We start from the raw sequence: 120015 nt of genomic DNA on the forward strand, positions 1-120015 counted from the left end.
TCTATTGTATTTTTAGTCGAAGGGGGTGTTGGGGTGTTTAGAAGAAAATACAATATAGATGGGTCTATTTAGATATTTAAATTCAGGCTGGTTGCCAAGAGTTTTAAGCAGAAAAAGGGAATATACTATTTCGATACATATGCAACAGTAGCTAGGCTTACATCAATTAGAATATTGTTTGTATTGTCATCTTTATATAATTTGCATGTGCATCAAATGGATGTGAAAACGGTTTTTTTAAATGGTGATTTAGATGAAGAAGTCTATATGGAACAACCAGAAGGGTTTGTTCTCTTTGGGAATGAAAAAAAAAGTTTGTAAATTAGTCAAGTCATTATATGGATTGAAGCAAACACCAAAACAATGACATTAAAAGTTTGATATTGTCATTTTTATCATATGGATTTAGACATAACAGTGCTGATAAATGCATATACTCTAAATTCACAACTGATTATGATGTTGTTATATGTTTATATCTCAATAACTTGCTAATTTTTGGTGCGAACATGAAAGGTGTATATGAAACTAAAGAATATCTAAATTCAAAATTCAAAATGAAGAACTTGAATGAAGTAGATACTATCTTGGAAATTAAAGTAAAGAAGGATAATAGGGGTTACACTTTGTGTCAGGCACATTATATAGAAAAATTGCTTGTTAAGTTTAAGCATCTATAAATAAAAGAAGCAAATACAACTTATGACCCTAGTGAGACTTTACTTAATAATTCTGGTAGGTCCGTAGGACAACTTGAGTATGCTAGTGCAATCGAAAGTTTAATGTATGCCATGCATTGTACTAGGCCAGATATCGCATTTGTAGTAAGCAAACTTTCTAGATACACTAGTTATCCAGGTACTGCCCATTGGAAAGCAATAAATAAAATTTTTGGTTATCTTATTAACCTGAGTTTTACTTACTATGAGTTTCCAGTAGTACTTGGAAGATATTCAAATGCAAGTTGGATAACAAGTGCTAATGATAATAAGTCTACATCAGGGTGGATTTTTACAATTGTCGGAGGAGCAATTTCTTGGGTTTCGAAGAAGCAAACATGTATAGCACATTCAACTATGGAATCTGAATTTATATCATTAGCGACACTAGGTAAAGAAGCGTAATGGATTAGAAATTTATCATTGGAAAAGAGTTGTGGCCACAATCAATGCCATCAATTTCTTTATACTGTGATAGTGAGGCTACTTTGTCTAGAGCATACAATAAGGTATACAATGGAAAATCTAGACACATTAGCTTGAGACATGAATATGTCAAGCAATTAATAACTGATGGAGTTATTAATATTATTTATGTTAAATCAAGTAATAACTTGGCGGATCCATTAACGAAAGCACTTTCAAGAGCTTTGGTAGTTAGTACATCTAGTGGGATGGGGCTAAAACCCGTTACTGAAAATTAGCAACCAATAATGGTAACCCGACTTTGTCTAGAACATCACTAGTTTAAAAGTTTAATGGGTAATAATAAGTTACTGATAAGTGGTTGTGAAAGCACTGAAAATTAATATATAACTCATTCTAGGATGATCAGTGCAAGACTGCTACATTTAGGAGGATGAGTTTTATCTCTTAATGAGGTTATTTGTAGTTACGTCTATAGTAGTAGGGACATGGGAATGAGTCTCACTTATATGAACATAAGAAGTGGTGCCGCTTCTACCAAGAGTTGAGTTTTCTCTTGTAAATGTTCATGAAACCAGGGTGAAGCACAATGCCATAATAATGCTTAATTGGTTTAAAAATTTCTTTAAGAATAAAAGACATGGTCATGTGTGTAGTGATTCTAGTTTTAACATAAGAATAGTTGGTTTAAACTTAGGTCACCATCGCATTCGTTATAACTTTGAATTACTTACACTAATGAAAGGTTTAATTCAAAAGACACCTTTATTGTATGCATGATTATATCAGTATGTTTGTGGTTAATAATAAAGAGAAAATTGTTATTATATTATTTATCATATTATTAAAATTGAGAAGGATTGTTAGAGATTTCAATAATATATATATATATATATATATATATATATATATATATGCATGACTTGGTGCTGCATTGTGCAGCATATGTGCGTACAGACGACAACCTTTAGTCAAGCGTTGGGTTTCATTCAACTTTTTACTGTTGTATATTTTATTGAATGGTTGCAACTTTTGGTTAAAAGATATGATGTTTACTTAAATTATATAAGTAGAATTAAAAGATGTAATTAGTCAATATTTATTTTCTGAAAATTCTAAATAGAAGACATGTCTTTTGGGTCAACATTAATTTATCCTAGCTGTCATTGCACATGCATCTTCATTTAAATCATTCACATACACAACCTGCCATCATTCCTACCCATGCCGTGCACTCCCACTTCATCATCCCATCAGATTTCCACCATAATTCCATGCATTCCATCCTTTAAAACATTGCACATGCACTCCCTTTAATTAATTAACCCACATGCACTCCCATCCATTTCATCATTACAGCCACATATAGCTTTAATTCACATGCAAACACAATCATTCCAGCCATGCCTTGCATTTGCAGAAAATCCACTTCCTTGCACATGCATCCTTTAATTCATTTTCAGCACAATTCCTCTTCAATGCCGTGCACATTCTCCTTTCAATTCAGCCAAAGCACATGCATTCCCTTCAACAACAAGCCCATGCCGTGAGTTCCCTACCTTTCCAGCATTCAACACATGCATCTTGGCAGATTTCACATGCACACACATGCAATTCCAGCTTTCACATGCTTTCCTAGCTGTTTTTCATCATTAATCATCCACATGCATGCTTAAACAAACAGCCATATACACCTCCATTCCTCCTATAAAAACCCTTGCATTCTCATTCATAAGAACTCACTCACTCATCCATTCACTCCTCCATTTCAGAAATTCATCCATTGTACATACCACAACACAAACCCTTCCATTTTCAGAATGTAGACCATCACAAACTACCCTTGGTGCCGTGGCCTTGAGGCACCATTCCCTACTAATCCAAACACCATCCTTCCATTTTCACCACTACCCAAACCATTCACACCATCAAACTATCCTTAGACCTTGTGTTACAACGAAGAGGAAGAGAAGAGTGTCTAAACGTTCATACAATTCAAGTTTGAGTTGTTGGAATGTTTAGGTGTTTCTTTGATTTCAATGTTTAATTTCAATACTCTTTGTTTTGTACGAATGAGGAATGGAAGAGAAGAGGGCCTAAACGTTCATACAATTCAAGTTTGAGTTGTTGGAATGTTTAGGTGTTTCTTTGATTCTCTTTGTTTTGTACCATGAGGAACTAAACCCCCTTCAGCTAGGGGTGATTCGAAATATATGTTTATGCTTGCATTTTAATTTGAAAAAAAAAAAAAAAAATCGATGAACCAGTGCTTTAATGCCTGTATTTATAAATACCTATTGTGGCATAATGTTTCACACACAATTTCAAAAATTTGTTTCTACATTCTTTGTTTTCTTCTCTCTCCATCACATTCATACAATTTCTTTCTAGTTATTTCTAAGGGAATATAATTCGGTTGTGCTAATTGAACATTCCATACTTTGTTGTATCCTGGAAGTAATTTGCCAATAACCCTTTAGCAAACTCATTCAAATGGGGACAAACAATACTTTAAGGAAATGATTCAAATCGTACCTCAAAATCATCATTCGGATTATTCTCTATATTTCTACATTAACTCTAACATTTAGTAGGGTTAATCTGAAGATAAGGATGAAAGACAACTTGCAGACGCAGAAAGAACATTGATGTGGGTTTGAAAGTAATTCCATAGACCAGGAAGAAAGTGCCAGAACATTTCAAAAAGAATGGAGTTTGAGAATGTGCAGGCATGAAGAGGGATATAATCTCCTAGATAGAGTCAAAATTGACCTAATAACTAAAAACTATTAATTTACGAATAGCCCTAGTTCATCAAGGGGAAGAGATAATGCCCAAAACGGTGTCAGTTTGATTGTATTCATAAAATAAGTGAAGAATATAAAAAACAGGATTAAGTACCTAAATCCTCCAACATTTTAATGTCATTCTAAATTGGTCTCCAACTTTTTAAACATTCTAAACAAGTACCTAACCAATTAAAAATGTCACATCCGTTAAGGCCTAGATAGTTTTTCAAACATAGATTATGTTCAAAATCCATTGATTGGGTGTATCATGTTCAACATTAATATGAGTTGTATGAGTTGCTTCAAAATTCGAATTTCAAATATAGATTATGCAATATGGCACCCAATGAACAAATGAGTGTCAGCAATTGGATCTTAACGAGAGTGTTGCCGGAGGACGTTGAAGAACGACGGTTAGCCTAAATCCATTTAGAAATCCAAATGCTCATCATTATGCAAGATGTTATGAAGAACACAATACGGAATGCCATCTCAGAAGCAACACTGGCCAATCACACAGCCAGGCCCAGGACACTCTACAAATGAACCACCCAGGGACTACAAAATCACTAAACAAATGGCTTAGAAGAAGCAATTGTGACCGAGCGAGAGACAGAAAAACGGCAGTTTAATAAAAGCACAAGTGCTTCAGCAGAAGCAGTCAAACACTCTCTCTGTGTTTAAAGTAACCTAAAATAAATCATTATTAAGTTGTACGTCTTATAGTAATCAAACATAATGAATTTCCAAGCAACAATCAGAAAAGAACGCACTGCAAACATAATGAATTCCATCCGGGAATTGTCTCAGCAGAAAATCACAACAATCCGAGTTCATGCATCCATTCAATAAACTAAGGCACAGAAAATGGGAGGACAATTAATATAACAAAATTATGAGAGCTAACCATTTAACTCCAAAAATTTGAAATTAAAATTCTAAATACCATATCAAAATACATAAAACGTAATCCACAACAAAAACCACGGTTCCAAGTCTAAATCAAAATTATTTCAACTTAACCTACCATATCGATACTCCCAACAACCATATAAAACGGTGCGTTTGACTCAGTCGCCGCCAGCCTTCTGGTACACATAGGTGAGACCACACTTACCACAGTAGTGCCTGTCGAAATGGTTTGCCATGAAAGTCCCGGCGCCGCACTCGGCGTTGGGGCACTCCTTTCTCAGCCTCTGGACCTTTCCAGAATCGTCGACCTTGTAGAACTGGAGGACAGCGAGCTTTACCTTCTTGTGCTTGTGCTTGATCTTCTTGGGCTTGGTGTACGTCTTCTTCTTACGCTTCTTGGCGCCACCGCGCAGGCGGAGCACCAGGTGCAGAGTCGACTCCTTCTGGATGTTGTAGTCGGCAAGGGTCCGGCCGTCCTCCAGCTGCTTGCCGGCGAAGATGAGTCGCTGCTGGTCCGGCGGGATGCCCTCCTTGTCCTGGATCTTGGCCTTCACATTGTCGATGGTGTCGGAAGACTCAACCTCTAGGGTTATCGTCTTCCCCGTTAGGGTTTTCACGAAGATCTGCATCTTTGCTGTCCGCAGAAGACACAGAGGTAGATTCGGCTAGGGTTTCAACTTTCGGCTCTCTCTCAAATATGCCCTTAGTAGAAGGGAGAGGGGATTAGGGTTTTTGAGGACAAGGGGACTTTTTGTCCCTGGGCTTCAGCAAATGGGCTCTGGCCCAGCAGTAACCTAATAATACGACGCGGCGTTTATTTTATACGAAAAGGCGTTCCCGCACCGTCTCCAGATGGAAGAAGCATTTTCAACTTCGCTGGGCTGGAGGCGGTGAGGAGTGAAAAAACGGAGCAAAAAATGGAGACTCGATGCAAATTTTGGCTTCCGAAAAAGAAGAGATTTTGTGCCAATGTCCCCCTCAACGACTCTCCGTAAGCTCTCTCTCTCTCTCTCTCACACTCTCTCTCTAGAGTTGGTTTGTGATTGTTCATATCATGGTAGGTTTTGTGGGAACCACACAGCGAGGTTGGATGGCGAGTGGGTTCCATGCCCAATTGACCCTTCTCAGTAAGTTCCTTCGTTCTCTTATTAGTCTATGAAATGTGAAGTTTGAATATTTCTTGCATTTAGCAAACATGGTCTCTCTGTGTGTGCGCAAGTGAGTTATTGAAACTGTTTATTTGTTGTGTTGGTTTTATGTGATTGAATAGCTCTGTACTTAGCGAAAATCTCGAAGGACATGTGAGGAGGTGCCCTTTACTCAAACAAGTGGAGTCTTTGACCAACCAACCCTTTTACCAAAAGGGTATCAATGCTGGCAAAGAAGACGACCACGATGAAATAGAATCGTTGGGAGTCGACGGGCCCGGAGATTTGGCATCGTCTAATAAGCCCTTGTTGGGGGCTTTGGACATTGTTTCGGAGATGAAGAGGAATGCTGTTTATAGTATGACTGTGCCTGATTTTTACAAATTAGTTGAAAAAATTGAGTCTGTTCATGAATCCTTGTGTAAGGATATTCGGGACTCGTATAAGGTGACAGAAGCTTGTGGGATGTGGATTAAACGAGAGGTAGACAGGTATGTAGAAGCTGGAATGTTTGGTTTGTTCTCATCGTAGGGGTTGTTTGATTGTGTAAGATTAAGTTGTTGTTTGCAGAAAAATTCCGTTTCAAGAGAAACATGTTATGCAGCAGGTGTCAATTCTTGGGAACTTGGAAGATTTTGGGGTATTGAAGAATTCGGAAGGAGGAGAGAGGGCTGACTCTGGTGATGGCAATGGTGTTCCTGCGGTGGTTGAGTTTGGGGCGGGGAGAGGATACTTGACACAAATGCTGGCAGATTGTTATGGGGTCAAAAGGGTTTTTCTGGTTGAGAGGAAATCGTACAAGTTAAAGGTTAGTTTGGTTGAATGCATCCTTTTCCTAAGGTTAGATTGATTGCTTGTATTTCATATAGGGAAATTTGAATATGCTCGTCACCTTCGCAGACCTTGATTGTCTAATAACTTATTTATTCTCTATGTCATGAAAATGCTAATTCTAGGCTGATCGATCCCTGCGTCAGAAGGAGAGATTGATTTTGCAGCGTTTGAGAATTGACAGTAAGGTTTCTTGAAATTTTGTTTACTAGAAACTATAAAATTTTCTTGTAGTTTTAGTATCTCAATCAGAATATGATAATTTAAGTGCGATGGGATTTTTGAGGGAAAAAAATAAATGCAGTGCTATTTTTTCCTTGACGGTTAAGTTTTTACAACTCTCATTTAGGTATAGGCAGATGTTGGTTATAAACATGCAGATACTTGTATGCAGTTTCACAAAATTTCAAGCCCACATGGTTCGCCCCTGTGCATGTGGCTAGTTATCTGGGACTTGGATGTACAACACCATTTGTCTGTCCCAGACACTACTTTGTTTCCATGGGCAGAAATCATAGCATGTGATTTTTTCTGTCATATATAAGATGGCGGATACTTTGTTATGGTTCAAATTTTAACTTTTGCAGTTGAGGATTTAAACTTGAATGCTGTTGAGTCATTGCGGGGAGGTCAGTACCTGGCTATTGGGAAACATCTTTGTGGGCCTGCAACAGGTAGTCAACGATAAACTCACCTTAAAGCCACAGAAGTCATCACATATAGATAAGAAGTTAGAGTCTCATAGCAATCATTGTATTTAATATTGTTTGTATGTTGCTTGTGCAGATTTAACTCTGAGATGTTGCCTTGGGGAACACTTGCAAAGCAATATTGAACGGCGCAGTGTTAACCCAAACCTGAGATGTTTGGCTATAGCAACATGTTGTCATCATCTTTGCCAGTGGAAGCACTACATAAGTAATCACTAATCAATTTTTGTCGCCATAAAATTCATAAATTAGTTGTTGAAGTAATATGTCATTTAAACTACATGCATATATCTTTCCATCGTTAAATGGGCTGTATAAATTGGCTTCCCTACAGATAAAAAATATTTATTAGAGTTGGGTATCACCAAAGAGGTATTCCATGCAATTACATGGTTTACTAGTTGGGCAGTAGATGCTGATCACGGTGCTAATCTTCGCGATGTTACTGATTGCAGACCGCATTTAGAATCCATGTAATCATCTTGAACTTGTGTTTATTTGAATAGCCTGAACTATGGTTACGCTTTCCACGAGATAGCTTTCCCTTTTTCTGTCCTCTTTTGTAACGGTTGCTTATCAGTGGAAAAACTTTGTTGTGACAGTGAAAGGAAGCAATGTGGCATAGACGATGGAGTTGAAGACTGTGTGCGAAGTATGAAGGCAGTTGAAAGGGCTGTGTTAGGTTTTATGTGCAAGCAGATTATAGACATGGGTAGGTTAATGTGGATGAAGGAACGAGGATTAGAAGCAGAGTTTGTCAAATACGTTCCGTCTAGCGTTTCTCCTGAAAACCATCTATTGATTGGTAGATGCACCAACCATTCTTGAGATCTAATTTTCTTCTTGTATTGAACCCGCATTCATAGTTGTTTTTTCAGTTTGGAAATTCTTGCTGGCTCGGCTGTCAAATGCAAGAGCGGACTTTTCATTCATATTGATTGGTGGCAGCAATATGCTCCTTGAATAATTACAATCTGAACCAATTCCATTAAAATTAAAGGAAGCCTAAATTGGTACTAAGGGTGTTTTTTCCGAAGGATAGGATCTGAAACAACGTTTCTAATTTTCATTTCAAACTATCCTTCCGAAATAATGTTTCTAATTTTCATTTCGAAATTTCAGAATCAAATCGGATACAGTTACAATTTTCAAATTCGAAAATTTCTACATATTCGGAGATTTGGAATCAGGATAATTGTGGAAGGAGAACAGAATTCGAAAACAGTAAGTTTGAACACAAAGCATTTGATACTAGGGGTGGGTTTTGTTTCATTTGGTTCAAAATTTCGAAATTACCATTCAATCCTATTTTTGCAATTTGTAAAGGAGAAACCGAAATATTATGGTTAGATCTCTTTTGGTTCGGTCCTTTTTCGGTCTTTAGTTTTATTATTTTTTTTTTTCCGTAGAAATAGAAGAGAAAATGAAAAAAAAATATATATATATATAGTGAATAAGGTTCAAAATATTTGAGCCTTAAATTGGGTTTGCCTACCCTTAGATTGAAATTTGGCTAAAGATTGACTCGGAATTAGCTTTTAAAGATGAATACAAAACATAAATAAATAAAAATATTAATCTATATCTCATTCAATTTGGTTCACGCCAGTTTATTTTCCGAACCATCATAACCAAAACTGAACTAATAATTTTCGGTTTGATTTTTTTGCAGTTTCAATTCGATATTCGGTCTGGTTTTCAATTAGTTCATTTTCCCCCTTTTTTGTTGGGTTTTCGATATATTTGTACTTAGAAAAAAAGAGGGGTTCATTACCACTTTCTTGCTTCAATCTAGAGTGTTAATTTGAATCAATAAAGTGGCGACAAAATTTTAAAAATACACTGAGAGTCACTGGTGCGTTTGGACGCGGAACTTTGTAACAAGATTGCTACAAAATGTAGCATCAGCTGAATTTATGAATGCGAAAAGTTATTGCGTGGATAAGAATCAGATACACCACTCCGACATTGGCAATGTCAATCGCGGATCACATTCGCCCAATTATAAGTTAAACAATGTCTATGTCTGTAAAGAGCAAGGTTTGAAATGAAGTTTGAACAACTAAAATTTGAAGCCTTCCATTTTTTTTGGGAAATTGAAGAATAATTTGGGAAATTGAAGAATAAAGTTTGCATATGATTCATAGAGATACCGAGACAGAGAAGTATGAAAGTAGAGGAAATCATTGTTCAAGATCTTGTGTGAAGATTGGCATCATCATTTCATTGATGATGAAAGCCAAAGGTTTTCTCAGTACTATAACACAGGTACAGAAATCCATCCTCGTCCTTGAACGATTCATATACAGAATCCATCAAACTAGCTGCAAATCACATTCCCAACAACGAAGAGCGCTGCTGCTATATTAGCATTATATATACATGACAAAAATACGAAAACAAGAAATGCTAATGCCGATTATACACGGAAGTAACTTGACTTGAATATACCTGTTTGAGGCAAAGTATCCTTCACAAAAACGAAGAGAGCTGTTCCGGGGGCCAGGTGAAGTCTGCTGCTCAAAACGTAAATGAATTGGCCGACAGACATGTCTCGAGGGACAAGGTATCTGTCATCCAAGAGATAATCGATCAGAGATGTATGTTAATTATAATAGGGGTGCTAACAATCAAGTTCATTTGTATGTATCATGCATGTATATCCTATTGGGTCCTTGGCAGTTGGCATCAAGGAAACTAATATAAATATTTGAATGCTAGTGACCAATACAACCTTTAACCTAAATGAAAAACATAACCCTAGTCTCCTTACTATTTCGGTTTGGTGTATCTGGTGAGTTACTTTTGCATATGCCACAAACTGTGATTTGCATACAAAAGAGTTCTATAAACTTACTTTTTCTTTTCCATCTGAGGAAGATTGCTCCTCGCATACTTTTCCACAATGACCTACAGTAAATATGAATATCAAAGATTTAAACTCTTTCACTTCAAATTACCAAAAAAAAACAAAGATTAAGACTAATAATACAGAAGATTAACAGAGTTGGGGCCCAAAATTCAGAAGAACAACTTACGGGGACTCGATCAGGGTATTTGGCCACCATGTCCCGTGACTCTTCAATCCTTTGATCTGAAGAAAACAATTTCAAAAGATTTACATATCAGCCTCAGCCCGATTCCAAAAACAATAACAAACAAAAGGAGCAAAGATTTTGTTTGTAGAATCCCAACACACCAAATGTAAACTCGTCCTTGAATGTTGTTGTTCGACCCATCGCTTTCTGTCGCTCTGTCTCTCCGACTCTGACTCTCTGATGAGATAGGAGGAAGGAAGAAGAAGAAGAAGAAGAAGAAGAAGAAGAAGAAGAAGAAAAGAGTGCCGCAAACGCGATGCAACCGCAGACGAGATGACTCTACTTCTTGGGTTTATCTTTTCTTTTGCATTTTAACGAATTTTTTTTGGGCCGAATATTTGGGTCCAACCCGGCGAGGCCCATCAAAACGCTTAAACCCTTCACGTTTCAAACGGTTGAGTCGGAAACTCGGACAATAAACGAAGCAAAGGAGTTTGAGCACGAAGCAAAGGCAAAAGCATGGCTATGGCAGTGGAGAAGAAGAGCGGTTCATGGCGTCTGCAGAGCGGCCAATACCTCGGAGAAATCTCAGCCCTTTGCTTCCTCCACCTTCCTTCTCCCCTCTCTGCTCTCCCTTACCTACTCGCAGGTACGCTTCTCTCTCTCTCTCTCTCTCTCTAAACCCTTTCAGCTTCAAATTCATTGTAATGTTGATTTGAATGCACAAAATAGGGTCGGGTTCGCAAATCATGGTGTATGATTTGGAAATGGGAACAATGGTGAGATCGTTCGATGTGTTCCAAGGGATTCGAGTGCACGGGATAATCTGTTGTAGCTCTAGTTCTAGTACTGAACGCGCAGAGGGAACACTGGCGTCTTCTGTTGCTTTCAAAATTTCCGTGTTCGGCGAAAGGAGAGTGAAGATGTTTAGTTTGCAGATTGAAACGGTGCAGCAAGTCAATGTCAGTTTGACTCTATTGCAATCCTTGCCAAAGTTCTCAAACTGGGTCTTGGATGTTTCCTTCGTTAAGGTAAACCTTCAAATTCTAATGCTTTTTCTCATTAACTAATGGGTTTCCAGCTAGCTTACTCGGGTTGTGGAGTTGAGAATTTAGTTTTTGTTGTTTGATTGGTGGATTGGTAGCAGGGCTCTGTGAGTGGCTCAAATGGGGAAGGTGATTGTCTTGCTATAGGGTGTAGTGACAACTCTGTCCATCTATGGGATCTCTTAGCTTCTGCTGTGGTTCTTGAAGTTCAACATCCTGGTTAGTTAGTTCTAACTGAATTAACTAATTTGTTTTGAGCTTTCTTTTTAGATTTCCAATTTTTATTTGAAGTTCAAGTACTCAAATTTTAATTTGAACTGTAGAGAGGACCCTTCTTTATTCAATGCGGTTATGGGGAGACACTCTTCAAGCTCTCCGTGTTGCATCTGGTACTATCTATAATGAGGTGCCTAGTCTTTTCTTTCCATGATTCTCCCCACCCACCCAAATGATTACTATATGCACCCAAAGCTTGTTTAAATTGTTCTATTTTTCTAAGTTTCACCGAGGTTTTGAAATGAAAAAAAGAAAAGAAAACTATCATAGATTCATAATTACAAAAATCTTTCAAAGGGATCTGATTCATTACGTATTCTATGAATCACTGCCTTCCCCCTATGCCCCTATTAATAGTCTTAATGTACTAATTTTTCTGTTTTTCTTAAGTTCTTAACTTTTAAAGAATTGGGTTTCCGCAGATCATTGTATGGAAAGTGGTGTCTCGGTATAATGCTGCATCTTTAACAAATCAAGTAGAAGACGGCATTGATCAGATAAATTCATTCTCAGACTCTGTTCAGCCTCATGCTTGCCAGTATGAAGCTGTTCATGTAAGCAAACTTGTTGGACACGAAGGTTCCATCTTTCGGATAGCCTGGTCCTTTAATGGAACCAAATTGGTTTCTGTCTCTGACGATCGTAGGTGAATTTGTTGATTCTATGATCCTAAAACTACTATCATGTGTTTTCCTCTTGAGAGTGTTTCCATTCAATAACTTTGTCTCTTCTTTGGTACAGTGCTCGTGTCTGGGCAGTTTGTGCAGAAACAAAGCATTCTGAGAATCCAGGAGAGTCCATTGGCCTTGTGCTGTTTGGTCACAATGCCCGAGTTTGGGACTGCTGTATTCTTGGTTCAGTAAGCTTTACAAAAGCTTTTGAGCAGTCATTGTCTTCTTCTTCTCCTTTCTTTTTTGTTTCTCTACTGTCCAAACAAAATAACATCATTGGAAAATCAACTCACCATGTCAAAGCAATATAGATAAGAACAGATTATTAGCTTCAGTTAAATCCTGGGGAAAGTTTTTCATTTGATTGTGTTTTCAATCCTATCTATCTCTAAGCATGCCATTTAATCACTGTGTCAATATGTATGGTGAGAAGAATAAACTTTCCAAAATCAATTATCCAAGTCAACTTGAACTTTCTACGTAATCACACTGGGTTTGTCTCGCGTGTGATTAACTCATGATGGAAATGGTCCTGGTGATTTAGACTAGATTGTAAAATTCCTAATATATGGATTGCTGATTCCAAAACCATTTATTTGTTTTAGTTGATTGTCACTGCTGGTGAGGATTGCACATGTCGTGTGTGGGGACTGGATGGTAAACACCTTCAGATGATCAAGGAGCACACGTAAGTGCCTTGTGGTTCTTTTTCTGTCAATGATTTGAATTCATTTTTATTTAACCTGAATCTGTAAATGAAATGGTTGTAGAAATAGCAAGAATAAATTTTACAGAAAAAAAATTGTTGGTAGTGATTCCAGAAACATTGCCGTTCTGGTAACAGCCTTGATCATTCCCTTTTTGTGGTCCTGTTATGTGCAGAGGAAGGGGCATATGGCGTTGTTTGTATGATCCAAACTCTTCACTTCTCATTACTGCTGGTTTTGATTCTGCAATTAAAGTGCATCAGCTGCACACTTCCTCTGGGAGCCTGGAGGGACATGCAGATACAAAAGAATTTAATAGAACGATTACATACACAGTTCATATCCCTACTTTTTCAGAGAATATTGGACCTATGGACAGGTAATGCTTTGATTATTGAAGAAGGTTTTGGGGTCCTTCCCAAATTCTTAACTCCAAGAAAATAAAAACTTAAGTTTGTAGTCTTGGTAAAAATATTGTTTTGTATTAGAAAATGCTATATAACAATTTGGTCCTCCACCTGCTCAGCTAGGGTTTTGATTCATTGGCATCACAGCCAAGAAGTATTGTGGCTGTAAGAGTCCAACCTCTTAAATCTTGTTTCTATTGAGGATGTTTTATAGAATTTTTAATGTGTTGCGAACGATCAGTGGAAGGGTAGTTAAGGCCTAAAAATTGATTCTTCAATATTCAGAATCCAAGCAAAACCTTATAATCACTTATATATGCACACACATTTTCCTTATTTTGGTTTATGTTTCTTAGATGTTGTCTTCCTGAAATCTAGTGAATATAGTAATGTTATCTTACTTTACATTGGTATTAAGAAATACTGTTTCCTTTTTCTGATTTGGTCCAGCAAAAGTGAATACGTCCGTTGCTTGAGCTTTGCATGTGAGGATACCCTTTATGTTTCAACAAACCACGGCTATCTGTACCATGCTAGATTATTGGACACTGGAGAAGTTGAATGGACTGAACTCGTCCGCCTCAGTCAGGAGGTCCAGATTGTTTGTATGGATTTGTTGTCAGAACCACTTGAACTTTGCTCCAGCATTGAGGACTGGGTTTCTGTTGGAGACGGAAAAGGAAACGTAACAATAGTTGGCGTTATACGTGATGCTTGTACTCCTAAAGTGGGTTTCTCCCTTACTTGGTCAGCTGGGATAGAGAGGCAGCTCCTAGGAACACATTGGTCCAAGTCACTAGGTTCTGGGTAATGATCAGTCTTTGCTCTATTAAAAAATAATTATCAATTTTCTCTTCAATACCTGATTTCTTCATTGCAACTATGTTATCAAGGTCTTCATTCTAGATATATGTTGTCCATAATTGGCAAGGGTGGTCCATATCATACAATGACTACACATACCAGTGTTCCACTTTCTAGAATGGTATACCCGTGCCACTTAAATTTCCAATGATAGACATCATCCAAGCCTTGCTTTAAATTTTAGATGCAGAAGTTTAAAATATTTAAATCACCAATTCTGCTGTTCATACCATGTAGGTATATCTTCACCACTGATCCCAGAGGAACATTAAAGCTCTGGAGGTTGTCTGACCATTCTGCAAGGAGCTGCAATGTCTCTCTTATGGCAGAGTTCAAATCAATTTTCGGAACTCGAATAATGTGTTTGGATGCATTGTTGGAGGAAGAGGTAACTGTTTTCCATTGTCTTCTTTTTCCTCTTAATTTGCACGTGGTCCTGTGATTGGCATGAAGTGTCCAGAATCACTACGATGGAATATTTAAATACCAGGGAAACCCCGTGGAGTGTGGGTTGACACTGGCCAGCTTAAATTAAGACAAAATATAACACATGGTGGTCACTGTTGTGTTAAGCGACATATCATATATCCTATCCTTCCCAACGTTAGTGTTTGTTCATCTCTCTCTCTCTCTCTCTCTCTCACACACACACACACACACAATGAAATCATGTTATTGAATATTCTTGTATATTAGATAAGGGGAGACTATGACTACTGCTCAGGTACAGAGAGATATGAAGACTTTAAGGACAAGTCTAAGGAAATATTTAACTGTTTGCCTAAATTTATAAAAGATTATACATGAATTGTTGATCATGTGAAAAGAAGATGTGGCTTCGTTAACTTTTCAGTTCTTGAATTAAATCTAGAGAAAACTGATATTAGTTTAATTTCTTTAGAAACTATTTGGTATGGTCCAGATAAACTTAATTGTTTTTATATTCTTCTGGTCGATTTTTGTAGGTATTGGTATGTGGAGATATACGTGGGAATCTTGTTTTGTTCCCCCTGTTGAAGAGTGTCTTGCATGGAACGGTAGAACCTAACATGAAAATATCTCCGTCCAATTACTTCAAAGGAGCTCATGGAATATCAAGTGTTTCAAGTCTGGCTGTTGCTAGACTAAGCTCCGAAAAGATTGAAATACGCTCGGTATGGTCACAATTGACTTTTAATCTGCAAGAGTGATGACTGATTATAACACTTACTTTCCATTATTTCCAAAGTTATTTGTGTGTCTTTGTGTATAGTGAGTAGTGAGAAATTGTAATGCCTTTTAAACTTTACCTTTTCCCTTTTCTTTATTAGAAACACTTTATAGCAGTTACCAGAGAAAATACGACTGCTTTCTTAATTTCCCAGTTTCTCAGACAGGAGCAGATGGGTGTATATGCTATCTGGAGTATGAAAGAGATATGAAGAGTTTGCAATTTATAGGGATGAAACAAGTGAAAGAGTTGAGTCTTATTGAATCCGTTTCTGATAATAGCTCTGTTAATGAGTTGTCAACCTGTCATTGTGCTGCTGGTTTTGCATCAGTGGATTTTATAATTTGGAATTTAATAACTGAAACCAAGGTATTGTCCCTTCCTGTATGGCTGTACCTATAACTTCTTCCCCTGAAACGATTGTAAGTTTTTTGTGTTATTATTTTGGTGCCTGAGGATCCGTATATGTTCCAGGTTGTCCAAATTCCATGTGGTGGATGGAGGCGGCCACATTCCTATTATCTTGGTGATATACCAGAAATAAAGAACTGTTTTGCATATGTTAAGGTTTGTAATTGACCAAAAAGTAGACATCCATAGCAGGCTACGATATGAGTTGTTTTAGTTTTATTTATGCCATTAAATGTTCTTTTTCTGCTAGGCACATTACGCTATCTTTTCATTTGATCATTCCGTATACATTTCATTTGCTTACTTTGAAATAGAAAAGAGTAAGTTTTCATCAAGTTTATAGAAATGTTGTATTTATCTTAAATTCTGCACTAAAAGTCTGCACAATATTTATTTGAATTTCAGGATGAGATCATTTATATCCATAGGCGATGGGTTCTTGATGGTGAAAGGAAGATGCTCTCCAGGAATTTGCATATGCAATTTCATGGGAGAGAGATGCACTCCGTATGCTTTGTCTCTGAAGATTTGCAACCTGGAGTAGATGAGAAGTACAGCCTATTCACTGGATCTAGTTGGATGGCTAGTGGGTGTGAAGATGGAACTGTGAGGTTGACTAGGTATGGTTACAATTATTAGCAATTTACTTTCTAAAATTGAAAAAAGAGAGAAAGTAGTTGAGCACCTCCGCTATGAAACTGGGGTTTTTCAGAGGGTTATGCAAAACCAGCTAAATGTATAATGATTTACTTAGGTATACGCCAGGTATTGAAAATTGGTCTGCATCAAAATTGCTTGGGGAGCATGTTGGTGGATCAGCTGTGAGATCAATATGCTGTGTGTCAAAGTTATACATTGTTCCATCAGATGCGGCCAGCATAAATGAAAAAAATGCAGCAGCGGAGAACAGAGAAACTCCAGTTTTATTGATTTCAGTTGGTGCAAAGCGGGTCTTAACTTCTTGGCTACTAAGAAGTAATAAGGTGAACAAAAAGGATGAAATACTATCTGATCAGCAGCATAACATCACTGGAAATGGAAATAAAGTTTTGTTGCAAGAGTCATCTTCAATGTCATTCCAGTGGCTTTCAACAGATATGCCAGTCAAGTATTCTAGTAATCCAAAATTTCCAGACAATATAGGGAAAAAAATTGGTCTAGCTGGGAATGTTTCTACTGAAGAAGCTGATGCAGGATCTAGATTAGTGTCTTCAAAAAAGGGAAATATGGAGTTCAAATCTTCAGTTAAGGATAAATATGAAGATGACTGGAGATACCTAGCTGTCACTGCGTTTTTGGTCAAATGTGCTGGTTCCAGGTAATAGGAAATGACTAATTGTTTGCTATTCTTATCTAATTTCTCTTTTTGATCTAATTCTAAGTTCTCGATTTCTTTCAGGATTACCGTTTGTTTTATTGTTGTTGCTTGTTCAGATGCCACCCTTGCATTGCGGGCTCTAGTTTTGCCCTATAGGCTATGGTATTAATGAGGGAGCCCTATCTTCTATTTTTAATGATTTTCGCATCACGTCATAGTTCATATATGACATTCCTCTATGATACTGTAGGTTTGATGTTTCTGTGTTGGTTCCGCTATCATCACCAGTTTTGGCATTGCAGCATGTCATCCTTCCCACATGCGTCCCTTCTGAAGGTCAGTCATTGAATGGATCATATATGGGCTTGAGAAATGGGTGTATGGGTTTTAGAAATTTCACCATTTTAAATTTCTGAATCCCTCTTCTGAATTTGGGATGAACCTTGTACTGATTAAAGTCTGTACACATAGCCTTCTCTGATCTGATGTTTTTCCCCTTTTTTTTCCTTGGATTACTGGTACTGTCACAACTGATGCATCTAAAGTCCTTTAGTTGAACATAAGAGATGGGTTTTCATATTTTAAATTAAACTCGACACCCCTATTAATTTATAATGCATAAAATACCTTTCTCTGAGCTCCAGGTTGATATTTTTGAGATAGTTGTGAGCCTCATATCTTGAAAATCTAGACGGTCACTTTTCTCTTTGTAACCTGAGCTTTGTCCCTTGTCATGATTTTTATACTGCCTAAGCACGTTCTTGCTGGGTTGTGAATATTATTTGTATTTCACTTTTGTCCTAATTTAATGTTTTGATGTTTTGAATTTATATTTTCAAAGTATTGTCTCTAATATAACTTGATTTGCAGATAATGTTCAGAGGGGGAGTTTGTATATTCTCATTAGTGGGGCTACCGACGGAAGTATTGCCTTTTGGGACCTCACCAAAAGCATTCAAGCTTTCATGCAACTTGTATCAGTACTTGATGTTGGAAAGTTAATTGATTGTCAGAAAAGGCCACGGACAGGGAGGGGAAGTCAGGGTGGACGACAGTGGAGATCTTTAGGCAGTAGCATGTCAAAGAATAGACTAGGCACTGGTTCCACCACTGTAAAAGCTGGAGAGGAAACTAAACGCAATTTTCCTAATCACATTATGGATGGAATGACATCGATGCAAAATGATCACGAGAGCAGAACAGTTTCTTCCCAAGCTGATGATACTGCTTCCGAAGTGAATGCTTCTGATTCCTCATCTGATATATGTGAAATATCTCCTTTAGTTGTTTTCAAGACCATTCATCAATCGGGTGTCAATTCTCTCCATGTTTCAGATGTAGAGGGTTGTCGAAGTCCTGAAATTGGGTTTCTGTACAATTTAATTAGTGGGGGTGATGATCAAGCGCTTAGTTGTCTTACGTTTGAATTGTCAGTTTCAGCATCAAACACTGGATCTGAGAATATGGCACTGGAAATTACAAATTCAGTCACTGAACTTGGAAGTAAAAGAAAAATTATTCACTCTAGTCAAGACAAGAACTATTGGATCAGATTCCTAAATCATGATAAAGTCCCTTCAGCTCACAGCTCTGCTGTAAAGGGTAAAGGAAATTCTTTGAAACCTGATTACTATCCCATTGTAGAGTAATTCCCAATGTTGAGAATAAAGACTCTGTCTTTAAACTCTTTTTTTGTTTTTTTTTGTCTCCTTTCCTAGAACCTTTGAAGGACTAGTGTTAGTAATTTTTCTTGCTGAAATTCACTGTATTTACTGTGTAATCAATTTGTGTTTTATTTATGAAGGTGTTTGGACAGATGGATCTTGGGTTTTTTCCACTGGTCTTGATCAACGTGTCAGGTGCTGGCGTCTAGAGGATGAAGGTAAACTAATTGAGGGTTCTTATTTCATCATAAGTGTGCCAGAGCCAGAAGCGCTGGATGCTAAAGTGTGTGGCCGGTGAGTAAAGTGCCTTGTACTAACATAGATTCACAACTACCTTCATAGCAGAATGATTTAGTATATCAGCATGATATGAACTGATACCATACTTCTTTGACATTTTACCAAATATTCTTTGTGTTTCATTTAGGAACCATTATCAGATTGCAGTAGCTGGGAGAGGAATGCAAATGCTTGAGTTCTCTGAATCTTTTGATGTCAGTTGATGAACGCAGAAGAGTCAAGTTGGTATTTTGGTGATTTAATGTTTCACATGGCGAGGCGTTTTCTTTCCAGCAATCATGTTTTTAACGGCTGTTTTAGTAACAGCGGTCCTGCTATCATGAGTAAGAGTCTCACAGTTTTCACTCTGGTCTGCCATCTGCAAATTCTTGTTCTCTGAATTGCATAGCATGTGTAGAAGACCAGCTAGGTTGCGACAAGAATTGTAAACTCTTAGAGGACTATGATATGGTGATAGGTATCCTTTATATTTAGCGTTCATTTTTCTTTTGGGTCCTTGATGCAAAACACAAAGTATGTTTAGCTCTGAGTTATCCAGTTTTGCGGTTCGCATGAAAAATCTGGAGTTGTGAACTGTAATAAGAAAATAATAGATATGACGGTAAATTGTATAATCTAGCTTCAATGGATGTACAAGTTTTCAAGATCAAGTTAAAATTCCCCATTGATGCATTTTTTGAAGCTTAATTTTACATACAAGTAGGTAGCTTAAAAATCATCTATTGTGCACACTGATTAGGTGTCCTCACTTCCCGGGCACGAAGTTGGTGGCATAAGCCCAAGCGTTGTTGGTAACAGGATCAGCCAGATGATCAGCAAGGTTCTCAATGGGGCCCTTTCCAGTGACAATGGCCTGCACAAAGAAGCCGAACATTGAGAACATGGCAAGCCTTCCATTCTTGAGTTCTTTGACCTTAAGCTCTGCAAATGCCTCTGGGTCATCTGCAAGTCCCAAAGGATCAAAGCTGCCTCCTGGGTACAGTGGGTCGGTGATCTCACCAAGGGGTCCTCCGGCAATGCGGTAACCCTCAACAGCACCCATGAGAACCACCTGGGTTGCCCAGATTGCTAGAATGCTCTGTGCATGAACTAGGCTTGGGTTTCCAAGGTAATCAAGGCCACCTTCGCTGAAGATTTGAGCTCCTGCCTTAAACCACACTGCTTCTCCAAACTTGACTCCGTTCCTGGAGAGGAGCTCCGGGAAAACACAGCCCAAAGCACCAAGCATTGCCCATCTTGAGTGAATGACTTCAAGTTCACGGTTCTTGGCAAAGGTTTCGGGGTCTGCTGATAGCCCAGCAGTGTCCCATCCGTAGTCACCAGGGAACTCTCCGGTTAGGTAAGATGGAGCCTCACCGGAAAATGGGCCAAGGTACTTGACACGATCAGGGCCGTACCAGGGGCTCCCTGATGAGACAGCAGGCTTTTTCCCCGTCTTCCTCATAGAAACCCTACCATTTCCTTGGACAGCTGAGAACTCTGTCTGTGTGTTCAGAGGAATGGCCTTCCCAGTGAATGGGGATGAGAGAGCCATAGTTGCCATTGGGGATGAGAGAGAGAGAAGATGCTGATGAAATTGTTAGATGGTTTGAGTGTGCAGAATATGATGGTTCTGTTTTTATAGGGTGGTCCTGTGAGATCCAGAATCCTATCCAGAATCGATGTGTATCTTGATCCTTTTCCTGATTGGTTCAAAGGGGTGATGTAGTGATTTAAGCATCCAGCTCACCTTCCCATCCAATCAATCAAGGATACCATTGCAAATTGCAATCGGATTGTGTTCAAATTATTTTGGACTGTTTCCCCAGAACAGATATTGAGTCACTCTCTAGTCCTCGTAGCCCCAAGTGTAGGACATCCCTTGTTACGAAAATTCTCGAGTATGCCAATATATTGTATACATTGTTATATTTAACGACTGGTAGTGCGATCATGAATTTAACAAGTGGTGGTGATCCACGTAAAAGCGGATGTTACATTGTCGTATATAAATTACCATGTACTCTCCTTTGTTTTGGCAGTGCTTCGAAATTTCCTGGCTATTATATTAAAATAAAACTAATATAGTCTGGGATTTGATTTGGCTAACTTATTTAACTATTAATGTTTGACAAATTGTATTTGCTTGCAAAAGTCATGCATGAAAAAAAATTCTCAGTTTCATCCAACCTCGTCAAGACCTAGAGATTATTGAAAGCAATTCTTAGTTTCAACTATATATGCTAGTGGATTTGGAGAAGACTAGTAACTCAGAAATTAAGTTTTGCACCACACTACAAGTGTACAGCGATTATAAGAAACAAATTATAACATCCACCAAATTGGACCCCAAAATTCTTCTCTTGCTCGATTATGTTGTTCTAATGAGATAGGAAGTTCGAATAATCCCAAGTATACGCAATTGGCTTGTAGCTCGTTTGGGTAAGAGCAGATGCTCTTGCATATGAAGTCTCGTGTTCGAATTTCCACCTCCGTGGTTTAAGTGAGTTTAGTATTATCTTATCATTTGTCAAGAAAAAAACCATGAGAATACCATAAGGAGATTGGCACTAACTAAGAGCATCAAACTATTATTCTGATTTTATTATCAGCTGATGCGAACCACAACAAATCACACACAAATGAAGTGTTATAAGAGAATTTAAATTTTAAAAATACAGATATGTGCCGATCGGATTATCGAAAATTAATTGGATCATAGGAGCATGTGGCTATAGTTTCATTTAGCAACAAACAACCTTAAGAAAGCAAATGTTGTTTTCATGTTCCGTCATTTTCTCTCCTTTGCCGTCTTGCAACACTCCATGCATACCTTGCCATGGCTTATGCTAGAGCAGTGAAATAGATATGAATCCTTTAAATGGTACAAGATTAAATCTTAGGTACAACACGTTAGGCTGGTCCAACCCAACACAAGCACATCGGGCTAAAGTTAGGACAAACCTCAAACAACCCTGGTTCTTTGAAGCTTTGCGCCTGGGTCCATTACCAAAGGGAAATTTCTACAGTAATCCCATGCTATCTTTCAGCATTTGTTTGTAAAATTATGTATATACACTGGTTTCAATTACTCTTTGATGAATATTTTTTCTTTTGAGTCAATATAACTAGTTTTAATTACTATTTTCTAGAAGTCTTATTATGCAATCAACTTTGAAAGCATTGCTGTCAATGGGAAAATCTTATCCATTTATCCAATAGCTTTTAGAGCATCGGTTGACCAAGCTACTTTTGTCGACATAGGAACCACGTTGGCATACTTTGTAGAAGAGGCATATGAACCTCTTGTTCGTGCGGTATGTTTGTTTCACTTTGTTTGATTCATTTGACTATAGCATTGGGATGAAAAGAAAGCCTATCCTTGCCATTGTAACATGTTCTTTTTCTGCTTTTAAATGATCATTTCCTCTCATTCTTGAGTATGTGATTGTGTTGTAAGTCTACTTTTTCTTTGGAACTGATTTTGTGTTTGTTTGTTTGTGCAGATAACTTCAGCTTCCAATTATGTGTCTCTCATCATTTCAAGACAATCACAATGTTATCTAATTTACACCGAGTATCTCTTTCTTACACACATAGTCACTCGCTCTAGAACAAAAACTCAATAACATTATGTATGTCTATTTTATTGGTTACAACTCGGTATTGCTATGTGGTTCTTGAGTTTCAAGAAAGCTTAGGGAGCAAGCCGAGGCTTCACAGTATTAGGAGGTTAGGCCTCCAACACTATCATTAATATTTTCAGCAAAATGTTATAGTTTACTTGCTCAATGTTTTTACTATTACTATACTTAAAACACTTGTTTTGTAACTTGGATTGCAGATCTTGTTATAAATGATAAGATTGTGGTATATGATTTATCCCTTCAGAGACTAGAATGGGCTAACTACAATTGTAAGAGTAATTACCTACTCTTTCCTTCTTTTAATTTCCTTTCCATACAGACTATAGCACACCTTAGAGCTTACGTGAAAAAGTGCACTAGCCAAGTATCGTGTATACACCCTTGTTCCCAAGCACGTCCTCCACTAGTAACTCTTCTTTCATGTTGTTTATGTTTATGAAGGAACAATTAATAATGTTGATGCACAAAATCGGTGAAGACTTTGGAACAACGTAAAGTGTCAAATTTGTGACCTTCACTTGGTTGCTCCGGTCACCTAGTGATGATGATGTGTAAAGAGGTAGAGATAGGGAAGCAAGCACAAGATGTACGTCGTTCGTCCTAAGTTTGGTTACGTCCACGGAGTAGAGGAGTTCTCATTAATAGTGAAGGGTTTACACAAATACATAAGTTTAAGCATAATTATCATTAGTGGGTTCTAATGACTAGCTTAAGTACAATATTGACATTAGCCCCTCATTGTAGGAGAATGATCTTCTTTTATAGTTGAGAAGAGTCTCTAGCTTTTGCTCGCGATCAATGTGGAACTCTATGAGCCTTATTTTGATGTTGACATGTGTCGTGCTGTGATTGGCCTCCTGGTTGGAGAGAAACTCTTCTGCTTCGACAATGGTGTCTCAGCATGAACCCCTCAATAGGTCCTTGAAGGTATGACGTTGACTGGTGCTTGGTAGTTTCGGGATTGGTCAAGTATGGTACAAACAAATAAACTAATATAACTTTTAAGGTATAGGCTAGACCCATGTTTAGGCTCGGCCCCCAAAAATAAAGTTGTTCTATTACATCCTAATTTTAGGCCAACTCTACTCGTGTTGGATCAGGCTAGCCTAACCTATTGTACTTAAGATTGAAGTTTACATCTATTTGAAGTAATTATTTGTTATGTTTATATTCATATATCTATGTGTACATTGTAATTGTATCATATGCGACACAACAAGGGAATTGTTATTCGCACTTCAAAATTCTCATTCTACACTCCAAACTTTCTATATTTAGAAAAGAAAATACACTTGTAAGGAGTGTAGAATGAGATTTTTAGAGTGTCAATAACACTTCCCCACAACAATTATACAAAATTATGGCCTCACCTCCCTTCTCCTTTAGAATTAAAAAAACAAGTCTTTATAGCCCAAAACTTTTAGGTCTATGACAGCACACAAGGCAAATACATGTCTTATTTCAATGAAATTAATGGGTTTTATTATATAATATAATACATAAGTAGAGATTTTAGGTACAATATGTTGGATTGGCCCGACCCAACATGAGCACAATGGGATTAAAGTTGGGACGACATATAACTTCATTTTTTTTAAATGTGACAAGTGACAATTCTTTCTCTCTCCCTCTTCCTAAAAAACTTTGAGTGAATGACATTGTCTATATTTTTATATTTCAAGGTGGCCGAGGCATTTCCTAATTTTGTTGTTGGTCCATTTATATTTTTGAAACCGGAAGGCTACCTTCTATATAAGGGCTTTCATCAAGTATGTTTACCTCCAGGCTCTAGCTTATTTTGTAAAATATTTTCAAAGTGAATGAATATTGTTGGAAATGTATGAAATAAGTGTATTCTTTTATCACATTGGTTTTGCTATGTGGTGCTTGGGTATCAGAAAGTTTAAGAGAGTGAACCGTGGATTCACAGTTTTAGGAAGTTAGGCCTCGAAACACTATGTTATATATGTTTTTGTAAAGCTATTCCAAAAAATTTTAAAAGCATTTTTTCATAGCTATTAGTCTTCTACCATAGTGTTTACTTAACGCCTCTATGCACTCGTGAAATGTTAGCTCCCTATATCATGTTATTGCATTTCAATTGCTATTGACGAGCTTTCCATTGCATCTATTCATTGCTAAATTCAATTTAATACATCGCTTCCTCACTGTTTGTTGTGATTGCAGACTTGACGATCCCCTCAAAGAGGTACAAATTTACATATTTAGGTACAACATTGCAGACTTGACGACAATCCCCTCAAAGAGGTACAAATTTACATATTAGGTACAACATGTTGAACTAGCCTGAGTTAATGTAATAATTAGTTGGTAATTAGTATTGTCAAGCACTCATTTTATCCAATTAAACTTGAAACCGTTGTTGTCAATGTGCAAGATTTTCCCATTGATTTAGCCACATTTAGTCCATTACATGACCGAGCAACTGTTATTGACATGGGAACCTTTTGAATTACAACACATCGAACTGGCCCGATCCAGCACTAGCATAGCAAGCTAAAGTTGGGACGATATATAGTTTTATCTTTCACTTTTACAATTTACTACTCAAGTTCTTTGATTAAGTATGTCAATTCATCTGTTCATGTTTTACATGTTCCGTTCAATTTATACTACCAACTCATCAATTGCGCAGATGATGCCTTGTTAAAAAAAAATAAAAAATAAAACTTGGTTTAGGAACCGAATACTCCCATCAGAGTAACCAATGGAGCTAGAATCTAGAATATGCAAATGAAGATAGATAGTATGTTATTACATATCAAATGCATTGCATTGTGATATGATATGATACCGGCGTAATCTCATGTTAAAATTGACTCTTCAACATTTGTGGTTTTCTGGTGTGCTATTTTAATTTTTTAACAATCAACATTAAGTAAGTAGAAAAAAGAAGAATGATGTAGAGGTTTTTCAGTTGGTTTCTTGTTCCATAAAAGTTTAATTAATATTGCATTGATGATCATACGTGTTAAAAACAGGTGTAGTGCCTCAGTGTCCGGACTTTTGGTTGGACTGCAACTTTAGTTAATAATTTATCTAAGATCAACCAAGGGAGACTGTCTATTATATCACAGATGTCCTCATGAGGGACAACTACCAATATGTTCTCCCATTTTTTGAAGGGAGATGGCAATGGCGGGGTTATACTCATTTTTGATCAAATTTTCTAGCCAAGTATTGTTTATAATGTCTTGACAAAGTATGTCTTTGTCCCTTGTTTTATGTAATTGAATATTTTGTGATAGGATGCTGATTTGTGTGAATTGCCTATTGATTAATCCACTTTGTCATTAGTGATACTAATACATGTCATTGTTTTCAAATGTCAGTTGTTAGTGTTAATTTGTTGAGTTAGAAATATCTTCTCCTTAGTAAAATTTGAATTTTTATGTGTATGTGGATAACTTTGGCTTAAAAGTCTGCTCCTTTCATCATCAGGAACATAGTGCTATCTAGTTTACACCAGGTTTGCGCTCTCTCTCTCTTCCCCCAAAAGGAGAACAATATATCTTCTGCAAAGTTATTTTGATAACAATCTTCTAAGCCAACATAATTACTTTGCAGAGAAATAAAGAACAAGCTAGAGAGAAAATGAAGAAAACTGAGAATATCAACTTTGTGTATTCGGTTAATTGTAAATGAAGGAAATATAGCCTTGAGAGGTAATCAGAAGCTTAGGTATTAAAAACAAAGGGTAAGTTACACAGAACTACCTCAACTATTGGTAATGAACAGTTTCATACCTTGTCTTTAAAAAGTTTCAATGTCATACCTTATTTACGAATTTGTTGCAATGTTCTACCTCCGTTACATTATCTGTCAATTCCTCTGTTATATGTTGACATGGCTTATATTGGGTCTCATCCTCTCTACATATGAACTTCCACGTTGGTTCCTAATACACGTGGATCGTCTAATAGCATGACACGTGTATATTAAAGACGTGCCTCGTGAACCGTGCAATTCGAGTTGAAGCCTAAAGCCCCAACCGTGCAATGTCATTCCATTTCATCGTTCCAGTTCCTAAATCAAAGAACCCTAACACTAATTTCATATCACTCACCCTAAATCGCCAGCCAAATCGCAATCATTAGTTCATTCAGCGAAATCCCTTTGTTTAGAGCTTGTTGTCGCCTACCTTCCTTTTGTTCGTTTTTGTTGAAAACCCTAAGTTCTTCTGGTTTTCGAAGGATTTGACAGTATTTCGAAGGAATCGAAATGGGGTGAACTGCGCGAGGATCCCGAACAAACGACGCCTACCTACTATAAGTACAAATTTCAATTCGTTTTGTGCTTCGTTAGTTCCCTTTTTTTATTCCCGTTATTCTGGGTTTGTTGATTCCAAAATCTTTGTTGGCAATCTGTGGGTTTCATTGATTGTTTATTGGAAATGCTTACTGATATGTTGTAGAATGGGGGTCCTGTGGGTGCTTTGTTTATTCTTGTTAAGAAAAAGGTTGTTTGGGTGCTGGTGGTCCAGGGGTTCGGTAGGTGCTTTGTATTTTATTGTCGGGGAAAAGGTATGGGTGTTGGTGGTCCTGGGGGTCATTTGGATAATTGTTTAACAAACAAAAGTTCAAATTTGGATGCTTTTGTTTTGTTTATTCTGCCAAGTGGAATAATGAAGGGTATTTTTGGTGTTTTGTTTGTTGGAGATGGTTAGGTTGTTTTCAAATTCAAATTTATTCAAAATGCTTACTAATTTGTTGGATAATGGGGTCCTCTTGTGGTTTAGGGTGGGTGTGGTCCTAAGGTTTGTTGAATATGTTAAATTGCAATTGCTTGCATTCGGGGTGGGTATGGTCCTAAGGTTTGTTGCCTGCACTAACGAGGGTCATTTTGGTGCTTTTTTTTGTTGGTGAAGAAGATGTAGTGCTTTATTTGGGTTTAGGGCTTAGGGCCTAAGGGTTAGGGCTTAGGGTTTAGGAGGGCTTAGGGCTTAAGGGTTTGGGCTTAGGAGGGCTTAGGGGTTGGGGCTTAAGGTTAGGGCTTTAGGGTTTAGGGTTTCGGGCTTAGGGCTTAGGGGTTAGGTGTTAGGGGTTAAGGCTTAGGGGTTTAGGCTTAGAAGGGCTTAGGGGTTGGGACTTAGGGTTTAGGGTTTAGGGCTTAGGGGTTAAGGGTTAGGGGTTAGGGCTTTAGGGTTTAGGGCTTAGGGCTCAAGGCTTAAGGTTTAGGGCTTGGGGGTTAAGGGTTAGGGGTTAGGGGTTAGGGGTCAGGGGTCAGGGGTCAGGGCTTAGGGCTTAAGGCTTTTCTCAGTGATGTGCTTTGGACTTTGCTTTGTTTACATTTCAGGTGGGCTATGTTTTTAGGGTTTTAACTTCTTTTTTTTTCCCTTTTTTGTTATGAATTTTAGGTTATCCAGAACTATTTTCAATTCGTTTGCATCATGGTGGGGAGCTCGGTCATGAATACTACCGTAGGGGGTAAGTTGATTATATTGATTATTGCGATAAGGACTTAATGTCACTCCCTGTGATAAATAATATGGTGAAAGCTCTAGGATATAGTGACATGTTCATGAACTACTGCTAGAAGATTCCCAACTTAGACATTAGTAATGGTTTGAAGCCCATTCAAAGTGATGTCGATGTATAAAAGATGTGCAACTTTGTTCCAAGGGCTCGACTAATAAACATGTACATTGAAGAATTGTCTACAAAATAAGCCCTTACCAAGGAACACCATTTTATGGAGTCTATGGAGTGCACCAGTCCAAGCACAATGGTTATTGAGGAATTAAGTGATGAGGAAGGGGATGTTATGGCAAGAACTTGTAAACCAAGAAAAAGAAAAGGGTTGCTAGCTATTGAATGACCCTCTGATAACAAGGGGGTGTCTGTTGAAGAAGATGTGACGGTTATGTGCTCGAATGATGGTTTTCACCAAGAAGAAGTGGCAGGTACAAGTGTGCTGAGATTGAAGATGTACAAGTTGTTGAACAAGTTGGTGAGCAAGTTGTACAAGTTGGTGAGATTGAAGATGTACAAGTTGTTGAACAAGTGTAGCTGCCTTAAAGCCTTAAAGCCTTCTTTGCATGTAAAACCTTTAAATGGCACCCATATAAACCTATCGAAGGACTAACTTGCTGAGATCGAAGATGTACAAGTTGCTGAGGAAGTAAGAAGGACTAACTTGTACAAGTTGCTTAGGGGCATGCAAAGAAGGCTTTAAGGCAGAATGTAGACCTTCGATAGGTTTATATGGGTGCCATTTAAAGGTTTTACATGGAGGGCAGTTGTTATGTGTTGTTAGCATTAATCCAAACGATGAGACGTGGGTTATTGCTTATGTAGTGGTGGAAATGGAAAATAAGGCAACTTGGATTTGGTTTTTACAACTGTTAGCTAATGATGTGGGTATAGAAAACCAAAATGAGTGGACATTTATCAGTGACAAGCAAAAGGGCTAATTCCAGCATTTCAAAAGGTTCTCCCCATATGCCACCACAGATTCTGTGTGAGGCATTTGTACACAAACTATAGGAATTTTTTCAGGGGGAAAACTTTGAAGGATGCTCTATGGGCAGTTTCCAAAACAAAAACGGTTCCACACTTCAAAAAGGCATTGGAGGAGGTTAAAAAGCTAGATGAGGAGGCCTACAAATGGCTAGTGAAGAAGCCTGCAACTCAATGGAGCAAGTCCCACTTAGATACCTATCCAAAGTGTGACATGTTGCTGAATAATTTGTGTAAATCATTCAATGCAGTCATACTAGTGCCAAGGCAAAAGCCTATTATAACTAAGCTACAAATGATTCACACTATATTGATGAGGAAAATTCAAATAAGGTGAGGTATAATGATGAAGCGAGTAGGAGATCTCTATCCTAAGATTAAGAAGTTGGAGGAAGCCAAACTCTTAAGTGGCAGGTGCATTGCACAATGGTCAGGAGGCCAAATTTCAAGTGAATGCTGGAGGTGGGGAACAATATGTGGTGGACTTGGTTGACAAGACGTGCTCTTGTAGGAAGTGTGACTTGACGGGAATACCTTGCAACCATGCAATATCTGCCATCCATTTCAAGAGAGAAAAACCTGAGGATTATGCAGATGCTTACTATTCAAAGGCACGGTACTTGGGAGTTTATTCTCACTTAATAATGCCAATTAATGGTATATCATTGTGGGAGGATACTGAAAACCCACCAATCTTGCCTCCATTATATACAAGGCAACCTGGAAGACCAAGGAAGAAGAGAAACAAAGAAGCTACTGAATTGGAGAAAGATGGTGAACAAACTCCCACCAACCCACCAAATAATCCTGAAGGTCCTCCTAAGCCACTAAAGCTAGGAAGGAAAGGGCAAGGTCATTTGAAGTGTACTATATGCAAGCAAGAAGGACATAATTCAAGGACCCATCATCGACATCTTCCTCCAAGGGACAAACAGGTAACATTTTGTACTTTCTTTAATCCTTTAATCCTTAATCCCTTAATACATGTGCTCGAATGATTTTATACTTTGTTATAGGCATCCACATTAGCACAAGGGAGAGCATCATCATCAGCCGAAGCTGCACCTAGAAAGAGGACAAGGAAATCTAAGGTAAAAACCTAATCATCTCCTTTGTTTACAACAGCAAATTTAGTTTAGAACTTTGCTTTGCATCTGACCTTTTGTAATGAACATTGAAATTAGGCATTACAAACAGAGGATGGTTCATCTACAAATCATGAAGCTCATGCACCGAGGCCCACCAAGTAGAGAAAGACAAGGCAAACCAAGACCTAAAGATGCTACAAATTGTAACAAATTACTGTTTTTTAGTTCATGTTTTATGTGCAATAGGAACTGAAATTATGGTACATGAGTTCTGGAATTAGACATCACAAACATTGAAATTCTTTTGGTTTTTTGAACTGATTTGGAACCCTGAAAATGCACTGTTTTGCTAGATGGATTTGACAATAGGTATTTTGAATCAGTGCACTGTGCATTTTGGGATATTTAAGGATGTCAAATGGTTATCTTTGTAAATGTTGGATGGATTAAATGTTTGAAGTGGACTTTGTGTTCATCTTTTGGTTATATCATGTGTTTATGTAGGATTTGTGTTCATCTCTAGCTTACATCATGTGTTGATGTGGGATCATGTGTTTATGTAGAATTTCCATTTGGTTTTTTAGGTTGTATTATCTTCCAAAATTGGACCCTTTAAAAATTTAATTTTTTAAAATGTTATTTTTTTGGCGGGAAAAAAATTTAGTTGGAAAAAATAATTCAAAAATGACATGGAAATTAATTTTGGCGGGAAATCTATGTGGCAAACCACATGGAAGTTCATATGTGGAGAGGATGGGACCCAGCATATAACGGAGGATTTGACAAATAATGTAACGGAGGTAGAACATTGCAAAAAATTCGTAAACAAGGTATGACATGGAAACTTTTTAAAGACGAGGTATGAAATTGTTAATGACCCAATAGTTGAGGTAGTTCTGTATAATTTACCCTAAAAAAAAATTAATCTAATCATACCAGAGCACACAATATATAACTAGAGGTATCAAATTGGGTTTAAATTCGGCCCACTCAGGCTCATGTTGTGCTTGAATCCGCTCACTTATTAAGCAAAACAGGCCAAGTCAACTCAATTAGATAAACCATTAAGCCTGCCATAGCACATTTATGTTTGGGTCGTGCATAGGCCGGATCACTAAATGGGCTAACTTCGGCTCACTAAACTTAAGTTCTCTTTTAGTATTAAAAAAAATATTTGAACTCTTTTAAAGTTAATTATCATAAATATTAAGGCACTAAATGCATATTAGCTCAAATATAAATGTTTGTACTTGGAAAGCCCATATATAAAGGAATTTATTTGGTCACGATCTAGAAGATATAGGTTTAGGATTTGGAGACATTCATTTTTTGGCACATATATTGACACATATTTTGTAGGACTCATTTCATAATGTATTTCATTAATCCAAATCGTCTAAAATCAATTCATCAATAATAGATCATCCTACAAACAATTACACAAATTTAAAATCATTAAGACATTAATTTGTAGTTAAAAATGGACTATCATTTAATCCAATGGTCATATAATTTCATATTTGGATGATTTACATGATACTTGAGAGAAAAACTAAAAGATGGACAGTATGAATCGTTGAAATCCATTACAAAGATAACCCTACAATATAGGTTTCAAAATGTCTGTCAAAATACAAGTGTCCCGCAATCTCGATCCAAATATGTATATTACCATGAACTCTCATCTTCCTTTTCGTCCCCTTCATGCAGACCTAGATTCTTCGCCCCGCCTACTTTTTCACTCACCTAGTTTCTCAAATCACTTCTCACATGAGTAGAACTTTTTTTGCATAATACTCGAATCCTCACTAGCAAATACTCACTTTTTTATTTTATTTGATAATATTTTAACACTTATTTTATTGTGTTAAAAAACAATAGACATGTTATTTAATGTTTCTTGGACTTAAAAAACAAAGAACACGTGACATTTTTCTATTGAACCAAATCAGAAAATCAGTACCCAAGTTTATCTTTTTTTTCTCTCTCTCTAAAATATACCAATGGAGAGTGACACGTGCGATGAATATGGTTGAATTTGGAAGTTATCAAAGGGTTACTTGCAAAAAGATAAATCTACGAGTGAATCAGTGAAGAGGAAAAATGGGAGTGCGTTTATGAACCCTATCACTAACACATTTATCAACTCCTATATCACTCACTTCATTTGAAGATTGAAGTTTTTAAATGATATATTAATTAGGTGTGTAAGTCACATTAGATCATCACCAGAGGAGATGTCAAATATGCAAAATAGGATTAAAAGACATTTAAGTGTTCTCTAATATGCCAAATAAGATTAAAAGACATTTAAGTGTTCTCCAATGAATATACCATATATGATGTGGTATGTGTGTCATTTGACTTCTTACTTTCTAGCTGCCTTTTTTTATAGCAAACAAAGGAGTCAAATATATTTAATTTAATTTTTAATGCATGTGTCCAATTAACAGCCAATAGAATAAAAACTAAAACTAATTTTGATTATTTTTTAATAGCTAATGTAACTCTAGGCCCAATAAAATAATAAAATAAATATTTGACACGTCCATTGGAAAATAAGAGAATTTAGCACTTGTATTTAATTTGCCACATTAGCCATCAAATAAAATTTTTACGTACTATATTTGGTATCTCCTTTGAAGATGCTCTTATACTTTAGGTTGTCCAAATAAGAAGAAACATTAAAATCTATCACTCTAAATTTTATATCTTAGTTTTCTTGAATTTCATCATCTAGGAGACCATAGTGTTATGCATACGCCCACAATGACTACACATTTGTTTGCCATTAATTGCACTAGTGGTATCTCAAGGATACTCCATATTATGATATTGTTTATCATTCCAGCTCTCTTCTGCTCACTTCAACTCACTGCCCAGGCAGATGCCGATTGTGTTAACGTTCTCGATAATCATCATTTCACCATAGGTTACTGTATTTTAATTCTTAGAGGTTACTTTATTTTTCTTGGCAGGAATTTTACATCTTAGAGTTCTAAAAAACAACGTGGTGTCCCTCTCTATAGTACTAAATTTGAATACTGTCAACTCGCTTACAGAGCAGCTGCTCTCTATCTGGGTTTGAACTTTGTCATAAAGAGTTAGTGTAAAGATACTTTTGATGCAAGATTGATAATGAGAACTACTTGCTGATAATCAGATACCATGGCCATTAAACTGAAGAACATTGTTTGTACATGCTTTGTATGCCGAACTCAATTAACAGTTCAAAATGAACACATTTACATCACATTCTAATTGAAGACTAGCTGGTAATTTCATCACAATCAATCATCACCCAGTTGTGCTACATAGATGAAAAATATATGTAATTTGATAATCAACAATACTTGATATACAGAGGTAGAAATGAGAGGCGTAAATGACAAAATTCAAAATATGCCAAGGCACCAATATTTGGACAATCTGGTCTATTTGGGTCAATAAAAAGTTACAATATTAATAACATATCAACAATATTATGTTAATTATAATAAGTTATTCATGTATTGTAGTACTTATATGCATTTAACATAAACAAAAATTACAAATATCTATTACTATAGTTCACTCACTTTCTCATTTTTTTATTTTATATTGTAGAATAAGTCAATACGATTTCAGATATTGCATTGTAGTTTATGTTACACAAAATCTAAAAGTTCAGACTCGGTGTTACAGTTTCTGATTTATTATAATCACATTAGGGAAATCTAATATTCAAACGGTATATGAAAATTCCAACATTAGATGTGACTAGTCAAACATACACTACAATACAATGTCTAAATTGACAGCAAAACCAGTAAGTTAAACTTGAAACCCTTTTTTCCATTAACTCATCGTTGCTAGGGTCCCAACAATCTCACATTCATTCCTCCAAAGTGGAGAAAGAGAGAGAAAGATAAAAGATTCAGGTTCTAACTATTTCTAATAGCCTAAAACCATTGTTCTAAGAAACCCCACCTAGCGCCGTCTAAGCCTTGCCTAAGCATTGGGCATCAGGCCACCGCCCCAATTAGTCCCTAGGTGTTTGAAAGTTAAGAAAGTGCGCTTAGACCCGCTTAGGAGTCCGCCTAACCCACCTAAACTCGCATAGGCACCTGCCTAGGTCGCGACTCTCACTTAGACAGAAAATCAATAACTTTCATTATGCATTTGATTTTTTTAATAAAATATAAGAGACTTGTTGAATACTTGGATAAACACTCCTTCTTTGCTTGTTCCCCATGTATTCAATATATTCTAATACTTCATAATCTGTATGTCATTTTAGTTTGCAATTTATGTATCATAATACAATTATGTATTTTTTTAAGTAATATAGACACTTATTTATACAATATAATAATTTTATTTAAATCCGCCTACCCCTCCTAGTGGACTAGACGCTAGGCTCCAACCTGCCACCCGACTAACGCCTAGATGGTTTATAACCTTGCCTAAAATCATATTGCATTCATTATTGACCTATGCCTAATTAATAAAAATATATAATTGATTAGGTCCAACACAAAAAATAAAATAAAAAAAAGGCATTGATATATGATTAAATAGTAAATTTTTTAATTGATTTGTGGCTAAATAAGAATTCATAATTTTCAACATTAAAGTAATGCTATTTTTTGTTAACTACATTGCAATATTTGGGAATTTAAGGGAAAATTAAGAAGAAAGGATGAACACGTAGATATTAGAGAGAGAGAGAGAAATAGGATTTGTATTAATTGAAAGAATAAAGATTACACACTTTGTTTTTATACTAGTAAGCCTAACAACTCTAACCAAATACTAACAAACTTGCTAACTATATTTCTAACTGTATTTCTAACTTGTACCCTTAATACTCCCCCTCAATCTCAACTAGGGAAACCCAGTTTGAGATTGGAAGAACATATCTGCAATTATTACTACAAAACCAGAAAACAAAACACAGAGTTGAACAATCTGCAATCTTGCAATCACTTGAAACTTCAAAAGCTGCTCTTGATGGAATCACTTCTTAGTTAGGCATCAAACCAATCAACAAAAATCAACAGATCCATCACTTATCTTCTTTCAATTATGTATTCTTCCACACTGAAACAAGTCATCAAAAGCATGCTCAGGAAAAGTCCAGAACATAGACCAACAGCTGTAGAGTTATTAAGGCATCCACACTACAACCATAAGTCCTTCAATCTCTACCATACATTTAATGTTGCAATGGATCATCTGTTTTTCTTCCTGTATGTCCACAAACCATAAAACAGAACACAATTGCAACAATGTGAGTATAAAATAGACTGCTGAGTCTTGCAATTTGAGACATCTGCTTGATCTTTATAGCTGCAATGATATGGAAAAGCTAGAACATGTCCTGCAACAACTTGGTAAAACACAATTCAAAACAAAAATTGAATTGGAGATTGGGCCCATTGTAGATGATAATCTGCCTTGTATCCCAACCAATGATGCAATATCAGAACTTATTTCAAAAGCAGAAGTTGAATCTGAGAGTCAGCCAGCTGTGGATGATACCTCAAGTTTCCCATCGAATGATGCAATATCAGAAGAACCCAAATCAAATTCAGAAGTAGAATATGAGCATCCACTTGTTGCAGATGATACTTTGTCAAATTTCAAAATCTTTTAAACAAACAGCGGAATGAACAACATATCTTCTCTGTAGTTTCTGGGAACACAAAACCTTAACAGGAGCTTCAATCAACGAATAACCTCTTATAAAGTTGTAACACACCCTCATACCGATTATAACAATTTCTTGCGAGTTTACCCTTCGTGGTATTTACCATTAACAATCTCATTCAAATGGGCTTCGGCCTTTAATATTTACAAAAATAGAAAATTAATAAATTATAGTGTGGCATCGGCCTTAACTATGGCACCACGGGATCTCCCTTTGTGAATTTTACCAAAAAACAACTTTGTTGAACAATGGCATCGACCTTCACAATTTCAACAACTGAAAATCAACATTTATGTAGGATTAACCTTCGTGGGATTTACCTACTCAAAACACGAGATTACCCTTCCTGTGATTTACTTTTAACAACTTCTTCTACCCTTCATGGGATTTACCTATTCACATCATGGAATTACCCTTCGTGGGATATACCGTTAACAACTTCTTCAAACTTCAACGTATAACCGAACTTACTTTAGATTCATGCTAACAACTGAGTTGGTTAGACTCGACATTATAGGTTGTGATAGGAAAACATATTGCACAAACTCCTCAATAAGCACTTCTCAGACATTACACTTCTCTTTTTTTTTTGGCACAAACCATAATCCGAGCAACCACAAAATTATACATGCCAGAATACAAGAATTCACACCCATTTCTCCAAATATATCAAGAGTTGTAGAAAGATCAAACCCAATAAATTTGCAGAATATTAGTGAAGTAGAGAAAGAATTGGACACCACCATACAAATCGCACAATCAAGCAATAACCAATATTCTTGAATCCGAAATATCACAAACATTGATTTGAAATGAAGAATCTTGAAAGAAAATATCACAAATAACTGGAAGAACCTAGAAAATGAATGACTCCATATCAATTGAATGACTCCACATATCAACAATTTTCATAGGCAAGAAACATATATGGCCTTGTGCCCAAATTTTAACCTCAAGAACTGATCAATTTTACTGAGAATCAAAAAAGAAATGACATGATTTCACGATTGTCTGCAGCTTCCAAACGCATAGCCATTGCTTCAAGAAAGAACATCTTAGGGGAAAGAAATGAGGCCTCTGAACCAGATTTTTCAAATACCTATGTTGAAAAAAAATCCCAAAGCCCCAAGAAACTAGCTAAGAAAAAAGAATCTCCAGCACCGACAACACCCAACTCCGATTTGAAACAAACTTTGCATCGATCTTCACATGAAAAATTCTGAGCTGGGTTTTTCGGCAAACACTTAAACTACACATAGGTCTAATCTTTCTTCCATAGCAAAGAACATAGTACAGATCAAGGAATTTAGTGACACATTTCTTCAAACAGTTAGAGAGCACAGAATCAGAACCTGAAGAGCTCTCAAAATTTGCAGTCCTGAACAAACAAACACCACCAAAGAATTCAGAAAGTGATTTGAGCAGACCACCAAGAAGAAAGAACCAAATCTCCAAGTCTCCGATCTCCTTGTGGCATTTAGTTTCGTTCATGCATTTTCACAAACACCTTGATGGCGGCAGAGGACGGCACGGTCACAATCTACAACAGCAGTGCAATCACCGATGGAAAAAAACAAGCATAACCCATATTCAATGAAGGTTGGTCTTGCCAAGATGCTTTGCGAATTCAGAGTTGTTTGAGATCCTGCAAGTCAGTAGCAGCTCCTCTTCATCACATCGAACGGATGGCAGCGGAGACTTCAGTTCTTGGAGGTGGTGAAGGCATCAGTGGTGAAATCTCCAAACCCAACAATCACAGAAATCAACCCAAGCTCGCGGAAGCACCGAAAATCTAATGGAAATTTGGAAAGAAACTAAGCTAGAAACAGATGAACAATAATGAGAAATGGAACCACCATAATCTATGGCGTGAGCTTGGTGGCTCTGATACCATGTTAACTACATTGCAATATTTGGGAATTGAAGGGAAAATTAAGAAGAAATGATGAACAGAAGGATGAACACAGAGATATTAGAGAGAGAAAGAGAGAGTTTAGAGAGAAAAATATGATTTGTATTAATTGAAAGAATGAAGATTATACACTTTGTTTTTATACTAAAAAATCTAACAACTCTAACCAAATGCTAACAAATGTACTAACTATATTTACCCTTAATAATTTTTCTACCAGTGTACGAAAGTGTGATGTGAGTCCAAATATACTCTGATTTCAACTCTGGTGTAATTAATAGGATGTGAATTTGAGATTTCAATCCCATAATTCATTTAAGATCTAAATTGTGGCCAATTGGATATGACATAATTCGGTTTGACTTAGTGCGTGCGCGTATGTAATACATATAAATATTTTCAGAAATATATTCCATAATTGTATATATGATTAATTTTTTTTTTTTTGAAAGATCAGTAATTTGAATATATTATAAGTTTAAAACATTAAAGAATCTTAATTAGTGTAAGTTTCTGTTGTAATACACGTGTTAACTTATAGCCCTCTGTTTTAACTTGTACATGGACCCCTAGTTTGGTTCTGCTGAACCCTAAATGCATGCATGCACGTGTTAATGACTCGTACACTTCAATTGCCTCTAGTAGAACCTGAAAAAAGAAATAAGTATTCCTACAAACTAATGCATACCAGCACGGCAGGAATGTGCTAATCCAATAAACCAAATTGCAACACACTGAAGGCAACATAAGAGGGAATAAAAAAACAATCAAATAATAAGATCGTGTTTTTATTTGTTTCGTATCTCTGTGGATTTTCTGAGTTTTTGTTGATGCAAACTAGTACGACTGTCTCTTTCAGCTTCTGGTAGCTAGCATCAAGCAAACAAGCAACCGCTATGGTAGAAAGGGAGGGGTGGCTGCAAGTAAGCTTTTAACCGGATAGGGAAAGGGAGTAAATGTTACTCATTGAAAAATAATTATAAGGCCTGTTTTCTTTTTGTAATTGGGCAAAAGAAACTCAAAAGCTGAATGAGGTGTTTTTGGAAATTGGGTCCCAACCCAAGGAGAGAATTTTCAATGTGATCTGTACAAGGGATGGTACATCACATGTCATTAAACAAATAATGGGATATGTGTGCTAAAAAGTTAATAACTTAAAAAATAAAATTTCCTACCATTTCTATTAAAACACATGATATACCACTTATGCTGCCGTCACAACTAAAAATTTCTTCAACCCAAGGGCCAAAGCAGTGGCCTTTCTGATCTCATCTCCAATCAAAAGGTATCAAAATAAAAAATAAAAAAATAAAAAATAAATAAACTAAGTAAAAGCGAAGAAGTCATAGATATTGGAAGGTTACCACTCGAATACAATTCTCCATCTGATCTCTATCTCTGCTGCTTATCTTCTGATTCTGATACATTCCCACCTTCATGATCAACAATATTGCAGACCTATATGAATAAGAAAAGGATGTATGCTTTCTCAATTTGGTAGCCAAAAAAAAAGAATCAAACACGTAATTAGCGAACTTAACAATTTTTTAGACTCAGCCTTCTTTGTTGGCAAAAATTTGTTTTATTTAGATTTTATGCATGAAAAACCACGTTATAAGTAAAACATGACGCTAAACTAACAAGAATATATAATCCATTTGCTTGTAAATCAAATGTATATTATATCTAATCCGATCCGACTTAGTATTATATAATAGCATTATAAAATTGAAACCCGAAATTCTTCTCTAGCTCGATTATGTTATTCTATAATAAGATAGAAAGTATGAATAATCCCCAAGTATATACCGTAAGGAGAGTAGTACTATTTCTTATATTGCAAATGTAGTATTAATTAAATTACCACAAAGTTAGATCAAAGGTCCTTATGCAAACTAAAGTTTCGCCCTTTCCCTTCTAATTCTGAAGGTGGAGAAATTTTTCAGTATGCTCGGTACACTGAAAAATCTTTTGTCACTCTGGAATTAAAGCTCTCTCCAATCCATTTAAGTCAAAGGATAATGTTAGGGAGAACAAATTTTATGCTATTCATATCATGTTTTTATACCACATTTATATACCACCTTAGGTGGCATCTGATGTGGACAACCACATCATTTGAAAAATTTGCAAAAAAATGAAGGAGAAAGACTCCTCGTATACTACAATCATCATTTAATAAACTAGTTTTTCTTAATTATTAGTTTATTAAATAATGAACTAAATTTAAAAATCTGATTAATTCAAATGATGTGGCTATCCACATTAAATGTCACCTAAGATGGTATAAAAATGTGATACAAAAACATGATATGAATATCATTACTCTAAACCAAATGATGTGATTGTTGATGATTGGGTTACTAGTAAGTATTGATTAACGTGTTTATTTCTTATTAGTGACACATTATTTTTTTTGTAAATTTAATTTAAAATTTTGGTACCCAAAACACAAAAGAGAAGGTAAAAAAGTTTTCCCGGGCTTTTTTTTTGTTTTCTTTTTCGGTAAGGGCTTTTCTTTTCTCTCTCTCTCTCTCTCTCACGCCAATTGTAATTAATAATTGAGTTCAGTTGCTTCTCTCTCTCCCTCTCCCGACTGTCACTCTCTAAGAATAATCCTAATTATAAAAAGAGTAATACTATGGAGATTAAATTTGTAAACTAAATTTTAGAAACTAAATGACATGTATGTTGATTGGTTTATTACTTAAGCGTTGATAAACGTACTTGTTCTTATTGGTGACACATCATTTAATTTGCAAATTTAATCTTATTAACATTAATCTTATAAAAAAAAAAGGGTAAAGTACAAAAAACTATATCAACTATTGCTGTCATGACACTTTCATACCTCATCTTACGAATTTGTGCCAATGTTATACCTTCCGTTAGCCTGCCGTTAATTTGTCAGTTAAATGCTGACGTGGCTTGATCCAGACCCCACTTTCTATTAAAAAATTAAAAAAAAATCATTTAATATTTTTAAATATTAAAATAATAAAAAAAAAAGTTGAAACAAAAAAAAAAAGAAAAAAATCAAAACCTTCCCATCCACCCCCCTCCCCCCTTCTCTCTCCCCATCTTCTTCTTCCCTACGTGATTCAACCAAAAAAAAAAAATTTGCCCCAACCCCCCGAAGAAGAAGAAGAACAAGAAGAAGAAGGAGAAGAAGAAGAAGAAGAAAAAAAAATAAAAAAATCCCAACCCAGTTCGTCCCTCCCCCCAAAAAAAACAAACCCAGTTTGTCCCCCCCCCCCCCCAAAAAGAAATCCAACCCCCTGCCGGAAGAAGAAGAAAAGAAAAAAAAAAAAAAAACCCAGATCCCGTTCGCCGATTCCGCGAGGGGTGGCTGTAAGGGTGGGTGCGGAGGGTGGATGCGAGGGGAAGACGAACTGAGATTTTTTTTTTTTTTTTTTCTGGGTTGCAGGTAGGGGCTCGGGTGGGGGGATGGGGGAGAAGAAAGAAGGACGCCGGGGGGGGGGGGGGGAGGGTGGGAAGGGATAAAGTTTTTTTTTTTTTTTTTTTTTTTTTCTTCTTTTGTTTTCTGGGTTGCAGGCTTGCAGCAGAAGGGGATGGGGGAGAAGAAAGAAGGACACTGGGGGTGGGGGGCGGGGAGGAAGGGTGGGAAGGGATAAAGTTGTTTTTTTTTTTTTTTTTTTTTTCTCTTCTTCTTCTTCTTCTTCTTCTTCTTTTGTTTTCTGGGTTGCAGGTTTGCAGCAGGGGATGGGGGAGAAGAAAGAAGGATGCCGGGGTTAGGGGGGGGGGGGAGGAGGGTGGGAAGGGATGAAGGTTTTTTTTTTTTTTTTTTCTTCATTTGTTTTCTGGGTTGGAGGCTCGCAGCGGAGGGATGGATGGAGGGAAAGAGTTGTTTGGTTTTTTTTTTTTTTTTTTTTAACTTTTTTTTTATTATTTTAATATTTAAAAAATATTAAATGATTTTTTTTTAGTTTTTAATAGTATTTTATTAATTTTTTAATAAAAATTGGGCCCTGAATCATGCTACGTCAGCATTTAACCGAGAAATTCACACCAAGCTAATGGAAGGTATAACATTGGTACAAATTCGTAAGATGAGGTTGAAATTGTCAATTTTAAAAGATGAGATATGAAAGTGTCGGGACACCAATAATTGAGGTAGTTTTTTATACTTTAGCCAAAAAAATAAGAAACCACCTTGAACTACCACCTTCATCAATTTTCTCCACCAAAAACTAATTTTGCAGTCCATTTGAACGCTCTCGGTTTCTCACTGCCTATTCCTCTCTCTCTCTCTCTCTCTCTCTCTCTCTCTCTTCCTGTTGCTTCAAATTTGTCGTAACTCCGTCTCCCCCCCCTCCCCCCCCCCCCCCCCCACACACACACATCGTCCAGAACTCCTCCCTCTCCCCTGTAAGTAACTCCTCTCTCTCTCTCTCTCTCTCACACACACACACACGGGTGCATTTGCTTGCTGCATAGTTTAGATCATGAGCTCTCAAAATGTTTCATGATCTTTGATTTCTTGGTTGTATTTAATCATGGTAATATTAACTGGTAGCAGCTGATTTTAAATTTTAGTGAACTCAATCTAGAGATGCTGCTTGTGATTATATATAGGTTTTTGGGCCAATCCTCCTAATAGAACGACTGTAACTCTAAATATTAGCACCATTAATTTGTTCGAAACTGATAGAGATTTTACCACACATGTAAACGAGTTAAAAACTCCTATATTACTTGCAAGAATGACAAGGTTGTTGTAGTATAAACGGTTCTCGCAAGGTCGTTCTCCACAGGGATTATTAAATAATTCGAAACAAACTAAATTTCAATTAATTACTGTAAAGCAGAAAGTTGAGATGATTGGTTTTATAACCTACTTAAATTAAAACGAATTTAATTAATAAAAATAAACTAATATGCAATATTAAAGATGAAAGGAAAATAAAAATGTTTTGGAAAAATCAAATTAAGAAAACACTAGGGTTTCACCATCACCTAGCAATCCTATGTATTTTTATCAATTACTTATGATCTATACATGCCACTTTGAAGGTTATGTTTTCCTAATTTATATTCTACTTGGAACCTCCAACATAGAACGTATATCTAACATGCAACCCGTCCGGATGTTCGGATCAAATCTAAACATGAGAGACTCATTATGCTTTATGAAAACCCTTTGAAAAAACATGCAACCCTTAAGATGTGGTGTTCATCTTAAGTGAAATTACAATTATTAATCACAAGAAGCCAACATCAATTTTAGGGAACCTTCCGACCAAAATTGCATCAAATTACTTTTCTAAAGATCCTAATGGTGATCAGGCATTAAGACAATTAGATAGTTTTAATCACGGTGATCAATAATTCAAAGTATGCATGCAATCAATCATAAGCAATTAAATAAAAATCACATATTCATGCTAAGGCTTACGGCTTCACCCTAGCAAAAGGAATTAGTTACGCATATTCATAATTGAAATCATAGAAAATATTATTAAAAATAAACGGAATGAAAACACCTTAAAGTCGAAAATCTTCAAGAACCCTAGCCAAATTCTCTGTCTCCCAGGGTAGCATAAAAGAAAAACCTCCTCAAAATGAGAACGGCCAAGCCCTTTTAATGTCTCCCTAAAGCTAACACACAAACCCTAACCCTCAAGTATTTTATTCCCACTAAGAAACTAAATAATAATAACATAAAATAGAAAAAAAAATTCCTAATTAACCTAGGAAAAACTGCACAGAAACTGTTCAGCCACGTTTTAGCCTCAAATCTCCTCAAAATCTGGCCCAAGATAGCTTGTTTTAAAAATAAGAACATTCTGAACACATCTCCAGAAGGCCACAAATTCATCCGAGGTCATCTTGGGTTCCAAAAACGCAATTCAAGCCCAACACGTCACTATTCTAGCACTGCGCATGGCTCCTTTATTTTATTACCAGAAAATCATCGCTTGGTAGAAAAAACTGATATTTTGACAGGATCAAGCTAAGTGACTCACGAACGTCCTCCAATTAGAATTACTCCAAAATTCGTCCATTTGACCATGTTTTGCTCCAGAGGAAGTCGAAAATCCTGTATTGGAAATATAATTCAAAGTATCAAAATTCTTCCAAATTATTAACCAAAATATACTAAGAATATGGTTAAATATATAATATAAAATATACTCATCAGAAACCCTAACACAATTTTCTTATGTGTTCAGATTCTTTTCACTATACTATGGGGACTGCTCACATACTTTTGGCCACCCTCCTCATTTCGTTGTTTGGTGTCCGCGGGAACGTTTTTTCTCTAGAGAGAGCGTTTCGGTCAAGGCACCCAATTCAACTGGATGAGCTTCGAGCTCGAGACCTTTCGAGGCACGCCCACGTCTTCAAAACAGTTGTGGGAGGCTTAATCAATGTTACAGTCGTGTATGAGGATTACTATGGCCATCCTCAACACATCGGGTAGCTTTTTTAATTGACTTTAATCATTTTTGGATGGTTTTTATTAAGAAAGCTCGCTATTTGTAATGCCCATTTTCCAATGAATGAAAATATCATACTATTCTCTAAAAAAAAAAAAAGTTAATAACCAGTTTAGCTGCATGATGTTATGACTCTCTCTAGGGTGTATGTGACGAAAGTTCAAATAGGCTCTCCGCCAAGAGATTTCTATGTGTTGCTTGACACAGGGAGTGACTTGTTCTGGGTCTCCTGCAGTAATTGCCCCCGATTCACTGATCTGGGAGTAAGTTTACATTTCTTTCTTCTTTTTATCCTCCACTGTTTGCTATCAATTTAGCAAATCCTAATTCCAAACGTTTAACGTACAATCTTGCATGTCTGAGAAGCCTGTTGTGTTTGGCTCATATATTTATGAGTTGGCAACAATTTTGCAAGTGTAACTTTGTGAATGCTGCAAGGAAATGGCACCAGCCATTTGTGACTTTGTGTTTTGCTTTCGGTTGTGGCATGGAAGTCTTCGTTCAAGGGAAGACATGGTGACTGCCACAAGCAACGTTGGAAGCAGGAGCAGGTCTTGACTATGTGGGATTGCATGCAATTGAGCATTCTTTCTTTTCTATGCATTAAATGGCAGATGGAGAAAAGGGTTGCACTCTATAGGCTAGGTACATCAATGAGTGTTGAATATATGCCATGTGAACTCGAGACTTTTTGGTCTTGGTGGTTGGCATAATTGCTGGTGTATGCCTATAAGTGAAGGCAGTAGTCTTGCATTGGGATATGCTTGCCGAGGGAGAAGGCTTGCATCAGGGAAGCATCCAAAGAGATGGTGAGAGCATTTGGCTCTACCATGGGCACGGGTGAGAGAAATCAAGAGAGCTAGAGTGAAAGGTCTCTTGTGAAAGAACTCTTGGGGTAGAGTGAGGCTCTTGGGAAAATTCTATGAGTGGGTGGTGCAAGGGATTTGGGATTAGATTATGTTGATTTAACTCACGTGTACTTGTACTATTATTCCATAGTGAAGAGCAATATCTCTCCGGGGTCGTAGGCAGGTTTTTGCCGAACCTCGTAAATTTCTCAGTGTCTTTATTTCTTGTATTTTATTCTGTGTGTGATTTGGTGAGGTTATAATCTGAATCTCCTTTCCACACTAACGAACGGGCCAAGGCACAACAAAGCCAAGCTTATTCAAATGGCTAGTGCCAATGACTTAGCATTTATAATGACTTAGCCACATTGTTTGAAACCAGAAAAAAAATTAGCCCAAAACACTACAAAAATATTAAATCTGTTGTAGAAAGCTGAACTAGACGCTAGAATGCTTATGTAGAGAGAATCCGAGAGAGAGTCTGTAATACCTCAATTGCCGAAGAGGAATCCTAATCTTATGTCATGGGGGAGAGAGGAATTTGCATACATGCTGACTATTTTGTTCTCAGTTTATTAAATTGTTTTCTCTTTTCATTTTATTTGAGTGAGGGTATTTGTTGAGGCACAATACACATTTGAGACACAAAAATTTGACACAAAATTGAAACCTTGTTGTAGCATTGAGAGATAATCCAAGCTTACTGTTGCATTGAATCTGTTTGTATATTTCAATACTATATCTTGTGTTATTTGGGTTTGTCCTAATTGTTTCTGCAACATGTTTCAAAGACTCCATTCAGTTTCTATGACATTGTCAATTAATCCACTGGGGGGGTGCTCCCTTGTTCACATGCAGGCAAATGCTCTCGTCAAAGCCACCGGTGCAACTATGATATGACATATTCCGGCGGAAATCGCATCACTAGTTTTCTCGTATCAGATGTGCTGCATCTTGACACTATTCCAGTGCGATCTTATGTTGCATTGGAATCTTCAGCACCCATTGTTTTCGGGTGAGTATCATTTTAACCTTTCTTTTTGCATCTGTTTATTCACTATAACTAGTAAGGTGGTAGGCTTTAGGAAATTAGCTAATGTAATGAAAATGCATGGTAGGCTATTGAGATGAAGCAAAACCAATAAAATGCAAACCTTTATGCTTTCAGTTCATAAAAACCACTAACACAAGCTGCAATTGATCTGCCATCTCTCTAATATCAACAAGCACTTCCTCCTTTGCATTTTTTTATTTGGCCAAAACCTCCCTTGCCTTAATTGTCTAACTCCATAGCACAGAAAAGTTACATTGCCATTTCAAACAAAAATTCAAAATTAGGAGAGTAGACTTTCCATTTCTAAAAGCACAATCAAATATATGTGTCAGACAACCTTGAACAACGGTGCAAAGAAAATTATTCAACCACTACATAAATGTGCACACATTTGAGTATGTAAAAACGCTAAAACTTAACTCAAGATATGAAGTATTGTGTAATCTGCTGCTTAATAAGTATTGGAGGTAACAATGCTATACTATGTTCTATAACTATTTCAATCCTATATACTATAACCACTAATGAGCAAAAATTGAGGGGGGGGGAAAAAAAGGCTGTCTTCCTATTGACAAAGCTAAACGGCTTTTTGCATTGACTGCTAGCATAAAAGGATCGGCACAGGTCCAATAACTTTGTGTGTGAAATCATGGCATGTAACAAGAACCACGTTATATACCAAAAATAACTAGAATCAAACAGTCGTATCATGATAAATATAGAGAACGATAAAGAGAGTACCAAGCAGCAGAGCCATGGTTCTCGTATTCTCATTTGAAGTGTAACAACCGAAACTGGAAGCCTGGAATCATGAAACCTTCAAATAGCTTCTCCTCAACTTAGAAGCTGATTTGACAGATGAACCCTTGTGTATCCGTCAGAGCATGTATTACACAACAATTCGCTTTGCATTAAGTAGGAGCAGTATGGCTCCTTACCTACTTAGCAGCATGGCACAAAATAGTATAACCGAGTTGATCAATCATATTAAAATATGAGAGAGTCGAAAAGAACATCACTGCAACATCCACACTCAAGAACAAGTAAAGCATGTGTAGCTTCTTAATTAGTGCGTCCGAGTTGCATGATTTACTGTTCTTAATGGGTAAGGGAGTTTACCAAAAGTACGCATGCTTCCACTGCAAAATGTAGCGGTAAAACTGAAAAAAACCATAACATGATTTACAAATAAAAATATCAAGAACAAAGGAATCAAAACGGAAAATACAACAAAAGAGATGGAAAAACAGAACCAAGAACCCTAAAACTAGACAAAAGCAAAATAAACAAACCAGATTTCTCAATTACTAACATAACTAACCACCATCACCTGTCCATGAGTTTAAACCTGAGTTCTTGAGATGTTTGAAATAATTTTGGGGTTCAAAGGTTTATAAGCTTAGATGTTGTTCGCAAATGCTATGAATATTGACTACTAATAACATTAAAAACGATGTAATTTAATGTTATAAAAACTAGCTTTTTCTTGTAGGGATTAGAGGTTAATTGCATTATTTCCTTGAATAATATTGGAAACAGGTGTACTACTTGTTAGCGTTTTGAAAATGGAAGAAGGAAAAAATGCACTGAGAATGAAGAAATGCTGCTATTCTCTCTGCAAGTTACAGAGGAACCTTTTCATTCTTTTGTAAAGTATATTTTCCACTCAGCACACACAATCGTGCAAAAGGGAATAACTCTGTTAACAAGGCTTAGCTGGATACACACACCAACAATACAATCTCAGCCTTACACTTGTCATAATCTAAGACTAAGTGAATACACAATTAGAAACAAGGCTTATTTACTTTAACTTTACTTAGCTCACAGCTTATACACTAATACTACTTCTGTATCCGGACTTTTGGCTGGGACCCGAGCCTCAGTCAATGGGATATTTGGCTTTAGCCAAGGTCCCATGTCTGTTCTATCGCAGTTGTCTTCACGAGGAATGACTCCCAGCGTGTTCTCCCACTGTTTGAAAGGAGATGACTATGGTGGGGGTATACTCATACTTGGTGACATTTTGGAGCCGAGTATTGTTTATACTCCCCTTGTCCCGAAGTAAGTTTCTATCCTTGTACTTCCATTTAATTGTTTCTTTGATTTAATTGAAAGTTTCCGTGAGTACCTCTTTTGTTTATTTAATATAACAAATTTCTACCTACTGTTTTCAGGCGGCCATATTATGCAATCTACTTACGGAGCATTGCTGTTAACGGGAAAATTTTGCCGATTGATCCAGTAGCGTTTACAGTATCACATGGGCGAGGAACTGTTGTGGACTCGGGAACTACTCTAGCATATCTTATAGAAGAATTATATGAACCTTTTATACATGCTGTAATTCGAGATCCATTAGTTCTTTTATACGAAAGGGTATAGTAATACGATTGATATAGGTGACTCCCTTGTATTTGGCTGTGCAGATAACTTTGTCTTCTTTTAAACATGTGACTCCCGTGGTTTCAACGTCAGGAAACCAGTGCTATCTCACGTCCATCAGCAAGTGCTCTCTCTCCCCTTAACAAAATTGAGTGAAATTTGTCTCCATTAATCTATGTATACCCCCTCGGTCTTCAAAAGAACCGAATGACATTTATGTCCGTTATTTTTCAGTTTAGCTGAGGCATTTCCGTCAGTCAGTCTGAATTTTGCTGGCGGCATCTCGATGGTGTTGAAACCACGAGAGTATCTTATTGATGGCGGTTATTATGTAAGTTTATCCTCAACCTCATTCTGTAAAATAATTCTTGTTTAAAATAATATTCATTGACTGATGTAATGGAAGTGTTACAGAATGGCCTTCCTTCGTGGTGCATGGGTTTCGTTAAAGCTCACAAAAGGCTCAACATGCTCGGAGGTAATTTAACCTGTGCATATGGTGTTCAATTCTTTAGTGAATTTACAAAACACTAGTTAACATGTAAAATGATTTAATATGACTTCTCATGTCTCTTCGAATGCAGATCTTCTTCTAAAAGATAAGATTGTCGTTTATGATATAGTTGGTCAGCGGTTGGGTTGGGCAAACTTCAATTGTAAGCTAAATTATGTTCTAAATTCTTTTCTTGTTTCATTTCCCATATAGTTTTGGAGCAGTACTAGTGTGTCATATTTCAAACTTTTTCTTTTCAGGCTCCTCGCCCATAAATGTCTCTGTTGGTATTCATATTCATGCAAGACAGCGGAGTGACAGCAGCTTATTAGGAGGAGACATGAAATTCCAGCAGCTAGCAACTCGAGTAGCGGCTCTTTTGAGCTTAAATTGGGTGTTATAGTGGTCTGATTGCTTTTGAAATTATTGTTGTTAATTGAATTTTAGCTGATAACTAGGCTAAGTCCAATTTGCCTCAAACCCGCTGGAAACCCTATAAAAGGGTGGCCTCAAATCATCACCTCCGATGCTCCGCCGCCCCTATAGCTGTTTGGGCTTTGTTCTAGGCCTCAAGAGAAGTCTAGTAATTGTGGTAATTAGAGGAAAACATTTCACAATTGATGGATTTCGACCAAGGATACCCGCGGCACCCATGGTGGGTTTTCCACCAAATTTCAACTAATTTTTTCCTAATTTTGGGTGAAAAGGGTAGAGGAGAGGTTAGGTGGGTATTTCCAAGTGAGGGACGATAGAAATTCCGCCGTGGAACGCCGCAATTTAGCGCCGGATTGCTGTCACGGGTCGGGTTGGGAAGAACTCCCGTTTCCAACCACCCCCCCCCCCCTTTTTTTTTTTCTTTTTCTTTTCTCTCCTTTTCCTCCTTGCTTTCCCATCACAGCCATCCCTGCTCAAGAAAAACTGGAGCCTTCTAGACTTGAAAGCCAAAATTACAAAAATATCCCTAACTTCAAACATTAATAACTTCTTTGTTATAATTCTGTTTCACGAACGGTTTACGCCTACGTGTTCATGAGGTTGAGCTCAATTCAAAAATATAAATTGTGACCTCAAAAAGTCTACGGATTTTAAATAATAAATTTCCGAACTTCAAACTTCCCAATTCTGTTTTCATAACCATAAATCGATTTATTTTCGATTTCCTCCAATATTCATAATTATGAATATCTAATTCATATGTTTAAATTTTCAGGATTTACATTTTAGCAGCAAATGCAACGATCAAGAGCACAATGAGAAATGCTACCTTTAGTGAACCTTTCGCCATATCTATTAAATTTGTTGATAGCTAAAGGGAAAATTTATGATCGTTGTGGACTTGTAGTGCGCTATAAAACTTGATTCTAAGATACTAGTTTTTTCCAAGTCTAAGATTATATATAGTTCAAACAATATAATCTACCGAACCATAATGAGAAAGAAATCGGCCAAATCCAATTGCCAACTTATTAGTTCTATTTCATACTTTAAATAAAATGGTGTCCAAAATTAATCAGATATGGAATTAAGTTATATGACATAATTTATGAGATTTCTTTAGTTTCTAATGTATGATATTTTAGTGTTTTTTTCACACCAATAATTATATATCGTTGTATGCAATATTAGATGCGTGCCATATTCATAAGTGACTAGGCTCCCAATACAAGTAAGACCTGAATACGATAAATGGCAAATATGATACCTTTTTTGGCACCCACTCTTAATTAAGTTTACCCAACTAAAAATTTTTGTCATCATATTTCTTAATTTACCTCTATTTTAATAAGTTCACCCAACCAGCCACCACCCATATCCATACCCATGGCATCTCACGCCATAACCCATCTCTGTCTCTCTCTCTGTCTCTGTCTCTCTCTCTCTCTCTCTCTCTCTCTCTCTCTCTCTCTCTCTCTCTCTCTCTCTCTTCATTCGTCTACCCAATTTGCGATTCATTCTTTCATTAAAAAATCCGTTGTTTCAGTTTATTTGTTTGCTAAAGAATTGCATGTTGAATTTAGTTTCAATACTATATCGTTATTTGGTATTTGCCCTAATTGTTTCTGCAACATACACTCCATTCAGTTTCTATGACATTGCCGACTCATCCAGTGGGGTGTGCTCCCTTGTCGACATGCAATGTGCGGCAAATTCTCTCGTCAGAGCCACCGGTGCGACTATGATATGACAGAAAATACGATAGATATAATTAATAGTATTAAAACTGAAAAAAAAAAAAAAAAAAAAAACATGATTTACAAATAAAAAAATATCAAGAACAAAGAAAACCAAAGCAGAAAATATTGTAAATACCAGCAAATAGTGCAACACAATACACTACCCCAAAGATAATCAAACAAATGTGTGAAGAAGAACTAGAAAGATGAATGAAAACACTCTAATCTCAATTTTCTGCATAAAAATGGACCTGGTACATGGATGAGGAATATACGTGTCCTATCATGGTCCCACATTTTACATGTTAGAAATGAATCCGACATTGATGAAAAAATGAACTTTGTATAAATAGTTGAGCTACTCTTTATATAGTCAATTGATTTTATGGTAAAACTCCACCTTTTTATGCTATTAAAGTCAGCTATCTCGTGTATAAAGTCCAACAGGCACACGCACTACACTTCATCCAATTTGCGTTGTTTAAGTGTTTGGCTTGAAAATCCGTCACACGCGAGGAGGCATATTGAGAATAAATCTCACATTGATGAAAGAAAAAACCTTGCATGAACTTGTACGTATGTAGGTAAACTACATTGAAGACATGTTACTACCTCGACATTTCCTCCGAAAACATACGTAAAATCCAATTCTTATACAAATCATAAATTTAGCTTAACCACTGGTTGTCGATCAGTCCATTGGTGGACTTATGGCCACATCACTATGATCAAATTCTTCGATGTAGTTTATATCCTATAAGTGATATGTCTTTCATTTAACATAAATTTCTTTAGTCTTGGACTTTTGTCAACATGCAAGGGTTCATATAGAAACGAGAGAGCATCCATGCAAGGATGGTGACGATTTCATGCAAGAATGATGACGATTTTTTCCCCTATAAAACATGAATGATGACGGTTGGATGAGGAAGACTAACTTGATTTTTTGCCCATTCTTTTGAGTACCTCTTAATATTTTTCAATTAAAAGTTGAATAAACTTGGCTTGGGAGTGGCTTATTCTATAGTTTTTGATAATTCCACATCTTACCAACAAATTAATTCCCACGAATCCCCTTCCGGTACCTGGATCTATAAATTGGGCAGTGAAGGACAAAGCCATTTCACCAACCAAAACCCGACCGACAGGTGCCGGTAACACCAAACCCATTGGAATTAGCCAAAAATTATCACAAATCCCTCTCTACCTCGTAGGTCATCTCTAACCGAAGATTGTCCAGATGGCTCGTTTTAGCCATCTGGCTCTTTAAGAAATTAATATTTTAATAAACAGTGCAGGATCATATTTCTTACCATCTCCAACCTAGGGTCAAAGGGTCATAGGGGTCGTTTTAGCCCTATCACTAAAAATCATCTCCAATCGAGAGCTATAGGGCCAAACATAATTTATTATTTAAAATTTAAAACTACAACTAAAATTTTAAAAATACAACTTAAATTTAAAACTATAACTAAAATTTAAAAAATACAACTTATATATTTCAAGTCAAATGTGAGAGGTTTTATTTAGAGTATAAAAAAATTAAAAAATTAAAAAAGGAAGTGGGTGGGAGAGTCCCACATTGGTTGTGGGAGAGGAAGTATATAAAAAAAATGGAAGTAGGTGGGGCCCCACATCGACTATGGAAGGGATTTGAGCAAGCTCTAAAACCTATAAAAAGAACACCCAAACATACTTTCTGGGCCTATAATTAAACAAATTTTGTAAAAAAATAAAAAATAAAAAAAAATAAAAAAAAAAACCAAAAATAACGGCTAGCTAACCACTGCTTTTTGAATTCCATCCCTACCAGGGCCGCCTGGCTGGCCCTTTGGCCTTTTTTGTCCAGTGTGGCTTGGTCCTCGGTTGGAGATGATTTTAGGGCTATTTTCGATCCTCTGGACCTTTAGTCGGAGATGGCCTTAACTATTAGTTTTATGTTGGGTGGCAACCGCACCTATCTTAGCCCTAGACAAATCCCAACTGCTACATACATACCACTTTTTCTCAGTTGATGCCAAGTCATCTTAAAAGCCATGGCTTGAAGTTCAAACCTCATGGGCTTCATGTTCAATGGGTTGGTTAAATTATATTCCCCAAAGTGCTCTCAAGGAAAGAAAAAAAATACCGAAAAACAAGTGCATTGGTCAATGACTCAATTTACCAAACATCACTCATCTTCACTCTCTTATCCCAAATTATTATTAATATTTTGAAAATCACTAGATGCTAGCCGGATGGTGGTGAGAGATCTAGCATCTATAGCGTAGACGGTTTCTTTTATTTTAATAAATTTATTATGCAAGATAACTATGGGTATATATATAATATTCTAGGGTTTTTTTATTGGATTTGTCACATAAGCTTTCAAATTTAAATTTTATGTTTAAAATGTGACATCTCTTTTGAATATACTCTTAGACTGCATATATGCTTCTACAATGCTCTTGATGCCAGATCTCCTTCTACAATGCTCTCTTTCTCCCTTCCCCACTCTATTCTCTCAGAGTTATTGTTAACTCTTTGACTCCTCTTCTATGCATGCATAGACAGTGAGATGCAAAAAAATCTTCGAGGCCGCCTAGCTTGGTCAAGCGATCGCCAAGGTGGCCGACTATACAGCTTTTTAGAACAGTAATTATTAGATAGGAATTGTCCAAGCCCCATTTGATAGGCCAGTTGGAACAAGAATAAGATTGAATCCGACTAGATTTAGTGCCAATTTGGGATTACTTTTTTTTCTTTTTTAAATTGCTTATGATGTGCTTTAAAAATAATCAAATGCAAAATAAAGCAGTTGAGCATCTGATAAACTATATTTTTGAAAGTGTTGAGAGTATGAAAAGCAGTGTATAAGCATTTGGTAAATTTTAATGTAAAAGTGATATAAATGTATATAAAGAAAAAAATGGACATGATAGTGTTGGCGATGACAACGAGAACGACAACAGTGGCAAGGGCAATGATTGTGGTGGTTGGGCTACAAAAATAATAATGGTGGTAGGGGTGGCGATAACGGCGATGGTGGTGGTGACAGTGGTGGTAACGATGGTAGTGATATTGGTAGTTGTGGTGGTAGCAGTGGCGAGCATGTTGGTGGTGGTTGTAATGATGGTGATTGTGGCACGTTTGTGGTGTGATGGTTGTGGCAACAATGGTGGTAGTAATGGCAATGGTGATGTAAGAAGTTAGGATTTGTAGTTGTAGGTGTGGTGATGGTCACTTTGTTCTCTAAGGGTAAAATGTGTCCAGAGTCATCTTTTAGAATTAATGAGCATACTCCAAGAATTAAAAATATTCATTAAAGGCTCAATTCCGTTTTTTATTAAAGTAACTTTTAAAAGCAACTTACAAACTGCTTTTAAAAGTTGTTGTCCGGAGGCCATTATTTTTAAAATAAGTAGGATATTTTATTTTTTGGATAATGCAAAGGAGACTAAATTTGTAGATAAATTTTGTAAACTAGATGACATAGAAGTTGGCGATTGGATTATTACTTAAGTGTTAATAAACGTGCTCATTTCTTATTTGTGACATATCATTTATTTTGCAAATTTTATCTATAAATTTAGTCTCCATAGGATTACTCTTTATTTTTGCTAAATACCTTCTTCCTGTTTTACTTTAAAGTGAAGCAGGTTTTGCTAGAATAAAAAAAAATATCAAACTGGGCCTTACCTTATATGTGAGGCGGTTATCCAATTTAATAAGTTCAATTCCACATTTTCTAATTCAACGATGAGCCTAATTTGTGAAGGGAACAAGGTATGTGCATGGCTGTTGAAGGATGTCCCAAAATATCTATTAATCTAGCTCCAAAGCCTCTTTCTCTCTCCTAGGTTCTCTTTCTAGAAACCCAGATTCAAAGCCTTTTCTCCAGCTTCAACTTTCAACCGCCACTCCTTGCTCTTGCTCAGGGTAGGCGGCAACCCATTACTTTCTCCTCTTTCCAGTCTCCTTCTTCCCTTCTTCTCTCCTTCCCTCATGTGCCTTTTGCTTCTTTTCCTCCCCTCTTCCTCTACTTCATCCCCCTCCCGGCATCCATCTTTTCCTCTCCTCTTTCCTGTCTCATTCTTTCATTTTATACCCGGTTCTCTCTGAGTTTATCTCAGTTTCCCTGAGTTAAGTCTCAACTATCCACTGAGCTTATCTCAGACCTAGGCTTCATTCCCCTTATTCGGCATCTTTTGCCTACTTTTATTGTTTTTTGTCCTTTAACTTTTTGTCATCCCTCCTCCTTAGCTATGATACTACATCCCCATCCCACCATGTACTCGGATAGGCAAGCTCCGATCAGGAATTGGATACCAAATCTACTACCTTCATTCATTTCCCATCCTCGAACTGACATGCCTATGCCGGATCCCCATCGAGGCCAAGTGTTGGGTATTTTATATACCCCCTTAGCCTCACCCTCCACCCGTATGATACTTTGTTTGTATATATTTGTAGGGGTTCGTGAAGGGGACTTGGATCTGGTGTCTACTTTCTAGATTCAAAGTTTTTGGCTTCCTCTGAGGATGTGATGGCGGGGGCGGCAGCAATTTGGCTTTGGTATGCCTTCGGGCTTAAGCTTATGTGGCCATCTTGTTGTATCTTGGGCCTAGGTTGCTGCTTTTATTTTGCTTGGGCCTTTTACTTTCTTTGTTGTTGTTTACCCAGTCCTTTTTGAACTTTGTGCTAGTTTTTATCTTAATGAAAGTTGACTTTGTAATTAAAAAACAACAACAACAACAACAACAATGAGCCTAATTTGTACGTGCATCATGCTTCATAGAATATATTCACGGGAAAATTAGATTCTACCACTTCTTTTTCACATTTTTTAAACTAAACATTTGTAGTATTTTAAGTTTTGATTAAACTTTTAAAATTTTAATTAGGGTGCTTTAATTATGTCCACTTCAGCATTTTCTTATTTAATTCATTATCTTTTATTAATGTAAAAGGATATATACTCATTTCCAGTTTATCTCTTAATATCTATTATTAATTTTTAATTATCTCCCTAAAAATTAGAGAACAGTTTTCTGCTTTTTCGTTTCTCTCACCCAGTTCATCAAAAGAGAGATACAGTCGTGAGAAATTTTGTAGGGGAGAGAGAAAGAGAAAGAGGGAGAGATGGAATAGCTACTAAAAATAAGCTGAAATTTGTTAGGGGAGATAGAGAAATTAGGTGTTCATAAACAATGATCTATTTTATTGGCTTACGAATGTTCCGTGATCATCTCTTGACATGGATCATTACAATTTATTTTTCAAATAGAAATGTACCAATGTCAAATTGAAACATACCAAAGCCAAATTAAAATGTACCAGTATCGAATTAAAACGTACCAATGTCGAATTAAAACGTACCATGCAACTTGAAACGTACCTCATGTCAAAGTGAAGTGTATCCACTATAATATCTAGAAGGCAATGTGCCAATCGAAGTTAACTTTCCAAACGTACCATGCAACTTGTAACGCACCTCATGTTAAAGTTAATGTACCCACTATAATATATAGAAGGCAATGCACCAATCGAAATTAACTTTCCAAATGTACCATGGTACGTGAAAAATTATGAAAACATGGATACAAAGTGCGGTAAAACAAAAGGCTTACACTATGGTATCAATATTCAAATTTGAAGGTGTGATATAGCATACCACCATCAAAGTTGGTGGAGAACAGTCATTAAATTAACTTAAACAGTGGTACAATATACACATCGATTGGAAGAGTTGGTGTGTGCTCCAATACAGTGTGGAGTTGGAAGAAAAAGGTACGTAAGAAATAGAAGAAAATATCAAGTTGTTTTTAAAAATTGTAAAAGAATTTATGTTGAAATTGAATACTGAATCATAACCACTAGAGATTTTATAGTTAATTTTATACAAATCATATAATTTTGTATTATACGTGGTGCCTAAATTGTAGGAAGATGTTTAATCAAAATTCTAAAAGGCATGGATGTTTAATCTCAAATTTTCAAAAGTTAGGCATGTGTATCAAAACACCCCTATATTCACTGACCAATAATGATCAGAATATGATTATTATTTAATCCTACGGATTGGGTAATACCGGAGGACTTGGGATTTATGCAAATTCCAAATGGCATATATATGAAATAACATTTTTCCTTCTGTATTTCGGCCCAAAATATATACGGAATTCAATCAAAGATATCTTAAAACTTGTATTTGAAGAAGAATTATTTAATTGACAAGGATTCTCATATATAATATGATTCATTGATCCAGTACAATCAACTATATCTTCTTCTCTGCTTTAATTTATTATTGATTTAGTCTTCTTCTTTTCTCCTTTTTCCTAAATAATCCAAATCCAGTTCTATAAAAGCAATGATTGCCTTCAGAATGGGAAAAGGATTCTCGCCGGATCCTTTTCCTGGGGATCTTAGAGATCTCATGATCGTGACCGTTTATCATATATTGTGCGATCAGTTTTTGTTAGTTATTATTTATATTTAATTTTAAGGATAAATCTCATTTTACTATCCTTAAGTTTTGTGGTTTTCAACATTTGGTACATACAATTTTTTTCATCCCAGAGTCATACCTAAAATGTTAATTTTGGAACAGTCTCATACATTCGTTAGTCTAGCTATTAAATCAGCAGTTAACTGACGACTGGCACCTACGTGGACAATAACTGGACACCACGTGTCAATATAAGGCCACGTGAATATTAAAAATTAAAAAGGTCGTTCACCCCCTCCCTCACTCCCGACCCCCTCCTTCCTTCTCCCTCCCTTCTCTTCCCTGCACCCATCCTCCCCGTCCCTGCACACCCACCCATTCCCCTCTTTCTCATTCCCTTCTCTCCTCTGCAGTCCACCCGGAGCTCTCCCACCCCTCCCTCCGATCCTTAACCCTAACCTCAAAAAATTCAAAACAAAGAAAGGAGAAAGAAAACAATAGATTCAGTACCAAGATCAAGAAACCCGAAAAATATAGATGTAAAAAACGATCGTCATCTTCCGAGGACAAGCCACCGTCGTTGAAATGACCGAAGGTTCTTCGTCGTTGAAAAAATTGAATTTTTGTTTTTTATTTTTTTGTCCATTTTTTTGGTTTTTTTTTTTTGGGGGGGGGGGGGGGGGGGGAGGGTCAAAGATTGGGTTTTTGGGGGGTGGTGGTGAATTGTGAGATTTAGGGTTTTGATTGGACTTGATTTCGCAGGCGGATAATGGTAGTGCTTCGGAGAAAGCGACTCATGGGGTGGAGAATTCAAAGGAGCTATGCACGCTTCCGCCAGCGGCGGCTGCTGATCCCGAAGAATGTGGTCCTGAAGATGCGCCGGTCGCTGGAGATGGTGTGAATTCTGGAAAGATCGAAGCTGCTGCGCCAGTTGTGGCGGTGACGACACCGATCGCCGAAGGTAGGTTCTTGGCGCGTCAACTTTGCATTTTTGTGTGTGGGACTGCAGAGGAGAGAAGGGAGAGGGAAGGAGGGGAATCAGTGGGTGTGCAGGGAAGATGGATGCAGGAAAGAGAAGGGAGGGAGAAAGGGGGATAGGGTGAATGCCCATAAATTTTTTTTTAATTTTTTAATATTCACGTGGGCCTTATATTGACATGTGTCGTCTAATCATTGTCCACGTGGGCGCCACGTCATCAGTTAACGGTTGATTTAACAGCCAGACTAACGGATGTATGAGACTGTCCCAAAATTAACACTTTAGGTATGACTCTGGAACGAAAAAAATTTCATGTACCAAATATTGAAAACCACAAAACTTGAAGGTAGTAAACTGATATTTACTCTAATTAACTCTCACCCACTTTTCACCTTTTATTTCCAATAAAAGAAAATTTGTGGGGTTTTTTTTGGTGTCATTTTCTTCTTTTGCTTGATTTCCCAACAATGTGGCGGTTCACTTATCAATGCCAACTTTCACATAACATCACCCCATTTGCTTACACCGCAAGAATTTAATTCACATAATATATATATATATATATATATATATATATATATATAAGAATATGATTTAGATAGACCGAATACATCATTGCAGTGAAATGTTAAATTCACCAATATAACGTTGCGTTTAATTAAATAATATGTGACAATATGTTATTAGACCAAAACACTACTGGAGCAAATTGCTCTCCAAAAATAGCTGCCGGCATTTCTCTTTCAGGAAATGACGTTATCGGGGACACTTGGTGCTCTCAGTTCACGGCTCAAAAGTTGTCACTGTGTTGAGTGTCTTTGGGAAGCTAAAATGCCGTTGCCACTTAAATTTACACTCCAATTACAAAAGGCTACTTTAGTAAATTCAGTAGTAATTGTCCCACTTTATTTTTATATTCTGCTTCATTAACGCAGTTATGAAAATAATAAGGTTTTAAAAGATGCTAGGCTCTAGTCGGGTGGTAGGTTAGAGTCTAGCCTCTAGACGGTTAGGCGGGGCATAGGTCTGGCGTCTAAGCAGACTAGACGAATTTAAGTAAATATATTATATTTTGTGTAAATAAGTGTTTGTTTATACTTTAAATATATATAATTTTATCATAAATTACAAAATAAAATAACATATACATTATGAAGTACTGGAATATAATGAAAACATGAGGAACAAGTATATAATGTGTATTCATTTAAATATTCAACAAATCTCTTACAATTTATTGAAAAAAAAAATAAAACGCAAAATGAAAATTATCTGTTTTCTGTCTAAGTGAGTCACAACCAAGGCAGTCTGAACAGGCTAAACGGGTGCCTAGATGGTCTAGGCAAGTGCCTCATCAAGTCTAAATATCATTTCTTAATTTTAAAACGCTTAAGCATTAATTGGGACAATGATCAGTCATTTAACGCCTAAACAGAACCTAAATGACGCAATTTTTAGAACAAAGGAAAATAGCGGAGAAAACGATTGAAGGAGATGCTGGTTCTTCACTCCACATTGGACTAATCCCACTGACTCCTCTCGTCCATTTCAGTGCCCCCTTTTCAACTTTTTTTTTTTTTTTTGACAATTAAAAGTTAAAAAGTTAAAACTCCTTTAAACGAGACCACATTTACACCCTCAAATAATTTAAAATGACAATTAAAAGTTAAAACTCCTTTTCTTTTTGATAGAGTAAAAGACCGCGGATGACGTTTAAACGAGACCACATTTACACCCTCAAATAATTTATGCTACTTCAACTAATATCATATCTTCATATAAATAAAATCAGTCAAAATGTAAAATTATTTATGAAATATTTCGTTGAATCAATTTCGATGTAAATGCAGTTAATTATATCTTCATTTAAATAAAAGCAATTAAGAGGGAAAATTATTTATGAATATCACGTTGATTCGATATACATGTAAATGGTACAATAAGTCAAAATTATAATGTACCCATTCAAGTTCTTGTTCAACATGTTTAGATTTTCAACCCACAAGAAAATCTCTGTGTGCCAAAAATGAACCAAGTTTTTCTTTTTGAGAAATATTATTGGCATTTAAAAAATATAATTCTACACTCCTCACAGGTGTATCTTTCTTTTCTAATATAAAAAATTTAGAGTATAAATAGAATATAATTTTTGAAGTGCTAATAATAATTCCCTTCTTTTTTCTTTTTTTTTTCACTTGTTTGTTGTTTTCACGTAAAAATTTAAAAATTAAAAGGAAAAGAAAAAGGGTTGTATTTGGATGTGACTTGCATGTGTATACATCAAAGCCAAGCCAGTGAAACCAGCGAAGCCAAGCCAATGAGCCGAGTACCGGTTAGGGTTGGTGGAAGACCGGCATTAGCCAGTAATACCTAATGCGGAAATACTAGATATTCTCACCAAACCCCGGATTAATCTTGTCCCTGGATTTGATCTCATCAAACGGCTGATTCATTTCGCAACCCTTCGATGGTTGATGACCGACGAAAACCATATCGAAACGGAGGCGTCCGGTCAACCGGTGAGGTAAATTAAATAGTATAAATAGGGCATAAGAGGCACTTGGGACATTTGTAGTCGATTGGGCTTCTTCCGCTTTCTCTGCATAAGCGGCTATTTCGAAAAGCACGGCCTCGTCCTTGTTCCCTCCAACTTCCTCCACTTCCAGATCCCCGCTTCAAAGGTACCATTTTAGTGCTTTTCTCTGTTGGGTTTTCGTTTTCCTTGTCCTTGCTTTTTTTGCGGCTTGAATAAAATGCATGCATATCTGGTGGTTTGTTGTTTTTTTTGGGGGGATTGTATGAGTTTTTCTTTGGAATTATGAAAGATCTGGGGGAACTTAAGTTGGTGGTTATTTTTGTTAGCATTTTCTCTTGTATTTTGTGTTTGACAAGTTAAATTGAAGTGTTGGATTTTATTTCAGCAAGAATTTGCAGATCTGATAATCTATAGATTTATGGTATTTTCATTTTTCACTGTGGCTGTAAATTTATGTATTCTGAAGATTCTTGTTAGTTGAACCCTGTTTAATGGTGAATATTTTAATAAACCCCCCCTTTATTCTTGAAGATGAGCTTGATGTGGTAGTTGAGTTCACTAAGTTATTCTGGTATCAATCTTTTTGAAGTGCAGATTATATTGGCTTTATATCTGAATTGATGTGATGCTTTTGTGATATGTTCGTTCTAACTTTGTTCCCTGCGTATATGCTTTTCTGGGAATATTTACTTTTATTAAAGTTAAAAGTATGGTCGATTTGATGCTGTAGTTGGATTTACGGCAATTGCGAGTTTCGTGATATGCGTGTTTTAAATCTTTATTCTTTTGTCTTGTTAAAGCTATGAGTTCTTTTCGTTGCATAAACTATTGGGTTGACATTGATATGGATTTGTCTTGGTACACTGTTGTGATGTGTAGAGAATGGAGACTTTCCTATTCACATCTGAATCCGTGAACGAGGGTCACCCCGACAAGCTGTGTGACCAGATCTCTGATGCAGTGCTAGATGCCTGCCTTGCCCAGGACCCTGACAGCAAGGTTGCCTGTGAGACATGCACCAAAACCAACATGGTCATGGTGTTCGGAGAGATCACTACCAAGGCTAATGTTGACTATGAAAAGATAGTCCGTGACACTTGCCGCGCCATTGGATTTGTTTCTGATGATGTGGGTCTTGATGCCGATAACTGCAAGGTCCTGGTTAATATTGAGCAACAGAGCCCTGATATTGCCCAGGGTGTCCATGGTCACTTTACCAAGCGACCTGAGGAGATTGGTGCTGGTGACCAGGGTCACATGTTTGGTTATGCCACTGATGAAACCCCTGAATTGATGCCCCTTAGCCATGTGCTTTCCACCAAGCTTGGTGCTCGTCTCACTGAGGTTAGGAAGAATGGTACCTGCCCTTGGTTGAGACCCGATGGCAAGACCCAAGTCACTGTGGAGTACTACAACGAAAATGGAGCTATGGTTCCAGTCCGCGTCCACACTGTTCTCATCTCCACCCAGCATGATGAGACTGTCACAAACGATGAGATTGCCGCTGACCTTAAGGAGCATGTCATTAAGCCTGTTGTCCCTGAGAAGTACCTTGACGAGAAGACAATCTTCCACCTTAACCCCTCAGGCCGCTTTGTGATTGGTGGTCCTCATGGTGATGCAGGTCTTACCGGACGCAAGATTATTATTGACACTTATGGTGGATGGGGAGCCCATGGTGGAGGTGCTTTCTCTGGAAAGGACCCAACCAAGGTCGACAGGAGTGGCGCCTACATTGTGAGGCAGGCTGCCAAGAGCATTGTAGCAAATGGGCTTGCTCGCAGGGCCATTGTGCAGGTGTCTTATGCCATCGGTGTGCCGGAGCCCTTGTCAGTTTTCGTTGACACATATGGAACTGGAAAGATCCCTGACAAGGAAATCCTTAAAATTGTGAAGGAGACCTTCGACTTCAGGCCTGGCATGATCACTATCAACCTGGACCTCAAGAGGGGTGGTGGCGGAAGGTTCTTGAAGACAGCTGCCTATGGACACTTTGGAAGGGACGATCCAGATTTCACCTGGGAGGTTGTGAAGCCCCTCAAGTGGGAGAAGCCTCAATCTTGAGAGATGGATCAAATACCTCCCTGCTGCTCGAAGCTTTGCATTAATTGGCACTGGATGAATAATTAGCGTGTTTTTAATTGCTGCTGCCCTACAACTTAAAAAGCAAATTGCTAATAATTTCATACTTTTTAATGTCGTTTTTTTTTCTATTATTTTTTTTTTTATATTTTTCGATTTCAATTGTGTAATATGATATCTTCTTCATCACCAGCGTCTCTATAAAAAGAAAGAGAATTTTGTCGAAATTAATGGCACTGGAACTATGAAGCTAGAGTAGTAAGTAGTTCTATCAAGCTTGTGATTGCTTGCAGATCATATAATATTTGGTGTTCCTGTAAAGTTATTATTTTGTTCGAATTCCCATTGTACATGACATTTAATTATGCAATTCTGAACATTGTAATCGGAATCATTTATTATTTTTATTATCATCAAAGATCATATTTGGAAGAAAACCATTAAATTTGGAGATCTTTTAGTTATTCATATGCATAAACCAATTGACGGTTCATCATGAGGATATTACTTATAAAAAAAGACGTTAATTGGTTTGATATGTATGGATGACTAAAAGATTACCCAATTGAATCATTTGTTGTAAATATTATCTTTAGATAATAATAACAATAAAGAAAATGAACAGTTCCGCTTGTAATATTCAAATGTTAAAAATTCATTAATCGAAAGTGAGAATTTACTAATAGTAACAATAAAGAGAATGAAAATTTTCGATTGTGATGTTCGAACGTTAAAAATTCATTAATCGAAAGTGGGGAGCAAGTTGATTCCTCCATGAAGGATACACAAGCATTATCCTTTAGTTGAAGACCTACAGATTAAAGCGCAATTAGATCACAAGAGAAGGAATGTTCATGATCAGCTAACATCAACCTCAATTAATTTGTAGCAAGTGCATTACAATTGAATCTTGGAAGAAATTAGAGTGAATTTGCTAGAACTTGAATGAAAGGGGCTTCAAGTTAAAAGAGATGTTGAAAGTACGACTCCACAAATATGAGGAGGATGAGAAAAATGTTAACTTATAGTGGTTTTCTAAAAATTCAAACCGACGGAACCAATTCAATTTATGTTACTGAAAATTTGTATAGACAACATGGTGGATTATTAGGACCTTCGATTAATAGGACTGAAGTTGGCTTTGCCAACAATTAGATAAATGGGGCACTCCAAAATGGTAAGTAACTCCATGTGTACTCATTCATTTAAACTCATGATGGAACAACTTTTGTCAATTGATTTTAATAAAGATAACACCAATGTTGACATTTTAAAGAAAGATAACACCATGCAAAATGAGTGGCCAAAAAAACCTTTGATGCTTATTTACAAGAATAAGGGTGATATATTAAATAACATGAATTATAGAGGTATTAAGTTAATGAGTCAAACAATGAAGCTTAGGGAGAGAGTAATTGAGCACAAACTAAGGCATGAAACACGGGTCTCAGACAATCAATTTGGGTCCATGCTAGGGTGCTCAGCCATGGAGGCAACTATCTCTTACAAAATCGATGGGACAATATAGAGATATGAAAAATGATTTGCACATGGTTCTTATATATTTAGAAAAACGTATAATAGGATCCGAAGAGAAATTATTTGGATAATTTTAGAGAATAAAGGAATACGAGTATCATATATCCAAGCAATAAAGGATATGTATGATGGAGCAAAGACTGCATAAAGAAATTTGGAATGACAAAACGAAAGCATTCCCATAACCGTAGGGTTCACCAAAGCTCAATTTTAAATCCTTACCTTTTTGCATTGGTAATTGATGAGTTAATGGGATGTATTTAAGATGATATTCTATGTTGTATGTTTTCCGCAAATAATTTAGTGTTGATAGGTGCAACTCGGTTAGGATATAGTAAATGCGAAGATTAACCGTTGGAGTGAAGTGTTGGAATCTAAAGATCTTTGCCTAAGTAGGACATAGATAGAGTATATGGAGTGCAAGCTTAGTGGGAACGAGGGTTCAAATGAGATAGGGGTAGGGATTGAAGATCTGAAAGTACTAAAGAGCGAACGCTTTCGCTACCTTGGCTCTATCTTGCAGAAGAACTGATAATTGAATGAAGATCTCAACCATAGAATACAATTTGGAGTATGAAGTAGAAGAGTGCATTGGGAGTGTTGTGCGACCATCATATGCCACTAAAGTTGAAAGGAAATTTTATAGGATGACAATAAGCCCATTTATGTTTTATGGTACATAATATTAGACGGTCAAGCATCAATACATGAAACAAATGAATGTAGCAAAAATGAGAATGTTTCGTTTGATGCGTAGGCACACGAGAACAAAAACAAGGATATCCAAAGTAAAGTAGAAGTGACCGCAATTGAAGATAAAATAAGGGAAAATCAGTTAAGATGGTTTGGATATGTGAACTAATGACCTACGATATTCTGGTTAGAAGATGCGATTATAAAATAGAGGCTTATGACAAAAATGGTAGAGGAAGACCTAGAAAGACTTGGAAGACTATAATAAAAAACATGGAATACTTGGAGCTAACGAAAGACATGACACAAAACTGAGCGTAATGGCGTTCTAGGATTCATACAGTTGATATCACTTAGTGGGGTAAGGTATTATTATTGTTAATATTATCGATAAACTAATAAATTGTTCATTTATAAATATAATAATAACCTCTTTCAAATAATAATTTTTCTTAGTCTCACTTTATCTTATACTAACATATGCCTACACACTCTGTATATCTGAACAATTTTATTTTTGTTTTTAAAATGAGAATGAGAGAGGGACAAAAAGTGGGGAAAGAGGTTTTTGTTTTTTATTTTTTATTTTTTAATATTAGATATATGCTAAGGTCACATGTAGATGATGTTTAAATAATAAACAAAATTTGATTTTATGAAATTACATTGCTACTTATAATTTTTTTTAAAAGATTAAATCATCTTTTAACCCTATTTTGATTAACAAAACTTTTTTTTTATTAATATGTGATTTAGATTCTTAAGCTTTTTCCTAGAAAATATATTCTATGTAAGTTATTTTTTTCCAGGCAGAAAGAGGAGTAAATTAACCGTTAAGAAAATAAAAAATAATAATATTTGAATTTGCAATAGATATGTTCCAATTCCGTTGAATGCATAAGACCGAAAATGCAGCATTTGAAGGCGCTCAAGAAACAATGCACGGCCCAGCCACCAGTGCGTCGGAAATGAGAGATTTTTCAGTGTGATTGATACACGGAATGATACATTACGTGTTATTGTACAAATGGATGTGATATGTGTGCTAAAAAGTTAATAACTTGAAAAATAAATTTTTTCACTATTTCTATAAATGGACGTAGAGTACCACTTATATTCCGATCACAATAAAAAATTTCTCGTCGTTACAAAAGGTACCAAGAAAAAGCAAGGGTGATATGAGAAATTACTACACATGAATATTGTCCAAGATCAGCTACCAAGTATATTACAATTAAATCTTGGAAGTACTTACACAACTAATGAAAAGAGAAATGAAACTGAAACTATATAAGAAATTGCAATGATTTTTGTACTACATACAAGTTGAATGAATTTAAAAGACAAACCGACTCCACAAATGAGAGGATAAATTAAGTAGGAGAGAACAATGAGAAAAAAACATAACATATATAGGTGAAAAAATAAACTAGCATAATATTCAAACCAACCTAATCGGTTTTGTTCGACTTCAAGCGCATTTTGTTTTACGTGAATAAAATAAAAATCCACACCAACTAACGTAATAACTTGATTTTATTAATTTAAGTAGTCTCGCATGCATAACTTGTGTACTTTAATGGCAACATAATGAGAAAATTACAGGCGTAATTACGGGGTTTTCATATGTGCTTGCGAGGGGATTGAGGAGTCTTGAAGAAAGAATCTATTCATTTCGTCTTTATTGCAATGACAATGATGTACTCTGCATTCACAAACAACGCTGATATAGCAATTTTTATTTGTGTTACATTTATCAGGGAGAGGTATTATTATTTGTACTTCGGCTCCAAATTGCCCACCTACCATCAATATTTGCTTGATTATTAACTAGAAATTATCACATATACTAGTATGTTATGTATGAGGAGAAGTTGCAAAGTTGGAAAAGAAAAAACAACCATTCGAGAGAAGTATTTTACCTGAAGATGCAACAATCAAGAGCACAACGAGGAAAACAAGTTTTAGTGAACCTTTTTCCATATCTATTCAATTTGTTGATATAGCTAGAGAGAATGGTATATCAAACTCAATTTTGAGTTAATATTTTACTCCAATCTACGATTTTATATAACTTAAGTAGAGAATTGTTTCTTATAATTGTACGTCTCGGTGAGGTTAGAATCCAATCAACGAATCAATTAATGTGTGGATTTTGTAAAGGGTACCCTTTTGTAAATAATACAAAATATTGAAGTGACCATATTGGTAAAGAAATCTACTAAATCAAATTCCAAAGTTTATTATTTCTGTTTCGTGCCTTATATAAATATGGTGTCCAAAATTAGTTAGATTTGTAATCAAGCTATATAATATATAATTTATGAGAATCCCCAAACTTGCAATTATATACAATTGAATGAGGGATTTAATTTCTGTAAATGCTATTCTTGATGAGGTTGGATTCTTAAACTATTGAAAGTCGCGTATTCAAGCATGCATGGATTTCCTTTCGGGGATAAATTTCACAAAACAAGAATAGTAACTAAGTTGGCTAAATCAGATGGCATTGCCCCCATTAGCTATTTGTCCCTTATTAATTAACTAGTCTTCCAATACTTGGCAAACCAAGAGTTTGTTTTATTAACGAGGATACTTGATTCATACGTACGCATCCCTTCTTTTTTTTCTTTTTTTTTTGGAAAACTGAAGTTCATTGGCAAAGAAAGTACAGAGGGGGGCCATTTGAGGCAAACCCAATCCCGACAGGGAAGAAATGCAATACAACCTCAATATACAAGGAATGATAGATTCCCAGCCAATTAAGGAAGTAGCACCCAAAAGCCAAAAGGGCAACCAAAAGAGGAAGAGGGAGGTAGGGACAAACCTGCCAACCTCAAAACTCATTTACAGGAGGACATGGTAAACCGTCACGAGATAAAACCATCACCAAAGAGGGAGGAATCACCTTAACAATAGGGAAGATGCGCCATGAACCGTTGCACAAGCAATTAGAAAGAGTATCAATAGCAGCTTTAGAATTACTTTCGATAATGGCATGATCAATGTGGTGCTTGTGAGCCAACTTCATCCCTTCCAATATAGCTTCAGCCTCAGTTTGTTCGAAAGAAGCCCGAACACGAGATTTTGCCTCCCCACCAATCAACAAACCATCAGAGTCTCTAATGATAACACCCACCTTGGCATGCAAAGGAGCCATCCATGCGCCAGACACATTAATCTTGAAAAAATGGGGAGTAGGGGCGATCCACATTAGGGAAGAAAGAGATCCCACAGAAGAAGTATGAATCGAAGGAGGCATACAAGATGAGATATCATGGAGCAACCGATTGCTTCTGGAAGGAACATAGATAGGAGTTGGACAACAGTTATTGAAGCTGGCATAACACTATTCTTTCCATATCTCCCAACATAAGATGCCAATATAAGAAAGAACCTTGTGATTTTTGGGAGATTGGAGTAGAATCAATACGCTCCATAGCTGAAAACCACCTATCAAAGTAAGTGACAGCCTGTACATTAGGACGATAGCCAATAGCAGCTCCAAACTAGACATAACTAACTCATGGGCATAACAATAAGATATGTTCAATGGATTCTTCAAGCTCCATGCAAAAAGGACAAATAGGATTAGGATTTATATGGTGTCTGAACAAATTCAACTTTGGAGGAACGTAATTAGACATGGCTCTCCATAGAAAGTTGTTGATCTTCGGAACCATTTTAAGCTTCCATATCAATTTCCATACTCGTCTTAATCTGGTGGGAGGAGTGGGAGGAGCACACAACCCATGCAAAGATTTCTCAATGGCCCACCGATATTCACTTTTAACTAAGTAATCCTCATTCCGAGCCCAAGGCCGAATAGCCGGTCTTCATTCGCAATAAGGTGAAGAGGAATAGAGGAAATGACTTCTCTGTCATGATTAGAAATCATGTGAGATATAGTATCAAGTCTCCAAGACCTCGAATTCTTGTCAATTAAGGAGGAGACTATAGTTGGAATTGGTCCAGGTTGAATCCTTGTAGGAGTTAAGCAAGATGAGCTGATACGAGGAAGCATATTATCACTCGAAATACTAATTCGAGAACCTCCTCCAACCTGCCATTTACAGCCCTTCCTTATGAAATTCATACCTTCCAGATAGTTAGACCAAGACCATGAGGGACGGGATACACGAGTGGCCGTGAGAAGATCACCTCGAGAAAGTAGCGAGCTTTTAGAACACGAACCCAAAAAACATTAGGGTTTTCCAACATCCTCCAACACTGCTTTTCTAGGAGAGCAGTGTTGAAGTTTTCCAAATCATGAAAACCCATGGCCCCATTATCCTTTGTATCACATAGGTGTTTCCAAGCCCAATGTTCTAAAAATCCCCACCTAGCGCCGTCTAGACGCTAGGCGGTTGTACACCGTCCTGGTTTATCCTAAGACATTTGAATATTAAGAAAGGGTGTTTAGACCTACTTAGGCACCCGCCTAGATTGCATAGCCACCCGCCTAGCCCGTCTAGACCCACCTAGTCACCTACCTAGTTTGCAACTCACTTAGACAGAAAATAGATGACTTTCATTTTGTATGTTATTTTTTTTTTTCAATAAATTGTAAGAGACTTGTTCAATACTTAGATGAAACACACATTATATGTTTGTTCCCCATGTTTTCATTATGTTTCAATACTTTATAATGTATATGTCATTCTATTTTGCAGTTTATAATGAATTATATATTTTTTAAGCATAAGCAGACAATTATTTGTACAATATATAATAAATTTATTTAAATCCGCCTAGGCCCACTTTTCCAACAAGCCAGAAGTTTTGCTGGGCTTTTTCCCATCGATCTGCTTACCTGCAGCATGGGCTGACTGCAGCAGCTTTGCTGCAGGGTTGTGTCTTGCATAGCAGCTAACACAATATTGTTAGGCTGCCACGTTTCTTGACCCAATCCAATTTTTACCCTCCGTTGCTTCGCAGCTACACCCAATTACGTTGGGGTGTCCTTAGCTAAACCTCATATCCTGTTAGGCTATATATTCTTACTCGTTTGGCCTGAAGACATCCAAAGATGACCTGAACAACATTATTATTATTTTTGCTTCCACGATCGACCTCATATGATTCTGATCTATTGAATTAAATTAAATGACCAGCAGTCTATTAATTCGACATATTATTGGCCCGCATTCCATTATTTAAAAGTTAACGATTCAATAATTTATTTCTTTTCTTTAAATCGTTGACATCCTTTTGTAGTCTCGAAGCTACTTACACTTGGGTTCCTGAAGCAACCCAAATTCACTACACTTGAGGAGGCTACAAACGTACCATAGGCAAAGCTGAAAAGCTACTGCCATGATTTTCATCTGAATACACATGCATGATGCATTGCAAATAGAATACCTCGCTGAAAAGGATCTACGCACTCTCTGGCTCGTTATGGTAGAGCACTTCAATCACCAAAAATATATATTCTTGCCTGAAGTAAGACATGACTGACAGCACTTACGCTTCCAAAATTTTGAGTTTGTGAATGAATACAACTTTGAAGTTTTTCAAATTTGATAATTGTCAAGTTTTGTATTGAGAACTTGACCAAACAGGATCTCGTGGAGAAGACTTATTTGACCTACCATAGCACAAATATTGTCTTGCAGTAACAATATCGAGCACATAAGTTCACCAAAATTTTTGGATTTGATCTATGTTTACTTCACGTTGAAAATTTGAACTAACTATTGATAAAAAATACCAAGCTCGACCCATTGACTTGAACACTACGCCTGAAGCGCAAGTGACTATTTCTCAAGGCCGAAAAAGACGTGGAAGGCGTCATGGCCGTGGAAAGGGACAAAATTTCCAGTCATGGGCCTAAGGTCTACAGAGCAGATGCTCGTGATTGGAAATTCTGTCTCTTTCCATGGTCATGTTGCCTTCCGTGTCGCTTATGACCTCGAGAAATAGTCGTTTGCGCTTCAGGTGTAGCGTTCGAGCCAGTAGGTCGAGTTTGGTGATTTTTCATCAACAGTTAGTTTTGCTTTTAAGTGAGAAGTAAGATAAAGATCAAATCCAAAAATTTGGTAAACTTATGTGGCCAATATGTTGTTGCAGGACAATAATGGTGGCATGGAAAGTCAAATAGGTCTTTTCCAGGAGATCCTGTTTGGTCAAGTCCTCATTACAAAACTTAAGCAGTGATCAGATTTGACAAACTTCAAAGTTGTATTCATTCATAGACTTAAAGTTATGGAAGCATAAGTGCTACCAGTCATATCTTGCTACAAGGATGAATATATCTTTCTGGTGATTAAAGCACTCTGTCAGAGTGAGCCCGGAGTGTGGATCATCTTCAACGAGGTATTCAGTTTGCAGTGCCTCATGCATGTGTCTTCGAATAAAGATCATAGTGGTAGCTTTGTCAGCTTCACCTACTGATACATCCGTAGGCCCTTCAATAACGGCTCTGAAACTTTTAGAGGTAAGGTGGAGCTTCACTTCTTGAACTCACTTCAAGTAGTTACTTCTGGAGACTTCCAGAACGGTACAATCAAGCTACTTATGGAAAATCAAAGATCCATAAACACGTAGTTAGAACATTTGAGTTTTATGAACATGTATTGGTTTAATTTAACATGAAAACTTCAGGTTTCATGGTGTATGTTTTGATTGAAAACTTTGCGTTTTGAAGGCACTAAATTCAAATTTACAAGTTCGAGTTTAGTATGAACTTTAGATTCATAAAAGAGGTACCTACAAGAACACGGAATACAATATATAATTCAAGTGTAGTGAATTTGGGGTTGCTTCATGAACTTAAGTGTGAGTAGCTTCGAGACTACGAAAGGCTGTCAATGGTCCAAAGAAAAAAAATATATATTGAAATGGACTGTGGGCCAATAATTTTGGATTTTTGTCGAATTTATAGACTGATGGTCACTTAAATTAATTTAATAGATCGGGATCATACAGGGTTGGTCGCAGAAGCAAAAATAATAATAACGATGTTTAGGTCATAGTAGCTTTGGATGACTTCGGGCCAAGCGATTAAGAAGATATAGCCTAATAGGGCTTAAGAAGATATAGCCTAATAGGGCTTTGGCCGAGGACATGCCCAACATAATAGGTGTGGCTACGAAGCAACGGGGGCTAAAATTTAGCTTGGGTCGAGAAAATGTGATTCTGGCTGCTGTGCAAGACACGACCCTACGACAAAGCTGCATGCATTGGGCTTGGGCAAGGCTGCTAGTGACAGCCCATTAGCATGCAAGGAAGCTGAGCTGCAGGTAAGCGGGCAGAGGGTAAAAAACCCAGCAAAGCGTTTGGCTTGCAGGAAAAGTTGGACGAGGGACTTAAGGTATAGAGCAAGCTCTAGGCTTGGTAAAAATAGATCTAGAGGTGCTGGACTGAGATCGAGGCGCGTCAAGGCAACAAAACTAACTAGGGCCACATAACCTAAATGTCCAACAACATCATTTTGCGTGCGAGATGCTAGAGCAGCCAGCTCGGCTTGACACGGCTGCAAGCTAGCGCAATGGTTCGCGATTCGGCATGGTTTCTAGCTAGCAAATGTGACTCGATTTGGCGCCACGGCTCGACCGTGTTTCTTATTCTTTTTTTGTTTTTCTCAGTTTTAAGGTTTTCAAAACTCTGATTTGTGCTTCTATTTTTTTTCGGTTTCTTTGACTCACAAAATTCACACATAACAATTTCATCACGATAAGCAAATATCAATTGCGTATGCATAGACATGCTTATATATATTGGAAAATATATGCAATATACAATATATATAGTGAAATTATGAAATATTAAGTTGAAGGTTCATGCATTATCGGGAATACTTTCTTGCAAGCAGGGGCATATAAATATCAAGTCTATGTTTTACGGGAACCTAATTGGCAGAAAATGAAATTGAGCCCTTCAATTTGTAGAAGAATCTCTTCCACGAACCTTCAGTTCCTTAGTGTCTAGTTCTTTATCGTCAGCAAGAGCGTACATATTATAGGCCGTCAGCAAGAGCGTACATGTTATATGCCTATTTAACTGAGAAATTATAAGAGGGAGAGAGGGGTGTGGCAGCAAAGAGAGAGAAACTTTGGTGAATTCTGAGGTGTGTGTTATTTCACCTCACCTTTATGTAGGGAAGGAAAATCCCCTTCCCTTTAGGAATTTAGGAATTACAACTGAACTAGGACACCATCTAAAAGAAATCATAGATTATGATTTCCACAATCACATTCCTAACCTAATTAGGATGACAACAGTCATCTAGTTATTGTGATTTGGGCATAAAAATAAGGCTTAAGTGTTAAAAAGGTCTCTGTATTTTAGTCATTGGGTCAATTTAGTCACTGTGTTTTCAATTTGGCTAATTTGGTCTTTGTGTTTATCTTCGTTAGCTAATTAAGGACATTTCCATCTAATTTATGTAAAATTTTTATAAATTATTATAAACTTATTTATAAAATTATTTATTTGATTTAAAATATCCAAAAATGAAATAAAATAATTTGTTTTAGGTCATCAAAATTTTCAAAATTAAGATTGAGTTAATTAACATTTTGTGCTTTGAATGACATATCAATAAATATAGTTATTATTTCCATTCAAAAAAATAAAAAATGAAGATAATTATTAGGAAGGGGTATTGACATTAGTTGAAAAGATTCTTTTGCATTGATCTTAATTGAAGAAAATAATAGGTTCAATTAACCTGTGCTAGAGAAATGAAGATTAACTTGTACCGAAATAAGAAATTTGTTGATGTACAGAAGTTTTTTTTTTTTTTTTTTTGGGTCAAACGAGATTTTTGTTAGATTAGATGATAAATTAGTTACTAGCGGGATTTGAACTCACATCATCATGTAAGGACTCAACACCTTTCTACTGTAGTAAATGGCTACTTACATTGATGTACACAAGTTGGTTCAACGTACATTATGATGAAGTTAACCTTTAGAAGAATGGATAACTGTAACTTGCCACCAATTACTTTTTTTTTTTTTTTCTTTTATAAAATAAAAAATAAAGGATAGAGAGACTAGATGGCCTGCAAGGAGAAGTGAATAAGTATCGAAGGGCATTGATGTGGGACCAATCGAAGAGTTTGTGGTGCTTAAGATTATTTTTAAAAAAGATGTCAAATTAAATACGTTTTCTTAATTTTTAATTCATTATTAAATACGTTTTGCTAATTTTTATTGTTTTAAAACATTTTTTGTAATTAATTAGTGATTGGTGCGACCCTTCCATCTTAAAATTACAATTAAACCACTCACCGGAAAACACAAACCATGGCTGCTGCCAGGACCACGACGTCGAGCCCAGCCTCCGTCGACCTAAGTCTGGCAGTTCTTCCTCCCCGCTCGCCGGCGTTGAACTTCGTCCCAACCATGACCACCATGTGGGTTCCGTAGGCTCGACCTCTCTGTCTTCGACACCACTGTAAATACAAGTCACCCCACTTGTTCCTTTTCTTTGCTCCACCAACCACCACTGTAACATCCAATAATCCACTTTTCAAACAATAGCAGTGCAACATTGCAAACCCACAACCCAAGGCTCTTAATTTCCAACAAATTATAATAATTTGTTACTTTCATTCATTTCTAAGAAAAAAGCTGAAGCTTTGAACTAAGAAAAATGGGGATTTGAGATTTCTTCTCTGGGACAACCATTTTGTTGAAACGATATCTATCTAGACCCGCCCATGGAGCCCAGAATTAACAACGGACTCTCGATGGCCACAACTTCTTTTAGATCGGAGCTTCCAGTGCCATCTCTTCCTGAATCGGGCATCGCGGCGGGACATCCAATCCCCACCTACCCCTTCCACCTGATGTTAACCTTCCCCTTCCCTCTGTTCCCTTCGATCTCGACGAGCTCCGCCGCTAAATGGCTATGCAACTGATTGCACCGTAGTGACATCGCCGGAGCCGACGGTGGCGAGGCTTCTGAGGACGAGGAGGGCGGCGTGCAAGCTTTAATAGGACAGCGGTGGTGCTAAGGGGTTTAGAATAGAGAAAAATGAGAATTACTCGCCGTTGAAGAGTGAGGGTAACAATGGTGTCACGTCGCCGAAGCTGGTGAGAGGGGCCGGAGACGTCAGCCGACACGATCTACTCCCCGTTAGGTGAAAACCTGACGACGATGACGGGTAACGACGACGTCGGGTAACGACGACGTCAAAAGGGGAGAGATGGTGGTGTTGGAAGAACGATGACAGGACAACAAGAACAAATTTGGGTGGGGTCCACTTTATTTTAATTTTGTTTTGTTTTTAAATTATACAATAACAATTATGAAAAGAAAATAGTGTAATAAAATAATAGTTTAATTTGACATATTTGGTGAAGAGCAAAATTTTAAAAAATGTCAAAATGCCACATAAGTTGTCAAATTCAAATTTTATGTTTAAAATTTGATATCTTCTTTGGAGATGATTTGAAGGTGCTGTCAAATTTGACAGCAAGGGTGAGATCTGTCATTCCATGTCATGCCACATCAGATTTGGCTTCTTAGTTGGAAACCATTGTTGCTGCCTTTTATGACTATTAATGCTGATTTGGACAATTTAGCATCTCCAAAGGAGATGCTCTAAGTTAGCAAATTGTGTTTGGGGTGCCACGTTGACGTGTTTTGTGATAATTAACCATTATCTTTAAAAGAGTGGAGGTTATCCTTTTATAGAGCTGAAGTTGGAGGAACTTTGTTGTGTTGGCTAATGGATATCGATATGTTTAATATGGTGTTTCCATTTGTCGCGCGTCGTGATTAATCTCCAAGTTGGAGAAAAACTCCCTTCGATTATGAGGATAGCCAATAAGTGGTTGCCACATGTTGTGGCCCCCATATTTTTTTCTATAGGTTTATGATACATTCCCTTACAAACAAAATTATTTGTTGGTCTAAACTAAATTTCTTATATAATAATAAAAAATGCTATGAATACAACATTTTCAAACTATAATTAACATATACATATGATATGAGAAATGATATGTATATATTATGTTAATTAATGAGTTTAGAACCTAAAAGAGCAGGCAACACAAAAGTATCAGTAAATATAATTAGCTCATATATAAAATGATAACATAAATTTAAGTGTTTGAATAATTATCTCGTAATTTACGTACGTACCATTTAAGGGGAAGAAGAAGAATTCTTCCATCCATGTCATGGGAGTTGAGTTGTTCCGCGCGGATGGAAGCGATCGAACTCGAAGGAAGGAATGAAGGGGTCAAAGTCTCATTCACATTTTCTCATTCTCCGTAACCAGTCAAGTCTGGCCAACACCAATTTTTTTTTTCTTTTTTTTTAATTTTTGAATGAGTACGTCGATATTTTTATACTAAGAGAATGGGGAGTTCGGGTAAGCCACATAATGAGCAACCTAAGTTGATATCGATTTCGCCATCAACGAGATTTGAACTTAAAATCTCTTACTTCTAAAAAATACCACTAGACCGTAGTACTGAATAATTGAGTGACTGGCTAACACCAAATTAAAACAAAATAAATACACATTCTAAAATTCTAAATACAAAACAAAATATCTGCTCACCCATTTAATCCTAAAATAATAGTACAAAAGACTTCACCCTTGCTGGGCCCTCCTCTCCTTCCCTCTTTCGCTGTGTCCTACTTATCCTGCGCACCCTCCTCCCGCTTATCCTGCGCTGCGCTTCCTCCGCCGGATTTGGTGCTCTCAGATCTCTCTCTACACACAGCCACCCACCCCAACAGACAAGACTAGTCCCTTCCCTTGTAATTAGTTTACAACAAAGAGCAAGCAGCACCGACTTGTCCTTTTCCCCTAATTTTTCTTTCTTTCAGGTACCATCTCTCTGTGTTTCGCTCTCTCTTTTTCCCTTTCACTACTCTAATTCTCAGCTGCTGATACCGATCTATGCATTTTTCACCTTTTTTATTTTAATTCTTTTTCTAAACAAACAAAATTCGAATTTTGTTTTTGTTTTTGGTGGCGATTTGCTTGATCTCCGTGTTCAGTGGCTGAACTGAATTTGATTACTGGTTACATAATACGTACTGAAACTTGTATATTCATATTTTATCTGGGCTAAATTTCAATCTCATTCATTCAATTTAAATCTTAAAGGTGTTTTATTTTATAATTTTAATTTTGTTTTTGCTTTTGTTTTTGTGTGGGTAAAGAATCATGAGCTGCTTTGGCTGTTGCGAAGACGATGATATGCATAAAGCGACCGACCATGGAGGTCAATACATGATGAAAAATCCAGCAGGTATTAATCCAATCCACTCTCTTATATCTGCGGCTTTGTGTCTGTCTATTTTCGGAAAGTTTGTATCTTTTACTTCATTTCTTCTTGTATCTTTTGTTCCGTCGCCAATTTTATCAATTTTCGACCGAGTTGAATTTCATCTCCACAGGAAATGAGGGAAGCCATCATGCCCCAGGAACTGCACCCAGAGGTGCTCAACCCGTGAGGGTCCAGCCTATCGAAGTTCCTACCATACCATTTGACGAACTAAAGGAGATTACTGAAGGCTTTGGGACCAGTGCTTTGATCGGAGAGGGTTCATATGGAAGAGTATACTATGGGGTTCTTAAAAGTGGGCAGCATGCAGCGATCAAGAAGTTGGATGCCAGTAAACAACCTGATGAGGAATTTCTAGCCCAGGTTTAGACAAGAGAACCCGTTATTTATTTTTGTTTTTGAAACAAGTTTAAATTCATTTCGAAATTGACGAATGACGGATTCAGGTTTCTATGGTATCAAGGCTGAAACATGACCACTTTGTTCAACTGCTTGGTTACTGCGTTGATGGGGTTTCACGTGTTCTTGCCTACGAGTTTGCATCTAATGGATCTCTTCATGACATTCTACACGGTATGTAAGAGTAAGATAAAAGTGAAGCCTTAAAGATGGGATTGAGTTTAATGATTCTAATCTGGCTGCGCAATCTTGGTCGATGCATTGTTTGTGCAAGGAAATCAACTATTTTTCTTTTTATTGTTTAATCTTATTTCTCGCAAAAGCAGTTTCTTTCATTGAGTGAGACTAGACTACTTGAGAGCTGTTGTCTTAGCTGTTTCTCGAAACTACAGTATTTGACCTGATAATTTTGCTAATACAGGAAGGAAAGGTGTTAAAGGGGCGCAACCTGGTCCAGTTTTGTCGTGGGTGCAACGTGTTAAAATTGCGGTGGGTGCTGCAAAAGGGCTTGAATATTTGCACGAAAAGGCCGATCCCCACATTATTCATCGCGACATCAAGTCTAGCAATGTACTCATATTTGATGATGATGTTGCTAAGATTGCAGACTTTGATTTGTCCAATCAAGCTCCAGATAATGCAGCACGTCTTCACTCCACTCGTGTGCTAGGGACTTTTGGCTATCATGCCCCTGAGTAAGCTTTTAATAGGTCCTTCAAAGAACACATTTAGCAACGATGTAGTGCATTTGCTATTCTAAGCTAAAAATCAAACAGCCCCCTTCTTGATTGCTGAGAATCCTTTACATTACCTACTTAAGTGTTAAAGGCCAGGCAATAACCTACGTAATTTACCAATAGTGCTCCCTAAAAGTTTGGTATTAGGGTGCATGCAATGATCCCCAATATTCATTAATTTTATTTGTGGTTTGCAGATATGCAATGACTGGACAGTTGAACGCCAAGAGTGATGTTTACAGTTTTGGTGTTGTCCTGCTTGAGCTTTTGACTGGACGAAAACCAGTTGATCATACGTTACCACGGGGACAGCAGAGTCTAGTAACATGGGTACTATACCTGTGCTCTGTACACGTAGCACGTGCCATCTGTTTTTGAAATTATAGACATAAGAATATGTTCTTGTTCTTATATTGTAAATTTTTTTCAGTCAACCAAACTGATTTTTGAAGTATTTGGGTTGTCTTAGGCTACACCAAAGCTTAGTGAAGACAAAGTTAGGCAGTGTATTGATTCAAGACTAGGAGGAGAGTACCCACCAAAGGCAGTTGCAAAGGTAATCACTATATCATTCCATGCATATATGCACACAAGCATACACCCATAAATATGCAATTCTGGTAATTCTGGTAATTTCTGAACATGCATCTATTCCGTTTTCCCCCATACATTTGCATGTGGACAGTGCTTTTGCTTACCAAACATCTAAAACTTAATGCTATATTCTGTCTTGAATCTTGATTATAGATGGCTGCTGTTGCTGCCTTGTGCGTGCAATATGAGGCTGATTTCCGCCCGAACATGAGCATTGTTGTTAAAGCCCTCCAACCCCTGTTAAATGCTCGTCATGGACCTGCCGGTGAATCACCAAACTTGTGAATCTCTCAATCTCCCTCTCTGTCTCTCTCCCATTGCCTCTGAAGGTGTGTCGTGTGTGCATGTATGAGTAATTCAGCATGCAATTATTGTAACAAAGGGGATAGAGTTTTGAGGGTGGTCTGGTGGTATATTGTTTGCACAATGTTCTATATGCTTCTTTTTCTTCTTTTTTTCCTCTTTTCGAAAGAGATGTACTATATTGCTTCATTATTTGCGGTGTATTTGATTTGTTCATAATGCAAGGTGGTATTTCATGTTTTTAAGAGCATCTCCAATATATGCGATAAAATAACCAAAACTTTATTTTAAAGAGCCAAATCTATAAAAACAAACATTCAACAGATTCTACAAAAGAGTTTATGTTATAGCAAAATGAACAGTCATCTTTTAAATTTAAAGAGCAATGATTCATCAACTAATATTAAAAAAATTAATAAAATTTAGGGTGGACGTTCGAGGAAGATGAGAAGGAAGAGAGAACGTTGACTTGAAAAATGTGTGGGTTGAGTTTGAATTGTTAAAAATATACTGTTCAAAGATTGTTAAAATTCAGAGTGCTATTGGACATGAAAATTTATATTGAGTAGCGAAAATAATATTTTAACATTGTTTACCTTTTAATTTAATGTTAATTTTTGTACTAATATTATAAAACAGGTGATAGAGATTTATAGAGAGTTCTAGATTTGATAGTCTCCTTTAACAAAAGAATGTTAGTACACGTGTACTCAGTTAGGTGAGGCCATTTGGTCAATGGCAATAATTCAAAGCTTGATTTAGTAGTCAAACTGATTAGTATGAATCAGCATTAGCATTGAAAAAAATAAGTCTTAAAAAATATATTAAAAAAAAGGAAAATAAATGTGTTGTTTTTTTTTGGTTAGTTGTTGGTGTGAAACCAATGGCTGAGGCCAAGAGTTGGTAGGTGAATTGCACATCAAAATCTAGTCACTTGTAGACAACTACATTTCCACCGTAATTTTTGACAATTGAATTATGATGATTGTGGCCTCATCAATCTAAGGGATGAGTTTAATTTCACAATAGGTTAACAATAATGTAGTTCAAGTTTGTCTTTGACAAGAATCGAATCTAAGACCTCTCACTTACAAATGAAGAGGAATATCACTAAATCGTAGTAACAAATGACGGTTTAGTATGATTTTGACCAAATAAAGAAAAAACAAAAATCAAATGCTTCAAAATCAAACCCAAGCCGTTGGTTTTGGTTTTGAGCTTTTGTAAACTGCCCCAAATAAAATTATACCGACCATTTTACATCTTTGTTTTTATATTATTTTATTTTTATATGTTTAATACTCTTAGGCGTTGTTTGTTAGAAAGATTAATTTGGATATGACTATTCACTATATTTAAGACATTTTGAAGGAAGAAATAAATGATAGCTTCTCTATTTTGTCTAAGTTGAAGGTGATTTTTTTATTTTTACTTAGATATGACATGGGGTGAGGTTTTAAAAGAACAACAAAATGTGGTTTGTGCCAAATTACATTATTACTCGTGATTTTATTTTTTGATAAAAATTTAAATTGTCTTTTCACCTTCTTTTAGTTGATAAAAAAGATTTTATGCATATGTAGTTTAAATTAAATGTAAAAACCTATTTCAGTAATTGAAGTTTTATAATAATAACTTGAAAAAAATAAACTTATGTCAAGTTTTGTCTAAGTTAATATCATCGCTACAATCCGAAAAGAAAATATAAGCGGTGAAAGACAAAAGTATCCCTCCTCGACTCGCATACCGTAATACCGTTAGGCCTGCTTGCATAAAGCAAATTAATAAAGAAAATTAATAAAAATAATTTGAAAATTTTGAGTTTTAATTAAAAAAATAAAAGGTGTTGTAAGTGAATAGTAGCATAAGTGATTTTTTAGAATAAAAATATTATTTTTCGTTAAAATAAACAGTACCGAAAATGTTTCGTTAAAACTTCTAAATGAATAACTTGTGCCCCCACGAAGGTGGTGGGAGAAAATTTTCATTATGACATGAGCATTGGTGGTACATCATATGTGTTTTTATATATATGGTAGAAAATTGTATTTTTTAAGTTATTAATATTTTAACATACAAATTTTTTTATTAGTATAATAACACGTGGTATACCATTTTTGTTCCAGTCGCATTTAAAATCCTCTCGGGGAGGCGAAGGATATTATTTGAGTAAGCGAGTGAAAGAGAATAAAAATAAAGGCAAAAGAAAAGAAAAGAATAAAGAAAGACGGAGGAACGGCTGGAGTCCAAACACTCCAACCCAGAAGTTCATCTACCAACAAAATTGACAAGGCAGGCGCCAGACAGATCAATCTGCAATTCCTAGAAAGGAATCACCCATACAACAAGAAAAAGAAGAAGAAGAAGGAGGAGGAGAAGAAGGAGGAGTAGCGAATCAATCAGTCGGATTTCGATTCTAATTTGGTGTGTTGATGTTTTGAAGAACCGATCGTCTTCGTTCGTCGGTAATCGTTAGATCTCGAGCTTTTAGAGGGCGACAATGCGTGGGGATGTGAACGGAAGCACCACTGCGGCGGGGGCGCCCTCCATGGGTATGGCGGAGGCACAGTACGTGAACGCCAAAACGTCGGTGTGGTGGGACATAGAGAACTGCCAGGTCCCTAAAGTCTGCGATGTCCACGCCATCGCCCAGAACATCAGTTCCGCCCTCGTGAAGATGAATTATTGTGGGGCCGTCTCCATCTCCGCCTACGGCGACACCAACGGCATCCCTGCTTCTGTTCAGCAGGCCCTCTCCAGCACCGGCATCTCCCTCAACCACGTCCCTGCCGGTACTTTCTTTTTTAATTTTATAAATAATTAAATTGAAGACCTCGCCTACAAGATCGTGGCCAACCGTTTCTGGTTGTTGTTTTGCTTGGCCTGCTGCTGTTTTTTAATTTTTCCGATTCGATAATATCAAAATTTTCTTTTCTTTTCTTTGGTTTATTTTTTGAATTTTTTTTTATTTGATGAGTGAAATTGTGTGTGAAGTGTAACTTGATGGTAGTATTAGTATAGTGACCTATTGGTTTGCTTTGTCAATGATTTTGGTTAATCTTGTCAGTCCTTAATTCATAAAAAATACCCATTTTTACCTCCCACACACCCTTGTTAATTTTCTGCCATTGATCTTCTTCAATTCATTCAAGCCGATGGCCGATATTTGATAGAGGTGTGTGAAAAGTAAAAATGGGTGTGTGGATAGCACTACCCATTCATAAATTGCTTCAGTTTAACAATTAATTGTTTTGTTTATACCGTAAGTGCTCGAATTTATGTCACAACTATGTTTTTCATAGCAAATTGATCATTTCTCTTCTCGTATTCATTCTTGTTAATATGTTGTGATTATTGAATGTTTTGTTCTTATAATTGGTATTTTTCTATGGTATTTATCTTCAAAATATTTATTTTAGTTAAATTGTCATCAGCGTTATCATCTTCGTTGACCGCTCATTGTCTGAAACAGGTGTGAAAGATGCAAGTGATAAGAAGATTCTAGTCGATATGTTGTTCTGGGCAGTAGATAACCCTGCCCCAGCAAACTACCTGCTTATTTCTGGAGACAGGGATTTCTCCAATGCTCTACACCAGTTGCGCATGAGAAGATACAACATTCTTCTGGCACAACCACAAAAAGCTTCCGCAGCCCTCGTCGCTGCAGCAAAGAGTGTATGGCTTTGGACGAGCCTCTCAGCTGGAGGGCCCCCACTTTCAAGTGGGGAATCATCTCAGCTTGCAAATGGTAACAATTCTTATAACCCTGAAATGACACAGCATTCAATGCCTGAAACGTTCAATATAAACCCGCCTCCAGTTTATTATGAACATCCTTTGGGAAATCAAAAGCCTTCCACCAGCGGAAGGGTTGGTGATACTAAAAACAAGGGAAAATTCAATCGGAAAAACCCAAATCAACCCAACATATCAAGAGTCTCAAGTATGCCAGTTGGGAACCAAGATGACAAGAATACTGATTACTCTTACCAGTCAGAACATACACATGCAAAGCAGTTCAAGAAAGCTCCACACGAATTCTTTGGTTCTGGTGACACTCCAGTCTCCAATAGTAGGTCCACTCCCAATTTCTTCCATGGAAATTCTGATCCTTCAGGCAGTGATGGAAATAGTTTCCTAGGTCAACCAAACCAGTATCCTTCTCCTCAGAGGCCGAACAACTTCCACATGCAACCGAATTTTGGACCAGATAGTATGCTCCCTCCTAATTCCCATAGTTATGGTTTACGACCTATGCCTCCCAGACCTGGTGGCCCTAGATTTACTTCAGCCCCACCTACAAATGTGCCTGATATGAGTAAGTTAAATATCTCTGAGTACAACAATTATGCTCAAAATCCACAAAGGTTCCCTCATCGAAATGGGGAAGAGTCTAGTAGACCAAGGTCTAGCGATTCACTGAATTCAGCTAGCTTAAATGTGCCTTATAAAGGCCATAATATGCAGAGTGGCCAGGCGTTTCATCATGATTCTATGAACAACAGGTATCCTCGTGGTTCCGAGTACCGGCCTCCTCAATCCTCCCCTGCTGCTGGAAACAACATACCTAGCAATGGTACTTGGGGAGCTCAAGGCTGCACACCACCATCTGAATATGTTCAAGGCCTTATTGGCGTTATTTTACTAGCTTTGAACACCCTGAAAGTTGAAAAAATTATGCCGACTGAAGCAAACATTACCGATTGCATTCGTTATGGTGATCTGAAACACCGCAATACCGATGTAAGGAAGGCCTTGGATTACGCAATAGAGCAACAGATGGTGGTCAAGCAGAGCCTGGGTGCACTTCAGTTGTATGTTGGTAAGAATGAGAAATTATGGAAGTGTGTGAACCCTATAGGGGGTAATCTTAATCAGTACACTAAAGCAACATGGGAACGAATACAGAATTTTCTGAGTTCCTCATATGGACGATCGGCAATAATGGCCTCTCAATGCAGGTAAATGTTTATGGTGTATTATTCAGCTACTTTTGTTTCCTGGAGTGTTGAGTTTTGACAATGAGCTTTGATCATCTTTTTTCCTCTACAGATATGAAGCAGCTATTATTTTGAGGAAAGCATGCTCTGAAGAGCTTGCTTTGGGCAATGTACTTCAGATCTTGAATATGATAGTCAGCATGAAGAAATGGATCATTCATCATCAATCTGGATGGCAACCGATTACTTTTACCCTTGAAGAGACTAACGCTGAAACAGCTGCTGAAACTGGTACTTGATTTAGTCAACAACACTATAAATGCAGAGAGTGGCTTTAAAATGGCTACATCTGCAAAATATTATCAGTTTATCGGACTTTGATCAACTGGGTTTACTTTTGAAACAAAATACTGTTACTAGAAAACTAAAGGGGATGGAAACTTTTACATGTGATCCAAGTAGGATTAGATGTCCTTCCCCCCCCCCACACACACACAAAACCACCCCCCTCTCCTCCCCACCTCGCCGACTCCCTTTTTTTATTTGTTTTTCTTTTTCTTATGTCCTCTCTGGCTCTGGGGTGCTTGAGTAGCTTCTAAGGAATAGGTAAAAATGCTGCTAACGCAAGACCTATTATGCTATCAAAGTTCTTGCGAGCTGCCTTTTTTAGAAGTTGATTGTACCTGCATTATGAGGCTTTTTGTCGATTACAAATCAATGGATCGTTCTGCCCCAAGTGACAAAGTATGTCAGGAACAGCATCTGGAAGTGGTAATATCATGTTTCAGCATATGTTTGCATATGGAAGATTATATAGCTGTGGGCAAGTTTCAGCATGTTTTACACGGATCAGGGATTACATGATTATGTTGTTCTGGACATTATTATTCAACTGTCCTTGCGGATGAGCTCCATTGAAGACTATTTCATTATCAGGTTGTAAGACCAGTGGATGTGGTTCTATGTTGGTTCAATGTAGGGCTTGGTATTTTACTTAGTTGATGCAAAGAACGTTGGCAGAGGAAAAAGATTGAAGCAACTTCAGACATTGGAACAGCAATTGGAAGTATGCACAGAAGGATGCCAAGGTAAGCCATACTGTACCTGCAATTGCATGCACGTAGGAGGGATGTGATTTCTGGAACCTGGTATGGCTATAATAGTATATGCTTGGATGTTGCAGAGAAGACAAAATTTCGATCAAGCTTTTCGTATCCTATGTGACACTGTTTGTTTTGAGTGTATCTTGGAGAATATGGTTGTATAATAACACCTAGTCTTTTATTCATCCATTATATTTGTTGTCTGCTACTGGAGCTTTCATTTGTTGGGGTTCAGATGAACCGTTCAATTTGGATTGCTCCTGGAACTAAACTGAGAAATGATGCTATGTTAAATGTTTTCTAAGCTCCCCTTGATTTCGATTGGGTTCCCTTTGTAGATTTGATCATATAAACTGATTTTTCTCCTGAAAATTGCTAACTAAACTGAGAAATGATGCTGTGTTAAATGTTTTCTAAGCTCCCCATGATTTCGATTGGGTTCCCTTTGTAGATTTGATGATATAAACTGATTTTTCTCCGGAAAATTGCTATGCAGGTAGCTTAGCCTTGTGTCTTTAAACCTAAGATTGTGGCTCAAATTAGGGGATTTTGGTCTCTCCTGGCTTCGTCCTGCACGAGTCATATGAATGTTGGAGAAATTGTGTGGTATAATATTTTAGTGACATGGCGACCGGTTAATGTGTAGTAAGAAGGTGATGCATCAAGGTTAAGTGAGATTGGTAATTTGAGTGGAGTGATGATAGGACAGAGATTGGTATGTGAAGTGAGAAGCTTGTGTATGTGCTGACAGTGTTATGATGGGAATGATGCTCTACTAAATTAGGGACATTCAATTCATGCTGTCTCCAGTTTCTCTCGTACAGTTGACACCTGCAAGTTACGGCCATGTTTTTACTTTAAACTCAAAATAGAGGATTAAAATGAAAAGATTACCCCCATAAATTCAAGGCACACTCAAGGTAGTTTTTCATTTTGAAAAGCGATTAGACATGAAGGAAACTATTCTCTTCGAATCCTATCAGTTTGCCAAGGATTAGAATAAATGAGTTTTCTTCGTAAGTAATCTTCTGTCTCCAATAGTGTCATCCCTTTCACTTCAATCTTTTATACCGAATAGAGGAGTTTTCTTCTTAAGTAATCTTAACATAACCATATAAAATACTTTTGACCATTGACATAAAAAATAAAAAAGTACTTTTGACCATAGCAGCAGCCGTGTGAGAGAGCATTCGTTTGAAAAAACAATGAAACCCGAAATGACTTTCGAGTAAACAAAGTACCACTCCAAATTTCCAATTACGCCTCATCCAATCCGACACAATACCATTTCGCTTTTACCAATTCCAATTGTCTCATAGACTATCCCAATTCCCATCCCCGCCCCACCCAACCATCGTAGCCCACCATCAATTCCAGTTTTCTTCTGACTATCTCCATTCCATTGAGAGATGTTTTTTCTTGTAATGACAATGAAATTATCTTGACATATTTTTAGAGTATGAAACCTCATTCTGGACAAATTTAGTCTTCGGAGCTTGTAAAGTTCTTTATACAAAGGTTATGAATGATTTTTGTCCCTTTTTTTTTTTTAATTTTTATTTTAGGACCACCTAATGTTAAAATCCTAGATGCGTCATTGGTACACATAATAATATAACTCGAGAGTTTTAGTTTTCCTGTACTTGTATTATGACATGTAATGGATTGAGCTCATATGTATTAGAAAATGTTAATTTTGTGTGTCTAAATAGCATAATTGCTTACTAATTCTTTCACGGAAGACTCTTTCTTGTAACTAAATAGCGTCACTCATCAATGAATGCAAGAGTAAACTAATTATACTGAACCACGCAACTTTGTGTGCTTTGCTTGTCTTGATAGAAAATATCTGGTTAAGCAGTTCGATAAGTGATTTGTGCGATCTTTGTTGGACTTTCAGAACATGAAGAGTAACTTATAGCTTGCAAGGAATAATGGAGTAAATGAGAGAAACTTGTTAATGCTCCGAATTGGTAATCTTCCAAGTCAAGTCCAGACGTTTGGTTGTTGGCAATTGACTTGAAAGAAAAAAAGATTAAAAACTGACCTTTCGCGAGTCGGTCTGATAAGTCGCTCCCCTAATTATCATTCATTATCTTCTCGATCTTCCCATCCAACTCCAAGCCAACAAACAAACAAGTGGATTTCCTTAATATGTTATCTCTTAACCTAAACAAAAACAAAGATAAAACCACCACCACTGATTTCTCTCTCTCTCTCTCTCTCTCTCTCTCTCTCTCTCTCTCTCTCTCTAACCAATTAAACGCTAAGACCCTCCACTTGAAACAGAGACGTTTCCTTTCGAGAAAATATTCAATGTACCAAGAATATAACTCGGTACACTAAATATCATAATATAAGTTGGTTTAATATTTTTATTCAAATATGAGATTTAAATTAAGTACTTAATTTAACAAAGTGGTGACTGGATGCCAAATCACCATTGGTGTCTTTGACAACAATTTAAATTTTAGGATATGTTTTTGTCTTTTGACTTTCACTTTTTGTGTTTGAAATGTGAGGAAAGTATACAAAGGAAAGAATGATGATGAAAGAAAGAAGGGAAAAATTATAAAGAATAAATGAAAACAAAATCTTGAAAGTAACATAACATATATAAATTTTTTTGTATTTAGTTTTGTGTCTTCCCTTCATCCATTTGTCATCCTTAATTTCTCTCACGTACTTGTTCCCTATAACTAATAAAAAAAATTGAAAATAAAAAACAAAAGAACAAAATGGTTATCAAACAAACCTTTAAGAGCAATTCACCCGTTTTGTGTCATTGAAATGATAAAATCAATAGTTATGTGTACACGAGATAAATATGTGATGGTGAAATACACAGGGCTGTGAGCAAAGCCTAGAAGATAAGGTGCAAAAGGCAAATCCTCTGGGTCCAGAAGTGTCTGGACTGAAGGGGACAGATAAACATATTTAACAAAAAGCTAACCTTTACCGCAATTAACAAGAACCTCCATATTCAAATTCAATCCGGAGATTAAATTTGATTAATAAAGGAAATTGAGGAGGAATTTGGAGTGTTTGATTCATCTCTCTTTACCTTAATTGGCTGCTTAACTAGTCGGTCTTTTTACCCATTGAAAAGTCTATGAAAGTGATGCACATGTAGAAAGATGAGGCATTGTTTTGTTTCATGATCCCAACCACACAGGTCTCTTTCTTTTAATGCAAGCTACTAACGTAGCCATTTAAAATACAATCTATTTTCCCCATTAATTATTGGGTTTAAATAGTCATCCCGTCCCGAGGTTGAGTAAACTCTAAAATTATGTGTTGCCGTAGTGCAGGATCTAACACATTTGGCATTCAATGCTATAGTTTATAATTGGAAACCCACAAAAAGTTAAAATAAAATTTTGATTGGAATTCTTGGTTTGCAAGAAATGGTTTATTACTTTTTTTTTTTTTTGTCTGTTTTTTATCATTGGTTTTCCAGTTTTGACCAAAACAGATTAAAATATTTGTTCCTATGATGTCTTATTAACTTCTATTTCGGAACCACCGGATCATGGTTTAGATTTGAGTTAAGGAGGACCCAAATATATTCCCTCACACAAACTCCCTCCTATAAATTAGGGACTGGAATCATTTTTGGCAAGATAACCAGATACTCCAGACAGACACACCACACCCATCAGAAAAGAGAGAGAGAGAGAGAGAGAGAGAGAGAGAGAGAGAGAGAGAGAGAGAGAGAGAGAGAGGTGGTCAGAAAAGAATCTAACCCTATTTATTCTTCTTCACTGGATGAAAGCAAGTAGCAACAATAAGTGAATGAATTGTTTTGTTGGCTCACCCTTGTTTTCTCCCTTTTTTTTATAAAAAAATCTGGTTCTGCTGCTGACATGGACGTGAATGTTTTTCCAACGCTTGTGTGTGGGTGGACTTGGGAGGAGAACAAGTTGTTCGAGCTGGCTTTGGCAGTGGTTGACGAGGAAGATCCACAGCGCTGGGACGTAGTTGCATCCTTGGTCGGAGGGAAAAAGAGTGCAGAGGATGTCCAGAAACATTATGTCATTCTTTTGGAGGATTTGCAGGTCATAGAATCTGGTAAATTGGATCACAAACTCGGACAGCAGCCGCAGCAGAATTATGTTCAAGTGGATCATTGTACTCACTCCGTGTGCTGGACTGACGAAACTAACAAGTATGTGAAATCTTTGTGGATTAAAGTCCTTGATTGCTGCAAAAAATGCTTTTATTTGCTTTTCATTCATTGGTTTTCACATGTAAATTGGACAGCTACTAGAACTCGTTCCTACCTTCCTGTTAGATAGCTAGTTTAGTCTTGATCATGTTTATTCAGTTCCATGGGAGATTTTAGTTTTTTCTGATGTTTAGAAAATGTCGTGCAACAGTTTGCTGGTCCAGTTGGACTTGAATTAAATCTTTCCGGCAAATTGCTATCTGTCAAAGCTTTCTCGTTCAAGCGTGTACCCAAAATAGGATGAAGTGAAGCTGCTGGTCGTGCAAAGTGTATCAGTTTGAAAGCTCTGTCAGCAGCTTGCAAAATATTCACCCTTCTCTTCTTGTAAAACACAAGTTCAGTGAAATGCAAGTCAGATAGATCGACACTCCAAACCCTACATAGGCTACTATTTTCTGATTCATCTCATATAATATATAATCACTCACTTAGTTTCTAGCTATTTAAAAATATATTTACAAATGATCTGCATCTTTATACAGTGGTATAATTTCATACCAATGATCGATCCATCTACTTCGTCTTTGATGAGATTTCTGCTATGCAAAGATGTCTGGGAACACAGCTCATTGTAGGAAATTGTATAAGACATTTACTTATTTATTTGTTTGCTTTTGTTTTGCGATCTGCTCTGTTTAAGATACATTTTCCTTTGTGAACAAGATTGCGCCATAAATGACAAGAACATTACGAAAAGAAACTATATTTGAATATTGGGACAACGGAAACAGAATTCACAATCAACCGAAAAGATAGAGACAATCATTTTATCCAGAAACCATAATTTTGCTGTTTCTTGGGGCCTAAGCCTTGTTGTATTGCAGTGCCTATGAAACGCATTCTCAACCTCCAAACTTGTGCCGAGCAGAAAAGGTAACGAAGCCTGCAAACAGTCACTTGCATATAGGCATATATGGCATTGATTCACATAGCAATCAATTCAAAGTATATGAGTAGCTGATGACAAACGGGCAGTGAGCATCTGCCGATGAATGACATATACCTAACAACGCAGTTAATGAGAGGGACGTAAAGTTTGTTTAGGGTAACGATCCATTTTCAGACACGTAATATGTTATGTTTCGGATAGTGAATCTACATTTAACCTCAATGATAAGGAATAAGTTAAAGAGGATGAGAAAAAGGAAGGAGAGGGAGGTAAAGCCAGGGAAGAGGCAGTGCATGAGTAGAGCCACAAGAGCTCTATTTTGCTCTTGAGAACTCCATCCATGCTCTACCTCTTCCCTGTCTTATTAACTCTCCTTCCACATTACCCAAATACCTGAGTAAATTTACAGTCTAACCAACGTGTAATAATATATATACTTATACCTCTTGGTTGGCATTTGAGACTGATATTTGCCTCATCTCCATCTGCTTCTTTCCAACTTGTGTGTGGGTATAATATTTGTCCCTTACTGGTGTTTGTATATAAACCACATATAGATACACAGTACACAACACAAATGTACTACCAAAACCCAGTTCAATCACCAGCATTACCTACCATGTACTGCTAAGTATACGCACTAGTTGTAGTATTACAGTAGTACGTGCCTCTTTCTTCTGTCCTATCCTATGTACTACTAAGTATTAACTAACTGGATTAATTATTACAAAAAAGAAACAATGTGAAAGAGCTTTTCAAAAGATGAACGAATGAGGTACAAGTGACAACTGTACTACACTCCCTTCTTCTTGTACTCGCAACCCCATCATCACTACTATCACTCTTAATAAATTATTACAAAAAAGAGACAAATTAGTAAACTCACATTTAGAGTAGTTCATTATTCACCTTGTTAATTTCTTTTGGGGTATTTTTTTAATTGATACCATTTTGTTTTTTTTTTTGTTTTTGTTTCACTTTTTAAAAAATTGAAAAACTTAAATATTGTTTGGTTACTACTTTCAGTTTTCAGTTTTTAAAAAATAAAAATAAAAACTAAAATCTACTTCCTTGGGTTTTCAAATTTTGGCCTCTGAGTTTTTATTTTTTTGATTTTTAGTTAGACAAATTCGTGCATAGAACAAAAAATCAAGAGCCTCGAGCCAATGAAGATTGAAAAATTACCCAACAAGATTTCAATATTTGGCTAAAAAAAAAAAAACAAAACAAAAAAACAGAAATATAATATGGTATCAAACCGCCCTAAAATTGTTGTTGTTGGAAGTACTTTTCAAAACCACAAATTAGTAGTACCTAATGTGTAATTTCAATGATGGAAGGGGCCCACAACAATTGACAAATATGGTTGCATTGCATGTGACGATTGAGCTACCTTCATCACCAAACTCATCTAAACCCCACCGCCACGCCAGGTTGATGTTTGGCTTGCCTGTTTATCTGCAGAAGCCTCTTGTTTTTTCACTGTTTGTTTTTAACTAAAATTGTCGAGCTGATTTTTTGGGTAATGCAAGATTTTGTTGCCTACAGATCAAACTTCAAGAGATAAACATTACGTAACCGATTGACATTTTGGCAAAACTTCCATAAAAGGTTAGGAATAGCTTCTTTAAAATCTCAATAAACATCCTGAGTGTGTAAAAGTAAAACTTTGTTTCAAAAGGATGACCAGACACTTGAGCCAATTTCTGAATTTCTTCTCCTTCACCAGACACTTGACTAAGACGTCTAACAACACGAACAAACAATGTAAACCAACTCCCTGATTCCTCCAAACCCAAGACGAATTCTATAATCTCTACAAAACAAACTCAATAAACCAAAAACTCTTACACATCATTCAGAATCAGAATCTGGATCCACAATATCAGGAAATGAATCCGCATCTGAATCATTACCCAGTTCATATGCAATTCCCTTGCCCTTCTCAGGATTTGAAGCAGACGCCAAATTACTCTCTCTGCCAAGAAACCCATCACCTTTAGCCACCACCACATCATGGCTTGTAACCGTAGTGCTACCTGCTTGATCTGATGGACCATTTCCCAGCGAAACCCTCCCAAAGACTTCTTCAGCAACTGTAGTTCGAGACACTGAGGCACCTTTTGAAGACAGATCATTCTCAAGTTGCATTGCGGATTCTTGAAATTGGCAGGATTCAACCATATTTTCAGTCCCATTGACTCTCATCTCCACATCCTCAATGGGTACTTCCAGTTCCCGTGCACTTCCTCCTAGAATCTCTTTACCAAATGAACCATCTACAGCAAGTTTTTTATCCCGATGAATTGTTAGAGCTTTGGATGGCTCTCCAGCCTGCATAGTCTTGTCTAGGTCACTCCTCGGTGCTTCCATTTCTTTACCAGTTGCAAGCCAGCTATTATATAGGTCGTCACAATCTGAATCAGAAGCATCATACACCATTCCCTGTAAGTCACTTGAAAACGGTGTTCGGTGCTTTACACTACTAGAGTACATGTTTTCTGGGAGCTTGTGGCTAACTCCATCAGAGAAACCTGCCAGTGGGAGTGCCCTGGGATGTATAAGGACCTCTAAGTTCAAAAGAGCATGAGCACAAAATCCAGCAACTTTGGTTCCAGTTGCTTGCTTGCCTGCAGAAAACCACTTTCATGTGTTTACAATAACTAAGGAAATACACACAAGAAATACAAAATTCATCCATAGCCGTTTCACTCATGCATATTGCATAAAAATATATTATTCTAATTAAAGTAAAATTATTGAGATGGTTATTATCATTTCATTACGTGTCTGTTTCTTTTTCGGAAAGATGTATCATGCTTGTCATTGAGTTTTTAATTTGTAGATTCAGACCGTAGTCAGTCTCTTACTCCGTCAGTAGTTTTCCCTTATGAGTAATTAAATGTTATTAAAGAGGTGCAATTCCTTCCTGGACGTCAGTAATTAGTTGTAATACATGTCTATTTGTTGTTGATACATCCATGAGATAATCAAAATGAAAAACGAGATTTCACTTATTTTTTAAGAACTTACCTCTACGGAAAAGATCAAGACCCTCAGCTAAATAAGGGGGGCGGACACAAGAAGAAAGTAATGATGCCAAAAGTGCACGTAGAGCAGCAAGCTGAAAATCACCCCGAATATCAACAGGTTCATTCAGCTGGTAAATGTTTTTGTTATTACCAGCCTGTCCCCCTTTCATAGAATTTGTAGCTATGTTCATCAGAAGAAGATCAACATCAGATCGCCATCCTTCAGATTTCAATGCACCACCCTGAGCAAAAGAAATAGAACCTCTCACTCATTAGTAGACCTTTGAGATCAGAAAGAATGATCCACAAGCATTTTAAGTTTTACGTACACAAGTAGATCGGGAACACATGAATAAAGACATCACCAAAGAAAAAAAAAAATGAACTCAACAAAATCAGCAAGGTGGGGGGATGATTATATAGTTGCTAAAATTAAGATTTGAAGACTCCATTTTGAAATCTAGGATCCAACAGTCAAGCATCACTAGTCTTCTACTTGTGCAAGAGGGACTTCACTATTTTATGTTTACATTAACTATTTACCGAAACCGGATCCAAGACCTTGGATTGACATATATATCATACACAAAGATGCATTGAATCAACATTCTATTCAAGGACATACGGTGTACACTCTCTCCACAAAAGGGAAAAGGAAGGAAAAAAAAGGCATGGACTACACATACCACAGTGACAAGAGCTTCTAATGCCTCAAGTGCAGCGATTCTCACAGGAATAGGAGATATCGTATGGTTCTTGGGGTTCCCCTCTTCCAAACTACTAGTCTTACGCCACTCAAGAGATCCGCTTGAAGCTCCATGCTTCCTCTTTCTATGGCTAGATTGCGGTGTTTGAAGCAATTCTTCAGTAGAAGGCTTTGACGAGATTCCACTAGAAGGTGCACCACCACTCTCATTCACAATGGGACTCAGATCAATCAATGCGTTGTTAGCAACTTCCCGTGCCAGGCTTACTGTCATCCCTGATAAGCATAAAGTTCCCAATTAACAAAACCAAAAAATGATTTCCAGAAGAAAGGCACTAAATGGCAACCAAAATAAAGGGTATTGGGAGAAAGCTTTATGCAGATTTCCTAAACACTAGCTATCTTAAACAAATGAGGATCATGGACTGAAGCATCACAAGACCATGGCAATTTATCAGAAGTACAGAACACAGTTGAAGGGTGGTTACTTACTGAATTTGACTTTTCAATGCAAATTCAGGATGGAAGTAGCCATCTCTCGCACAAGATAGCAAGATCAATGCATATACTTTATTTCTAGGTTTTCTCAAAGGAATGGCTTTGTTTAGTAATAAGGCTACACAGATTAGTTCCTTTCTAGAGGGATTAGGCTTTCTGTAGTGGTCAACATATCTTGCTCCATCCCTGTCTATGTAATGTGACAGTATTTAACAGGCATGTTTCTATTCAGCACAACAAAATCTAGAATAAATATATTTTCTGAAATTACTGCATACCAACACCCATGGATATCAGCAACATTCTTGTGATTAAGTAGACCTTTATCCTCAATTCTGGCAATGCACATCTCTTTAAATACACTGAAAGCAGATGCACTAAATAAGCAGCATGTGGTAAAAGTTGACTGCAAGGAAGACAACAAGATTATCAGAAAGTTTGCATTCTAACTACTCAAGAACTAGGAAACAAAGTAAAGAAGGAAATATCTTTAAGACATATAATAGCTGAGAGAAATAGAGCCTAAAAGAAACATCTCTAGCATTCCTAAGTTCAGAAGGACTTGGCACATTGAACTCACTTTGTAGTTGGGATATCAAGTAAGCATCCCCCCGAGTATCACAAGTTCAAGAATTAATGTTTCACCTATTACCCAAACGTTCTATTGAACAAAACTTTATGTTGTTCTAAGATATTCATTGACGAATGCCACTAGAGAGAATTTATTATATTTCAAGCTTTTATATCAATAAATTGTCAGCTCAAAGGAAAAACCATTTGTTCTCTCATTGTTTCCTTCCTTTTTTTTTTTCTTTCTGGTTTTTTTTTTTTTTTTTTTTTGGGGGGGGGGGGGGGGGGGTGGGTGGTGGGGTAGAGTTGGGTTTTGCAATTAGACAGAAAATGAGGGTTAGATTATCCACACGCACAATATCGGGCAAAAGCCAACAATAGCAGGTCCCTGTTAACAAAATTTCCAGGTAAGTATTCAACTATGTCGAAGTTAAAACCCATACCAAAAAATAACAATTAAATGGGCAACCTTCAAATTATATCAGTAAGACACATCTGGTAAATAATGGAGGAAGACATTCTAGATTTACCTGCGCACACCCTCTATAATAGCAGTGAGGAATTCTAAACCATACAGGTGCAGAAGTGGTAGTTCCGAACAAATGAACTCTTGCTGTGTGGCAGTCATAAAGGGAAGCAGAGATTGTGGCAGGGAACCATCCACAATCAGCACTCTCTCAATAAGGGCAAATAAGGACCGAATAGGAACAGTCACCTATTAGTACAAATACATTAGATACTTGTGGACCACCAAAATTCATTTACATTGTGCATAAAACATGGAAAGATAAGTGGAACCTATGGAAAATATTATAGTGACATTCAGTTATCTGTTTTTCTTTTTTTCCTCTTTTTCATAGAAACGCACCTGAACAGGGTACGAAGTTGTTATCATTGTAGAGCAGCAAACCATCAGTGCAGAGATACTGGACATTGTCAAACGCTGAGAACTCTTTCTTCCCTTCGTTGAATCTTTTCCTGACACTTTGCTTCCTCCCAACTGAGGAGGGGGTTCTTTCCCTGGGGGAACCAAAAATCTAATAATTGCATGGCGTTTTGTTTCTACAATACAAATTAATACGAATATCAGTTATTTACCTTAACGCCAACACCAACATAAAAATTATCAATAGTAGTATCATAACTGTACCTTCCTCAAACCCATGAAAAACATCATTCAGGTGACCATTAATCAACAATAAAATCTTTTGAATCATTAAGGACCAGCTATCCTCATCCCCTCTTGACTTTGGTAGTAATGCCAGACAGTAAGCAAGTTTCTGAACGTTGAAACCAGACAGAAGTTATTGCAGATGCCATAATTTGGTTCATTACTAATCACTATTGTGCCAGAATATTAACACTACATTTTCCTACATAATTTGGTCCAAGCAAACAGGACTTTACCTTCAGCATATTATCACTTCCTTTTCCTGACAAAATTGTTGAAGCAATAACATCTTCAACCTGCATGAACGTACATATAGAATTCATTAGCAAGCAAGGTCTAGTGTTTAGGCGAGAAAGTCATTTCTGGTGTTTGTCCAATTAACATGGGGTCCTGAGAGGAGGGATTTAATGTTCTTGAGCATTCTTTTGAGCAACAAGAAAATCTTCTAGGTTTTTCATGTAAAGTGGATCAAATAAGGTTTACCTCTATGGTATCATTAACCAGGCTTAACATACTTATGGTATGGTGAATATGCCTCTAGAACAATTCATGAGGACATATGTCCAGCCAACCATTATTAGGTTTCTATGCATTACCTACGATGAGATTGTATGACCCTGTACAATGAGGTACTAAAGCAGTATTAATATCATTTTTCTGCTTCTAGCAGGCCACATCTCACAAAGAGAAGTGTGTAGTTGATAATTTTGTAACTTAATGTTGACAACTTAGAACTGATCATGCCCACACGATAAGAAATTAGATAGTTGTCTGATCCAATTTGGTATTTTCGGCATTTGATTGCTTTAAGAAAAGGCAAACAAGTCACAATAACTGGAATAATACAAATAAACTGCCATCCACCAAAAAGCAACTTATTTGATAATATTTACTGTACTTCGCAAAGGGAAATTCTGCAATGGAGGACAAGGAACTTACACTATCATAATGACGATTGATGCTCAATGGAAAGAAAGATATAATTGTGCATAACAATTGAACTGCTTCTTCCTGCATGTAACATGAAAACCATATCATACATAACTAACTAACATCAGTTTAATTAAAAAGAATAATATTATCTTACTGTATTATATATTCTACTTTAGACAAATGTAATACATTCACAAGGCTATACTAGGAAAGATAAGTCTGCAAAAACCATGATAAGCCTACTTCATAAAGTAATTTTAATCAATCTTTAACACCTGTAAATGAAAGTTATTGGATTCATGATGCTATTTTAGCAATGAATACTGACTATACACCAGTGTTTTAAAAAAGGCACGCCTAGGCGACTTTGGAGGCGGGACGATGATGAAAACACCTCTTTCTCACCTAGACGTGGTTGAGGTGCGCCTGAGGAGTTCCATTTTTTTTTTTTTTTTTATGGACGTTGCCTTACAACTGCCTTCAATGATGGTCTCTATTTATTCAAAAATTCATTGAAGAAAAAATTGGCCAGAAAAAAAAACGCTTCTTTCACAGTTATATAACATTAGTAATATATTGTTAAAGACAAGATTAAGTAGCTTACCCAAACAACCTCCGAATGATCATCATCTAACAACTTCAAAAGTGGTTGAATAACTTGTTGAACGAGTTTCCCGGCATGTGCAGTTCCATCCCTTTTTGCATTTAGAGATCCACCCAACCTAAAAAAAAAAAAGAAAATAGCTTCACACTTGAGGACTTGCAGAGTACTAATTTATATAGCCTTCAAATACAATGGATAAGGAATATAAATTCCAGTACAGAATTGCTGATGTCATTTATCAACATTAAATCTTAACTTGGTATTATAGCAAGATGACAGATATGAGTAGCAATGAAAATTCAAGGAATTGCTTCAGATATAATATACAACCTTGTGACGAGATCTGACATCGAGGCACAAGAGACCACCTTCACAAATTGAGAAGTTGTAGACTGCTAAATGAAACACAGAATAAGATTTAAGTTAAAGATTCTTAAGAGGGTGAAAGAGGAATAGTTCATTTATTATTCAGTTTACTCACAACAAAACCAAAAGTTCAAAGGACAGAATCCACACAGAATCTAAACCTATATAAATGCAGTCTGAGCTATATCAAAACTCCAAAAACAAATCGCAACAGAGGATCACGTGATTCGAAAGGACAGAGTGCAATGAATGAAATGCTTAGGCAGCCGTCCAAAAATATCTAAGAAACATATAATATAATCCCAAACCTTAGTATTTTATAGATCATTAGGATATTAGGATTAATGTAATTTATGTCTGGCATCTCTTTGTTTTTATAATTAATTAAGATCTATAATTCGAAAATGAGCCAAAATTGTGAGCGTGGGTCTTGCTACATCAGCAGTCCTGTGAATTCTTAGATATTGATTGACGAACATGAGAATAATTTGTTTAGTAAAGGCATGGAAGCCAAGTGGAGCGCAATTGGGCACCAGGGCCATGTTCATCATCGCAACCATACCATCAATATAAGTGCACCATAGTTTTCCTTAAAGTAGCCGGAGGTCTCATGTGTTAATCAATAATATTAATATTCATAGGAAGACTAACAAACCTAATATTGTGTTTGTTCAGGTGAATCAAAACCACAGTTGGCAATGCATTTGACGTGTTATTGTAAAACCAATGATTTCTCCAATGAAAACAAGTATAACTACCACATAATGAATGTTTAATTTAAATAAGCATTCATCTCGGTACCTGAATATGTGATAGGAATATCTGGAACCAACCAGAGTATGATTCCATGAACCGCTCAGAGCTGCATTCCCGACAAGTCACCCCCATCAAACAAATTCCTTCCCAACATTTATCTGGCTACAACAGAAAGTGATCAAAAGAATTCACAAGGAAGACAAAGAAAACTCTCAGTAGAATGAAAAAAGATAGTTCTTTCTTTGCCTCGTCGTAGCATGGTGTAAAACTGTTACTTATGCCTCTAGTTGCAACTACTAATATAAAAGGTGACTCATCCCACGACAATTATACTGGTTTGGCTTCCTCCATAAAGTGGAATTCAGGGTGCATTTTGCTAGCCTACCATTGATAGCTAAAACTGAAAGTTTGACATTCAAAATGAACATAATGGACTTTCCTATAGTACTAAACCCAATTGTTTCAGTAGACTAAGGAAAATCAAATTTATAGTTTTCAAAAATAATAAACAAACAAGTAAGTTCAGATAAACTGTAACTGTAAAAAACTAATTTGTACATACCATGTCACTGGAAACAAGCTGCGCCAAGCGACGGACCCAGGAATCAGCAGCGGATTTCCAAGTAGTGATTAGCTTTTGGTCAGTCACATCTTGTGCAGGCTCACAAAGGAGGTTGTGGGTTTTGATCGCGTAGACTACCTTCGACAGCTCCAACGGACTCCCAGACGGGTGTTTATCATCAGGGAGTTCTCTTACGAGCATTTGCAACAGACGAGGCCTTAGAGCAACATCGTACATGTCCTTGACGTGGTCGAAGGCCGCCATTGGAGCCCAAGCTTAAGCTCTGAAATAGAACATAAAAGGGAAAAACAGAGGGCCTTAGGGTTTTATGAATTTGGTAGTTAAACCCTAATGGGAGGAGCTTTAGGCTATGTTACAGTTTCAAAACTCAACCCAAGTCAATAGCTTTCAGTGTTAGGAAATTTCCTACATTGCTTTCCTTCCCAAAAGTCCTAAATAGTTCTCTGCAACTCTTTCCTCCTCCTCCAGTCCAGAGAAAGCCATGAATGGTTACCTCTCAAAGAAATACCCAAATTTACACTCTGCAGAATAGGAAGGAAAAAAAGGGAAATCCAGAAGAAACCTACCAAATAGCCGAGCAGGGTTCTTGGAGAAGGAGATGGAGGTCTGTAACTATGACTGAGAAGAGAATTAAGACTGATAGAGGAAAATATTTGGGAGAAAGACGGAGAGCTGCGTATACTACGACAAGTGAAGAACAAGGGTGTTGGGGGAGCCGCATGTTTAGGGGCGCCAAGCGGGATAAACTGGCGTTCGGATGGGCTTTAGATCCTTTTGGACAACAGCCCAGTCAGTGTGGTGAGCCCCTCATAAAGTTGTAACTTGATTAGCCCAATAATAGCAAATGTGGAAGAAGACCTAAAACATCCACATCATCCTTCTTTTGAACAAAGTAATTATCATCGTTGTAAGTAGTAACCATGATTTTGTTGAACAAATGTAGTCATATCCTAAATTTTCTTTTTAAATAATCTTTCAGGTACAAAGTATTTGGAATAAAATACTCTTTCAATAGATTCTCACATCGATTTCCCCTGCGTCGATTAAGGTTTAGCGCACGGCCAACTCTTGAACCACTTGTTTTTTGGTTGTGTTGATTGATTGCTTCTATCGCTTGCACCACCTGATGGGTTGTTGTTTCTCTACGCTTATGGTGTTGAGCATGTTTCATTCTTTGTTCCTCATCTTCTCCCTCATTTTCTTGCTCTTGACTCTCTTGCAACCTCCTCAAGTTAGACATTGTTGAAAGAACTTTCTATTATGAAAATCTATGGATTGAGATAGGTAGGAGGATGGAAGAGGGTTGGTGTGAGTAGATGTGGTGATTTGAAGGGGTTTAATGGAGAAATATGAGAAAATCAAAAGACTGGATACGAACACGGGACACTACGCAAATGGTTGAGAATTTTATAAAAAAAAGACTAAGCGATTATTATTAATGGATAAGGACACGTGACACTACGTAAATGGTTGAGAATTAAAAAAAAATTTGAGCGGATATTATTAATGGATGATGAGACGTGGATGGTTGGGAAAGCAAAGTCACGCTTATTGATCCTCGAACACATTTCACTTCTTTCAATCGGTCTAATCCCTACAACACCCACGGCCGACTTCGATAAATTGGGGTCCCTAGTCAAGCTTTCGAAGTGGGGTAGTTCTTTGACTTCTAACCCTTTGTACATTGATATGTATAAAAAAAATAAAAATAAAAATTGCTAAATACATGAAGAAAAAAAAAATATTTCTACATCAAATATCATTAAAAAATAATATTCAAAGAAGAAAGTTATACAAACATTACTTAATTATTACACGTCTAGTGTTTTTAGACACAAATGTACTAATTAAGTTTACATAATCTAATTTTTCAACTAATTCTTTTTCAATTGATAAAATAGCTACCCCAATCAATCTTTCTTGTTACATAATTGATCGAAGATAAAATTTGAAGTTTAATTTCAAAAAACTTCTAACTGGTATGGTCAACAAATTTCTATAAGCAAAAAACCCAAGCACTCTGAAGACACAAAATTTGTATATTAATTTACATACATATATATATATGTATATGTATATGTGATAAAATAAAAATTGGGAGCCCCTCAGGAGCGAGACCTAGGCAGCCCACCCTCTGGCCGGCCCTGACAACACCTAGCTCTAAATATATTTGAAAAAACAATTGGAAAGATGAAACGGTTTGAAAAAAAATGCTAGCATGGATGTGGAGTTATGAATTATATTTGGAGGGGTGTATAAATAACGTCGAAGTCGCTTAATCCTTGTCACTAAGCAAAAATTTAGAGTCCACTCTGCAACTTCATCCTTGTCACTAACAAAAATTTCTGCACCCACATCAATTGATGCCCATATCCTTCTTGCAGGAGTGGTGCCGGGATCCTACAAAACCACAAACAGAAAATGTAAATCAATCGCATGAAGTTATAAATGGTTTAAATTGAACACAAAATAGTTACCAAACACGACATTTTAATTTAATTAATTACCTGGTAGTGGTAGAGTTTACTGGATAGGACTCCAACATCAAGCTCCCAAGTTCTAGCATCCCCAATCCAACCCTGCCCTTGTTTAGTTGGATAGCCGTACTCGGCCCAGATGGGGTGAGGGAGCAACTGAAGTATCTCTTGTGCCTGGGGATTACTGTAAGCATCACATACCCTTACAGGTTTCTCCAAATATTGAGCATTTCCCGGAGCACGGTAGAAGTGATGAGCCCCACATGGGAAGTTGGCGGTGTCGGTTCTATAAATTTTTCTGTTGTCCGGAGTGATATGGTATGGCGGGCAGTTGACTAAATTTGTGGGGCTGCACCAAGCAGGAGTTTCCGGGTTTATGATCATCTCCGTGTATCTGGTCACGTCCGTGAGCGCATCCCCGTCACTGGGTTTGCCATTGTTCTTCCAACACCAACAGCCACCAATGTCAAAGAGGTAAAACTGGCTCTTGGGTCCTCCTCCTTTTTTGATGTCCAAAGTCAGCCTTACTTTAAAATTAGGTGATTCTGGAGGCTGAAAATTGACTTTCAATTGTAAGTTATGTGATAAAATGGACTAATAATCCTTTTCTTCTCAAATAATCGAGAAGCAAAATTTATTAGAAAACACTGGCAGATCCAACTTCAAACAAAGATGATTTTAGTTATAATTTGACACAAGTTAGTCTTCTCTACTTAATTAAATTAGATGCAGAGCCAGGTGTCATGGAACTTGCGAGTTGCGGCTTTAGGCAAAAATTCAGTCAGAGTTAGACTGCTTGATTCAGTGGCCTTGTGACCTTCACTGGAAGAACATCTCCTGTACCATTAACAGTTAAAAAAGGTCAAGAACTTGAAGTTTATAACACCGTTGACCATGGTTTGGTATGAAATGCTATCTAACAGTAACAGAATTGAACAATTAATCTATTCATGCAAAAAGGACTGAGACAGATACAAGATTAATAATTCATGAAAATCCTAAGCTGAATAAATTAACACCTGAAAAATCCAATTAGCTTAACAGATTCTCAGCCGTCCATTTGTGTCCTTGTTTTGTGAATTGGTAGTTTGTTATTTGTCATATGATGCAAGGAAAGCATATATCCTGTTTGCCAGTCACTACATTACATATTTTCTTAATCACCAAGACGAGCAATAAGACTAAACTTTGCGTATGCAATTACAAGTGTAAGTAACATAATTAGATTCGAGTGCTCAAAATTATATTCGGATGAATCGACTATTCTACTTACTGTTTTGAGCATTCCTCTTGTATCATAGTGATAGCCACCAGAATATCCTTGGGTTGCATCAGCTCTGAGGTAGAACATCAGCCATGGATAATTCTTTGAAGTCTTGAGTATGTGTCCGAACTGCCAGCTTCCAGCATCACGTTTCTTCTCCCATTCCACCTGGTAGAAAGATATCAAATCGAGCCCATCACTAGGGTTGGATCCCAGATCGTAAGTCCCACTAAAACCTCCTCTCAATGTAGTATTACCATCCATCAGCTGAGTCTTCTGGTGGACCACAGTGGGTTGATTCATACAGCCCTTCCCAAAGCAAGGGAACCTTCCGGAATCGCTAAAAGGTAGTGTCCTTTTCTCATTGGAAGGGCACAGCCCAGCCAGTGTCAAAGTTTCCATTTTTTAGCATAATCATCCAGAACTGCCATGGTTTTGGAGAGTCTGGGACTTGACACAGAACCCAGATACAGGTCCTTCTCCACTGCATAGAGGTCTACGTTGTTAAAAGCTCTCTGGCTTATCCCTGGGAATGGTGTCCCCATCTCAAGCAAGTTATCTTTTTCGCTCACCCTGTGTTTTAATGAAGTACCTAAGTTTAACAGATTAATTAACATAATTAATTGAGAATTACGTAGTGACCAACATTGTCAAGAAATTGGAACATTTATCAAACAAATGGTGAGCAAGTAAATAAATGATTGAAGTGAATTTTCCTCTAGTTTCTTTGTTCGTTGATGGTGGTTGGGCTTACTTGTGAGATTAAAGCGATCAGCAGCTTTGGGGCTGCCCATATCAGGTGCTTCTGCTCCAACTTCATTGCAGAAGTTCCTGTTCACTTGTGTTAGGATTCCTACAATTGTGGGATTCCTACCATATTTGGTTTCTTATTTTTAGGATGTAATTATTCTTTCCTTCATTCTGATAGGATTGTATATGATTGTATATATACCCTTGATTGAGATGAAATAATATATCATTTTGAAAAGCATTCTTTCTTCTTGGCACCAGAGCTGAGTTAGAGAAAATAAAGGAAAGCACCAAACCCTAACTGAGTTTGGATTTGCCCGTGTCCCTGTTCAATTGCAACGAGCAAGAAATTGTTGCTGCCCGTGTCTCTGTTGAATTGCAGCGAGCAAGAAATTGTTGATGCCCCTGTTCTGTCAGTTTGTCCATATTGTTCCGCTGCCCAGTTTGTCCAATCAACGCCGCTGCAGGTTTTAGGTGGTACCGACAGCAAGACTGATGGCTGAAGAAAAGGGGGCCGGTTCTCATCTTGTTCCAGCGGCTGCTCCAATTATGGTGCAGTAAAAAAATTCAAGCTTTAATATTGGTATGGTTTTGGATGAAAAAAAGCTATGATTTATGGGCTCCTCTCATTCAAATCCATATTGCTGGAAGAAGGAAGATGGGATATCTTCGTGGGTCTATCAAGGCACCTAACGAAGATGATCCTAAATATGATGATTGGTTCTCTGAAGATCAAAAAATTAAGAGTTGGCTTTTATCTTCAATGAAGCCAGAGATTATGAAACGGTACATTCAGTTGTCTACTTCGAAGGAAATTTGGGATTCTCTTAAAGCAGCCTACTTTGATGAGAATGATGAAGCTAGAATTTATTCTTTGAATCAGAAGGCGTGGCTTCGTCAGAATGGTCGACCTTTGGCTACCTATTTCGGGGAGCTAACTGAGATTTTCTAAGAATTGGATCACTTTAATAAAGTATCCATGGAGTGTGAAAACGATGTCAAAATGTTTCAAAAATCCACTGAGAGACAACGGGTCTATGTATTTCTTGGTGGTCTCGATGATGAGTTTGATTAGGTTCATGGCGAAGTGCTGCGGAAGGATCCCCCGCTTAGCCTTCAGGCTTCTTATGCATATGTTTGTCGAGAAGCTGATCGAAATGAAGCAATGAAGACGGAGGTTGACAAGAGTGAACCTGCTGCCATGGCAACAAAGGCCCGTGGATCATCTTCTTGGTCGAACCGAGACGGGTCACAACACAAGTTAGGACAAACTCGTCCTAGCCAGACAAGCTGGGATCGTCCCCAAGGTAAGTACCCACACTGTGGCATGACAGGACACTCCAAGAGTCGCTGTTTTGAGTTGATCAGATATCCCGAGAATTGGGATAAGACACGTGATCCTCGGTGCAACAAATCTCGAGCCTCCATTGCAGAAACCAAGAATGATTCAGACTCGATAGCGGAAAAGGCATCTGCCATGATTATTGCGGTAGGTAGTGATGGTAAGGCCCTAAGTAATTCTACTTCTGTTATGAATAATACATGGATAATTGATTCCGGAGTTACTGAACATATGACTTGTGATTCTAGACAGGTTCCATCACTACAAACATCCACACAAACCATAGTCAATGTTGCTAACGGTAATGTCATCCCTGTTATTGGGGAAGGCACTGTTTCCCTTTCTGATACCATGAAACTTGACACTGTTCTTGTGGTTCCTTCTCTAAATTATAATTTGTTATCCATTGCCCAAATAACCCTTGCCTTACATTGTTTGGTTGTTTTTTGGCCCTACTTTCGTATTTTTAAGGACATCCAGACGCGGAAGACGATTGGTTATGGTATTAGAAGAGGGAAACTTTATTACTTGGAGTTGACGACTGGTAGTTCTGGCTTGCTAACTCAAGCTCTTTCTGTTGATGATTCTCAAGGGGCTACTAATAAAGTGTCAGACATCTGGATGTGGCACCGACGCTTTGGGCATGCTTCCTTTGGTTATCTGCATAAGTTATTTCCTAGTTTGTTTGTCAAGCATGATGTTTCTCAGTTTAAGTGTGATGTTTGTGAAATGGCTAAAAGCCATAGAACTTCATTTCCTCCCAGTTTAAATAAAAGTATTGTTCCTTTTATGATTGTGCATTCTGATGTCTGGGGCCCTTCGAAAATAGCTACTCTTGGTGGTGCTCACTGGTTTGTTACTTTTATTGACGATTGTACCCAAATGACTAGGGTTCTTTTGTTAAAGTTGAAAAGTGAAGTTAGTTCGGCCTTTCAAAAGTTCCATAAATTGGTTGCTGTGCAATACAACAGGAATATCCAAGTTTTTCGAAGTGATAATGGTGGCGAATATGTTAATATGGAACTTCGTTCATTCCTTGACCTACATGGTATTTTCATCAGACCACGTGCATGTATACTCCTCAACAGAATGGGGTTGCTGAACGCAAAAATAAACACCTGCTAGAAATGGTTCATGCTTCACTCATTGCGGCACATCTGCCTCTACATTATTAGGGTGAGGCACTTACCTCCGCGGCCTATCTTATTAATCGTCTTCCGTCTCGTACTGTCAACTTTCTTACGCCATTTCAGGCTCTCACATCTCAGACTAGCAGTCCACCGACTCCAAATCTTTCCCCACAGGTCTTTGGGTGTGTTGCTTTTGTTCACCTCCATCCTCCCTAACGGAATAATAAACTTGAGCCTCGAGCCATTCTTTGTGTATTTTTGGATTATGCCACTACCCAGAAAGGATATCGTTGCTATCATTCTCCGAGTAAGAAAATGTTTATCACTCAGGATGTGATTTTCCATGAGCATGAAATGTTTTTTGGATCTTCCGCGTCCTCACTTCAGGGGGAGTACCAAAGTAATGAAGTTCTGACCCAAGATAATAATGAAGTTTTGACCTTTGATTACTCTCGTAGTGCTAGAACCGAACTGCATGAAGAACAGCCATTGCACTCCACGACATCTGGAGAAGAGCAGCACATATGTGTGTTGATAATTAGTCCACTATGGAGTCCACGGCAGATGAAGCAGAACAGCAGCCCACGTTTTTTGGTGATATGTCCACTGAGCGGCAACAACCAAATCAGCAAGAAGACCAGCCCACGGGTCCTATGGAGTTTGGATTTGAAAATGAGCAGCGGTCCACTATTTGCAATGGAACCGAGCAGCAACTTCAGCAATCCTGAGTTTTTCCTCCTGACGCTATATCAAGTCCAAATATGAACCCATCTTCTGTTAATTCTCATAACCAATCGTCTTCTACACCGGGTGCACCTCCAATCCATCATCTTCCAGAGCGTATTAATCAAGGTATTCCCAAACCTACTTATGAGGCAGATCCTAAGTGTAAACACAAGTATTCTGTAAGTGAGCCAAATTCAGATTCAAGAGTGAGACATCCATTAAATAATTATGTGTCTACCTGTTACCTGTCAGAATCAAATAAGTCATTTGTAAATCAATTATGTACTGTATCTATTCCTAATAGTGTGCAGGAGGCTTTAGCAGATTCCCGCTGGAAAGATGCAATGAGCGAGGAATTGAGATCATTGAAGAAGAATGCTACCTGGGAAATAACTGACTTGCCAGCTGGAAAGAAAACTGTGGGATGCAAATGGGTCTATACAGTAAAATACAAAGCATATGGAACGGTAGATCGCTTTAAAGCAAGATTGGTGGCAAAGGGGTATACATAGAAATATGGCATCGACTACACTGATACGTTCGCACCAGTGGCAAAGATCAATACAGTTCGTGTTCTACTGTCCTTAGCAGCAAACCTAGATTGGCCTTTGCAACAGTTCGATGTAAAAAATGCGTTCCTCCATGGAGATCTAACTAAGGAGATTTACATGGATCTTCCACCAGGGTGTAATGATCCGGATACACAGAAACAGAAGGTATGTAGGCTCAGGAAATCATTGTATGGGTTAAAGCAATCTCTGAGAGCCTGGTTTGGTAGATTTACTAAGTCTATGAGAGAAATTGGGCAAAGTAATTGGGATCATACGTTATTCCTAAAACGTCAGAACGGAAAGGTTACAACTCTCATCGTATATGTTGATGATATGGTGGTTAGCGGTAACGATCACGTTGAGCAAGCAGCTTTAAAAATTATTTGTCCACAGAATTCGAAATGAAATATCTTGGTTCTTTAAAATATTTCCTTGGGATTGAAGTATCGAGATGCAAGTCTGGGATATTTCTATCACAAAGGAAGTATGTTCTTGACCTGTTGGAAGAAACAGGTATGGTGGCGTGCAAACCAGTGTCTACTCCGTTGGTTGAAGGAATGAAGTTGGGTATTGATCAGAACCAAGTACCCGTTGATAAAGGGAGGTACCAAAGGTTAGTAGGAAGGTTGATTACTTGGCTCACACTAGGCCGGATCTTGCTCATGCCTTAAGTGTAATTAGCCAATATATGCACAATCCAGAAGAACAACACATGAGTGCAGTTATGAGAATACTGAGCTACTTGAAAGGAAGCCTTGGTAAAGGAATTTTGTTTCGAAAAAATGGGCATTTTAGAATTGAGTGCTATACGGATGCTGACTGGGCAGGATCGACGGATGATAAGCGCTCAACATCTGGGTATTTCACCTTTGTTGGGGGAAATCTAGTAACGTGGAGAAGCAAGAAGCAGAATGTCGTATCAAGGTCAAGCACAGAAGCTGAATTTCGAGGCATGGCACTTGGTATTTGTGAAATCTTGTGGATTCAGTTTCTGGTGCAAGATTTGGGGGTCAAACATGGTTAGCCAATGAAGTTATTCTGTGATAACAAAGCTGCTCGTGATATTGCTCATAATCCAGTGCAACATGATCAAACCAAGCATGTAGAGGTTGACAAGTTCTTTATTAAAGAGAAGCTAGACAACAAAGTAATTGAGGTTCCTCCCATAAGAACAGAAGACCAAGTAGCAGATATTCTCACTAAGGCGGTTTCAAGTGACAAGTTCTCAAGGTTTCTAGACAAGTTGGGCATGTGCAATATTTATGCACCAACTTGAGGGGGAGTGTTGACTTGTATTAGGATTCCTACAATTGTGGGATTCTTACCATATTTGGTTTCCTATTTTTAGGATGTAATTATTCTTTCCTTTATTCTGATAGGATTGTATATGATTGTATATATACCCTTGATTGAGATGAAATAATATATCATTTTGAAAAGCATTCTTTCTTCTGTTCCAAGCTTCCAAGGCCACTCTTAGTTCATCCCTTCTCATTCCTGGGTCTCCAATTGCTGAGACATAATCACTTTCGCCAGAAACAAAAGCACCATCAAGGACAGTAATAATACAGAGCAGCAGAAGAATCAGACGTAACAAGAACAATGACACATGCATCATCATCTTTTTCTAAAACTTTGACATCTTCATCTTCATGTTTTTCATATCATTTACTTTTGTATTGAATTTGATGGTGTGACACCAACTGGAAGCAACTATGGATCGAAGTGCTGGAAGTGGAAAAGGGTCTGTAGTTGGTTACGAGTCGAGTGGGACCTTTTATGGTCAAGGAGGCGCTAAATTAGATTTTTCGTTTCTCTAGATGAACAACCCCGGAATAACAACCAAAACTGCAATATGTCATTATCAATATCATACATTAGGAAATGTGTGATGGTGTAAATCCTAGTTAACTTGAGTTTTAGATTACTCATTATTCTAGTGATTATTTCTTGTTACACTTTGTATTTAATTAGAGGATAAGTTACTATTTTCTCATGGTTTACTATAAATAAAAGCACATGCGCGGGGAGAATTACATCATCCCTAAACATTCTACAATTTCTCTCTACTCTGGGTAAAGGGGTTTTTTAACTTTAATTTTTCAAGATGATTGAAATTTAAAATAAATCTAGTGTTAGATTACATATTGATTATGGTCCTTTGATGTGTTCTTAATTCAAAATAATTAATGTGTATTTTATTTAATGTCTCCCATTAAATATTTAAATTTATTAATATACAAATAATTTATTTTTTGACAAAAAAAAGTTTTTTTAATTTATTAATTTTATTTAAAATTCTTCAAATTTGAAAGACTCAATTAATGTACCTAAATGTAAATATCAAAATATTAGCACCGAAATGTATTATATTAAATTAATGTACCTAAATGTGTGTACCGAAATGTATGCACCAAAATGTTAGTACCAAAATGTATCTACCGAAATGTATTATATTGAATTAATATACCTAAATGTTTGTACCAAAATGTATGTACAAAAATACATGTACCTAAATGTATGCACCGAAATGTATTATCATGAAGGAGGGTATGAATTTAATGTACCTAAAGGAAGAAGGCAAAGTACATTGAAATATATTGTATAACAAAAATTAGTTTATCTAAATGTTTACAACAAAATATATTACGATTAATGAAATGAAAATGAAAATTATAATGAAATAAAATTAATACATCAAAATTAAGAAGTAAAAGATAAATAATTAAAACATCAAAATATAATTAATAAATAAGATGATTAATGTATCAAGAGACTAAAATTAGATTTTGATATTACCCCTTATTTTAGTCTAAAAGTCATATTTGACAAGGACTAGAATAAAGTTTTCTATTATTTATTTCTTATTACTGGAGCCGACATTGGAGTAGTGAGATGTTTTAATTTAATACAAGAGTGACCAGACATAATTATGTGGTATAAATACTTAATCCTCAGAACACGAACATGCCTGCCTGCCTTGTGCCTGCTGCAATCGGATCGAGCTTCAATACGTATATGTCGTCAATTTTCGCACACACCAGTGAAAGTGAAACCAATCACCAGAACGAAAACTAAAATATATATCAGCAATTAAGGAACCGGTGATGTCAGTTAGGTGGTGGATACAAATTTGATCAAATCATATGTATGGTTTAGACTTGGATTTGTCAGTAATTTTATAATCTAAAAACCTTCAAATGCGGTAAGTTTTGCTTAAGTCGGCCTACACTAAAACACAAGGCTGTTAAGTGAAACACAGGTATGAACCAGGAAGCTATATCATCTGCAATTCAGCAAACTACCAAAAAAATAGGATTATAGTATCAAAACAAGAAATGAAACATGAATAAGGAAAGAAAGTATATCAGACTACTTAATGAATTCAGGAGAGTATATGTATCTCCGATTACACGATGCAAGTACGGGGAACCCGTGTGCGTGCCAATGCCATCAATGGCCTTCTTTTTTTCTCGATTCCTTTTTGTTTCAATTACAGTATCATAAGGGAAAATAGAAATAAAAGGAAGAGATTCTAACTTACTTTGGACAAATTGTCTATGCACTTCACGTTCCTCTATAATCCTCGTACAGCACCTCGGTGCAGAATAATGTCTATCCACTTCATCTTTTGCAAGGCAAAGCTTATATGCAATGCATAAATCTTCAAAGAATAGTTTGTTAGGAATATACAACGCAAGGGCCTTTGTCTTCAACATTCCCATGCTTTCACCAGAATGAGAAAAGGAGTCTGTTTCTTTGAACGAAAAGAGCAGAATCCAGACTTAACCTTATCAAGTCTACCAGCGATGCGCCAACAGGTCAGGCAGCGTTATCTTCCCAGAGTGGTTCTGGTCAAGCTTACTGAACTGATCACAGATTTGCAGTATATCTTTCTCCCCTATCTTTCCCATCTCTTTAAGCTTGTAAATAACATACTCTGACTTGCTGAAATGAGCAAGCGAATAACATGTATGTGAAACTAATATGCATATCGAATAACTTTTAGAATTGCTCCTGTAGATCAATACAAAGACTAAAAGGAGGATCCATATAAATCAGTCTTATTACTCACATTTCTGTACCAGGATTCTGGTGTCCACTACAATAGCTAAGCATCTTCATTAGATCGATGCAGCTAGACGTTACATATTCAACTAATTTCATACCAAAATTAGAAGATTGAATCTTCAATTGCCAACTCAATTCACTCCAAACAATTTTGTCTTTTGGAGGCTCTAATTTGAATTTAGTACATTTGGTAAGTTCACAGTATATGCTCACAATGTTACATGGCGAGGCTTACACTTAATTTGCAGGATATCATTATCATTCCATCATCATACTAACGATCCTCCAGAGCAACGGTGAATACAATACTTACGCTAAACCGTCACTGTTATTCGTATCAGAATTGTTAGAGTTTGCTAGATTTGTTAGGTGAGCAGGCAGTTAATAGTTAACCGTGATGAGAAAACCATTCATCAACTCTTGTCATTCTTTACTAAATAAGCAATGATATTGTAGGTACTTCATCAGTAACATCTAAAACAGATGGCAATTAAAAAGTAGATGAAGATAGGATGGATGGATTGGAAACTCACCTGATGAAACCATGATTATTGATGTCAGCAGCAAGCAGATCCTGGACAGTGATATCCCTATGCAAAACCCAATTCATAATCCTCCTGTGCCTCTTGTCGACCCTAGCCTCCGCTAAATACATAAACGCCCGAGCCACCGCCAATGTCGAAAACAGAAGCCACACGGCGGCAAAGAGCCTTCCTTGGAGAGTCTTGAAGGCCCTGTCTCCATAACCAACCGTTGTAACCGACATAACAGACAAGTAAACAGAATCAATCCAGTCCAAATTCTCCACAAAACACAAGACCAAAGCCCCAATGCCGACGCACAAAACCACCACTCCAAGCGCCAGGCCAACCTTGAGTCGGATCCTCATCCTGCCCTTTGCCACATCGACGATATAGTTCCTGGCGGAGAAACGATGATTCCGGGAAGTCTGACCCATTTGAATTCCGGTCAGGATCATATTTTCTTGCAAGTCGAGGACAAAATTGACAACCCCACTCAGCAAAATGTCGATGAAACCGAACCCGAAGAGCACAAAGACGCAGGCGAAAATCTTGGTGAGGGGAGTGGTAGGAGCAATGTCACCGTACCCGATGGTGCACATGGTGACTATACAGAAGTAGAGGGCGTCGACGACCGGGTGGGTTTCGACACCGGAGAATTTGTCCCGGTTGAAGGAGTAAATTACAACGCCGAGGGAGAGGTAGACGAGTAGCAAGAAGACGGCTTGCCTGATGATGGAGGTGGAGTCGGATTGTGGTTTGGGGACCTGGGTTGTTGGGTGTGGATTGAGGTCTCGCATGACCGCCATAGCGGGGGCCGTCCTGCAGCGGTGGAGAGTGCCGGGTCTCTTCTGATGGCGGGCATTCGGGGCTCCTGACGAAGAGGGCTGCGGGTCTGGTTGGTGGACATGGTGATGGTGGGGTTGTTGGAGGTGGTGGAGATTAGGCTCGCTGTGGGAGGGAGAGATTTTGAAAGAGAAATCATCAGAGTCAGGGACTTGAACAGTGGGGGTGGGGGTGAGGGTGGGTTGGAGGAGTTGGTGCTGGGGCCCTGTTTGGGAGCCGAGAAAAGGCTCCCTTTCCATCGGGAAAAATAAGGGAATAGATTCTCTCTCTCGGTTTGGACCTTGGACTTTGGAGTTTGGAGTTTGGAGTTTGGACGGTGGAGGGAGAGTGGCAATAAGTAGATAAGACGGTGGTTAAAACTCATAAACTTTGCTTCAAACGTATGCTTATTTTTGCCTATTTCGATCAGAGTTTGGGACTTTGAGCATGGGCTTAGAGGAGCCCCCTCTTCCATTGAAGGGCCAAGTGACTCGTTCTACTGTTGAAAAATGAATTTCAAATCATAAATATGAATGAGTAAATTATAATTCATTATGATTTTACTATTAATTGCATTGACGTATTTTATAATGAAATCCAACATGCGTACCGTGCATGAATCTTGAAAACTGAAACAAAAACAAAAAAGATTAAGTATCATTAAGGACCTTTGTGGAAATCGCTTTAAATTTCAATAGTTCGAATTGTCTACTTTTAATTCGATAGTTCAAATATTATTTTTGAGAAAAGTGTACAACATTCATTGAAGGGAGAATAATATAAAAAAAGATAAGGATAATGTGCATACAATGACCTCAACAAAAAACTTGTTGAGATTTCAATATGGTCGAAGGAAAAAGAGTGTGCACAAACGACTTATAGAGTTAGCTATTATCAAAGATACAGTAAATTAGACACTTTAAAAATCTTTAGGATATCAAATTGTAGTGAATAAAATATACGATCATTGTATTCCAAGAAAACAAAAAACTATATTACAAATCCATATAGTTCAGTGGTTAAATAATTTTGTGTTTGATTTGAGGGAAGACCAAAATAGTGGTATCTTAGCACCATGCAATAAAATTTGCAGTTTTTTTTTTTGTTGCAATTTTTTATCGGGTGATTTTGTATGCAATTTTTTTGTCAGTATAGCAACTAGTCGTCAAAGTGGGTTTAGTGTTTCATATCATCAATAAAGAGCTAGCTAGGAATGAGAAATCGCTTTCGAAGCAATTCGCAGGGAAAGTTGAGGACGAGTCGGATATCTTGTTTGCAGCATATATGTTGACTAGAAGATGATTCGCTAATACTCAATAAGCTAGGTCATAGCTTTCACTACCTACCCTCTAGCATTGTGATTGTTACCTGGTTTACACTTACACTAGTAATGCACGATTCTTCTTGCTTTCTTGAGTATGAATTGCCCTCAATGTCGCCTCCTTCAGCTTCGGAAGCACTAAAATGATCACGAGACAAGATCCGAAAAGATTTTGGAGGAGATTCGTCAGCCAAATACGTGGGGACGGGCATCTTCGCTGGAAGAAGGGGCATATTGTAATCTGGATGAGCACACCATAATCCAACAATCGTCAAGCACTCCATTTGCTTCTTGTCAAAATTTGCACACAATCTTGAGTCAGCTGCTTCAATCACTTTCTCTTTCCCCACTCCACCACGTTCACTTCATTATTACTACTTGTTTCCAAAGCTGTACACGTCTGATTCCTTACTAGCCTTTCCTGTGATAACATATTCGGGACCCATGTACCCCACTGTTCCCGCTAGAGCTGTTGTTTTCGGCTCTTTTCCATGATCTACAAGTCGTGCTAGCCCGAAATCCCCCAATTTTGCATTGAAATTTGAATCCAACATAAGAATGCTGGATTTGATATCCCTGTGAAGCACACATTGCTCCCATTCTTGGTGGAGATAAAGCAACCCGGATGCTAAGCCTTGAGAGCAATTTTGTACCTCACCACCCAACTGAACATGCTTTTTTCTTTGAACAAATGACAATCTAAGCTGCTTTTGGGCATCAACTCATAAACAAGTAGGAGTTCTTTTTCATGGCACCAACCAATGAGTTGCACCAGATTCGGATGCTTAAGTCGACTAATGATCCTTACTTCCGCTGCATATTCCTTCAATCCTTGTTTAGACCGTCTCGATATCCTCTTAACGGCAACAAATGAGTTCAAGTCTTCTATGAAGCCTCTCCAAACACCACCAAACCCTCCCTCTCCAAGCTTTTCTTCTTCCAAAAAATCACTTTGTGGCACGAGCCAACTCACCATAGGAAAACTTCCTCGGGCGAGTCCCATTTCCAAATTCATCATCAATCAAGTCGCAAACCATAGCATCTTCTTCATCACTATTTTCCCCTGCGTTCCTCCTCTTGCACAAGATGAACCAAATCACAATCCCACCGACCAAGAATGAAAATCCCCCAACACCTATCCCTACTGCGATTCCTATATTTTTGCCCTTTCCTGACTTAGGTAGAGGACAAAAAGGATGTGGAGCTTCAATGTCAACCAGCTGTGAAGTTGAGTTGAAACTCCAGGAGTTGATCCGGTGCAGGGCAGCGATATTATTGCCGGTTGCAGCGGAGAAGCCCGCAATGAACCTATCCCGCAAGTAGTCATTCACATTAACACTGTAATCAAGATACCTCATCACTTGAATTCCATTCACATAACTAGTGAAAGCCACGCTGAGATTTTTTGCCGTGGAATAATTAATCCTAGCACTGTTGATTTTTCCATCCACAATGCTACCATTCCATGGCATGGTAATTTTAGGCATGACAGAGTTGATGTCGATACCTGCATGTTCGCCCACGGGATCGTTCATGTCTGACTGATTATTCTGGTAGATGTCGAACTCAACCTCCACGTATGGTGGGTAGGGGAGGCCCATCCTAACACGGCTTTGTCCTTGCGTTCGGTTGTAGGTGAATGAATATCCTCACATCATGATTATTAATCGTACATCGCGTTATTAATTTTTGTTAGATATTATTTGTATTTAATTTTAAATAAAATAATTTAAAATAATTTCTGACTGTACGTATAATAAATGATTAGGATGTGAGAATTCTTATGATTCTCACAATTTAAATCCGGATGGGATACAAATCCCATATGAATGACCTCATCAAGTGGTAACTTTGACAGAAAGAAGATTGTTGACCTTCTCAAGTCTCACGTTGGAAAAACTGCTAATGCGGGGACATTCAATTCAAATGTATTGGTCTCCTAGAAGGGTACATACATAGAAACTCTCTTGTAACAATTTCTAACACATGAGATCTGCTAATTGGACAATTGGTTCACATTTTAGACACTTGTCATTGTTTATTAGACGAATGATGCCATTAAATAGAGCATTAGTTGCGAATTCTTTTTTCCCGTCTATGTGACAAATATTGGCTTTAGCAATAATGTAATTTGTGAGAGTGGGTAAAAGCTTGAATAATTGTTATCACAATCGACATGTCTGGTGGTTCCATATCTATAAGTCAGTGGAATATAATGAAGAGGAAAGGTTTTGTCCGAGCATGGAAAATGCCGCGAAATTGTTGGCTAAGAAAATATCTCTCTTTATTTTCTGGTCAAAGGTTAAAAAAAGATGGAGATTAATCGGGGATTCATGTCATGTACACAGTTTCACGGGCCTCATCAACGTTAAAAGCGAGGAAGTGACAAAAATGATTTATTTCTTGTTATATATTCAATATGCAGCATGTGTGAGTGTGCAGGTGACTGGTGCGTTTATATACATTTACAAGAACAAACTGAGGAAATTGGTTAGGAACTTAAGCTTAGTGTTATGTGGCTTAAATTTTTATGATTGTGTAGAGGGAAGTCTTCTATATGAGCTGTGTATGTGGAGCTGCATATTGTAAGAATAATCTGACCTTTTTGAACCCGAAAATGAAATCATTGGCGACTTCAATATATAGTAAGTTTTTGCTCTATTACAAAAATAATATGCTCAATTTACAACACGTCTAAGTTCAATAATGAACATCATTTTCTGTGACAGTAGCGATCAGTATTTATAGAGATAAATATGATTCTCCCATTAGAATTCACATAGAACACCAATAATCTCATTATCAAACTTTAAGTGGTAAAAACCAGTTTACATACTAAGTCTCATTCCATGTAAATTAGGACAAAGTAATCTTCTTCTCATAAGACTTTTCTACACCAATTTGGATAAACTGGCTATAGCAATCACTTGCATACTCATATTCGTACATTCTCCCACTTGAGTATGAACCATGTTTCTAGCACAACTTTCAAATTATAACATAAGTGCTAATTTTTACCACCTACAAAAATATGATTAAAAACACCTAAAAGTACTTGTAAGAGAACAAAGTAATTGTAGTATAAGCAGTTCAAGTAAAGTCGTTATCTACAACGATTGAGATGAATAATTTGTATATAAAATAAACTCTTAGTTAACTACGTCAAACAAAATTTTGAAAGAATTGAAATAAATAACAAAAAGTATAATAATTGAAATTGCGTTTTGTGAAACTAGGCAGCACGGAGAAAACAAACTAATTTTAGAAAAACAAATGTGAAAAGCAATAGTATTCAGCCCTTGCCACTAACTATCCTATACTATTCTACCAATCACTTATGAATTACACATACAAGCTTTGAAGGTTAGATTTTTCTAATGCATATTCTCTACGTTATCAAGTATGAGCGTATATCTAATATACAATTGTATGTGATATTTGGATTAAATATAAATATGTAAGACTCATTAAGTTTTGTGAAAACCTTTTGAAAAATCACAAAAATGTAATAATCATGACCACAGTTTCTTTTTCGAAACTCAAAATTCATCTTCCTGTAGAAATTTGTTCTCACAAACAAATCATATATCCATAAGTTGTCTCACCTCTCTACCATATTTAGTTTAAGAAATAGTCAGTTGTGTTCAATTTCAGAAATATTGTTTTTGCTCAGTTTTAGAAATAGTGTAGCTGTGAAATCTGGTTATCTATGTATTGGTATTATTGAGATTTTATATTATTTTTTGGGAATTTAATTAATTTAATTGAATTTAGATTTTAATTAAACTAGTTACAAAGTTTGAAGTTTGGAAATTAGTTATTTAAAATATGTAGGCCTTTCGAGGTCACAATTTATATTTTCGAATAGAGCTTGATCTCATGAATGCGTAGGCTCAAATTGTTCATGAAACGGAGCTATAATGAAGGAGTTATTAATTGTAAGATCCCATATTGCCCAGGCGAGTGATCCTTATATGTATATTCCCATCCTTACCTAGCACGAGGCATTTTGGAAGCTCACTGGTTTCGGGTTCTATCGGAACTCCGAAGTTAAGCTAGTAGCGCGCGAGAGCAATCCCATGATGGGTGACCCACTGGGAAGTTCTAGTGTGAGTTCCCAGAAACAAAACTGTGAGGGTGTGCTGGGGGCCTAAAGCGGACAATATCATGCTACGGGGAGTCGGGCCTGGGAAGTGGTCCTGCCTGGTCCGGGATGTGACATAACGTTTAAAGTTAAGGACATTTTGGTAATTTTCCTTCACTTTAGAAGGCTTCAGATTTTCTGGAGCAATGTGATGTGCCACGTGTGTGGCTAAGATGAAAAGAAAAGAAGAGAAATGAGAGAGATGGACAACTCAATTGAAAAGGAGAGGAGAGAAAATGAGGGATTGGGGAGCTACCCAATCATAAACAAGAGAAGGGAGGGGAAAAGAAAGAAAAGAAA

General features: G+C 37.1%; 12 protein-coding genes, 1 long non-coding RNA gene and 3 pseudogenes across 27 annotated transcripts; 8 read left to right on the top strand and 8 right to left on the bottom strand.

Annotated features, from left to right (window-relative positions):
* Positions 1 to 4819: 4819 nt before the first annotated feature.
* LOC137739195 (ubiquitin-ribosomal protein eS31 fusion protein) lies at positions 4820 to 5475 on the bottom strand. Its single transcript, XM_068478743.2, has one exon. It carries the CDS (start codon positions 5473 to 5475, stop codon positions 5005 to 5007), a length of 471 nt encoding a protein of 156 aa, XP_068334844.1. The 3' UTR covers positions 4820 to 5004.
* Positions 5476 to 5706: 231 nt separating this feature from the next.
* Positions 5707 to 8467, top strand: LOC137739194 (methyltransferase). The gene is made up of 9 exons (XM_068478742.2): positions 5707 to 5837; positions 5908 to 5973; positions 6117 to 6485; positions 6565 to 6802; positions 6951 to 7008; positions 7413 to 7499; positions 7612 to 7743; positions 7870 to 8008; positions 8138 to 8467. Exons 1-9 carry the CDS (start codon positions 5764 to 5766, stop codon positions 8361 to 8363), a joined length of 1389 nt encoding a protein of 462 aa, XP_068334843.2. The 5' UTR covers positions 5707 to 5763; the 3' UTR covers positions 8364 to 8467.
* A 1175-nt stretch (positions 8468 to 9642) lies between these two features.
* LOC137740832 (autophagy-related protein 8i) lies at positions 9643 to 10911 on the bottom strand. Of its 2 annotated transcripts, none has more exons than XM_068480638.2 (5): positions 10735 to 10911; positions 10574 to 10629; positions 10393 to 10445; positions 9987 to 10105; positions 9643 to 9859 (listed from the first exon to the last, which is right to left on the bottom strand). In XM_068480638.2, the coding sequence occupies exons 1-5, from the start codon at positions 10772 to 10774 to the stop codon at positions 9759 to 9761; spliced, it is 369 nt and encodes a 122-aa protein (XP_068336739.2). In that variant the 5' UTR covers positions 10775 to 10911; the 3' UTR covers positions 9643 to 9758. The 2 variants fall into 2 exon arrangements, with proteins under 2 accessions (XP_068336739.2, XP_088555701.1); XM_088699575.1 differs by having other exon boundaries at positions 9702 to 9890; positions 10735 to 10905.
* A 105-nt stretch (positions 10912 to 11016) lies between these two features.
* LOC137739127 (Transducin family protein / WD-40 repeat family protein) lies at positions 11017 to 20119 on the top strand. Of its 2 annotated transcripts, none has more exons than XM_068478623.2 (20): positions 11017 to 11222; positions 11306 to 11604; positions 11718 to 11838; positions 11943 to 12025; positions 12318 to 12541; positions 12637 to 12754; positions 13172 to 13254; positions 13449 to 13652; positions 14131 to 14487; positions 14782 to 14932; positions 15510 to 15698; positions 15917 to 16123; positions 16229 to 16321; positions 16571 to 16785; positions 16920 to 17483; positions 17565 to 17645; positions 17734 to 17819; positions 18354 to 19085; positions 19288 to 19441; positions 19575 to 20119. In XM_068478623.2, exons 1-20 carry the CDS (start codon positions 11093 to 11095, stop codon positions 19648 to 19650), a joined length of 4167 nt encoding a protein of 1388 aa, XP_068334724.2. In that variant the 5' UTR covers positions 11017 to 11092; the 3' UTR covers positions 19651 to 20119. The 2 variants fall into 2 exon arrangements, with proteins under 2 accessions (XP_068334724.2, XP_068334725.2); XM_068478624.2 differs by having other exon boundaries at positions 11721 to 11838.
* Positions 20085 to 21076, bottom strand: LOC137739129 (chlorophyll a-b binding protein of LHCII type I, chloroplastic). Its single transcript, XM_068478625.2, has one exon. It carries the CDS (start codon positions 20988 to 20990, stop codon positions 20193 to 20195), a length of 798 nt encoding a protein of 265 aa, XP_068334726.1. The 5' UTR covers positions 20991 to 21076; the 3' UTR covers positions 20085 to 20192.
* Positions 21077 to 23961: 2885 nt separating this feature from the next.
* Positions 23962 to 30802, top strand: LOC148694540 (uncharacterized; annotated as a pseudogene).
* Positions 30803 to 48146: 17344 nt separating this feature from the next.
* LOC148694541 (aspartic proteinase 39-like) lies at positions 48147 to 50102 on the top strand. Of its 2 annotated transcripts, XM_088699515.1 has the most exons (6): positions 48147 to 48671; positions 48785 to 49116; positions 49227 to 49323; positions 49407 to 49470; positions 49577 to 49648; positions 49746 to 50102. In XM_088699515.1, exons 3-6 carry the CDS (start codon positions 49279 to 49281, stop codon positions 49886 to 49888), a joined length of 324 nt encoding a protein of 107 aa, XP_088555641.1. In that variant the 5' UTR covers positions 48147 to 48671; positions 48785 to 49116; positions 49227 to 49278; the 3' UTR covers positions 49889 to 50102. The 2 variants fall into 2 exon arrangements, with proteins under 2 accessions (XP_088555641.1, XP_088555640.1); XM_088699514.1 differs by having other exon boundaries at positions 48237 to 48671; positions 48785 to 49323.
* Positions 50103 to 61485: 11383 nt separating this feature from the next.
* SAM-2 (S-adenosylmethionine synthetase 2) lies at positions 61486 to 64007 on the top strand. Its single transcript, XM_068479245.2, has 2 exons — positions 61486 to 61749; positions 62484 to 64007. The coding sequence occupies exon 2, from the start codon at positions 62487 to 62489 to the stop codon at positions 63666 to 63668; it is 1182 nt and encodes a 393-aa protein (XP_068335346.1). The 5' UTR covers positions 61486 to 61749; positions 62484 to 62486; the 3' UTR covers positions 63669 to 64007.
* Positions 64008 to 77425: 13418 nt separating this feature from the next.
* Positions 77426 to 80459, top strand: LOC137739795 (protein CYTOSOLIC ABA RECEPTOR KINASE 2). 2 transcript variants are annotated; one of them, XM_068479507.2, is made up of 8 exons: positions 77426 to 77717; positions 78057 to 78145; positions 78294 to 78544; positions 78628 to 78754; positions 79002 to 79275; positions 79515 to 79647; positions 79787 to 79873; positions 80065 to 80459. In XM_068479507.2, exons 2-8 carry the CDS (start codon positions 78061 to 78063, stop codon positions 80194 to 80196), a joined length of 1089 nt encoding a protein of 362 aa, XP_068335608.2. In that variant the 5' UTR covers positions 77426 to 77717; positions 78057 to 78060; the 3' UTR covers positions 80197 to 80459. The 2 variants fall into 2 exon arrangements, 1 of the variants encoding a protein (XP_068335608.2); XR_015966333.1 differs by having other exon boundaries at positions 77558 to 77717; positions 79748 to 79873.
* A 1918-nt stretch (positions 80460 to 82377) lies between these two features.
* On the top strand, positions 82378 to 87055 carry LOC137739828 (uncharacterized). 2 transcript variants are annotated; one of them, XR_011069120.2, is made up of 4 exons: positions 82394 to 83006; positions 83687 to 85175; positions 85267 to 86242; positions 86754 to 87055. XR_011069120.2 is itself a non-coding variant. In XM_068479548.2 (3 exons), exons 1-3 carry the CDS (start codon positions 82715 to 82717, stop codon positions 85451 to 85453), a joined length of 1968 nt encoding a protein of 655 aa, XP_068335649.2. In that variant the 5' UTR covers positions 82378 to 82714; the 3' UTR covers positions 85454 to 86572. The 2 variants fall into 2 exon arrangements, 1 of the variants encoding a protein (XP_068335649.2); XM_068479548.2 differs by lacking the exon at positions 86754 to 87055 and having other exon boundaries at positions 82378 to 83006; positions 85267 to 86572.
* Positions 87056 to 89748: 2693 nt separating this feature from the next.
* Positions 89749 to 91088, top strand: LOC148694542 (protein RADIALIS-like 3). The gene is made up of 2 exons (XM_088699945.1): positions 89749 to 90425; positions 90637 to 91088. The coding sequence occupies exons 1-2, from the start codon at positions 90124 to 90126 to the stop codon at positions 90662 to 90664; spliced, it is 330 nt and encodes a 109-aa protein (XP_088556071.1). The 5' UTR covers positions 89749 to 90123; the 3' UTR covers positions 90665 to 91088.
* Positions 91089 to 91172: 84 nt separating this feature from the next.
* Positions 91173 to 92046, bottom strand: LOC148694543 (uncharacterized). The gene is made up of 2 exons (XR_015966503.1): positions 91818 to 92046; positions 91173 to 91488 (listed from the first exon to the last, which is right to left on the bottom strand). It is a non-coding gene; the product is annotated as an uncharacterized LOC148694543 (long non-coding RNA).
* Positions 92047 to 92962: 916 nt separating this feature from the next.
* LOC137739694 (uncharacterized) lies at positions 92963 to 101388 on the bottom strand. Of its 8 annotated transcripts, XM_088699948.1 has the most exons (15): positions 101160 to 101310; positions 101003 to 101086; positions 100573 to 100855; positions 100056 to 100172; positions 99219 to 99283; positions 98889 to 99006; positions 98291 to 98362; positions 97588 to 97647; positions 97331 to 97460; positions 97049 to 97242; positions 96711 to 96895; positions 95889 to 96016; positions 95093 to 95388; positions 94408 to 94648; positions 92963 to 94004 (listed from the first exon to the last, which is right to left on the bottom strand). In XM_088699948.1, the coding sequence occupies exons 3-15, from the start codon at positions 100834 to 100836 to the stop codon at positions 93229 to 93231; spliced, it is 2646 nt and encodes an 881-aa protein (XP_088556074.1). In that variant the 5' UTR covers positions 100837 to 100855; positions 101003 to 101086; positions 101160 to 101310; the 3' UTR covers positions 92963 to 93228. The 8 variants fall into 8 exon arrangements, with proteins under 8 accessions (XP_088556074.1, XP_088556075.1, XP_068335462.2 ...); XM_088699949.1 differs by having other exon boundaries at positions 99219 to 99280; positions 101003 to 101388; XM_068479361.2 differs by lacking the exon at positions 101003 to 101086 and having other exon boundaries at positions 101160 to 101336.
* A 1292-nt stretch (positions 101389 to 102680) lies between these two features.
* LOC137740789 (uncharacterized) lies at positions 102681 to 105609 on the bottom strand (annotated as a pseudogene). The gene is made up of 5 exons (XR_015967050.1): positions 105402 to 105609; positions 105089 to 105187; positions 104344 to 104965; positions 103101 to 103622; positions 102681 to 102993 (listed from the first exon to the last, which is right to left on the bottom strand). The product of XR_015967050.1 is annotated as an uncharacterized LOC137740789 (transcript).
* A 6574-nt stretch (positions 105610 to 112183) lies between these two features.
* Positions 112184 to 114510, bottom strand: KCO5 (Ca2+ activated outward rectifying K+ channel 5). Its single transcript, XM_068479886.2, has 2 exons — positions 113438 to 114510; positions 112184 to 112781 (listed from the first exon to the last, which is right to left on the bottom strand). Exons 1-2 carry the CDS (start codon positions 114508 to 114510, stop codon positions 112634 to 112636), a joined length of 1221 nt encoding a protein of 406 aa, XP_068335987.2. The 3' UTR covers positions 112184 to 112633.
* LOC137740790 (L-type lectin-domain containing receptor kinase IX.1 pseudogene) lies at positions 114432 to 117172 on the bottom strand (annotated as a pseudogene). The gene is made up of 2 exons (XR_015967051.1): positions 115634 to 117172; positions 114432 to 114749 (listed from the first exon to the last, which is right to left on the bottom strand). The product of XR_015967051.1 is annotated as an L-type lectin-domain containing receptor kinase IX.1 pseudogene (transcript).
* Between the last annotated feature and the right edge of the window lie 2843 nt (positions 117173 to 120015).

This window comes from Pyrus communis, chromosome 9, assembly GCF_041283825.1.
Source record: "Pyrus communis isolate YQ-2024b chromosome 9, ASM4128382v1, whole genome shotgun sequence".
NCBI lineage: Eukaryota > Viridiplantae > Streptophyta > Magnoliopsida > Rosales > Rosaceae > Pyrus > Pyrus communis.

Excerpts from the sequence above, each read along its gene's own strand:
- LOC137739195 (XM_068478743.2), bottom strand. The coding sequence starts at position 5,475 with ATGCAGATCTTCGTGAAAACCCTAACGGGGAAGACGATAACCCTAGAG.
- LOC137739194 (XM_068478742.2), top strand. The coding sequence starts at position 5,764 with ATGGAGACTCGATGCAAATTTTGGCTTCCGAAAAAGAAGAGATTTTGT. Across the intron at positions 5,838-5,907 it reads GTCCCCCTCAACGACTCTCC|GTTTTGTGGGAACCACACAG; the intron begins GTAAGCTCTCTC and ends ATATCATGGTAG. Across the intron at positions 5,974-6,116 it reads TGCCCAATTGACCCTTCTCA|CTCTGTACTTAGCGAAAATC; the intron begins GTAAGTTCCTTC and ends GTGATTGAATAG.
- LOC137740832 (XM_068480638.2), bottom strand. The coding sequence starts at position 10,774 with ATGGGTCGAACAACAACATTCAAGGACGAGTTTACATTTG. Across the intron at positions 10,630-10,734 it reads CAAGGACGAGTTTACATTTG|ATCAAAGGATTGAAGAGTCA; the intron begins GTGTGTTGGGAT and ends TGTTTTCTTCAG. Across the intron at positions 10,446-10,573 it reads AATACCCTGATCGAGTCCCC|GTCATTGTGGAAAAGTATGC; the intron begins GTAAGTTGTTCT and ends TATTTACTGTAG.
- LOC137739127 (XM_068478623.2), top strand. The coding sequence starts at position 11,093 with ATGGCTATGGCAGTGGAGAAGAAGAGCGGTTCATGGCGTCTGCAGAGC. Across the intron at positions 13,653-14,130 it reads AATATTGGACCTATGGACAG|CAAAAGTGAATACGTCCGTT; the intron begins GTAATGCTTTGA and ends GATTTGGTCCAG. Across the intron at positions 17,646-17,733 it reads GTTTTGCCCTATAGGCTATG|GTTTGATGTTTCTGTGTTGG; the intron begins GTATTAATGAGG and ends ATGATACTGTAG.
- LOC137739129 (XM_068478625.2), bottom strand. The coding sequence starts at position 20,990 with ATGGCAACTATGGCTCTCTCATCCCCATTCACTGGGAAGGCCATTCCT.
- LOC148694541 (XM_088699515.1), top strand. The coding sequence starts at position 49,279 with ATGGTGTTGAAACCACGAGAGTATCTTATTGATGGCGGTTATTAT. Across the intron at positions 49,471-49,576 it reads AAGGCTCAACATGCTCGGAG|ATCTTCTTCTAAAAGATAAG; the intron begins GTAATTTAACCT and ends CTTCGAATGCAG. Across the intron at positions 49,649-49,745 it reads GGGTTGGGCAAACTTCAATT|GCTCCTCGCCCATAAATGTC; the intron begins GTAAGCTAAATT and ends TTTTCTTTTCAG.
- SAM-2 (XM_068479245.2), top strand. The coding sequence starts at position 62,487 with ATGGAGACTTTCCTATTCACATCTGAATCCGTGAACGAGGGTCACCCC.
- LOC137739795 (XM_068479507.2), top strand. The coding sequence starts at position 78,061 with ATGAGCTGCTTTGGCTGTTGCGAAGACGATGATATGCATAAAGCGACC. Across the intron at positions 78,755-79,001 it reads TCTTCATGACATTCTACACG|GAAGGAAAGGTGTTAAAGGG; the intron begins GTATGTAAGAGT and ends TTGCTAATACAG. Across the intron at positions 79,874-80,064 it reads CACCAAAGGCAGTTGCAAAG|ATGGCTGCTGTTGCTGCCTT; the intron begins GTAATCACTATA and ends TCTTGATTATAG.
- LOC137739828 (XM_068479548.2), top strand. The coding sequence starts at position 82,715 with ATGCGTGGGGATGTGAACGGAAGCACCACTGCGGCGGGGGCGCCCTCC. Across the intron at positions 83,007-83,686 it reads CCTCAACCACGTCCCTGCCG|GTGTGAAAGATGCAAGTGAT; the intron begins GTACTTTCTTTT and ends TGTCTGAAACAG. Across the intron at positions 85,176-85,266 it reads ATAATGGCCTCTCAATGCAG|ATATGAAGCAGCTATTATTT; the intron begins GTAAATGTTTAT and ends TTTCCTCTACAG.
- LOC148694542 (XM_088699945.1), top strand. The coding sequence starts at position 90,124 with ATGGACGTGAATGTTTTTCCAACGCTTGTGTGTGGGTGGACTTGGGAG. Across the intron at positions 90,426-90,636 it reads TGGACTGACGAAACTAACAA|TTTGCTGGTCCAGTTGGACT; the intron begins GTATGTGAAATC and ends GTCGTGCAACAG.
- LOC137739694 (XM_068479361.2), bottom strand. The coding sequence starts at position 100,836 with ATGGCGGCCTTCGACCACGTCAAGGACATGTACGATGTTGCTCTAAGG. Across the intron at positions 96,896-97,048 it reads CAACTTCGTACCCTGTTCAG|GTGACTGTTCCTATTCGGTC; the intron begins GTGCGTTTCTAT and ends TTGTACTAATAG. Across the intron at positions 96,017-96,710 it reads ATTATAGAGGGTGTGCGCAG|TCAACTTTTACCACATGCTG; the intron begins GTAAATCTAGAA and ends TCTTCCTTGCAG.
- KCO5 (XM_068479886.2), bottom strand. The coding sequence starts at position 114,510 with ATGGAAAGGGAGCCTTTTCTCGGCTCCCAAACAGGGCCCCAGCACCAA. Across the intron at positions 112,782-113,437 it reads AATAATCATGGTTTCATCAG|CAAGTCAGAGTATGTTATTT; the intron begins GTGAGTTTCCAA and ends TGCTCATTTCAG.